This window comes from Homo sapiens, chromosome 9 (assembly GCF_000001405.40).
Source record: "Homo sapiens chromosome 9, GRCh38.p14 Primary Assembly".
In the NCBI taxonomy this organism is placed as follows: domain Eukaryota; kingdom Metazoa; phylum Chordata; class Mammalia; order Primates; family Hominidae; genus Homo; species Homo sapiens.
Window position 1 is genome coordinate 79,379,260 of NC_000009.12, and position 121,896 is coordinate 79,501,155.

Genomic DNA, 121,896 nt, shown 5'->3' on the forward strand with positions numbered 1-121,896 from the left:
TAATTAGGAAAGTGAATCCAGTGTAGAAAATTATGTGTAGTAAATCCTTTGTAATCCAGGGAACCCCTGATGGCATTCGAGAAAATAGGCATCAAAATGTCTATGAGGAAAAGAGCTCTTGACACATGAATTCAACAAAACCAGGTCTCTATAATAATGTTCTCTCCCCTGGCACTCTAAAGACTTGTTTGTGTATTCATTAATGCCTTGTCACCTTTTGGCAAATCACTGAGTAGTTAAGTCTTCCTTTCTATATAGGCTTTCAGTGATTTAATTTATAAACAAAATTTATTTTTCAAGTTACATGCATTTTACCCGGAAGGAAAAATGACAATAACACTATTTGTTAAAACCTACTGTGTAAACTGGCACTTTGAACATGTGATTCCATGACCTTATTGCAAAAATCATCCATGACACATGTATCAGTTTTCCTATTGCAGCTGTAACAAATTGCAAACATAGCGGCTTAAAAGAAAAGAATTTCTTTTTCTCTTACAGTTTTGGAGGCCAGAAGTCCAAAATGAAACTCTGGAACTAAAAATCAGGGAGGCAGCAGGGCTGGTTCCTTCTGGAGGCTCCAGGGGAGAATCTGTTCTTTGTCTCTTCCATTTTCTGGAGGTTACTGGCATTCCTTGGCTTGTGGCCACATCACTCTAATCACATTGCATTCTCCTCTTCTGTAGTCAAGTATCTCACTCTGTCTCTGCCTCTGCCTCTTTCTCTTATAAGGATACCTGTGATTACAATTAGGGCCCACAAAGATCCTTAGCTTAATTACATCTGCAAAGTTCCTTCCATACAAGTTACATATTCATAGGTTCTGGGATTAGAATGTGGACATATTTGGGGGACATCATTCAGCTACCACAGGTGGTGTTCCCATTTTATGGATGAGGAAACTAAAAGATGGTAAGCCACTTTTCCACTTCCACAGAGCTGATAAAGCCATAAGTCAAAGCCCTTGTTTACTCCCCTACACCAGGCAGAAGGTTTTATGTTTGGGAATCATTTTAGAATTTTGAAATATATATTAAAGCAAAAAAAATTTTAACGTGACTTAAGATCTTAAAAGATGGTTTTATGTGCCTCAAAAAGACATATGAAATAAAATTTGTGCTATGTAAAAATATCCCTGAAGTACAAGAGCTAGAAAGGGATGAAATCTCACCCCTTTCCACAAAGACTAAAACATCCTCCAAGTTTATTCATTGAAATAGTCAAGCATGTGAATGTAAAGTTATTAATTGCAGAGAATTTATGGTGATTTCCTTTTGAAGCCAACAGAGATGTTCTCTTGGATTTGAGTTCCAGAAGGTGCCTCAACAGCCTGGAAGTAGTGGGGGAGGGATATAGTTAGGGAGAGGAGAAAGCTAAGATGACTAAACGTTGGACCTGTCAACTTTATTTCATCCGGAGCTCTACTTCTCTTTCTCTCATATTTAGAAATCCTGACTGGGAATCCATGTGGGAGTAATTTTTATACTGTTAAAACGAATTTGAAAAATCACTAGACTTAACCTTTAAGGACTCCAATTCCTTCTGTATCTATAACACATTGAATACATTTCTGTATGAGAGAACACGAGGGAATAAAAACGAGAGATAAGAGAGCCTGAATCTCTACATAGTTAGTTCCTTCATCTTTGTTGCCATTGCCAAAATGGTTGCCCATCCTTCCAGACAATTTGGCCAGATTACAGTCTTTATGGGTTGTGAAACTGGTCAGGGTGAATGGATCAGCTGTGCTCCACACAGCATGTTTGGCCACTCTTTCTAGCCGCTAGGGTCTCTTTAGTGAACCACTTCTTCAAGTGTGCTAGTCTATCATCATAGCAATAAACACTTAAAGCCCTCTCCATGTCAGCCATTGACTCCATTCTCAGAGAGCCACATATGTAGGCACTTCAGTTGTGTCTACAAACACACAGTGGTTGGGGGACAAACAAAGTGAAAAACCCTGTTTATTTTGCAAACAACTGCTCAGAAACTATATATTCCTCTAAATTTAGTAAACTTTTTCAAAATAACTTGACTGAATCCAGTCTTTTTTACACCTTCCAACCAGTCTTTGTTTGTTGATACATTCTTTTATATTTGTGAGAAGTACATAAAGACTTCTTCAAGGTCATGGGGCTCCTTGTAAAGCCATCTCATGACCTCAGCTCACACAAGGAGATATTGTAGAAGTTACCTCGATGGTGTAAGTTTCTCTCCTGGTAACAGTGTGTAGTGAAAAGTCCGGAAATTACACTAATGATTGTGGACCACCAGAATACTTTACTGTTCAATACCTTCAACCAGGACCCTGGAATTTCTTGAGAAATTTAAAGCAACTTCAAAATATTCAATTCAATCAAGTTCTGCAGTAGGTCAGCTGATTTGTTTAGATTCATTCATTCATTCTTTCAGTCATTCACCATTTCCCCCTCTATACATAGCACTCTGTCTTTCATATTAGTAAAAAAAAAAAAAAAAAAAAAAATAGAGGATTCTTGTTTTGATGGGACATTTCATCTTGGTAAAATGAACTAAGTTGCAGTACCTCCTTTAAGAATTATTTGTGGAAACTTTCCATGTCATACATAAGTTTTTTTCCTCAGTCCCCATTACAAGTTAGAAAAGACTGTATCTGTCAAAAAGAAAAGATACAGCTTTATTGGATATAGTCCAAGAAGATACAATTAATTATAGGTGCAACTTCCAAAATGGTATGTGTTTTTATTACTTGTAAGACATTTAAAAAACATTTTTTAAAACATTTATAGGATCTGTGGTTAAAATACAAATATTCCTTGTAAATTTAATTATCAGAATAAAGGCTCCAGTGAGTAGAGGTTTTGAGTCCTAACACAGAGTACAGAACACCTCTGGGAGGGGTGGGCTGGGGAACAGCCATGCTGACAAAGCAACATAGAGATCTACAGAGGAGATAAGCCACTGTCATTGGGAAAGGCTTTGAGGTGATTGACAGGTGTTTTATAAATTGCCTCTGGCAGCAAACAATCAGCATTGGGGAAGACTAAAAAGAAAAGTGAAGACACCAAGTGGAGACAGGTAATTGCCCCATCAAAGAGCTCACCATCCTAAGATCTACTCCTTAAAACAGATGGCTTTGGAAGGAAAAACTCCTCCCTGCTTGCCAGTAAAGCTGGTCCATGATTCTTTCTTGTGTCTTTACCCCACTTTAATCCATCACCTCCCATTCTGTTTCCCACAAAGACCAAATTCCTAAAGCATGCTCAATAGAAGGGGAGTTGTCCACACGTGCAGCCAATAATACCCACATCATTTATAAGGCAACAGACTCAGGCTCTGGGATTGGAGGTGTGGCTGCTGCAATGCTTCCCTCTCTTCACTAACATGCCACCAGTGTGCTGAGCCAGGGTTCAGGACACCCTGACAATGAGTCACATTTCACACCCTTTGGCTACAGCAGAGTGTTTCTGAGGCAAACGCCCCCCTCTGCCTTGCAGACTTAAACAAACAATCCTCTTGAGAATCACAAGTGACTTTGTTCCTCTTCTGAGTAGGTGCCCTCTCTGTCATTGTTTCAGTATAGACTCTGAAAGGTGAGCTTCAAAACAAAAACCCAGAAACTCAGGAAGGTCAGGCTTGCTAGTCAATGAAGATCAGGAGTGCAAGAGGAAAAGATAACCTGAGGTTGAATTGCAGGAATGTTGGTGCCATTCTCCCATTTCCTTTCCTTTGCCTCATTTGACTGTGATAGAAAAGAATGCCCAGTCCCCAGGCACCCTAATCTATGCACTCATGAGAATCCACATTGGTTGTCATCTTCCTTGATAAATATAAACCCCACAATATGACCCAGGCAACCAAATCCAGCCCTTCCACCTATAGCCCTTTATTCCCAGGAGGTTCAACCTTCTACTCCTTCTGCCTAGGACTTAGTTCAATTTTTGATTCTGGAAATCCCTAATCCATTTTCTGATTTGGGCTTCCTCAAAAATATGTTGGGGTGGACACATGCTTTTGTGCACCTCTGTAATCCCAGCTACTCATGAGGCTGAGGCAGGAGGATGGCTTGAGTCCAAGAATTTGAGACAAGCCTGGGCAACATAACAAGACTTGGTCTCTTAAAAATAACAATAACAGTATGTTGGGAATTTGAAATTCAAGATACCTCTGGCAAAATAATAATTATTATTTATAATAATATTAATTATTAATATTTTATTAATAATAATAAAAGGAAAACAAAAGAAAACTCCCACAGTCATAATCCCATGATAATGCAGCAAGAACCTGTTTCTGTGAAAAGGGGACTCAGGTCATACATGCAATGGACATAATATGCTAAGATGGAGAAAAGCACACTTTGAAATAGATTATTTTAGTGTCTTCTTGATATGAAAATATTTTGGGCACTATTTAGTACAATTTTCTGGAGGAAAAAAATTGGCTCACCTATGATGAACTGTGCCTACTTCATCATGATTAGAAAAAAAAAATCTGTTATCTTATTTTTTATCAACAACCAATACCAACTATTACCTCCACCTCAATCTCATGAATGTAATCAAATCATGATTTGGTGACTACTGTACCTTTCCCTAATTTTAACCTTTAAGAAGCTAAGCCGTCTTACCAGTTGGAGCCAGAACTTCAATCCTTTTCTGGACTGCCCAGTTAGAGTCATTAAACCCCCATGTCCTCTGCAAACTAAGAAGTACAACTCTTTGCCTTTGTCTTCTCCAGGATTCACAGTGACGAATCCACTAGCCCCTACCATCATTTTCCCTTGCTCTCAATGCTTTAAAAGACATTTTGCTACATCCCTCATACCCATCCTCTACCTTCCTCTATGTGCGAGAAACAACCAGGAGTCCGTACTCCTTCACGGAGAATTAGTGACTCTAGGAACACGGAGTGAGTCTGCCTTGATCTCAGCCAATTTTGTATCTCATTCACAGTGCTTTTAATTAAAATAGGCATGGGCAGTAGAAGTCATTCAGGCCAATGAGACATGAGAGAAGTATGCAAGGGGGCTTCTGGGTAGTTTTTCCTTACATGAAAAAAGAGAAGTACCAGAAGAGATGACCTCTAGACATTGATAGGACTGGATCTGATGCCTGAAACTGCTGCAGCAATCTTAGAGCAGTGAAATGAACTAGACGCGAGCTGTCCAATATTATAGCCACAGGTGGCTACTGAGCACTTGGAATGTGGCTAGTCTAAAATGAGAAATGCTAATCAAATATCTCACTAATAATTATATTCACATTCCCAGTCATGAGACTGCTGAATCGAACTGTAGTTCTGTTTGTAGTTCTTTGAGAAATCTGCAAAACTGCTTTCCACAGTAGCTGAGCTGATTTACACTCCCACCAACAGTGGATAAATGTTCTCTTTTCTGTGCAGTCTTGCCAACATCTGTTGTTTTTTGTCTTTTTAATGATAGCCATTCTGACTGGTGTGAAATGGTATCTCATTGTGGTTTTGATTTGCATTACTCTGATGATTAATGATGTGGAACATTTTTCATGTTTCTTGGCTGCTTGTAGGTCTTCTTTTGAAAAGTTTCTGTTCATGTTCTTTGCCCATGTTTTAATGGGGCTATTCTTTTTTTGTATGTTGATTTGTTTAAGCTCCTTATAGATTCTGGATATTAGTGCTTTGTCAGATGCATAGTTTGTGAATATTCTCTCACACTCTGTAGGTTCTCTTTACTCTGCTGATTATTTCTTTTACTGTGCAAAAGCTCTTTAGTTTAATTAGGTCTCACTTATCAATTTTTGTTTTTGTTGCAATTGCTTTGGAAGACTTAGTCATAAATTCCTTCATAAGGCTGATGTCTATAATTGTGTTTCCTAGGTTTTCTTCTAGAATTCTTATAGTTTGAGGTCTTACAATTATATCTTGAGTTAATTTTTGTATAGGATGAAAGGTAGGGGTCCACTTTTATTCTTCTGCGTATGGCTAGCCAGCTATCCCAACACCATTTATTGACTAGGGAGTCATTTCCCCATTGCTTACTTTTGTCGACTTTGTTGAAGACCAGATGATTGTAGGTGTGTGGATTTATTTCTGGGTGCTCTCTTCTGTTCCATTGGTCTATATGTCTGTTTTTGTACCAGTATCATGCTGTTTGGGTTACTATAGCCTTGCAGTGTAGTTTGAAGTTAGATAATGTGATGCCTCTGGCCTTGTTCTTTGATCTTAGGATTGCTTTGGCTATTCAGGACCTTTTTTGGTTCCATATGAATTTTAGAATAGTTTTTTCTAATTCTGTGAAAAATTATTTTGGTAATTTGATAGGAATAGTGTTGAATCCGTAGATTGCTTTGGGCATTTTGTCCATTTTAACAATATTGATTTTTCCTATCCATGAGCATGGAATGTTTTTCCATTTGTTTGAACCATCTACAATTTTTTTCAGCAGTATTTTGTAGTTCTCCTTGTAGAGATCTTTTACTTCCTTAGTTAGACATATTCCTACGTGTGTGTGTGTGTGTGTGTGTGTGTGTGTGTGTGTGTGTGTCTATTGTAAATGGGACTGCGTTCTTGATTGATCTCTCTGCTTGAACTTTATCAGTGCGTAGAAATGCTACTAATTTTTGTACATTGATTTTGTATCCTGAAACATAACTAATGTTGTTTATCAAGTTTAGGAGGCTTTTGGCCGTCTTTAGGATTTTCTAGGTATAGAATCGTATTATAAGCAAACAAAGATAGCTTGACTTCTTTTCCTATTTGGATTCATTTTATTTCATTCACTTCCCTGATTGCTCTGGCTAGGACTTCCTCATATTATATTTTTATTGGATGACATTAAGGTAGACTGATGATAAAGCCCAAATGCTAAAAGTTGCAGAGCTGAAATGTGAAGAAAACTTAGTCCTAGATGATGTCCTTAACCAAACTTTTGACTTCATTTATAACTCTGGAGCTGTTCTATCCCAAGACTTCTTTTGTTGTGGGATAGGAATCTCCCTTATAGTTTAAGTCATTGCAAGTTGAATTTCCCATTACTTACAGCTAAAAAGTCTCAACACGATGACTTTCTGTCATTATCTAGAGAGGCCACTTTGACTATGCCAATCTCATAGTTAGAACCAGTAAGCTCACTGAGACAGAAGACTCTGGCCTTCTATGGACAAGTCCTTGGACATACAGAAAAAAGCATGGATTTTAAGACCTAATGTCTTCTGTTTCCTTCTTTTCAAAATTGAAATGAAAACATCACTTAACCTATAAGATTACTATAAGTATTGTCACTTAGATGCTATATTAGTTTGCTAGGGCTGCCATAACAAATTAACATAAACAGGATGGCTTAAACAACAGAAATTAGTTGTCTAACAGTTTTGGAGAGTAGAATTTGGAGATCAAGGTGTCAGCAGGACTGGTTCCTTGTGACGGCTGTGAGGAAGAATCTGTTCCATATCTCTCTCCTAGATTCTGATGGTCCGCTGGCTATATTTGGCATGCTTTGGCTTGAGGGTGTATTACCCCAATCTCTGCCTTTATGTGCACAGGGCATTCTCCCTGTGCGCTGTTGGTGCCCACATTTCCCTTTTTATAAGAACACAGTCATTTTGGATTAGAGCCCACCTTAATAACTTCATCTTAGCTTGAACATCTGCAAGACCCTGTAGAATTTTAACATCTTTTGGGGAGACATAATTCAACCCATAACAGTGGCTACATAAACTTCTGTTGAATTGAAATTAATTGTGTTTTTAAAATTGCAAGCCTCCACACAAATCTAGGTACTATGCAATCATAGAAAAAGTAGTACATTTCCCTCCTGTCCAAAAGAGGGCATAGAAAGTTCAAGCAGCAAACATTTTCATTCACCAGGTACTTTGAGTGGGTTCAGAAAAAAAGTTGTTGTAACTAGATATTTAATAAAAAATGATTTGGCCCCTGGTGATTTAAAGCTGTAGCCAATACTGTATATTCTTTTATAAGTCAATCTGCATTTTTTCTGATTTGTGTTTTGACCTAGACGAGTCATGTAGGTTGACCCTCTTCCTGTGGTGGAATTTCCCACAACCTGCTGTTTAAGCAGCTGTTCACTCCTCTAAATCACTCCCATTCTGTAACCCGCCAGCAACTGGGTTTTCAAGTTAGCTAAATGGCAAGCCACATGGCACTGCATCACAAGCCAATGGAAGTCTGCTTTTTCCAAATGACTGAAGTTTTAAAAATTGATTTATATCCCCAATATTCTTTGGCCCCAAAACTTTTACAACCCCTACTATTCACTGTAGATTTCTCTATTTCATGGATTTTTCTATATTAACCATGCATTCTTTTTATTTCCTTTTTTTTTTTTCAGAAATACAAGAGCATGAGGTTCTTAGGTTCAGTAAATCCCCTAATAACTGACAACAGATGAGAACAAAGACTTCATTTGTAAAAGAGAAGATTTTCTGCTTTTGTTCTGCGAATTAATTTTTCCCACTATGGCTGCAGTGTTTCTCTTTGGCATTCCTACGAGTCTAGCCCTAATTGGACAGAGTAGCATAGGGCTGCAAGTTATAAAACCAGAGTCATGAAGGCCTCTCATGTTTGCACTCTAGGTTCAAACATCCACGGAGAATTTGCAATTCAAAGATGTTTCAAATTTTCAGGATCCCTAATTGTTCACTCTTCAAAAGGAAGAGAAGAGTCTGATGATGCTGGGTAATATTTATTGAGAGTGGACCATGCTTCAGGAACTGTGCTAGGTCCTCACATACATTAGCTCCAATCCTCAGACCAATCCTGTAATAAATGTATTATTATTCCCACGTGGCAGAAGACAAAACAGAGACTCAGATCTAAGTTTAGTAGATTGCCCAAGAACACAGCTGGCAAGAAATAGAACCAAGATTCTATTCTAGATATCAAAGGTCACCCCCTTTCTCTTTTATCATAAAATTTATACTAAATATTTTTCACTTCATCAACAAACAAAAGGTAGCCCCAACACCCTTGAGAAAAGCTTATTGCAGTCACTGTGAATTATTCTCATTGTTTGAAAAGTTATTACATAAATATCCTTACTGTTTCTGTTCAAAGCAGTAATCCATAGGTATCATAGGCTTTTATGAGAAATTCTACATCTTACAGGACAGCGAGAGGACACTGCCTTACATGCCACTTTTGAAAACAAAAATTAGTAATTAAATCCGTAGTTAATTGAATTCAGCAGCAAACACTAATAAGAATTTATGGCATACAACAGAGTCAACACCTATCACCCCTGGGTCAAAGCCTGACTGCTGCCTGTTTTTGTACAATCTATGAGCTGAGAATAGCTTTTACATTTTTGAATGGTTAAAAAATATATCAAAACAAGAATATTATTTTGTGAGCGTTATATGAAATTCAAATTTCAGGGGCAATAAAAAAGGTATTTTTGGGAACACAGCCATGTTCATTCATCTATGTACTGTCTATGGCTTTGAGCTACAACAGCAGAGTTCAGTCATTGTGGCAAAGATTGTATGGCCTGCAAAGCCAAAAATATTTACACAAAAAGTTTGCTAAACCCTGTTATACTAGTCTTTATGGAGGGATCTATAAAGGTGACCAGAATAGGACATAGATTCTGCTCTCAAAGAAAAGTATGTTGATGCAAAAGCAGTTGTGGTTTTGTCATTACTTTCAATGGCAAAAACCACAATTACTTTTGCGCCAACCTAAACAATTTAGGAGGGGGTTAGGATTTGTATAAGAATCTTAAGGACAAGGAAAACAAGGCCAATGTCATAAGGGATGTTTGAGCTGAGTGAATATTCAAAGGAGGGGAAATTATCAAGAGGTATGGAAATAGAGACCTGCTCTATCTTAAATCCTTACCCTGGTTTATATGGTAACTGAAAAACAGTTACTGCACATGGAGCTCCTTTCATCTTACTTTAATCTGCCTCCATATACACATATACACAAGAGATCATAAAAGTGCTTTTCAAGAATGACTTTATTTTCAAAATTATATTTTCTTAAGCCCCTAAAATATTCCATTTGAGCTAAAGTCATTTATATGAAACTCTGACACATTGTCCATGAATTTTAGAGCTCAAAAGAATTTAGATATTATTTAACCCAACACTTTCATTTTACAGATGAGAAAACTAAGCCCAGAAAGGTAAAGAGAATTTCTTAAGTTCAAACAACTAGTAAATGACTGAGCTGGCAGTAAAGGAGAGGAAGGGGATCTGTAATTCATAGTGTACTTGCTTCTACATACATCTTCTAATTTAATTCTCACAGCAGCCCTACAAGGTAGATCTTATGTCCATTTTACGAGACAAAAAACTGAAGCTCAGAGAAAGTAAAACAAAAATGTACCTAAGGTCTCACAGTATTTATAGAAGCCAGAAACAAAAACTCCAAATCCTGTGATTTTTATACTTTATGATCTCCTGAGGAGTTGTAATCGAGTTTTTTACCCTAGCACACATGATTCCCCTAGTTCTAAAAAGAAGGCATGTAGCTTAAATGAATGGTTTTCTCAAATCACCATGCATGTGCCTTCCCCTTGGCACAGTTCTGGCGAACTTGGATAAAAGAGCATTGGTCACTTACAGACTTGCCTTACGTTATTCTTTCCTCAAATTAAATCGTACTGTGTCTTCATTTTAAAAACATTGGTTCCCTTTTGGGGGGCATGAAGTAAAAATCCGGTAGTAATGCTTCTGTTGTGCATTAGGCAGGCATTAGCTCAGATTAATGAATCATTTATTTGCATCACTAAATATAAACATATAGGTTAACCTGGTGCTTAGCTAGGACTCAAGAGTTTTAACCATTTTTTAGTTATAAAATGTGGCTATGTAGTAATATGCTCAATAAAACAAACAAACAACAACAACAACAAAAACACTAAACTCTTACCCCTAAAAGACCCTGTGCTCTTCAAATGATATACTAAAGATTAGCTAGATGTTCACCCCATCATGTCCTCTTCTTCCTGAGCTTATGATTATACTATTAGCTTGGTGCAAAAGTGATTGTGGTTTTGCCAATTGCTTTACCAAACAACCGCAATTACTTTTGCACCAACCAAATACATTCCTCAGCGTCAGAGAAAGTAAGTACATCCACATTACATTCATCAACCTCCATTACAGTTAGGTGCAGTCATACGACTGAGTCTGTCCACTAAAATGTGGGCAGAAGGGAACCATGCACCCTCCACCTAAGGCCTGCCATAAACCCTTCAGCACAGTCATCATATTCCCTCTCTTTCCTCATCTCTTAGTCACACGCAGAGCAGCTGTTGGAGATTCTCAAGACCATCTGAGACATGACTGAACCACTAAAGGGAAAGAAACTAGATTCCTCTGACTCCAGTTAACCTACATTGGCCCAGTAAGAAAGGGAGAAGTAAGCTTATTGTGCTGTCATTGAGATTTGGGGGTGTTTTCACAGCATTTAGTCAGCCCAGAAGATTTTAAAGCGATTGCATTGGAAGGTCAGGGGCCATGGCTCAAATATTTCTAGCTGTTTGATTTTCTCATTCCCTTTGTATCCTATCTCACTTTATTTTCAACATTCATGTTCCCAGTAGAGGTGGCTCTTCATTTTTCCGAGTGAATTTCATTACTGACAGCAACCAAATGACATACGTTACCAAATTTTGTAAATAAAGATTAATCACACCGTGCAATAAGTTTACCAATCAAAAGTAATATGTGACTGTAAAGCAGTGACTCTAGTGCAAATCTGGCCCACAGCCTGGTTTTTGTAGATAAAGTAGTATTGGAATATAGCCATGCTCATTGTTTACATGCTCTCTACAGTTGCTTTCACTCAGGACAACAGCAGAGTTGAGTAGGTGCAACTTAGCCTGCAAATTTTTAAATAATTACTATCTGGGCACTTTACAGAAAAATTTTGTCAACTCTGCCTCTAAATGAACAAAACTCATTTCCTTCATTAATCGTCCTACTGACTTTGAATGCAATTCCAAGATAGAAATCCCAAAAAGTTTTAGGCGTGCCAGCATTGTGGGACCAGTTACAGAAACCCCTAAGAAAATGACTTTGAGGTCACACGTCCAGAGGCCGAGCCGTCGCGTACCTAGGATGCCGCGTGGAAGCCGAAGCCGCACCTCCCGCATGGCCCCTCCAGCCAGCCGGGCCCCTCAGATGAGAGCTGCACCCAGGCCAGCACCAGTTGCTCAGCCACCAGCAGCGGCACCCCCATCTGCAGTTGGCTCTTCTGCTGCTGCGCCCCGGCAGCCAGGTCTGATGGCCCAGATGGCAACCACTGCAGCTGGCGTGGCTGTGGGCTCTGCTGTGGGGCACACACAGGGTCACGCCGTTACCGGAGGCTTCAGTGGAGGAAGTAATGCTGAGCCTGCGAGGCCTGACATCGCTTACCAGGAGCCTCAGGGAACCCAGCCGGCACAGCAGCAGCAGCCTTGCTTCTATGGGATCAAACAGTTTCTGGAGTGTGCCCAGAACCAGGGCGACATCAAGCTCTGTGAGGATTTCAGTAAGGTGCTGAAACAGTGCCGACTTGCAAAAGGATTGGCCTAATCAAGAAGTTCAACCTGGAGAGATGGAAAGTCAGCTCTCATAACTAAGTTAATTTAGTATAAAAATAGAATTGATAGTGAGGGTATAAAGTGTAACCATCAGTTAAACCTCTCCTGTCATTCCTAGCTTCCTTGCTTCAGAATTGAAATGGGAGGGGGATGGGTGTTCCTACTCTGTACAATCTGGGACTGGGCAAATGTTTGTGTGGCCTCCTTAAACTAGCTGTTATGATTTTATTCTTTGTGAGTTGATTAGAATAAAGTCATTTTCTTCCAAAAAAACAATGACTTTGAATAAACAATTCTCATGTGAAAGAATATGTTCCATGGCATTGGTTAGAAATCAATCATATCCTAACTTTTAAACAAATTTAAAAGACAAGTTATATACTAGAAGGAACTATTTGTTGATAAAGCAGTAGTATCCAGAATAAATATAGAATTCCCACAAATAATTACTACTACTAATAAAACACCCTAAGAATACGGACAAAGGATATACACAGCAACTCACCAAAGACAAAAATCTAAATGTCCAATAAACTAATGAAAATGGTCTCTACCTCACTAATAATCAAGGAAATGCAACTTAAAGCAACAATGAAATATCATTTCGCTTCTGAAAGACTGGAACAACTTTTAAATGTGGAAACATCAAGTGGTGGCAAGAACGTGGGAAAGCAGGATATAATCTGGGTATAATTTGTATTATCACTGTGGAAAACAATTTGGTAGTTCCTAGTCAGCCTGACTCCATGCATGCATCGCCTGCAACCCAGCAATTCCACTTCCAGAAACACAATCTGCAGGAATTCCCACACATGAGCGTAAGAAGACTGTCCAAAGATGTGCATTGCAGCCCTGTTTATAACAGAAAAGAGTGGAAACAGCTTTCATCTGTAAGGAACAGGATAATAGAACTGGAGATTAATTCATTTTTATGAAAGTATACAAGAGTTAAAATGAATTGACTGCTTCTACCCGGATAAATCTCAGAAACACAATGGTGAATTAAAAAACAATTGAAAATGAAATACACAGTAGCATACCATTTGTGTAAATTTTTTTAAATACACAGAATCATATTTTTATAGATATTTCTATAGTAAAATTATAAATACAACTTAAAAGTAAAAACAAAGTAAAAGTTTTTTAAAAATACAGGCTGGGCATGGTGGCTCACCCTGTAATCCTTGCACTTTAGGAGGCCGAGGTGGGCGTATCATGAGGTCAGGAGTTCGAGACCAGCCTGGTCAATATGGTGAAATGCTGTCTCTACTAAAAAACACAAAAATTAGCCAGACGTGGTGGCTTGTGCCTGTAGTCCCAGCTACTCAGGAGGCTGAGGCAGGAGGATCACTTGAACCCGAGAGGCAGAGGTTGCAGTGAGCCGAGATCATGCCACTGCACTCCAGCCGGGGCGACAGAGCTAGATTCCATCTCAAAAAGAAAAAAAAAAAATACAAAATACAGACCACCTTCAGTTGATAGTTAGCTCTGAGAAGGGAGGGAAAGGGAAAGGATGGGTGTTGCACCTCAGCTGTCATCTTACAGTCCTTTCTTTAAAACAGAGAAAGAGTATAACTAAGTATGGCAAAATAATAACATTCATTTATTAGGTGGTTGACAAGTAGATCTCTGTTTATTAGGTTTTTTGTATATATATGTGTACATACATACAGACACTCAAAAGGAAAAAAGTAACTAGTCACTCCTCTTTAAAGCTACACTGGATTCTCTGCCCTCTGCACACAGTAGGACCCTAGACACAATGTACATGACATTCAGGAGACCCTGCATCACCTGTCCATTCAGGGATGGGCCCACCTAGAGAAGCCAATTCTTATAACATATTCTTGCCTTGGGATTTTTGGAGAAGGGAAATATCTGTGGCCCTCAAATAGATATTTACCTCCTTGCTCCTCAGGAGATTAGTGGCTCTACGAAAGTGCAACTTCCACGTATTTTGTGAGATTAACCCATGATTAGACATCTCCTCATCTTTGCTCATAACATCAGTTTCCCTCCGTTGCATCTGAGCATGGTTGTAACCTACACAGACCATACCTCAATGGCTGGAGTACATTCCTGCCTCAGTCTACACCCTTGTCAGTTTTCTGCTGCATAGTCACATCCTTATGGTGCAATTCCTGAAAGTGAGCTAAACAGTCCCCCTCACGTTGACCCCATCATCACACTCCTCCCTTCTTAACACCTGTCCTAGTCGTGATTCATTAATTACGATTGTGTTAACATACAATCAATGTCTCTCTAGACTGTAGGCTCACAGGGTACGACTTTGGGTTTTTACACAGCAATATTTCCAGAGCCAAGCTCTGTGCATAGAAAAGAACAGGTACTCACTAATTATTTGTGGAACGAATGGCTTCTGAAGTACAGAAAGAGTCCTTTCTGGAATCAAAGACTGGGGATGAACAAAGTCTATGTATGTCGGCTCAGCATAAATACTATAACAGAAAATGGATTAGAAGAACTCTGTAAATCTGATTTCTAAACCTGGTTTTGCTACTTACTCACTCCAGGGTCCTGAGAATTCTTAGATTCTTTAAAAGCGCTAAAGGAAGTTTGCAGCCTCAGAGGAGAAGCAATCCAGTTCGTCCTTAGGAGGCCCAGCTCTCTTCACTGGCTAAATGGTCCTGGGCAATTTATGACTTCTGAGTTTGCCTCCTTATCAAAAAACAGAAAATAATCATTGTACCCACAGTACGAGTTATTATAGGTATTGTTATACGAGTATAAAAACACTGCATAGTTATCCTGGACTGTACAAAGCAATCAAGAAATGTAAGAAAGAAGGAGGAGAAGAAGAGAAGAAGAAGCTATAGAAAACCATGTAAACCAGAAATTATAATACAATGTATTGTTATTCTCTGCAAAACATCATGCCATGCTCTGTGGGAAATGCAAAGAGATATAAGATGTGGTCCTTGCCCTCAAGCGGCTTGCAGTTTGAAAGAGGTAAAGCATGTACATGTGAGAACTTAATGAATGCTCCGGTAATCACACTCCTTGGTATTTGCCCAAAGGAGGTGAAAACGTATGTCCACACAAAAACCCACACGTAGAAATTTATAGTAGCTTTATTCATAGTTGCAAAAACTTGGAAGCAACCAAGATGTCCTTCAGTAGGCTAAGGGAGAAATAAACTGTGGTATATCCAGACAATGGAATATTATTGAATACTCAAGAGAAATTAGCTCTCAAACCATGCAAAGACACAGAAAATTCTTAAATGCGTGTTAGTAAGTGAAAGAAGGCAGCCTGAAAAAAAAAGGCTACATACTGTATGATTTCAACTATTATGACATTCTGGAAAAGGGAAAACTGTGGAGACAGTAAAAATATCAGTGGGATGCTGATAGCGAGGAAGGTTGTATGTGTGTTGAGGCAAGGATACACTCTGTACTTGTTGCTCAATTTTGCTGTGAACCTAAAACTGCCTTTAAGAATAGTCTCTTTAAAAACATTTTAAAACAAGCAACATAAATAATGTGAGGCAGTTCTAAGTTTCATGGGCTTGGGGTAGACCAAAGTGTCAAAGGAGGGTGGGGACCAGAACCACCAAGAGAAGGTCATTGTGAACTCAGCCCAGAAGACAGAACTGACGATTCGGTGAACAGGAACAATCTTTGACTCCTGTAAGGAATCCCGCCCATCCCAACACTGCTTAGGAGGAAGAGGCGGTTCCCTTTTTTGAGAACATATTTTCAAAGCTATTCTCCAAACTGTGTGCACTAAAAAGAGCAGTAAACACTCATCTCAGTAAAACTCCTTAAATACAAAAATATTTAGTATGCCCAGTTTGACTCCTCTCAGTTATTTTTTTTGTTAAATACTCAATGCAGAGTACAATTTACTTCTCCATTAAAAAAAAAAAATCTTTTTTCCATTCTGTTTTGGTTTTTGGGTTTTTGTTGTCATTTCTTCCTAAAGCACTGTTTCCTCACATTTGCATCTCCCAGCCTTTTTAATGTGATATTCCATTTAAACTGCCTTTTAATTGTATGTGCTGCCTTGGCAGAACATGACTGATGTACTCGCGTTAATTAGGGCTCCAGTCAGCAGCCCGTGCCAGCTGGAAACTGAGAAACAAGCGTAAATTATTCTGTCATCAATCAGCTCGAAAATGTTTGAATCACTAATTAGTTTGCAATTTGGGTGACAGTTTATCTGACGCAGGCGGTGTCAGAAACTTCAGATCTTAGATGAATAATTTGCCAGGAACAAGCACAGATTCCCTGCTTTTAAATACATGAAGGTTTATCTGCATGTTGAAAGGTGGCTCAGCAGTCTTCATTAACTTCCAACTGGGACTATGTAAATCAGGAATCAGTGTGAGCCTCTTCAGGTCATGGTGGCTTAGCAGATGATATTTAGAAAAAGAAAGCCTTTTTTCTTTTCTCTTTTTTTATTAATAATTCATAAACTGATAGACAAGGTTGTTTAGGCTTTAACTGCTTTAAGAAATCACAATGGTTTTCAAAAAAAAAGCAATCACCCCCTTTTACATGAAAATTAGTTGTGCTGCATCTTGCTGTTTAACTGATTTATTCTCCTTCACCATCACGTGACTGGAATGTTAAATGGGTAGTGATTATTAGCCCTTGTCCTTTCAAGAAGGATCGTTATTGGGGTTTTGTTAAATGGCAGACTTATGTTTCTGCTTCAAGGGAAAGGTATGTAGACTCGGGTGAGGGCAGGAAGGAAGAACAAGCAGTAAAATAGAAAAGAGAAATTTTTGTCTAAAAGCAACGTAAAAATCTATTATTTATTCAGTTAGGGGTGGTGGAACGGCCCCTTGTTATTTGAATCAAGGAGCTGGCCTAAGTAGTAACTCCCAGCATTAACCATGGACGAGAGGAGATGTTATCTGTGGGATACTTTTGGATTATGGTGCGATTTGGGTCTGCAGCTCCATTATCCCTACGTTTATAGGCCACATACCACCGTATGCACAGAGGACCAAGGATAAAGGGAGTTGTCACCCTTCAAAATCTGTTTGCAAGAGGTCAAGTTAGTCTCCCTTGTTAATTGTAACAGACCTAGTGAGCTAGGAGCTGCAAAACCAATGCTGCCCGCTTCTAGAATGGAGAAGGAGAAGAAAGAAAGACAACTAAGTTTAGAATACTCCATTCCAGCCAGGTGCGGTGGCTTATGCCTGTAATCCCAACACTTTGGGAGGCTGAGGTGGGTGGATCACAAGGTCAGGAGTTCAAGACCAGCCTGGCCAAGATGGTGAAATCCCGTCTCTACTAAAAATACAAAAATCAGCCGGCCGTGGTGACGGGTGCCTGTAATCCCAGCTACTCGGGAGGTTGAGGCAGAGAATTGCTTGAACCCAGGAGGCAGAGTTTGCAGTGAGCCAATATCTCGCAAAAGTGAGACTCTATCTTGGGAGGAAAAAAAAAAAAAGAATACGCCACTCCCTCTTCATTGCCAGCTACCAGAGTGAGTAAAGTTGTCTAGAAGAAGACAGAGGAGCTTAAGGAGTCCCACTAGTGAGAAGTTGGACTTGGAGAATATGGAGCAGTGGGCAGTGTGGACTCTACGACCTGGTTCCATGTAAGGCCTCAATATCCAGGAAAGGAAAGACAAGGTAAGGGAAACAAAACCAAAAATGTAAGGTGTATCACTTTTTTCTCTCAAATCAAGTCCCTAATTTCTTTCTTCCAAGGAGTTTCTTGAGCTCCCATAGTCCCAACGCTCTCCTGTCCATTATTCTTCCTCATAGAATTTTAGTTCACCATTTTACCTCTTGCTATGTGTTTGAATGTTTGGCCCCTCCAAAACTCATGTTGAAATTCAATTGCCATTTTAACAGTATTAAAAGGTGGGACCCTTGAGAGGTGATCAGGGCATGATGGCCCCATCCTCACTGGTGGGATTGGTGCCATTACAAAAGGGCAAGTTCGTGCCTGTCTCACCCACTTCTATTCTTCCATAGTGTGAGAAAGAGCGTTCCTCCTCTCTTGAGGATGCAGCATTTAAGGCCCCATCTTGGAAGCAGAGACCAGACCCTCATCAGACACCAAACCTGCCAGCCCCTTGACCTTAGACTTCCTGGCCCCTAGAATCATGAGAAATAAATTTCCATTGTTTATAAATTACTTAGTCTGTGGTATTCTGTTAACAGCCGCACAGCATGGACTAAGACAACCCCCTACCTCGGCCACTTTGCTAATTCAGGCCGTGCAGTCCCTCCCCTGCATTAACAAATTTCCTAACCAGGTGCCCTCCCTTTATCTTTTCTTCCCCTCCCTACTCTCCCCACAGCTCCATATCAGTTCATTTGAACCCATCCTTCAACACAGGTGGATGAATGGAGAGGAGGAAGGAAGCTGTGTTTGGTAAGGGCAATGAAAATAACAAAAGATGAAAAGTTAAGAATTCCCACAGTATGTTGAGAGGACAGTGAAAAAGTAATCAGACTAATGAGTTCTATAAAACATGGGGTGTTTTGGCTTAAGGATGCAGCATTTATCCTTGGGGTAATGAGGAATCACTGAAAATTTTCAAGTAAGGAAGTAATATAATGAAGTTAGTAAGTGAAGTGCACAATGTCTACAGTCTAAGCAATACTGTTTTGACTGTGTGCCTTAAAATTGGCTTAGTTAGAACAGAAAGGTCCTAAATGTCTTCCCCTCTGATCTGTGAAAGTTTCTTACTCAATGAAAGGAAAATTTAAGGCAGTTTTTGTAAAAAAATAAATATAAGACACTGATGAGACAAGTTATAGCCTGGTAGAAAATTTTAATAGCTACAAACCATATACCCAACAAAGTACTAGTAACAGAAATATGTAAAGAACTCTCAAAACTCAACAGTAAAAAAAAATCCAATTAGAAAATAAGCAAAAGACACAAATTTTGCTGAAGAAGATGTACAGATGACAAATATACACATAAAAAGATGTTCAGCATCATTAGCCATTAGGGAAATGCTAATTAAAGCCACGGTGAGATATCACTTCATACCCATTCGAATGCTTAATAGACAAAATAGTAGTATCACAAAATGCTGACAACAATACAAAAACTGGATTACTTATATATTGCCAATAGAAATATAAAATACTACAGCCACTCCAGAATTGAGCAAGTCAATTTCTCAAAAAAAACTAAAAATGCAACTACTGTATGAATGAGCAATTGGACTCTTGGGCCTCCCACCCAGAAAAATAAAAACTATGTTTACACAAAAACCTGTGCATAAATGTCCATAACTGCTTTATACATAATAGCTAAAAACCAGAAAGAACTCTCCTGTCCTTCAAAGGGTGAGTGGTCAAACAAACTGTTATATATCCATAGCGTGGAATATTACTGAGCAATAAAAAGAAACAAACTGTTCATACATGCAATAATTTGGATGAATCTTAAGGAAATTATACTGAGTCAAAAAAGTCAATTCTAAAAAGTTACATGCTTGCATTTTATGTAACATTCTTGAATGGGCAAAATATGTAGATGGAAAATATTGCGTGGTTTTTGGATGTTAGCGGTATAGGAAGAAAAGAAGGTACATGGCCTTAAACGGGCAAAATGAGGGATTTCTGTGATGGTGGAGCCGTTTCTGTATCTTGACTGTGGTGGAGGATACATGAATCTGCAATGTGACAAAATTACATAAAACTATGCAATTGCCCACACACACACATTCATGAACTAGTATAAGTAAAATTCGGGAAATCTGAGTAAGATTGCTAGACTGCATCAATGTCAATATCCTGGTTGTGATGTGCACTATAGTTTTACATGATGTTAGCATTGGAGAAAACTGAGTAAAGTGTATACGAGATCTCTCTGTATTATTTCTGCATGTGATTCTGCAATTACCTCAAAATAAAAAGTTTAATTAATAAAAATATGCAGTCCAGAACAAAAGCTGTCAGTGCCTCTACTTGAAAGACCTGCAGAAACAGGAGAAACTCGTGGAGAATCTTTCCCCAACATTTCCAGAGTGAGAAAGGCAATAGGCATTCTACTACACAAAGTTATGAAGAGATCCAGATTGATGGTGGCTCTCCAGGTTCAGCACATGGCTTCCAATGTCACTGTGGTATTGGAGGAGTGAGGTCACCATCTCAGAGAGCTGAAAAGGGAAAGGGTATGAAGGAGCATACAAGGGAGATTTTACAAGCCAAGTTTAAAAGTGGTGCACACCACTTGCTAAAATGAACAAACAAACGAGTTCATTACAGTCTGGCAGGAGACTCTAGAATCATTTCAAACCTTCCTTTCCTCAGTGCTTCTGTGAAGAATCAAAATAGCCTCTTTTCATGAAAATATTGAAAATCATATTTCTAGAATCTCTGGAAAATGAAAGGAAAGATGATAGTGCTATTTAGTACTGTCAACAAAAGCAATGTATCTCTAAATTGAGACTTTTTTAGATCATTTGTTTCACTGTCAAGCTATTCATTAAAAATTCTCAATTGGCCATAAAAATGATAAGTATGTGAGGTGATACATGTGTTAATTAGCTTCGTTTAGCCATTCCACAATGTATACATATTTCAAAACATCATTTTACATGATAAACATGTACAATTTTTATTTGTCAATTTAAAAACTTAAAAAAATCATTGAAAAACAATCTAAGATTACTGTATAAACCTAGTAGCACCTAAATTGCCTTATAAACATTATCATATTGACATAAATTAAGCATTTGAGAAAGTATGACATGAGACAAGTTAAGTTTTCCATAGGGAGGCAAGAGGGAAGACAGGCTCAAACCTTGTTTTTAGTAGATCACTCCTGGGTAGGACATGACAGAAAAATGGCTTGGGCAGCTCAGATATATCATATGAGTGTTGGACTCCATGCAGAATCTATAAGGAAATTAGAACTCACCTACTTCTCAACCAATTATCTGACTTATCCAAACATTCATTTTACTAATGTACACAAATATGCAAGTACTGCACTAGGTACTAGCAATTCAGTAGTGGGCCAGAGAGACACAGCCTATGCTCCATGGAGTACATAACCTCTTGGAGAATCCAGATATATGCAGCAAGACATTTCAAATAGAACGTGTCACGTGCCCTGAAAGTGGAAGTAGAGTTTACTATGAGAGCATATAGCAGGAGTCCAGCCTTAATCAGTGAAGACTTCCTTGTGGGAGATTAAGCTAACACATTGTGAGTAATTAGGAGTTAACTAGGAGAAGACAATGGAAAAGAAGTAGAGCCGTGTGCATTGGATCAATGATGTTTTCTTGTGATGAGGGCAATTGTAACAAAGATTGCAGAAGTTTGGGTGAGCATCACAAGCTCCAACCAATATATATATACATATATATACATATGTGTGTATATATATATATATATATAGAAGCTTAGTAAGAAGAATGAGACTCTAGATGCCTTACAAGTGCATATGCTGACTCTGTAATGATGCTCAGGAATGAAGTCTGTTTGCAGCAGAAAATAAGTCAATAGAAGAAAACGTGCTCTTTCTCTGGCCTTTAACCTCCTTCCTTCTATCCACTCCTGCAATGCAGAAGACTAAATTCCTGGCTGTGTATCTATTTCTCTTGGTGTATATATTTCCCAACATCAGTTCTGATTTTTTAATTCATCCAGTATCCTGTTCCAGCTTTCTCCTGGGAAGCAAATAAAAGCCTGATTTGCCATTTTTATCTACTAGGCTATGGATTCAGCTATTTAATCTTGTTTCTTTACCATCCCTAGAGTATTGTCCTCAACTGTATGATTCAAGATAGCTCAGCACCTTGTCCAGAGTCTAGCTGGAGAATAATGGAGAGAGGAAAGGGAATATGCCCTTTTCTTCATACACATTTGCACACTTCCCACTCACAGGCCTTCCATTGGCCAGAGCTTAGTCATATCCCCGCACCAAGACCTAAGAAAGACTGAGAAATCTATCCTTTGGTTGCGGTGGCCAAGTGCCTAGCTAAAAATTGAGAATTCCATCCTATAACCTACACTGATAGAAACACTTAAATTCTTCCTGCAGCTTCCATATTGTTTGGCCAACAAACAACAAGATGAGGGGGGAAATGGATATTGGGACAAATAGCAATCTCTGCCACATCATTCTTTGAAAATGATTGATCCCTTGTTTAAGAATTTAAGGCAACTTCAATGCAAGCTAGTTCAGTAGTAAAGCCACATTGATGCTGAAATACAAAGAAAGAAAAATCATATGTTACAAAAGCTGTGATCATTTATTTGATGGGAACACATCAGGTCACATTGTTTAGCTCTATAAATCTGTAGACTGAAGGAAAAAAGAATTCTTTCCACAGCCATCTTGCACTATGCACCAAGAATTCCCATAGCTTTGGGAAGGCTGTCTGAAGTTAGAGAAAAAAAGAGGTTTTTTTTGGCCTGGTTTGATTTCATTACATCTATTAAAAGATGGAGATAATCGGCCTGCTTCTTTATCCTATCACATAACATCAGAACGTAATAATTCCGTCTTACAACCTACACAGATAAAACCACTTAAATTCTTCCTGCAGCTTCTGAACCACTCCAGCCTCCAAGCAGTTTCCTGGAGGGAAACATAAAGTTGGTACCTCGCTGCTTCAGTATTGATCCAGTTTGTTCCCAGCTCTGCTCTGACCTCAGTATCCCAGTTTCTAAGAGGTTGGGTTCTTGTCTGGTCCTTGTTCCTCACTGCTTGTCTTGACCCCCATTTCCCCTGTGGATCAGTTCCCTTCTCGTATTTCCTAAGAGAAGGTATAGGCATTTCTTCCTTGGCCCCCTTCCCATTTATAGTCAGTCTCCTAATAGCTGGATTCCTTCATTTCTTAGGTGGAACTACTACTATATTCACCACACAGTTTGAGGACTAGACTCTTTGGGAGAAAGAGAAAGGCCACTGCTGGGCCAATCAATCTTAAACTCTCCAAGCTCTTGTTCTCTCACCCCCTCCCCCTAGTTCTTTCTTTCTCAGGCTTTCTTTCTCTCTCTCTCACACACACATACCCCACATATTGGTCTACTATTGATCTTTTATAATAGTATTAGCAATTATGTCCTACATGTCCTTTTCCCTCATTGCATTCTTTTCCAGTTTGAGATATGCCTTCAGATTTCTCTGAGTCCTTGGAATCACCAATGTGGGGCCTAATTTTTATTTGTAGACTGTTAGCTCTTTGGTTCTACCTAGATTCCTGAAATTGCCTTCTACAAATGGGGATAGTCCATAACTGCCTTAGTTAGTGTGTGGCTTTTTGAAATGATGTTATGGTCAGCTTTTGCCAGGTTGTGCTGCAAACAAATCCAAAATTTCAACCACTTACTGCAGCAAACATTAATTTCTCATTCACATTATACATTGGCTACAGCTCTACTCCATGCTTGCTCTATTTGGAAACAAAGTCTGAAGAAAAAGCCCCCATCTGGGACCTATCAGTCTCAAGGCAGAGAAAAAAAAAGAGGTGGCAAAGGCAATGATAGCTCTCAGAGCCTCTGCTCAAAATGTCACATGTCACTTGCACTTACATGCCATTGGCCAAAACAAGTCAAAATGCCAGGTCACACGCCAGTGGAGCAGAAGTTATAATCCTTCTACAGAAACAAACCTGGTAGATAAGAGCTTCTATCTTTCAACAGAAATATAATCTACTAAAACCTTTTCCAAAATGTCCCCAGGTGCTTTCTGGGTTTCCTGACAAATAACTGTTTTGGACGAAGGATGTCTTCCCTGAAGTAGGAAGGATTGAAACTCTACACACCTCTCAAGACCTCCATGGATTGGGTAACCAGCTTTTTCCACCCATTACTACAAATACCTGCACTTAAGCTTAGTCTGTGCGGCATCCAAAGAGTCTTTTTGATTCCCCTGAAAAAAGCCGCTCTCAAGCTTGACCCATTAAAAAAGAGGACAATGGAGTGGAGGAGGCTCAGAAAGTGTCCCAGCCCTGGAGCACAAGCACAGAGCCTCCACCAGGTGCCAGTGCAAACATGCCTCTGTGCAGGATCCAAGAAATGGGTGACTGTGTACCTGCATGCTGACCTATGATCTGTAAGCCTCTTCTTTAACCCCAACTGAGTTGGCATTTTGGAATTCATTCTCACTACAGTCTTCCATATTTGAGCTTAGATTTACAAGTCCCCAGTCAAGAGATTGTTGTATTCTATCTTCCTTCTCAGTGTCATAATCAAAATGTAGACCATTATACCCATCAGGTATCAATGGTGAGCAAGCCACAGCCTTTCACTCCAAATACTCTGGGGTCCCATAACGATGGTTACCTACATCCAGAATGATTGAGCAAGCATTTTCATTCTACATGGTTGTTACTGAAAAAAAAACAAGGACAAAAACAAAAACAAAAAACAGCAACAACAAAAAAACATAGTTATTGCAACAGAAAATGCCAACAATTATTAACACTAGTCTATCACCTTTCATTTTTAAAAAAAATGAGAAATGAGAAGAAGCTAAATAAACTTAAATGTCAAGGAAGCCCTTAGGAATTATCTTTAAATTCTTCATTTCCTTTAGCATACTCAAAAAATGGTGTTTAATTATTTCTCTTACTTACTATATTATTATTGTAAAAAGGCCCCAGGCTTGAATGGTTTCAAGTCCTGCCAGGAGCTCAGAAGTGTGATTAAGTTGTGTATGACAGTGGCCTGTGATCATTGCACCACTGTAGTAACTCACAACAGAGTTTAAATATATTGTAGCTCTGTTATCACCATTTCCCCCAACTATATCAACTATATCCATGGCAAACATTGATAATCATTTCCAGCACTCTTTCCTTCTGTCCCTAAAATCAGCCATCCAATGCCACTCCACATAGTGCTCCTGGCAGCAACTAGCCTTTGTTATGGGATGATGCTGAATATGGAACCTGGTTGCCATCTTGGTCCGGTGGAAATGGGAAATCCTTTGCCACCACAACAGCTGTCTGTGAACAAACCTTCCTCCTGAGGTGCTTCCTGAGACTATTTTAGTTTCCTTTTGCTATGAATTCGACCTTGTCCATCCATATAGCATGGCCACATGATCTTAATTTAGAAAGTTTGATTTTAATTTGGAAGTTTTCTTCCTTTTGGTGCCTCACCCTGTTTGACAGCCCTCTGTACCCAGAGTTTGTATTCACCCCATTTCACATTGAATATTTAACTCTATGTAGAAACTTGAAGCAACTCTAGTAATATCTACAGTAGGCTCCCAGCTCACATGAATACCTTTTCACGCATCAAAGTTTTGAACAGAGATGTAAGATAATGTTTATTAAATAAATGTCTGTTGACCTAAATAAGCAATTGTAATTTTACAGGGCATTCATTTCCTAGGGCTGCCATAACAAAGCACCACAAACAGCATGGCTTAAAACAAAAGAAATTCATTGCCTCACAGTTCTAGAGGGGAGAAGTCCAGAATCATGGGGGTGTCAGGGCTATTCTCCCTCTGAAACCTGCAGGAGGGAAGCCTTCTTGGCCTCTTCCTAGCCTATGGTAGTCTGCCAGTGGTCCTTGGCATTCCTTGGCTTGCAGCTCCAGAACTTCGATTTCTGTCTCTTTCACACAGGGCCTTCTCTCCTCATGTATCTCTGTCTTTTTGTCTCTTCTCTTCTTCTAATAAAGATATCAACCATATTGAATTATGACTCATATTAATGACCTCATCTGAACTTGATTATATCTGTAGAGATAACAAGATTACATTTGCAGGACTTCGACTTATCATTTTGTGAGGGGCACACAATTTAACCTACAATACCAGGGAACATTATTTGAGATGTAGTACTAATTACCTAAACTGGCAGATTTGAGCCAGTACCTAATTGAGGGAGATGATGCATTATCTTTGTGTGAGATGTCCATATCTCTGGTAGTTCATCTGCTTGCAAACGTATGTCATTTCTCTTTCTGAATGAGGCACTGTACACCAGGTGACAAGAGATTTATTGGCTACTCTGCATGTAGGCAATCTTGCCCGGAAGAAGCAGTTATTAATCCAGCAGGTGCTCAAAACAGGTTCCAATTCCTCTTCTTTGAGCAATATCTTAATTCATGATAGTATCATTTACAAGACATAAAGAATCTGGGTGGATAAAAAATTATTTATTTGCATAGTCAGTATATATTATGTATAATGTTGTTGGTTTGCTTTTTCATAAAAATAACACATTTCCATTATAAAAAAAGGTAAAACTAGAACTGAAAAGTATTAAAGAAGACTAAAGCATAATAGTTCACCATCCCCACCCACCCTGTTAATATTTTTATGTAACTCCTTCTAGTATTTATGCATAGATTTTTAAAAATAATTATGAATATACTACAAATATAAATCTGCATGCTGTTTAAGTGAGTGACTACAAATCCGTAGTTGAATTATAATAAGGGAGACAAGGGCCACGTGGTTCCTGGTAAGAGGGAAAAAAGAAAAAGAAAATACCCTATTCATTAACCCTAAACCTCAAAAATATAAGATATTAGTGAGCAGCTTTCACTTATAATAGATGAGTAAGCATTACATTTTTAGTTTATAACATCAATAGTTAACTAAGACTTTAGGTACACCCCCCAAAGTGGTCATTGAAACAATGCCACCTTTTGTTTCCCTCAGACACATGGAAAATGACAGCAATCTTATAGGATGGGAATACATTTGGTTGTGGTTGTCTAAATAATGGGCGTGTAGAATCCCAAAATTAAAGAAGTTACTATATGCTTCCTCCACAAGACCCTTTCTTGAGGAAAATAATGTATGATGCATTTCTTAGAGCTAGCGAAATGTATGATAGAAATATGAGGTGACGTCTTTAGTTTCTGACTTATTTTTCCTCTTCTCTCATTATTCTCAGCAACCTCAATATATCTGTGTTGCCAATTCAGCTGACATTCTCAATTCCCAGTTCGTCATCCTCCTCAACTCCACTTACTATGCCACTGAAGCTACTCACTGGTAAAGCCACACCTGGAATCCATGATCCACTCAAAATTCTCTAGACCTCTCTAACCACTACTTTCTCAACTTCTGTCTTGTTCATTCTCACATATTTAAAGAACATCCAATTCCTTGAAAATTACCTGACTGCTTTGCTTACAAAACCCACCTTGACCTTATGTGTCTTAGTTTGCTTGGGTTTCTATACAAAATACCACAGACTGGATGGTTTAAACAGCAGAAATTAATTTCTCACAGTTAGGGTAACTGAGAAGTCCAAGATCAAGGTGCCAGCTGATTCCATTTCCAGCAAGCACTCCCTTGCTGGCTTGCAGATTGCTGCCTTCTCCCTGTGTCGTCATGTGGTGCAGCAAGAACTCCAGTGTCTCTTCCTTTTTTTTTTTTTTTTTTTTTTTTTTTTTTTTTTTTAGAGAGACAGAGTTTTGGTCTTGTTGCCCAAGCTGGAGTACCATGGGGTGATCTTGGCTCACTGCAACCTCCGCCTCCCAGGTTCAAGTAATTCTCCTGCCCCAGCCTCTCAAGTAGCTGGGATTATAGGAGCATGCCACCACACCCAGCTAACTTTTTGTATCTTTAGTAGAGACAGAGTTTCACCATGCTGGCCAGGCTGGTCTCGAACTCCTGACCTCGTGATCTGCCCGCCTCGACCTCCCAAAGTGCTGGGATTACAGGCATGAGCCACTGCGCCCGGCCGTGTCTCTTCTTCTTCTGGACACCAGTCCTGTTGGGTTAGGGCAGCACCCTATGACCTTGTTTAACCTTAATTACCTTCTTATAGATCCTATCTCTGAATAGTCACATTGAGGGTTAGGGCTTCAACATATAAATTTGGGGGGATGCCATTCAGACCATACATCTTGTTTCTGTACAAATCCTCAATCTTTAGTCTCAGCCCAACTAATTTCTCCACTCCTATTGAGCAGAAACTCTGCCCCCTGTCTCCAACCAAGCCTTCATTGTTGAACGTCTCATTTCAGTATATTACAACTCCCATAACAATTTTTCCAATTTTTTTCACGTTCTTAAAACCCTCAGTTTCTCACCAAGATTCACTCCCCATACCCAGGAAACAACCTCATCTGCAACTTTAAAAGACCGATCAAGACCTTTTGGTCAGGCAGATCTGGGACCTCCACTTATACTATCAATGAAACCTTAGGGAAGTCACTTTATTTCCTGCCATCCTCGGGTCTGTTGTGGGGATGAAACAAAGTGAGGTTTGTGAAAGCCCATCACCCAGTGCCTGCCGTGGGCAAAGCTCAATCCATGTAAGCAGAACATAGAAGTTGAATATCAGACAGCCGCCTACCCTGCCTATGCTGAAGTCTGGCCCAAGTAGACTTTCTAACATTCAGACTCACAAAGATAGAAGGGATGGAAGGAAATGGTGAAACTCAGCAAATCTGGGCCTACTCAGGGAGCCTCATTTTCTTTCTTGATTTTGCTTTTCCTGGCCTCTTTCCAAGATATCTAACCCTAGGATTTATAAAAACTGTTGAGGAGCCAGCAGAGAAGCACAGAGGGCAAAACCAGGAGGAGAGAGGATCTGAGTTGATCAAGACCAGCCAAATTTTCTGCTGAGACTGGGATGCAGAACTGCATGTCAGCCAAGCCCAACTGAATAAATGCTGCCTGTGATTCATATGGCTGACAGGGCCAAACTGAGGTGCAGAGGGGCTACAGAGTTGGCTTTGGTGATGTCTCCCTGCCTGTCTTTGGTGTTGCCAATGGGCCCTTCATGCTCCTATGGCCCCCTCTAGTGATTCAGTTCCACCTAAGTCCACCCTTCCTGATGGATACGTGGATCTCTCCTTTCTATCAAAGTTGAGTTGTCCTGTGTTCCATTATTTAGGGGCCAAGAGACAGTCATTCTCTCTAAGAAAGGACCTTGGCCAAAAATTGCCATGTTGATGAGCCCTCACTGTCTATCCTACTTCAGCTACAGTATTTTCTTGTTAACTCAGTGCTGTGTCTCCAATGAGGAGCATTTTGGCCATTTTGACAGAGCTTAGGGAGGTAACTTTAGACATTCATTACTTGTGGCCCCACTGATAGAGGTACAGATCGTCTTGATAGTTCGTGTGAAAGTCCAGTCTGCTGTCAACAGCCCACAAATAGCAAAAACCACAGTTAGTTACTGAGTCAGAGCAAAATGGGATGCTTGAATACTTTGAGGGTTAATGAAGGTTCTGACTCAGATGAACTGAGTTCAATGAGGTGCAGGTGCCATAGACAAAATCGGAGCTCACTCATCTTTCCAAATCAGTCAGGTCACCTTGTAGAGACATAGCAAAATAGCAAAAGGTCTGCAATGTGCTAGGCACTATGTAATTTTAGAAACAAGAAAACTTTCACCAAATAAAAGCCCTTACCCAAAATAAAGGAGAAGTAGGGTGATAGTAATATATGCTGACAACCCACATGTGGCAGACCCTGTGTTAGAGACTTCAGATATGCTGCTACCACTCATAATGAGAATAATATTCATGGGGGTCTATTATGTACCCAGTGTTCTTCTAAGTACTTTATATAAAATAACTCATTTAATAATCCCAATAACTCTGTGAAATAGATACTATCATTAGCTCCATTTTACAGAAACCAATGCAAAGGCATACAGCTGACAAGTTTTGAACAAAGAGCGTGTGTGGCCTCCCTCAGTCCCCATAGCAATCTGTGAGATGCACATAATTATTTCCCCATCTTGCATAAGAGAATACTAAGTCTCATAAAAATTATGTCATCTGTGGTAAGTAAACGCTATGTCAGTTTGACCCCAGGTCTTTCTGGATCTGAAATCTGTTATCATCTCCTTATCCTATCTGATATTCTGAAGTCATGGACTCCTCCTTTGTGCAGAAGAAGTGGCAGCTGACAATGGGATGGATTCCTGTCAACAGACACAAATGGAATAGATGAGTTCAGGAGTCTTGGCAGATCTCCCCTGTGCATTATGGTCTCAGTGAGGAGGGCTATAAAACAGAGATAAAATGAAAGGGCTTATGAGTTCTAAAAGGCTATAAAATCTCCTTGGATTTGGTTTCCAACAAATCAAATGTGGAAGAAAAGCCATCCTCCTGTCTCTCTCTGGGCTCTGCAGAGGTGGTCTAATTGTGAGTTCTTTTCTTAATGTTTCAGCATTTGCAACACAAAACTCAACTCCTGTTTGCAGAAGCCTGAAATTTCACACAGGGCAGTTTTGAAGCCTGTTTGTGCTTCTGTTAGGAGCTTTTGATTATTATCGGTTCCTAGATTGTTTAAGAGGAGTCCTCTCTCCCATATGTGGGAAGAATACTTGCGTCTTCACTCCATCCTACCTGATAGAGAAATTATTTCTGACATCAAAAGAAATCCTTCAATACATGTGTTAGCGTCCTGCAGTGGTGTGATAAGTAATGAAAGAGGAAGATGAGAATGCGGTAGATGATTGGGGAAAAAGTGACCATTTGGGCAACAGAGACTCTTTAGATGTGTTGCATAGAAATATAAAGGCAGCATAACTTGTAGCCATTTGACAATTTGGATAAAAATTTGGTTCTTCAAAGAAGAGCTTTATAAATATTTGGATTCACTTACTTTTTAAAGGATTTGATATTTATGTAGCATTAAAGATATTCCAAACACATAGTAGGAACTAAGTAAATTACTGTTGAAGGGATAGATTAATACACTTATGAAAAGGAGATAATGCCATCTCTAAAATTTTAAAAAGACAATAAAATGTTTTAGCATTCATGATTTTACTTTATATGTTGGGGAAAGCTTCTTTTAAAATATTCATTTCCTTTCACTGCTGCTTTTGTAGCCTTTCTACCCTTATGAATAATTCTAATACAACTGTGTAAAAACTACATGTTGTTAAATATACTTTATTAAGACCATGACTGCTGAGTTCTTGGAGATTTTCTTTTCCCTCAAATGAAAATGTTAGTTGGCTTCGGCTGTTCTGATTACTAGAAAATGACATTCAAAGCAGTCAAGAAAGGGGATAATGATTCATTGTTCAGTCTGTTCTCTGCATCCTGGACTTCACCAAAAAAAAAAGTATGTATATTAAAACTAGATATACATATGCATGGTTATGTGTGTATATATATATATGGTTTTATATATATATATACCCATATATATATTTTAAAAGCTATGTTACCACACGTATATATGTGTGTGTGTGTGTTTACATGTGTGTCTATATGTGTGTGTGTGTCTGTGTATGTGTGTCTGTGTATGTGTGTATACACCACTATGTATGTGTGTGTACACCACTATGTATGCGTGTGTATGTTCGGGCTGTTTATTCAAAAGAAGCTGTTGGTCTTGACTCCCAGATTCAGGCTACATTAACCTCCCTCTAGGAGGTGCCAAGAACAGAGAAGAACCAGCTAAAGGGTGTACTGGGGAGGAAGGGAAAGTGGCTGGTGGTTGTTGGCATTTTTAGTGAGAGAAAGATTTCACAGTAAGAGTCTTTTGTACAAAATCAGTCAGAAGAAGGGGTAAATTTAGGGCAGAAAAAAACAGCTTTGGAATGAGGGTGGAGTGGGGAGAGGGAGTAAAATGGGAGATAAATTTCCACCATCCCAGGTAACACAGAGGTCTTCAGTCAATCTGATGAGGTGGGGTGCAATGAACAGCACAGCAGAGAGGTTGAGAGTCCAATTCACCATGAATTATATGAGGGAATCCCTGAAAACGAATAAAAGAAGACTGTGGATTATGCTTATTGGGAGTCATTAAGACAACCCAAGTGGTGGGGCTGAGCAGGCTCAATTAATGTCCAGAGTTGGGGTGACCAGAGGTGGGGAGTGCCAGGGGCCTAATAAGGCATCCAAAAATCCCAGGCACAAGGGACCCCACAGACAGCCTAGCCTTTCTGTGAATACCTGATAACTCTGCAGGGAAAACTAGAGTCTCTATTTTTTAGGATGGAGAAGCTAAGACTGTCTCCAAACTTCTTGGGTTCACCGAGAGAAGGATGTCAAAGCCAGTTGGTTCCCAGAAAGGTGAGAATCCAGGGCAGATTGGACTGGGGGATGGATAATGTAAATAATTTAAGACTCAGGATTCATTCATTTAGTGCAATTTTTTAGACACCTACTGATGCCAGAAATGATGGTGACGTGCTGAGGTTTCAGCTGTGAACCAATTAGAAATGGTCATTCTGATGTGGAGTTCATAAGTAAAAAGGAATTACAATACATAGTAGAAAGTACTGCAATGGTAACAGTCCAAAGCTTTATGAAAATATGAGAAGGGCCCCTAGCCTAATCTGAGGGAATCAGAGACTGTTTCCAAGAAGTGACTCCTAAGCTGAGACCTGGGGATAGTGAGGAATTCAGTCAATTAAAGGGTTAGTGGAGTATTGAAGAGAAAAGAAAATTCAAGTTTTAGGGTGTGGAGGCTACACTGCGAGGTGCAATAGAAAACTGAAAGTCACCCCGTTTTGCTGGAGTGGGAGGTAGGAAGTATTCAGAGATGTGGTAGAAGAGATATCCAAAGGCCAAATCATGAAGCACTTGCTAAGGATGTTAAAGAGGATGCTTAATCCATGCATTTTAGCCCACCTCAATGTTTCCAAACTTAGGGCATAGAGGGTAGAAATCTCATCCTATTTCATATTAAGAAATCTCATCCTATTTCATATTAAGACAGCATGAGTTTTACAGTAGAAAAGAGCTGGCTTATATCCTGGCCCTGCCACTTACTGGGTAAAGGTGAATGCTTTCTCATTCTCCGAGCCTCAACTTTTCCTCTGTGAGATGAGAATTCTTTTCCTACATCGCATGGCTATTTTCAGAATGAGAGTGTTTCCTAGGTGGAAAGGGAAGCCGTCAATTTGTGGGGAGAGTATTCAGTAAACAGAAATAATGATTCATCTGATTTCTTCTTACAACACATGAAAATTCTAGATGTTTTCAGGAAGAAAAGATAATGGATGCAGCATTGATATAGAAGACAGATTTAAAGCCCCCTTTCTAATGTGCCACTAACAAGGTGAGCCAAGTCTCAGATAGCATGGTTTCCTATCTGTAAAACAGGGACAATAACACTTGATTCCTCACTTCCAGGCATGTTGTAAAGTTTAATTAGATGTTATCCATAAAGTACTATGAACTTCTCAGAGGACGACAGCATATAAATACAAGTTACACAGCTCATATTATTCATCTTCTTTCTATGGTTTAGCTACAAGCCAGTCCCCTGTACTCAGAAACTTGGCATTTTCTCCCTCTATATTCCTGATCTTTCTTCAGGGAGAGTCAGGCTCTTGCTCATTTTCTCCATGTCATGATGGCTGGCACTTTGCATTTCATTCGGCCTCCCTCTGGTCGCTCATTTTTGAGAGCATCTGATAAATTTCTTTCACTCAACTTAATGCCTTTTGGTCAGAGGTTGTTTCAGACCATGAAGAGAGCTTCATCTTTCAAAGTACTCTCTTGAACATTCAACTGTAAATTTTAACTGGCACCAGTGGATTCTAATCAAGGAAAGGCAGATTATTGATTATTTGATTCTATCATATTTGCATGATTCTCAAAATCCTTTAGGCCTCCTTGGTTTAAAAGCAATTGGTAAATTGTGAAGAGTGAGATGAGGCTGTTCTAAACTGAAGACAAATTTGTAACTTTTTGGAGTCACTTCTGGCCTAGTGCCTTGAGTGTCCATAAAACCATCATTTCTACACAGTTTTGTTTTTCGTATATGATACATCAAGACAGATGTTACCACCTGATTTATTTCTATGAATGGGATTTCTTTGTTCAAAACTAAAGTGATATAGTTCTACAGGACAGTTAAAACCAGTGAACAGGTTCTAGCTCCCTTTCCTCCTCAAATGAAATTCATTGTTTTGATGCTTACTGCAAAACAGGAATGAATGTTATTAATACTTAATGGGGAATTTTGAATTTTAATGAAAACATTGGAGTTTTTCAAGGTTGGACTCAAGTATTAATCTGTCTAGTATTTTCAGTGTTTACAACAGATACTGCCATATGTCACAAACCACAGCTATATTGGATAGGCAAAACACTTTTTTACTAGGAATGGAAGGAATCAAACAATTTCAATGTATTCTAGAAAGTTCAAGAAACCACTAAGCCACTATATGGATGTGATTTCTACCAAAATTTAGTTGAGGTGCAATTAACAGGATCTACTTCCGGAAAGCAGGATAGGGGAATGGCTTCAGGGAGGGGCTCACAAGAGTCTGCACTGTCATCCATAATGTGTACAATTTTTTTAAGAAAAGAAGATCCAAAGCAAATGAGGCAAAATGCTAAGATTTATAAGTGGCTCATTTGTGGACATTCATTATATTATTTTTATTCTTTTCTACATGTTTGAAATAAAAGTATAGTTTTGCAATAATAGTATTACTTATAATACTTGTAATTTTGAGAAAGAATAAAATCATACATCTAAATCTGTTTCTGCCTTAAGGGAGCTTCAGGACTCTAGTCAGGGACTTTGCAAGGGCCTTTGCAGGTCGCATGTTCTGGACAAAAGCTAACATCGAACATGGAAACAAAAACCTTAATTTAGTCTTGAGAGTGCCATTTATAAGCTAACTCATTCTTTAGAACTGAAAGCAGAAATTTACAGATGTTCTTGTGACCCTACATCCCAGGGGCCCACAGATCTAGCACATTGAGGTATTTCTCTGGAAAGGCATTGATTGTTTATATAAGATCTATACACACATAATTTTTAAAAATAAACAATATCGAAAAAAAGAAAGCAAGAACTCACTGACAATGCCACCCTCAGAGACACAGACATTATTCACACACATTTTCACTTACAAATTGAAATAGAAAGAAAAATTATTTCTCTAACCGACAAGAAAAAATTTACAAAAAGTTAACATTAAACATAGTTTCATTTTTAAGAAATATATAATTTAATATTACTTTAACAGAAAGAAATATAGTACAACAGAAGAAACTGATGACGTTCAGATAAGTGGATATTTTCCACAACAGATATTAATTCTATGCTATTGCTCAACCTTAAAAAGCAGATTGTAAACTTTCAGCTTCCAATCCAGCATGTAAGGAGGTTAGAAATTGCCACTTCATCGTAACAAGTAAAAAGTGGAACAAACTGAAAAATCAAACGCTCTTCTTAGATCCATTAGAAAAGGAAAAACCCGGTTAAAAAGTGGGCAAAAGACCTGAACAGACACCTCATCAAAGAAGATACACAGTTGACAAATATGAATATGAAAAGATGTTCAACACCATATGTCATTAGGGAATTATAGATTAAACAACCATGAAATACGACTGCCCACCTATTAGAATTGCTAAAATCCAAAACACTGACAACACCAAATGCTGGTGGGAATGTGGAACAACAGGAACTTTTCATTCATTGCTGGTGGAAATGCAAAACGGTACAACCACTTTGAAAGACAGCTTGACATTTTCTTACAAAACTAAACATATTCTTACCATGTGATCCAGTAATGATGCTCCTTGGTATTTACCCAAAAGAGTTGAAAACTTATGCCCACACAAACATCTGCACACAAATGTTTATAGCAACTGTATTGACAAATGCCAAAACTTAGAAGAAACCGAGATGTCCTCAGTCAGTGAATGGAGAAATAAATTGTGGTGCATCCAGACAATGAAATATTATTCAGCATTAAAATGAATAACCTTGGCATAAAGACATGGAGAAACCTTAAATGCGTATTACTAAGTGAAAGAAACCAAAGTGTAAAAGCTACATAGTATATGACCCCAACTATATGACATTCTGGAAAAGGCAAAACTATGAAGACACTATGGTTGCCAGCAGTTGAGGGAGAGAAAGGGACAAATAGGTAGAGCACAGGGGAATTTTAGGACAACGAAACAACTCTGCATGATATTACAATGGCGTATACATTATTCATTTGTCCAAATTCATAAAATATATACCACCAGAAATGATCCCTAATATAAACTATGAACTTTGGGTGATGATATTTCAATGTGGGTTCATTGAATGTATCACTGTAGTGCAGGATGTTGATACTGGAGGAGGTTGTACATGTGAAGGGGGGCAAGAGGTATGTAGGAACTCTCTGTATTTTCCATTCGATTTTGCTTTGAACCTAAAACTGATCTAGAAATTAAAGTCTATTTTTTAAAGTAGATAATGTAAAACCACTAAGAATTGAAATCATTATGCTTTTATTTTAACCAAGTTCATACCATGAAAGATAGGCTAACTCTTCCACTTATTCCACACCATCCTTCTCTACCATCTGATTTTCAATGGCTCCAACGTAATGGCTCCCTTGTAATATTACCACTTTGTCTACATTCTCAAATTCCTTGTTTTGAGTCTTCATTCCACGAGATAGATCAGGGGTCTCCAACCCTCAGGCCACGGACTGAATTAGTCCATGGCCTGTGTGGCCCATTAGGAAGTGTACCACACAGCAGGAGGTGAGTAGTACACAAAGGAGCATTACTGCCTGAGCTCCACCTCCTGTCAGATCAGTGGTGGCAATAGATTCTCACAGAAGCACGAAACCTATTGTGAACTGCACCTGCAAGGGATCTAGGTTGTGCACTCCTTATGAGAATCTAATGCCTGATGATCTGAGGTGGAATAGTTTCATCCCAAAAACCATCCCTCGATCCCCTGGTGGAAAAATTGTCTTGCATGAAACTAATTCTTGGTATCAAAAAGGCTGGGGACTGTTGGGATAGATAACATCATTGTAAAAAATTTTTTTAAGAGAAACTCATGGATATTATGTTCCCAAGTTCTTTTATGCTTGAAAATTTCTTCCTGTGGCTTTCTTGCTAGACCAGCAGCTTAGCTGAGTACAACATTCTCAGGTCTCCCACACCTTCACTCAGAGATCAGCATTTTTGGTACTGAATACCGCTGTGTAGAAAATTGAAGACAAACTGATTTTCCCCGTTTGTATTTGATTTTTGCTATAAATGCCTAAATTTTTAACCTTAAATTTCGGTAGCTTTACGAGAATATGCTTCAACATTGATCATTCAGTATAAAACATTTCATGATATACAGGAAGTCACTCAATGTGCACATCCAAATGTTTCTTCATTTTCTTAAACTATCTCTCTGAAAAATTTTAGTTATCTCTTTGATTCTGTATGTAAAAGATAACAATTAAGATTATGTTGGATGATCTTTGTCCTCAATAGGAATATTGACTCTTGAATAGTGTATTTGTAGCCTTTCACCTTTGAATTCTCCAGGATTGTCTCAATTCCTCTCTCCTTGACATCTTTTTGTTTTCAGTTGTGTCTGTTCTGTTTCTTACTTCTTGCAATTTATTCCTTTTCCATTTCCATAAGTAGCCATGTTGGTTTTATCTCAACTTGTTTTCTTAGCTCTGCAACCCCCTTTTCATCCTATTAGGCTGTTTATATTGCTTTTGTTTTATTAAATTCATATTCTAATTAAATACATTTCCAGTATTAAATATCAATGGAGAATGTTCTTCTATTCCCTAGATAATATTTTTCCCAATTTATATTTTTAATTGGATTGTGTATGCTATGTTCCTTCCTTTCAACTTTTATAGCTTCAGTATACCACATATTTAACATTAGCAGCTCTGTTTCATGGCTCTGATATAGAGAGGGTGAATCATCCTTAACATCTTTCAACTCTGTCAGGCACCTGATATAGTCTCTGAATTTGATGTTGTTTTCTCTTTGGCTTTCTATATCATGTATGGTGAACATGGGAGGTGGAAGAGCTGGCTGGAGATCCCATTAGGATACCTACATTAGGGCTGTCTTCACTCATCTAAGGGCATATTCCACTTCCATAATCTCCTTGCCCTAATTCTCCAGTTTTGTGAATTTCATGATGCCCTAGTACCCCTGTTGCTTATGCCAAGACCTGGTGGTTGTATTTGGACACATCTGCTATAGGGAAAATTTTCCTCTTCTCTATTCCAATCATTCCTCGGTTTGTTTCTCTTCTTATTTGAGGGCTTTGGTAAAGTTTCTCCGAATATTATCAACTCTTTCTTTCCCTCACTTTTGCTTGTGAGAGTAGGGCTAGGACCTACCCTGTGTTGCAATAGAATGATTGGTTTCTTTCCTTGGCCACCACTTTTAAGTTTTATAACAGGAAATTTGTCCTCTTGTTTTGTTGCTGCTTATGCCTTTTTTACTGTTTTAATATTCATTTGTTTGGATTTTGTATATTTGTTTCTTCTTTTTAATTTATTTCATTCAGTACTAGGAAGGAGTCATTCTGTAAATCTACTTCCTCAGCAATTTTTACCCAGACTTGTCTCAAAATTACATTGAACACTGATTATTATGTTGGAATAATGTAAAAGGTAAAGCTATTTCTTCCATCATTGTTGCATCCTCAAATGTGATAAATATTTTTACGGTGGTTAACTCTGTGTCAACTTGAATGACTATGAGGCATCCAGATATTTAATCAAATATCTGGATTTGTCAATGAGAGTTTTTCTGGATGAGATCAACATTTGAATTGGTATACAAAGTAAAGCATATTGCCCTCCCTAATCTGGATGGGCCTCATCCAATCAGTTGAAAGCCCAAATAAAGCAAGAAGGCTGAGTCAAAAGAGATTTATTCTGGCTAGCTGTCTTTGAGCTGAGTAGTCAGTTTTTCCTGCTTTTAGACTCAAACTGAAACATCAGCTCTTCCTTAGGCACAAACTGCCAACTTCTGGGCTGAGACTACACCACTAGCTCTCCTGGGTCTCTGGTTTGCTGACTGCAGTTTTTGGGACTTGTCAGCCTCCATAATCATGTGAGCCAACTCCTTGTAATAAATATTTATCTCTTTTTATCTCTCTGGAGAACCCTAATACAATTTATTTTTAAATTATTTTTAAGTGGCACATAATAATCATACATGTGTGATATCTTGATGCATGTGTGCAAGAGGTAATGACAAAGTCATGATAAGTAGCATATCCATCACCTCAAACATTTATTATCTCTTTGTGTTGAGAACATTCAAAATTCTCTCTTCTAGCTATCAAAAATATACAATAAATTGTTAGCTGTAGTCACCCTACAGTAGTATAGAACATTAGAACTTAGTCCTCCTATCTAATTGTATTTGGTATCTGCTAACCAAACTCTACTTATTCTCTCCTCCCTCCTACACCTCCCAGCCTCTGTGACCACTCTTCTACACTCTACTTCCATGAGATCAACTTGTTTAGCTACTACATGTCAGTAAAAACATGTGATATTTATCTTTCAAAGCCTGGCTTATTTCACTTAGCATTGTGTCATCCAGGATAATCCATGTTGTTACAAATGACAGGATTTTATTCTTTTTTATGGCTGAATACTATTACATTGTGTATATATACCACATTTTTTTTCATTCATTCATCTGTCAATGAACACTTAGATTGATTCCATAGCTTGGCTATTGTCAACAGTGCTACAATAACATAGGACTCCAGATGTCTCTTCAACATACTGATTTCCTTTCCTTTGTGTATATATATCCTGTAGGAGGATTGCTGGATCATATGGTAGTTCTATTTTTATTTGTTTGAGAAACAACCATATTGTTTTCTGTATTGGCTATACTAATTACATTCCCACTCATGGTGTAAGAGTTCCCCTTTCTGTACATCTTCACCAACATTTGCTTTCTGTTTTTGTTTTTTGTTTTTGTTTTTGTTTTTCATCATTTGTTCAATGCCGTTCTAACTGGGCTGAGATGTCATCTCATTGTGGTTTTGGTTTGCATTTCCCTGATGATTAGTGACATTGAGCATTTTTCATGTACATTTTTCCCATTTGTATGTCTTCTTTTGAGAAATGTCTATCCAGGTTATTTGCCCATTTTTAATTGGAATAATATCTTGTCATATAAGTAGTTTGCAAATATTTCTTCCCATTCTGCAGGTTGTCTCTTCCTTCTGTTGATTGTTTTCTTTGATGTGCTGAAGCTTTTCATGTTTGATATAATCTCATTTGTCTATTTTTTGTTTTGTTGCCTGTGCTTTTGAGGTCTTATGCATAAAATCTTTGCCCATATCAATGTTGGGAGGGTTTCCCCAATGTTTTCTTCTAGTAGTTTGATTGTTTTGGATCTTATATTTAAGTCTTGAATACATTTTGAGTTGATTTTTGTATATGGTAAGAAATAGGAACCTACTTTTATTCTTCTGCATATGGATATCCAGTTTTCCCAGCACCATTTATTGCAAAGACAGTCCTTTCCCCAATGAATGTTCTTGGCATCTTTGTCAAAAATCAATTGGCTATGAATAAGTGAATTTATTTCTGGCTTCTTCATTTTGTTTCATTGGTCTATGTGATTGTTTTTATGGCAGTCCCATGCTGTTTTGGTTACTGTTACCTTATAGTATAGTTTGAAGTCAGGTAGTATGATGCCTCCAACTTAGTTCTTTTTGTTAAAGATTGCCTTAGCTACTCAGGGAATTTGTGGTTCTATACAAATTCAGTATTGCATTTTTTGTTTCATGTGAAGAATGCCATTTTGATATAGATTGCACTGAATCTGTTGATCACTTTTACTAGTATGGTCATTTCAACAGTATTAATTCTTCCAACCCATTAACACAGGATGTCTTTTGATGTTTTTGTGTGTGTCTCCTTTAATTTCTTATATCAATCTTGTATAGTTTTACTTCAGAAAACTATTAAATTCATAGTTGGTTAAATTCATTTCTCAGTATTGTTTTAGCTGTTGTATATGGGATTGCTTGCTGGAATTCTTTCTCAGATAGTTCATTGTTGCTGTGTAAGAACACTACTGACTTTTGTAGATTGATTTTGTAGGCTGCAACTTTACTGAATTTCTTTATCAATTCTGAGAGTTTTTGGATGGCATTTTTAAGGTTTTCTGTATATAAGATCATGTAATATGCACACTAGGAAAATTTGACTTTTTCCTTTCCAATTTTGATGCTCTTCATTTCCTTCTCTTATCTAGCTTCTCTGGGTAGGGCTTCCAAGAGGAAGTTGAATAAGAGTGATAACAGTGGGCATCCTTATCTTGTTTCAGTTCTTCAGTATGATGTTAGCTATGAGTTTGTCATATATGTCCTTGATTGTGTTGAGGTATGTTCCTTCAATACTCTATTTGTTGAGAGTTTTGATCATGAAGAGATGTTGAATTTTATCAAATGTTTACCCTACATCTACTGAGATAATCACATGGTTTATGTCCTTCATTGTGTTGATGTGACGTTTCACATTTATTGATTTGTATATGTTGAACCATTTTGGCATTCCTGAGATAAATCCTACTTAAATATGGTGTATAATATTTTTTGATGTGCTGTTGAATTTGAATTTGATGTGTTCATATTTTATTGAAAATATTTGCCTCTATGTTCATCAAGGATAATGGTGTGTAGTTTTCTGCTTTTGTACTGTCCTTGTCCGGTTTTGGTATCAGGGTAATATTGGCCTCACAAAATAAGACTAGAAGAATTTCTTCCTCTTGAATTTTTTGGAATAATTTAAGAATAATTGGTATTTGTTCCTCCTTAAACATTTTATAGAATTCAGTAGTGAAGTGATCTGGTCCTGGGATTTTTGTTGTTGCTTTTGGGAGATTTTTAATTACTGATTTAATCTGGTGACTCATTATTAGTGTGTTCAGATTTTCTGTTTCTTCTGGGTTCAATCTTGGTAGGTTTTTTGTGTCTAAAAATTTATCCATTTTTTTCTGGTTTCCCAATTTGTTGGTGTATAATTGTTCACAATAGTCTTTAATGATCCTTTGTATTTCTTTGGTAACCTTTTTCATTTCTGATTTTATTTATAGGGTTATTTTTGTTATTTCTTGTTTTGTTAATCTTTTGTGTTGTTTTTTAGTCTCAATTTCATTTATTTCTGCTCTAATCTTTATATCCTTCTACTAATTTTGGATTTGCTTTGTTCTTGCTTTTCTAGTTTCTTGAGGTATATCTGTAGGTTGTCTATTTGAAATATTTATAATTTTTATGTAGCCATTTGTTGTTATGAAATTCTCTCTTAGCACTCCTTTTCTTGTATCCCATAGCTTTTGGCATGTTTCCATTTTCATTTCTTTTAAGACTTGTTTTTAAAAAAATTACTTCCTTTTTTTTCTTTTTTTTTTTATTATGCTTTAAGTTCTGGGATACATGTGCAGAACATGCAGTTTTGTTACATAGGTGTACACTTGCCATGGTGGTTTGCTGCACCCATCAACCTGTCATCTACATTAGGCATTTCTCCTAATGCTATCCCTCCCCTAGCCCCCCACCCACCCACAGGCCCTGGTATGAGATGTTCCCCTCCCTGTGTCCTTGTGTTCTCATTGTTCAACTCGCACTATGAGTGAGAACATGTAGTGTTTAGATTTCTGTTCCAGTGTTAGTTTGCTGAGAATGATGGTTTCCAGTTTCATCCATGTCCCTGGAAAGGACATGAACTCATCCTTTTTTATGGTTGCATAGTATTCCATGATGTATATGTGCCATGTTTTCTTGATCCAGTCTATCACTGATGGGCATCTGGGTTGGTTCCAAGTCTTTGCTCTTGTGAACAGTGTGGAAATAAACATAAGTGTGCATGTGTCTTTATAGTAGAATGATTTATAATCCTTTAGGTATATACCCAGTAATGGGATTTCTGGGTCAAATGGTATTTCTGGTTCTAGATCCTTGAGGAATCACCACACTGTCTTCCACAATGGTTGAACTAATTTACACTCCAACCAACAGTGTAAAAGTATTCCTATTTCTCCACATCCTCTCCAGCACCTGTTGTTTTCTGACTTTTTAATGATTGCCATTCTAACTGACATGAGATGGTATCTCATTGTGGTTTTGATTTGCATTTCTCGAATGACCAGTGATGATGAGCTTTTTTTCATATGTTTGTTGGCTGCATAAATGTCTTTTTTGAGGGGTATCTGCTTATATCCTTTGCCCAGTTTTTGATGGGGTTGTTTTTATCTTATAAATTGGTTTAAGTTCTTTGTAGATTCTGGATATTAGCCCTTTGCCAGATAGATAGATTGCAAAAAATTTTTTCCCATTCCGTAGGTTGCCTGTTCACTCTGATGATAGTTTCTTTTGCTGTGCAGAAGCTCTTTAGTTAGATTAGATCCCATTTGTCAATTTTGGCTTTTGTTGCCATTGCTTTTGGTGTTTTAGTCATGAAGTCTTTGCCCATGCCTATGTCCTGAATGGTATTGCCTAGGTTTTCTTCTAGGGTTTTTATGGTTTTAGGTCTTACATTTAAGTCTTTAATCCATCTTGAGTTAATTTTTGTATAAGGTGTAAGGAAGGGGTCCAGTTTCAGTTTTCTGCATATGGCCAGCCAGTTTTCCCAACGCCATTTATTAAATAGGGAATCCTTTCCCCACTGCTTGTTTTTGCCAGGTTTGCCAACGATCAGATGGTTGTAGATGTGTGGCATTATTACAGCCAATATCATACTGAATGGGCAAAAGCTGGAAGCATTCCCTTTGAAAACCGGCACAAGACAAGGATGCCCTCTCTCACCACTCCAATTCAACATAGTATTGGAAGTTCTGGCCAGGGAAATCAGGTAAGAGAAAGAAATAAAGGGTATTCAGATAGGAAGAGAGGAAGTCTAATTGTCTCTATTTGCAGATGACATGATTGTATATTTAGAAAACCCCCATCATCTCAGCCCAAAATCTCGTGAAGCTTATAAGCAACTTCAGCAAAGTCTCAGGATACAAAATCAATGGCAAAAATCACAAGCATTCCTATGCACCTATAATAGACAAACAGAGAGCCAAATCATGAGTGAACTCGCATTCACAATTGCTACAAAGAGAATAAAATACTTAACGAATACAACTTACAAGGGATGTGAAGGACCTTTTCAAGGAGAACTACAAACCACTGCTCAAGGAAATAAGAAAGGACACAAGCAAATGGAAAAACATTCCATGCTCATGGATAGGAAGAATCAATATTGTTAAAATGGCCATACGGCCCAAACTAATTTTTAGATTCAATGCTATCACCGTCAAGCTACCATTGACTTTCTTCAGAGAATTAGAAAATACTACCATATGGAACCAAAAAAGAGCCCTTATAGCCAGGACAATTCTAAGCAAAAAGAACAAAGCTGGAGGCATCACAGTACCTGACTTCAAACTATACTATAAAGATACAGTAACCAAAACCACGTGGTACTGGTACTAAAACAGATATATAGACCAATGGAACAGAACAGAGGACACAGGAAGGGGAACATCACACACCGGGGCCTGTTGTGAGGTGGGGCGAGGGGGGAGGGATAGCATTAGGAGATATACCTAATGTAAATGATGATTTAATGGGTGCAGCACACCAACATGGCACATGTATACATGTGTAACAAACCTGCACATTGTGCAATGTACCCTAAAACTTAAAGTATAATTAAAATTTTTTTTTCTTAATTTCTTTATTGACCTAATGATCATTCAGGAGAATTTTATTTAATTTCCATTTATTTGTACTGCTTCCAAAATTCCTTGTTTTTGATTTCTAGTTTTATATCATTATGACCAGAAAAGATGCTTGATACAATTTCAATGGTATTTAATTTGTTGAGACTTGTTTTGTGTCCTAATACATCCTAACATATAGCCAATCCTGGGGAATTTTCCATGTTCTGATGAAAAGATTGTGCATTCTGCAGCTGGATGAAATGTTCTACAAATGTCTGTTAAGTCCATTTGGTCTGTAGTGCAGTTTAAATCTAACATTCCTTTGTTGATTTTCTCTCCAGACGCTCTGCCTAATGATAAGAATGGGATATTGAAGGCACCAACTATTGTATTGGAGTCTAGCTCTCTCTTTATATCTAATAATATTTGCTTTATATACTGAGAGCTCCAGTGTTGAGTGCACATATATTTATAATTGTTATATCCTCTTTCTGAATTGATCCCTTTAACATTCTACAATAGCCTTTGTCTTTTTTTTTTTTTTTTTTTTTTTTTTTGAGATGGAGTCTCGCTCTGTTGCCCAGGCTGGAGTGCAGTGGTGCAATCATGGCTCACTGCAAGCTCTGCCTCCTGGGTTCACGCCATTCTCCTGCCTCAGCCTCCCAAGTAGCTGGGATTACAGGCGCCCGCCACCACACCTGGCTAATTTTTTGTATTTTTAGTAGAGATGGGGTTTCACCATGTAAGCCAGGATAGTCTCGATCTCCTGACCTCATGATCCACCTGCCTCGACCTCCCAACATGCTGGGATTACAGGCGTGAGCCACCACACCCAGCCACCTTTGTCTTTTTTAATAGTTTTTGTCTTAAAGTCTTTTTTATCTGACCTAAGTATAGCTACTCCTGCTTACTTTAGGTTTTAATTTGCATAAAATATTTTTTTCTATCCCTTTACTATTAATCTATGTGTGTCTTTACAGGTGAAGTAAGTTTCTTGTAGGCAGGATATAGTTGGGGCTTGTATTTTTTTTTTATCAATTCAGCCAGTCTATGTCTTTAAATTGGGAAATTTAATTCATTTATATTCAAGGTTATTATTAATAGGGGAGTACTTACTTTTGGCATTTTGATCATTGTTTTCTGGTTGTTTTGTATATTCTTTGATCCTTTCTTCCTAACTTGTTTGCTTTGTGGTTTGGTGGTTTTCTGAAATAAAAAGATTTGATTTTTTTCTCCTCATTTGTTATCTGCTCTGCCAGTGAGTGTTACACTTTTGCATGTTTTCATGATGATAATTATTGTCCTCTTGCTTCCAGATATAGGACTTCTTTAAGCATTTCTTGTAAGACCTAACTAATGGTGGTTAATTTCCTCAGTTTCTTTCTTGTCTGGGAAAGAATTTATTTCACCTTCATTTCTAAAGGATAGCTTTGCTGGGTATACTGTTCTAGACTGGCAACTTTTTTTTTTCAGTACTTTGAATATATTATCTCATTCTTTCCTGGCCCGTAAGGTTTCTGCTAAGGAATATGCTGTCAGTCTAATGGAGATTCCCTTATAATGTGACTTGACACTATACTCTTGCTGCTTTTAGAATTCTATCTTTCATTTCTCACAGTTTGACTACAATGTGCCTTGTAGAGCACCTTTTTGGGTTGAATCTATTTGGGGACATTTGAGCTTCTTGGATCTGGATGTTCTTATCTCCAAGACTTGGAAAGTGTTTAGCTATCATTTTATTAAATAGGTTTTCTATCCTTTATTCCATCTCTTCTCCTTCTGGAGTTTCTACAATGCAAAAAAATTGTTTGCTTAATAATGTCCCATAAGTTCTGTAGGCTCTCTTCCTTCCTTTTTATTTTTCATCTATTTTTTAGTTTTATCTATCTGGGTTATTTCAAAAGACCTGTCTTCAAGGTTAGAAATTCTTTCTTCTGTTTGACCTAATCTGTTAGTTAAGCTCTCAGTTGCATTTTTTACTTCATTCATTGAATTCTTTATGTCCAAGATTTCTGTAAAGTTCTTTTTTGTGATATCTATCTCTATTGAATTAATCATTCAGATCATGAATTGTTTTTCTGATTTTGTTGAATTGTCTATTTATATTCTCTTATATCTCACTGAGTTTCCTTGAAATCATTATTTTGAATTACTCTCCCGGCATTTAATAAATTCCTTTACTTTGGGGTCTGTTACTGGAGAATTATTGTGTTTTTTTTTAAGGCATCATATTTCCTTGCTTTTTAATGTTTCTTGTGTTCCTACATTGATACCTGCACATCTGGTGAAATGTTTGCCTCTTCCAATTTTATGCAATAGTTTTGTAGGAAGTGACTTTGTGGGAAATGTAGATGAGTCCTAGGGTGTCAGTTGGGTAGCTGAGTGAATTCATTAGTATAGCCTCTTTGCCGTTTATTCAGCTATAATCTACTTTAACTCTGTCTGCAAATTCCTAAGTAGCCTAGGCTACAGGAGTTTTCAGTGGTGGCAGTGCAGCCTTGCCAGGGGTGGGCTCACCAGGCTGGTTCTCACAGCATGCAAGTAAGGGGTCAGCCAGCTTGGAAATTGGTCCACCAAGGGCAGGGCCTCCAGACTGTCTCTCAGGCCAAGGGTATGGGTGCATGGTGAGTGAGTAGACTGGGGATTGACTTAACTAGGGGCAAGCCATCCAGGTTGTTTCTATGACTGGGGACACCTGGCTAAATCACCAGAGGTAGATTTACTGGGTTGTTTCTAGCCAGAGGCATGGATTCATGGCAGTTCAGCCAGGCTGAAATTACCTTCTATGCTGTGCAGGACTGGAGTCATATCATTTCCAGGCCCAGGCTCCAAGAAGTGGGGGTCATGGCATTGCAGTCACCCATGTGACTTCCTTGGAATGAGCCCAGAATGACCAGGAATGACTGCATTGGAATGACCACGTAGAGCCTCAAGTTTGGAGAGGTCCCATGGTTACTGGTCCCTAGAGCCAAATGCACTTTAGCAGCGGCTCCACTTTCAAGATGGTGTACTGCTGCAGCCGCGTGTGTCCTGGTTGGGGGTGGAGGGGTTGCAAGGTTGCAAGGGTAACGGGTAATGCACAATGTGTGCTCCTACCCTGGAGTAATGTAACCATATGAATTCCAGGCAGCTCCCCACTCCCCAAACTGGACTCTGGACTTGTGAGGACTGTGCGATTTCCCTGTAGTAAGAATTGCAAGTTTCTGCAGTGGCAATGAGGGCTTGTGGGTGGCATCTTCTGCTTACCTTTTTCTTGCAAGGGGCAAGGAAGTCCCTCTTGGCTTAGAGCTGATTTCAGTGGGAGAGACAGGGTGGCAGAGGCAGGATGCCTCATTTCCCTCTATGCTGTGATCCTGGGCTTCTGTGCTCCACAGGGATTTTGCCACTCCCTTGCTGCACTCCAGCGCTTTCTTTCAAACATTACAGTTGAATTTTGATTGTTTGTTGTTTTGTGTTTTTTGTGTGGAAGACGTGAGCACCAGTAACCTCTAGTTAGCCACTTAGCTGACATCTATCATTCCTTTTAATAAAAAATGTGGCATGGCACAGATACTAGCTACTAAAAACTTAACAATTTTATTAAAAATTTGCTTAATTGCCTCCAAATGAGCCTTAATTATAATGTCATAGACATAGGATATATAGCTCTGAAATTCGGAGAAGCATTCTGGGCCAGAGATTATAAACCATCAGTCTATAATTCCAGAATCTTCTGCTTCCCCCTTTGGAAAACAATGTTTACTATCTCTGTTCCACAAGTTCTCAAATGTTCATGTCATCTACAAGTTTGTCTGGCCCATGTAATATAGAATTCAATGGGGCCTGGAAGTCTGAAACTCAGTTAGCATATCCAGGTCCTTCCTTGGTCTACTCTTCTATTTAGTATTTTAATTTCCTCTTAGAAATGCTTTATCTATCCTACCCAGTTTGAAAATTATTCTCCCTGAGGAGAAGATAGAAGCAAAATTATGTTACGGAAAACACATGGGCTTTAAAGATACAGAGTCAAAATTTCAGGCCCTGGAACTACCATTAACACATGGTGTGATCTTTGGCAAGTTATTCAGCCTCTTTGACATACAGTTTCCTTACCATAAAGTGGAATTTAACAATATTCTACCGTGCACTGTTTAATCAGAACAATATTGTAATTACGAAAAAGATACAAACAGACAAAAGATACAATTTCATTCAGTGTTGTTGAAGAATAAATAAAACTACTCCTCAAAAAAGGCTTCACAGATCAGAAGAAAAAGCATCAGTTCCCTTTGGAGAGTCAAGCTTCCCTGATCTTCAAAACTCCATAAAGATGCTCTACCACCAAGATATCTACTGATCATTGTGAAGATACTTTTCCAAATTCTTAAAGAAGTTCCTTTGCCATTACCACTGTTTTTTCTCTTTTATTCTTATGTCTTCTCTAATCCTTTTTATTCATTAGGTACAAGTTCCTGGTGACACCCCAAACACATTCCTGCAGAATGAGTTGATGGGAGTTCTGTTTGCAGGGTCACTTTCCCAAGTAGACACCCTCTGTGAGGTTAAGGTTTTTAGGTCGGCTGAAATGTACTGCTATGCTTTGTACTCTTGGAGATGCTGTGAGGATTAAAACAGGACTCCGAAAATAAAACTTTCTCACAAAATACAGTTCCCAGCTTATTTTTCAATATCTTTCCTATTTTCTTGTAAGTTAAGCATATTTTGGCTGCAAATGACAGCAAAATTCAACTCGATTCAAACAGTCTTTAATAATAAAGAATATTTATCACCTCGTATAAAAAAATGCCACAGGTAATTCCAGCCTGAGGAGAGGAGTAGCCTAATGACTCACTGGATGCATTTTCTGTTTTCTCCTTCCCCTCTGTCTTTTAGGGTCTTCCATTTAATTTCACAACTCTCCCACTAAGGTAGAAAAAATAGCTAGAATAGTTCAAGACATCACATTGTCTCTACATCAACTCATCTAAGAGAAGGAGTGTCTGATAGCTCCCACATAGATCCTGGGATTTGTACTTTTTCATTGGCCCTAACTGGGTCAGATATCCATCCTTGAAGTAAACATGGTGATTAGAAGAAAAGAATAAATTGATTGAGTTAAGTGATTCAAGGGCCATCTCGGGAATCGAAAATGGTATCATTCCCACATGAAACTTATATATGAGAGTGAATTCAAAAAAAGAAAACCAGGATACTATTGGCAAGAAAGCTACACAGATAACTTATAAATGTTTACTACGTGAGTTCATTTTCTTTCTCCAAATAAAATGAAGTACTTCTTGACTATCTCTGGCTTCAGCCTTCGTGATGCCTTTCCTATAGGTTCATGCTGCTCTCTTGTATTTCTTTTTTGGTTATCTGCTCTTGTCCACAGTTTGTTTCAAAGCTGAATCTACCAGAGGATTCCCAGGCCATTATATTGGTTTCTGTAATTTCTTCCCCCTTTTCTTTCTCATGGAGTTACTTAGAATTATGTGGGTAGAATTACGTTTTTAAGCTCAAATTCCATAGGCACTTTTATGTGTTTTCCCTATATTCCTCTGAATGTCTTACTAAAGGAATCTGACAGTAGTGGCAACTATATTGCTATTGGATGAAACAGAACAAGCATCTCAGCTAGCCCCTTTCCTTCCTTTCTATTATACATGGGTAGGGATGGAACAGAGATTTAAGTGTATTATGGGAGTAAGGTTGAAGGAAACCATTGCATTTTTCTTTTCTACTAAATGAAGAAAATTTATTGAGCAATATTTAAAGGGGTCTAATAAAAAAAATCTGATTCCTGACTGCTATCCTAGAAATCTTTCTCCTGATTGCAACCTAGGCCCACCTCTCTCCTGACCCGAGTTTCCTGTGAGAGTAAGAAATGTTTGTGGTGATGAGAAAAACTCTCAGGTTGATTGGCTGATTGTATGCCATATTGTTTTATCTATACTCCATTAGCCCAGGTAATTAAGAGTTGACTTCATTTTCCTCTCTTTCTGACATTCTTCACCCCCTACTCACACAATCATTTTATCACTCTCTCACACTCTATCTGTATTTCATCTAAAAGTATGAAATATTTAAAATATTCCTGTTAGCAATGAACCATTTGATAGCTCCTATTATAGTGAGTTGGGGATGCAAATAAAGATGGTCAATTTCAATGAAATTTTGTTTCAAGTGGAATTTTGTGTGTCTTAATGAATTCAGTGATTTGCATGCATGTTCATTAGAAGCTCTTTTATATTTTTAATTGCTCCAACTTAAAATCTTTAAAAGCCAGATAGTGAGATACTCACAATGAAGAAGATAGAGGCAAGGTTCAAACATACATCTCTTTTGTGTATGCAATCAAGAAAGATATCAGGGATATGTCTCATACCATTAACATTCACCCCCAACCCCACTCCACACACAAAATATACTGACACAATTATCTCAGTTACATAACTGGCACAATTCCCATGACACATTTAATTATACATTATGATGTGTTTCTCAAAAACTTTGAAACTCTATCAGAACGATTATGAAATAGATGTGCCCACTTTCCTTCCAATTTGTGGTGATAAATTTTTAAGAAAACTTAACCATTATTTCATTTGCCTTCTAATGAGAGATTCAGCTTTCACAACTGCATTCTTATCATTGAATAGTGCTTTTTACTAAGAAGTTGGTATTTGTTTTAGCTCAGTAGAAACCTTATGTTAACAAAATAAAATGCTTTCCTGGTTCTTTCATGATAACCTAATCCACTTGGCCATATTCATTGTGCAGGTGCCAAATTTATGTGATTGCAATGGGAGGTTTGGTCCTAAGCCAAGAGTTAACTAAGCCTTCTGAGAAATGATAAATATTAGCTCTTAATATGCAAATATATATCAAATTATTTGTTCATTGATACTTTGTCTTTAAAAATAAATGACTGAGGGACAATACTATCCATTGCTATGTTAAACCTTATAAAGTTCTCTTCATTTGTTGCTTCCAGCTAAAATGTTCTTCTAAGAAAGAGCAGATCTTACTGGATTGCCTTTCCAGCAAAAATAAATACTTTTGTTGCTTTTTACCACAAGCACTTTCAAAAGCCTGCTTAAAATAGAAAATAGTTGTATTCCAAGGGAGCGCCTGGAGCCTACCACCTAATGATAGAGCCAAGATAGAGAAACTGGCTAATAGGATCATCTGTAAGGGATCAGCTGTGAGGGATCAGCTGTGAGGGAGCTGGAACTCAGAGACAATTCCCAAAACTAAAGTCCAGCAGAGTTCAGAGGTTTCCAGAAATGCCATAAATGGAGGAAAACAGAATAACATAATCAAGTAACAACGCCATGGGCTAGGCCACTGGAGACAGATGGGCATGGAAAAGCGTTCACAGAAGGCAATAGAAAGGAAAGGTCAAATGGAGCCACACTGGAAAGGTGAGCTTTGCCACCCCCTTACGTCTGCATATTGTATTTCACTGGCTACTTTGTGAATTTCAATCTCACAAGACTAATTTGAAGAGCTTACTGTATTTTCTACAGCTTGGTGCTAAAAGCAGCATCATATGTGCATACAAGATATTTAAAGATGAGGAGCAATTTGGCATCAGTTCAATTATTCTGTCACCCCCCAAAAAAGTTAAAAAATGTATTATCTGTATAAAGTCCAGCCAACTAATGGGTTCTTGTGGCATAATGTTATGTTAAAGAAGCATCAATAGAGTCTCCAAACTAGTTTAAAAACACTGTAAATTTTTACTGAAGCCTTTAATAAAAACACCAAAGAAGGAATATATCCAGAAAATCTTTGGAAATATTATCTTTCCAGTCTTGTCAACCTCTTCCAGATGTGGCAACTGCCCCCAAAGTCCCTATAGTTTCAACTCCCCAAAAGTCTCTTCCAGCCTGGTATACCATCTCTTGTATCCTCCCTCACCTGTCTCTGGTGCAGCTTCTTTAATATGTGGCTCATTTTAACCTTTCTGACTTGTTTCACTTTTCCTGTTCCTCCTTTACCAAGATTCTGTGCAGCAAAACAATGCCTAGGAACTCATACAGCAAGCAACAAAACAAAACAAACAAACAAAAACAAAAACAAAAATCCTCTCCGTTTTCCAAGATTGTTGATGGTCAGAGATGTTTAAAATACTTTGTAATTTATTTTATCTTCTCCCACAAATAGCATATAAGGTCTGTCCTTTTAAAGTAGCAGTTTGTCAAGGAGTAAAGTTAAAAAGGAAAAGGACTTTGTCTTCAATTTACAGAAGGCAGGCAAAGCTTTCATTTGAAAGACACCAAAGCCCAAAATTCTTGCCATGTGCATACACTAAGAAGACTTTGAATCCAACTGTACAAAATCAAGTTGAAAAAAATAGTTAGGTCAAGCTCAAGGATAAACTAGGATTAGAATTCCCAGCACTTAGACTAGATCTGGGTATTTGTATTTCTTTCAGTAATTTACTTTCTGATATTAACAATTTTATTATACCTTTTATGATAATTTTTTTTGAATTAACAATCATCAGATGCGCAAAATTACTCATTTATCTGTATTACCTTTGCCTAAAATCTGGCTGTTGAAACCATAAACTCCTATCCAGGTCCAAATAGTGGCAGAACATTGTAACTGCAGGTGAAGAAGGAGGAACCACTGTCACTTGAGTGACAGGAAGTGGTAATCCCAAATCAGATAGATCATGTGCAAGAGTATGATAAGAATATTTGAGAATTAATGAGCTTTAATATTTATTTTGCATTTCTACCAGCAATCTTTTTCTTCCTTATTGCACTCTATTTAATCATTGTTTAATCAGGAAACCCAAGAGAAGATGTGAAAAATATAGGCAAGAAGTAGCTAAGGTCCACGGTCAAGAGAAATTTGATTGTGCAGGCAACTGAAGGGGCAAATTAAGGGCAAATTACCAGCAAAAAAGTCAAATTACCAGCATCAAAGTCAGGTGCAAAGGAGGTAGAACAATTACAGTAACTATGTCAATCTTTTTGTTATATTAGTATTATCTGCCCAATGCCTAGAATACAGTGGGTCCCTAATAGTTATTAGTTCCTTTTTTCTTCCTCTTTCTCATTCTCTGAATTTATTTTTATACTTAAGGGATTAGTTACCACCAAAAATGTGTATGTATCAATTTGATTCTTACTGAAAGTAGACACCATGCAAATTACAAATTTCAAAAATAAATTATAGCTCTGCCAATGCTGTGCAGTGGCCTTAGATTATAGCTACTCTATAGCCTAAGCTTCCTGTACTCTATACCATGAAATCTTTATCTTTCAATATGGATAATAGCTCCCCCAAATAATACATAGCACAGTGCTTGCAGCATGATTTTGGACTAGAGCAGATAATCTTCTCTATTCCAGATGGCAACTGGGAAACATGAGGCTACTAACCCCGTACCAAGTGATAAAGACGAGACTGAGATGTGGGAAATAGAATGGACAAACTAGTGTGAATAAGGTAGGCTAGAGCTGACATCATCCCGGAGGCCTGCCCACTGGGACTACAGCTGCTACCACCGGCAAATGTTTTGGATATGTCATCTACCTTAGATATAGTCATCTGCTTTTGTTTAATTCTCGATTGCAAATTACCCCAAAACTTAGAAGTTTAAAACAATAAACATTTATTATGTCATAGTTTCTATGGATCAGGAATTTGAGGGAGGCTTAACTAGGTGTTTCTGGCTTAGGGACCTTCTTGGGGTTGCAGTCAAGATGTCAGATGAAGTTCCAGTCACCTGAAGGATTAACTGGAACTGGAGAATGGGCTTCCAAGATGATTACTCCCACAGCTTTGGCAGGAGGCCTCAGTTCCTCTCTGGCTATTGGCAGGAAGCCTTAGTTTCTTGGGTCTCCTTAGGGCTGCATGAGTGTGCTCACAAAATAGCAGCTGGCTGTCCCCAGAAAGAGTGATACAGAGAAAGAGAGCAAGGCAAAGAATGCAATGGCTTTCATTACCTAGTCTTAGAGCTACACATGTTACTTCCTCCATATACTATTTGCTGGAAGCAAATCACTAAGTCTAGTGCAAACTCGGAGAGAGAAACATCAGGATCTACATTAAATGGAGAGAATAGTCAAAAAATTTATGTATGTATTTTTAAATACCAAACCTACAAAGACTCAAGGATCTTTCTACCCTCCCTTAAGCAATGTCTGATACTGTGCCTTACATATCTGATCTAGAATTTCATCAAATATAGAATTAAAAGCAGAATACATGAGCATACAGTAACTAGGCAGAGGAGAATTGTCTAAAAATTGAGAACACTGGCAAGAGAGATTGAAAAAAGCTGGAACAAGAGAGACACAATTTGCATTTGGAATCTACTTTAAGTATATGAACGAAGACATTCAAATTCAAACACTTCTCAGGATAAAAAAGTGAAAGGCATCGCTTCTCCTCTGGTCATTCTGAGGCTTCATATAAGAATAGAGTGTTTATCAGTTCCAGGAGCCTTTTGGTGGCGTCTTCAGGGCTTTCTAGGTATGGAATCATACCGTCTATAAAGGGAGAGAGTTTGACTTATTCTTTTCCTATTTGAATGCCTTTTATTTCTGTCTCTTGCCTGATTGCCCTGGCAAAAACTTTAAGTACTATGTTGAATAGAAGTGGTGAGAGTGTGTATCATTGTCTTGTTCCAGTTCTCAGGGGAATGCTTTCCGTTTTTGCCCATTCAGTATAATGTTGGCTGTGGGTTTTGCATAGATGGCTATTATTATTTTGAGGTATGTTCCTTTGATGCCTAGTTTGTTGAGAGTTTTTAACATGAAGGGATATTGGATTTTGTTGAAGGCTTTTTTCACATCTATTGACATGATCATATGTTTTTTGCTTTTAATGTGTTTAGGCAGTGAATCATATTTATTGATTTGCATATTTTGAACCAACTTTATGTCCCAGGAATGAGGCCTATTTGATCATGAGGAATTAACTTTTTGACATACTGCTGGATTTGGTTTATTAGTATTTTGTTGAAATTTTTGTGACTTCAGTAAATTATCAGGATACAAAATTGTTGTACAAAAATTAGTAGAATTTCTATACATCAATAATATTCAAGCTGAGAGCCAAATTAATAATGCAATCCCATTTACTATAGCCACAAATAAAATTAAATACCTAGAAGTGCATCTAACCAAGGAGGTGAAAGATTTCTACAAGGATAACTACAAAACACTGCTCAAAGAAATCAGAGATGACACAAATAAATGAAAAACCATTCCATGCCTATGGATTGGAAAAATCAATATCATTAAAATGACCATACCGCCCAAATCAATCTACAGATTCAATACTATTCCTATCAAACTACCAAAATCATGTTTCACAGAATTGGAATAAACTATTCTAAAATTTATATGGAACCAAAAAATGGCCCAAATAGCCAAAGCAATCCTAAGCAAAAAGAACAAAGCCAGAGGCATCACATTACCTGACTTTAAACTGTACCATAAGGAAGGCTACAGTAACCAAAACAGCATGATACTGGCACAAAAACAGACACATAGACCAATGAAACAAAATAGAAAACCCAGAAATGAATTCGCACACTTACATCCATCTGATCTTCAACAAAGTTGACAAAAATAAGCAATGTGGAAAGGACTCCCTAGTCAATAAATGGTGCTGGATAGCTGGATAGCTATATGCAGAAGAATTAAATTGGACCCCTACCTTTCACTATGTACAAAAATTAACTCAAGACAGATTAAATATTTAAATGTAAGATTTCAAACTATAAGAATCCTAGAAGAAAACATAAAAAATGACATTCTGGACATGGGCCTTGGCAAAGAATTTATGATTAAGTCTTCAAAAGCAATTGCAACAAAAACAAAACTTGAAAGAGGGACCTAATTAAACTAAAGAGCTTCTGCACAGAAAAAAATATATATATATCAACAGAGTAAACAGACGACCTACAGATTGGGAGAAAATATTCACAAACTATGCATCCAACAAAGGTCTAACATCCAGATTCTATAAGGAACTTAATTCAACAAGCAGAAAAACAAATAACCTCATTAAAAAGTTGACAAAAGACATAAACAGACACTTCTCAAAAGAAGACATACTGGCAGCCAACAAACATATGAGAAAATGCTCCACATCACTAATCATCAGACAAATGCAAATCAAAACCTCAATGAGATACCATCTCACACCAGTCACAATGACTAGTATTAAAAAATTTAAAAAACAACAGATGCTAGTGAGGCTGCAGAGAAAAGGGAACACGTACACACAGTTGGTGAAAATGTAAATTAGTTCAGCCACTATAGAAAGCAGTTTGGAGATTCCTTAAAGAACTAAAAACAGAATTACCACTGGGCCCAGTAGTCCCATTCCTGGGTATATACCCAAAAGAAGATAAATCATTCTACCAGAAAAACACATGCACTTGCATATTTATTGCAGCACTATTCACAATAGCAAAGACATGGAATCAACAAAGGTGCACATCAGTGGTGGGCTGGATAAAGAAAATGTGGCACATATATACCATGGAATACTACACAGCCATAAGAAAGAATGCAATGTGCTTTGCAGTGACATAGATGCAGCTGAGAGCCATTATCCTAAGCAAATTAATCCAGCAACAGAAAAACCAAATACCACATGTTCTCACTTATAAGTGAGAGCTAAACATTGGGTAGTCATGGACATAAAGAAAGGAACAATAGACACTTGGGACTAATGAAGGAGGGGTTAAGAGTTGAAAATCCACCTGTTGGGTACTATGCTCACTCTATGAGAGATGAGATCATTTGTATGCCAAACCTCACCATCACACAATATACCTATGTAACAAACCTTCATGTGTACCACCTGAATCCAAAATGAGAGCTCACATTATAAAACTAAAAAGAATAAGAATAATCAAAATACTTTTTTAAATAGTGGAGTGTTGGGAACTAAGATATTGAAGATTTTGTTAGAAAATATAGATTAGAGTCATGCATGGATGGACACTCATAACTGCCCCCAAGTGACTTGCCTAAAAAAATTACTGTAAGTGAGAGGGACTTGGGAAGCTGAGCCCTAGATATGAGTGGGTGTTGGAATTACCACGTTTGAGTTCTAAGGCTTATAAATTGAGATCAAGGTTCTCTACATGGAAGTTTCAGTGCTATTATGTCCTTCAAGAACTTTAGGAAAACTTGTTGTTAGGATCAAAATCTGTTCATAGAGTTCTATGAGAGAGAGGAGGTGGATTTACCCATGGGTACACTAATTTTCCAAAGAAGAAAATCAGCAAAACTGCTGTTTTTTATCCAATCTATGATATTATGTATTGATTACCATTATTTTATGTAGTACCAATGGTAGCAATTACATTTTAATGTAATTCTTTCTTTTCACTTAAAAAATACTTATTGAAAGAGCTGTTTTCAGATTTAGACAGATTTTGTCACTATATCATTCCTCATACCATCAAGAGGATTGGTGACTCAGGAAAAATGCTGTACTATTGTCTCCAATATTTTCTTCTAAGTCACTTATATCTATCCCCTTTGCAAATTATTGTTATTATTATTATTTTTTTTTAGATGAAGTCTTGCTCTTGTCCCCCAGGCTGGAGTGCAACGGTGCCATCTCGGCTCACTGCAACCTCCACCTCCCAGGTTCAAGCAATTCTCCTGCCTCAGCCTCCCAAGTAGCTGGGATTACAGGTGCCTGCCACCACCCCCGGCTAATTTTTGTATTTTTACTAGAGACGAGGTTTCACCATGTTGGCCAGGCTGTTCTCCAAATCCTGATCTCAGGTGATCCACCTGCCTTGGCCTCCCAAAGTGCTGGGATTACAGGCATGAGCCACCATGGCTGGCCCCCTTTTGCAAATTTTGATGGCAACACTTTTTTTACTCAATTGAATCACGTGATGCTAGATGCTAACTGACTTCTGTCCAAAGTCAGTAAGAAGTTTCTGGTAATTTAATGTGTGGTATCCTGCACAATTCATGAGCCAGTTCACATATGTTACTCATTGCTTTGAAATTCCTTTGATCTGTTCCAAGGGATTTGGTGATTTCTCCTGTCTTCAGTTGCATTGCTTAGTGCATAATAGGCGATCCTTTTCCTGTATCTTAGTGACAACATATAACACAGTTTCAGCTACTTGTAGGCATCTTCCTTGTGTAGGTCGGGTAATGCATATAGGTATTTCTTTTGCTAGAAAATATAAAATTGAAGTCCCTTGTCCAATGACAAATATGCCTTTCTGTTTAGTTTTTACATACAACTTTTCTTTTCAATGAACAATCATAATGTAATTGTGAGGACATCTTAAGTGCACAAATTCAGCATTCATAATGTCAGCAATGCACTAAATGTAACTGATGTAACAAAATAGGAACAGCTGTAACTATTACTGCATGTACTAATATACTAACATTACAGCATGTCCTAATAACTCTTTTAGTGACTGCCATCTGCTAACATTAATTACAGGACACGTTTTCATTTCAGAGGTAAAATTTAAAATAAGTACATCTTCTAAATAATGAAATAAAATTTTTCATAAAAGAATCTATTTTTCATGCTAGACAATACTACTGTGCGTTAGCTACTTCAAGAGCTTTATCTCTGAGGATGAGAGGGGAAAAGTCATTCAACTTGCCCAAACTAATATATTATGTTATATTATTGTGGCTATTAAAATGCAAGAAAAAATAAGTAAAACTAGTCAATAAAACAGCATGGAAGGCCCCCAAACAAACCCTGGCACATGTAAGAATCATGCTATGGGAAAGACGGAATCATGAGGCAAGGGTAGTGAAAAAATTAAGCTGAAAAAACTAGTTCACTGTTTGGGAAAAAATTAAATAAACTTTTGTTTCTTACCATACACCAAAGTAAATTCTGGATACGTTAAAGATTTATATGAAAAGAGATGGCCGAATAGGAACAGCTCCGGTCTACAGCTCCCAGCGTGAGGGACGCAGAAGATGGGTGATTTCTGCATTTCCATCTGAGGTACCCGGTTCATCTCACTAGGGAGTGCCAGACAGTGGGCGCAGGTCAGTGGGTGCGCGCACCTTGCGCGAGCCGAAGCAGGGTGAGGCATTGCCTCACTCGGGAAGCGCAAGGGGTCAGGGAGTTCCCTTTCCTAGTCAAAGAAAGGGGTGACGGACGGCAGCTGGAAAATCGGGTCACTCCCACCCGAATACTGTGCTTTTCCGACGGCCTTAAAAAACGGCGCACCACGAGATTATATCCGGCACCTGGCTCGGAGGGTCCTACGCCCACGGAGTCTCGCTGATTGCTAGCACAGCAGTCTGAGATCAAACTGCAAGGCGGCAGCGAGGCTGGGGGATGGGCGACCGCCATTGCCCAGGCTTGCTTAGGTAAACAAAGCAGCCTGGAAGCTCGAACTGGGTGGAGCCCACCACAGCTCAAGGAAGCCTGCCTGCCTTTGTAGGCTCCACTTCTGGGGGGCAGGGCACAGACAAAACGAAAAGACAGCAGTAACCTCTGCAGACTTAAATGTCCCTGTCTGACAGCTTTGAAGAGAGCAGTGGTTCTCCCAGCACGCAGCTGGAGATCTGAGAAGGGGCAGACTGCCTCCTCAAGTGGGTGCCTGACCCCTGACCCCCGAGGAGCCTAACTGGGAGGCATCCCCCAGCAGGGGCACACTGACACCTCGCACGGCAGGGTACTCCTACAGACCTGCAGCTGAGGGTCCTGTCTTTTAGAAGGAAAACTAACAAACAGAAAGGACATCCACACCAAAAACCCATCTGTACATCACCATCATCAAAGACCAAAAGTAGATAAAACCACAAAGATGGGGAAAAAGCAGAACAGAAAAACTGGAAACTCTAAAAAGCAGAGCGCCTCTCCTCCTCCAAAGGAACGCAGTTCTTCACCAGCAACCGAACAAAGCTGGACGGAGAATGACTTTGACGAGCTGAGAGAAGGCTTCAGACGATCAAATTACTCTGAGCTACGGGAGGACATTCAAATCAAAGGCAAAGAAGTTGAAAACTTTGAAAAAAAATTTAGAAGAATGTATAACTAGAATAACCAATACAGAGAAGTGCTTAAAGGAGCTGATGGAGCTGAAAACCAAGGCTCGAGAACTACGTGAAGAATGCAGAAGCCTCAGGAGCCGATGCGATCAACTGGAAGAAAGCGTATCAGCAATGGAAGATGAAATGAATGAAATGAAGCGAGAAGGGAAGTTTAGAGAAAAAGAATAAAAAGAAATGAGCAAAGCCTCCAAGAAATATTGCACTATGTGAAAAGACCAAATCTACGTCTGATTGGTGTACCTGAAAGTGATGTGGAGAATGGAACCAAGTTGGAAAACACTCTGCAGGATATTATACAGGAGAACTTCCCCAATCTAGCAAGGCAGGCCAATGTTCAGATTCAGGAAATACAGAGAACGTCACAAACATACTCCTCAAGAAGAGCAACTCCAAGACACATAATTGTCAGATTCACCAAAGTTGAAATGAAGGAAAAAATGTTCAGGGCAGCCAGAGAGAAAGGTCGGGTTACCCTCAAAGGGAAGCCCATCAGACTAACAGCAGATCTCTCGGCAGAAACTCTACAAGCCAGAAGAGAGTGGGGGCCAATATTCAACATTCTTAAAGAAAAGAATTTTCAACCCAGAATTTCATATTCAGCCAAACTAAGCTTCATAAGTGAAGGAGAAATAAAATCCTTTACAGACAAGCAAATGCTGAGAGATTTTGTCACCACCAGGCCTGCCTTAAAAGAGCTCCTGAAGGAAGCGCTAAACATGGAAAGGAACAACTGGTACCAGCCGCTGCAAAATCATGCCAAAATGTAAAGACCATCGAGACTAGGAAGAAACTGCATCAACTAACGAGCAAAATAACCAGCTAACATCATCATGACAGGATCAAATTCACACATAACAATATTAACTTTAAATGTAAATGGACTAAATGCTCCAATTAAAAGACACAGACTGGCAAATGGGATAAAGAGTCAAGACCCATCAGTGTGCTGTATTCAGGAAACCCATCTCACGTGCAGAGACACACATAGGCTCAAATAAATGGATGGAGGAAGATCTACCAAGTAAATGGAAAACAAAAAAAGGCAGGGGTTGCAATCCTAGTCTCTGATAAAACAGACTTTAAACCAACAAAGATCAAAAGAGACAAAGAAGGCCGTTACATAATGGTAAAGGGATCAATTCAACAAGAAGAGCTAACTATCCTAAATATATATGCACCCAACACAGGAGCACCCAGATTCATAAAGCAAGTCCTGAGTGACCTACAAAGAGACTTAGACTCCCACACATTAATAATGGGATACTTTAACACCCCACTGTCAACATTAGACAGATCAATGAGACAGAAAGTCAACAAGGATACCCAGGAAGTGAACTCAGCTCTACACCAAGCAGACCTAATAGACATCTACAGAACTCTCCACCCCAAATCAACAGAATATACATTTTTTTCAGCACCACACCACACCTATTCCAAAATTGACCACATAGTTGGAAGTAAAGCTCTCCTCAGCAAACGTAAAAGAACAGAAATTATAACAAACTATCTCTCAGACCACAGTGCAATCAAACTAGAACTCAGGATTAAGAATCTCACTCAAAACCGCTCAACTACATGGAAACTGAACAACCTGCTCCTGAATGACTACTGGCTACGTAACAAAATGAAGGCAGAAATAAAGATGTTCTTTGAAACCAACGAGAACAAAGACACAACATACCAGAATCACTGGGACGCATTCAAAGCAGTGTGTAGAGGGAAATTTATAGCACTAAATGCCCACAAGAGAAAGCAGGAAAGATCCAAAATTGACACCCTAACATCACAATTACAAGAACTAGAAAAGCAAGAGCAAACACATTCAAAAGCTAGCAGAAGGCAAGAAATAACTAAAATCGGAGCAGAACTGAAGGAAATAGAGACACAAAAAACCCTTCAAAAAATTAATGAATCCAGGAGCTGGTTTTTTGAAAGGATCAACAAAATAGACCACTAGCAAGAATAATAAAGAAAAAAAGAGAGAAGAATCAAATAGACGCAATAAAAAATGATAAAGGGGATATCACCACCGATCCCACAGAAATACAAACTACCATCAGAGAATACTACAAACACCTCTACCCAAATAAACTAGAAAATCTAGAAGAAATGGATAAATTCCTCGACACATACACTCTCCCAAGACTAAACCAGGAAGAAGTTGAATCTCTGAATAGACCAATAACAGGATCTGAAATTGTGGCAATAATCAATAGCTTACCAACCAAAAAGAGTCCAAGACCAGACGGATTCACAGCCGAATTCTAACAGAGGTACAAGGAGGAACTGGTACCATTCCTTCTGAAACTATTCCAATCAATAGAAAAAGAGGGAATACTCCCTAACTCATTTTATGAGGCCAGCATCATTCTGATACCAAAGCCTGGCAGAGACACAACAACAAAAAAAAGAATTTTAGACCAATATCCTTGATGAACATTGATGCAAAAATCCTCAATAAAATACTGGCAAAACGAATCCAGCAGCACATCAAAAAGCTTATCCACCATGATCAAGTGGGCTTCATCCCTGGGATGCAAGGCTGGTTCAATATACGCAAATCAATAAATGTAATCCAGCATATAAACAGAGCCAAAGACAAAAACCACATGATTATCTCAATAGATGCAGAAAAGGCCTTTGACAAAATTCAACAACCCTTCATGCTAAAAACTCTCAATAAATTAGGTATTGATGGGACGTATTTCAAAATAATAAGAGCTATCTATGACAAACCCACAGCCAATATCATACTGAATGGGCAAAAACTGGAAGCATTCCCTGTGAAAACTGGCACAAGACAGTGATGCCCTCTCTCACCACTCCTATTCAACATAGTGTTGGAAGTTCTGGCCAGGGCAATTAGGCAGGAGAGGAAATAAAGGGTATTCAATTAGGAAGAGAGGAAGTCAAATTGTCCCTATTTGTAGACGACATGATTGTATATCTAGAAAACCCCACTGTCTCAGCCCAAAATCTCCTTAAGCTGATAAGCAACTTCAGCAAAGTCTCAGGATACAAAATCAATGTACAAAAATCACAAGCATTCTTATACACCAACAACAGACAAACAGAGAGCCAAATCATGAGTGAACTCCCATTCACAATTGCTTCAAAGAGAATAAAATACCTAGGAATCCAACTTACAAGGGATGCGAAGGACCTCTTCAAGGAGAACTAGAAACCACTGCTCAAGGAAATAAAAGAGGATACAAACAAATGGGAGAACATTCCATGCTCATGGGTAGGAAGAATCAATATCGTGAAAATGGCCATACTGCCCAAGGTAATTTACAGATTCAATGCCATCCCCATCAAGCTACCAATGCCTTTCTTCACACAATTGGAAAAAACTACTTTAAAGTTCATATGGAACCAAAAAAGAGCCCGCATTGCCAAGTCAATCCTAAGCCAAAAGAACAAAGCTGGAGGCATCACACTACCTGACTTCAAACTATACTACAAGGCTACAGTAACCAAAACAGCATGGTACTGGTACCAAAACAGAGATATAGATCAATGGAACAGAACAGAGCTCTCAGAAATAATGCTGCATATCTACAACTATCTGATCTTTGACAAACCTGAGAAAAACAAGCAATGGGGAAAGGATTCCCTATTTAATAAATGGTGCTGGGAAAACTGGCTAGCCATATGTAGAAAGCTGAAACTGGATCCCTTCCTTACACCTTATACAAAAATCAATTCAAGATGGATTAAAGACTTAAATGTTAGACCTAAAACCATAAAAACCCTAGAAGAAAACCTAGGCATTACCATTCAGGACATAGGCATGGGCAAGGACTTCATGTCTAAAACACCAAAAGCAATGGCAACGAAAGACAAAATTGACAAATGGGATCTTATTAATCTAAAGAGCTTCTGTACAGCAAAAGAAACTACCATCAGAGTGAACGGGCAACCTGCAAAATTTTTGCAACCTACTCATCTGACAAAGGGCTAATATCCAGAATCTACAATGAACTCAAACAAATTTACAAGAAAAAAACAAACAACCCCATCAAAAAGTGGGCGAAGGACATGAACAGACACTTCTCAAAAGAAGACATTTATGCAGCCAAAAAACCTATGAAAAAATGCTCATCATCACTGGCCATCAGAGAAATGCAAATCAAAACCACAATGAGATACCATCTCACACCAGTTAGAATGGCAATCATTAAAAAGTCAGGAAACAACAGGTGCTGGAGAGGATGTGGAGAAATAGGAACACTTTTACACTGTTCGTGGGAGTGTAAACTAGTTCAACCATTGTGGAAGTCAGTGTGGCGATTCCTCAGGGATCTAGAACTAGAAATACCATTTGACCCAGCCATCCCATTACTGGGTATATACCCAAAGGACTATAAATCATGCTGCTGTAAAGACACATGCACACGTATGTTTATTGCAGCACTATTCACAATAGCAAAGACTCGGAACCAACCCAAATGTCCAACAATGATAGACTGGATTAAGAAAATGTGGCACATATACACCATGGAATACTATGCAGCCATAAAAAATGATGAGTTCATGTCCTTTGTAGGGACATGGATGAAATTGGAAATCATCATTCTCAGTAAACTATCGCAAGAACAAAAAACCAAACACCGCATATTCTCACTCATAGGTGGGAATTGAACAATGAGATCACATGGACACAGGAAGGGGAACATCACACTCTGGGGACTGTTGTGGGGTGGGGGGAGGGGGGAGGGATAGCATTGGGAGATATACCTAATGCTAGACGATGAGTTAGTGGGTGCAACGCACCAGCATGGCACATGTATACATATGTAACTAACCTGCACAATGTGCATATGTACCCTAAAACTTAAAGTATAATAATAAAAGAAAAAAAAACTTAAAAAAATATTTATATGAAAAGAAGGAAAATCATAAAATAATTAGATCATCTCTGGTTGCCAAATGGCTGTCTAAGTGTACTAGCAAAAGAAGAAATAAATATGGTAACACAAAATTAAACACTTCTATACATAGCAAAAGGCCAGTGACAAATAAAAATATGTTTGCCACATAAATATAAAATGATAGGTTAATATTTTTAATATATAAAGAGCTCTTACGTTTAATAATAAACATATAACCCATAGAAAAATGGATCAGAGAAATAAACAGTAAATTCACAAAAATGCATGGTAATAATAAGTAATAATGAGAAAAGTTAAATCTCAACAATTTTTTAAATGCAAGGTAAAATTAAAACAAAAGTTAAGTATTTTTCATCCATCAAGGTATTTAAAAACCAAATCCAATAGCCACCATAAATGAGAATGTAAAATGAATAGTCTCATTCTCTGCTATAGGGTTGTAAATCAGTCCATCTTTCCTAAAGCAAAATTTAGATACTATTCAAATGTATGTTTTCTTTAACAAAATTACCATTACCCTATACTTTCAAGAATTTATCCTGAATAACAATTTAGCTATGTGCAAAGAGATTTATATGCAAACATATTTATCACAATATTATTTTTGATACTTAAAAAATCAGAATCAATCTATCTGTGCAAAACTAAATAAATAGTTAAATCTGTTATTATAAACCTTTTGATGGAATAATGTATAAGCATCACAGCTTGTCTTTTGTAGACTTTATAATGACAGAAAGATGATATAATGTCTAGTGATAAAATCATGACACAAAACCTTATTCAAAAGGAAATATTTTTAAATGTTGGCAGTACTTACACTGTATAGCAGTTAATTTTGATTTATTTCTGATACTTTTCTATGCCTAACCAAGATTTCTACAATAGCATTATGTTTGTAACCAGGAAGTGAGGGAAAAAGAGAGAACTTTGGTCAACATAATAAAAAGGCAAGAGCAATGCAGTTTTTTAAATCAGATAGTACAGATGCTAAAAGACGTCTCACACACATTGTTACATACAATTGTGATTTATAATTGTTTTCTGTGCTTGAAAAGATAAGAATGTTGTAACTATGCTTTGGATCATGAAGAGTAAAAACCCAATATTTTATTGGTAAGAGAAAATTCAATTTAAATATATATTTGTATAATTTCACATTATAACTGCTATGTACTTTTGCATTATTTCATAATGCAACATTTTGAAATGAAAATTAGCAGTCTATTTTATGCTAATCAAGGACTCTTGTTATCTAAAGGTTAAGGAAGCACCCAAATAAAAATAAATAAAGGCATTTTTCATCAGAAAAGACTGGATATTTTCTTCTGATTCAGAATATAGCCAAATTGACACATAACTATAGATAATTTTTACAATAAACCAAATTCTTTCAGCATCATAATTGAGAATACACCACTGTGTACAGAACTGAAATGATCATACCAAAGTTCTTAGAAAGTTGTCTCTAAGACAGATTAGAGAATAAATTCGTCATCTTTATGGCTATGGCTTTTTCACCCCGTTCCTCCAAGGTACTCCAACTCTGATTACCTTCTCCAGGATGAAGGCAAGAGTCAGCCTACATACTCATTAAAGTGGAAGATATTTCAAACAGCCTGCCACTTTCATCAGCTTGCTATGAGAAACAAAATTTATTTCACTTTTTACTAGATCCCTAACACACAGAGGGAATTCAAAATGTCTCCCTGGAGACTGGAGGTTGAACACTTAGGTGGTGTTTTACTGTACTATCTGACTGTGAAAAACAGTATTTTTTTCTATGGGCATGGAAAGCCGAATGCACAATTCACCTTTGATTGATGGGTTTATCAACAGTCACGTAGCAGTTACATAAGTAGTGTAGCTTCCCCAATTGTTTTATTAAATGGCAAATACTGTGGAAGGAAAAATGTCATTTCTAGCAAATATGAAACTTTTAAACTATTTCAAAGTAAAGGAAAATTGAGTGGCAGTTTACCCAGCTCTCATGCTGCAAGATTTAACACACTAAACTTTTTTCCAAAGCTACACAATTTTAAAGTGATGTCTGTCTGATTTAATGTGTTTAAGCAAAAGGATTTCCCAAAACATATCTCATTTGAAACCGCTATCCCAGTGGCAGTAAAAATGGCATCAATTACAGAAATGTTACCAACAACAAAAACATTCAATTCACCAACAAAGGTCAGCAGTAAATCTCTCTAAAATATGTACAGCTCATAAAACTAATGGGTTTGCAACTGTGATTGAAACAGATGTTCATAAAATCAGCATTTAAACATGAAGATACTGTAAAATAAATGAAGATGAGATTAATTTAACAAGTTAATTCCAAAGCTGAATGGGGAAGAAAATTAACAGAAAGGCATACAACTCGAAGTGAGACGCATCGCATTGTAATCAAAGAAAAGAGTACTGCAGTGGGCTAACAAACTGGAGTGCATAGGAAGAACTTTGTGTAAGGAGTGATTTGAATCTAGCATTCTACCTTATACTGTTTTATTGGGAAATTACTTTGCATTCTCAGGTTATAGCAATATAACTTTAAAAGATAAGGGCATTTGGTCAGTTTCCTTTCTTCATCACTTGGAAATAGGGGAGTCATGTGAACTAATTCTAGTTTTACCAAAACCCCCACGAAAACGAAAAAAATTCTAGGATCATTAACAACTATTATTTTCAAATGCCAAGTTTGGGGGTGCAAAGGCAACAGTGGAGTTCCCAGAACACCTACGGAATGTTTAAAAATTTATTTCCCAAACAGGTGTGAGCAATTATGCAAGCATCATAAACATGTGCCTATAGCCTGGCTGAGAATAGCCTCCCTGTTTGCATTTTGTTTCTACAAATCAAAGGATGCTGCGAGGGTCATTTCTGGGGCAGAGAAGTTGCACGCTACTTTACATATCCACACACAAAGCACCACCCTGAACCCGGAGGCATTTCCCATTATCCTCTTGGGTGTGAAGTAAATCTTGAAGGACTTCTTAAGTGTGCTCTCACCACTCTAAGCAGCAGGCAGAATTTGGGTGGCCTTGCCGTGCTCCAGCCTCCTGCTGTTGGCTGCAATCTTTCTTGTAGACGCTGATGAAGGGCATGAGGGCAACTCTGACTTTAAATCTTCATAAAATAAAGACAACTGTGACTGAAGTTTAGTTTGGCCTGCTTACATAAGTGAAACAGGGCCACAGTGTTTTGCACACATTTTCTGCCCTCAGAAAAAGAGGACAAAGAGGTTAGCACTGCACTGGGGCGAAAGGACTCGGCTCCTCGGCTAGGTTATGGGGAGTTTTGGTTGTAATGAAAATAGATTTCATACTAAAATAATCTTTTTAGTGCTGGCTATAGGATCGGCTCATCTGAAGAGTAGAAAGTTAACTCTTGATGAAACAGTAGGGGTCTTTCTTTGTGACTTTTGACATAATTCACCAAACAGCTCAACTTGACCAAATCAATTGGTGTATATATAAACCCTTAAACAATTAGATGCCTTTCTTTAAACAAAAGCCAGCTGTATAAGCATCCACTAATTAGCCATGTTGCACTTCTTGAGTTCTTTTGTTTTATTGACTCATCTCTTCATGCATATTATGGCCATATAGTTGAGTTCATTAAGACTGAGCATAGCACATGCCTGTAATCTCAGCACTTTGGGAGGCCGAGGCGGGTGGATCACTTGAGGTCAGGAGTTCGAGACTAGCCTCGCCAACATGGTGAAACCCCCATCTCTACTAAAAATACAAAAATTAGTCGGATGTGGTTGTGGGTGCCTGTAATCCCAGCTACTCGGGAGGCTGTAGCAGGAGAATTTCCTGAACCCGGGAGACGGAGGTTACAGTGAGCCGAGATCACACCATTGCACTTCAGCCTGGGTGACAGAGCAAGACCCCATCTCAAAAAAAAAAAAAAGAAAGAAAAAGAAAAGCAGAATAGTATTCTTATCTTGCTGGAGGAAAATAAGTATATTTGAAAAAATCTGAAAATAGTTTTCTTTTAAACAAAATATGTATTTGTTCGTATTAGAAAACATTTTTGCTGATTTTGAAATTAGTATGGGTTTATTATAATTTGGAACATTTAAAATTGCAGAAAGAAAAAATGTTAATTAACCTAGAATATAACCACCCAGAGAAAATTACTACTAACATTTATAAATAAACTTTTTATTTTAACATAGTCTTAGATTTACAGAAAAATAGCCTACACTCAATTTCCCTTATTATCTTACATTAGTATAATACACATATTTATTACAATTAATGAACTCACATTGATACATTATTATTAATTAAAAGTCCATACGTTATTCATACTTCTTTTGTTTTTACCAAATGCTCTTTGTCTGTTCTAGGAGCCCATCTAAGATATCACATTACATTTAGTTGTCTTGTCTCCTTGGGCTCTTCTTTAGCTGTGACAGTTTCTTACTTCCCTTGTTTTTTTTCTTTTTGGTTTTTAGATTTTTTGAGATGGAGTCTCATTCTATCGCCCAGGCTGGAGTGCAGTGGCACGATCTCAGCTCACTGCAATCTCCACCTCCAGGGTTCAAGAGATTCTCCTGCCTGAGCCTCCCGAGTAGCTGGGATTACAGCCGCAATTCACCATGCCCAGCTATTTTCTGTATTTTCAGTAATGATGGGGTTTCACCATATTGGCGAGGCTGGTCTTGAACTCCTGACCTCAGGTGATCCGCTGGCCTCGGCCTCCCAAAGTGCTGGGATTACAAGCGTGAGCCACTGTGCCCGGCCACTTTCCTTGGTTTTGATGACCTTGAGAGGTTTGAGGAGTCTGCTCACGTATTTTGTGCAGTGTCCCTCAGATGAGATTTATCTGATTTTTTTTCACCGTTACGCTAGAATTACTTATTTAGGGGAGGAGAAACACAGAGGTGAAATGCCATTTTCATCATATTGCATCAAGGATATATATGTCTTCAACATGACTCACCCTATATCAGCACAATAAGGTTAAGGTCTTCATTTATTAGTGAAGACTGACAAACACTACCCTTTTTCCCCACTTCCATACTGTTCTTTTTGGAAGGAAGTCACCATGCACAGACCACATATGAAGAATGGGAAGTTATGCTATACTTTCTTGAGGGCAGAGTCTCTACATAAAATAGTTGAAATTATTCTGCATGGAAAATTTGTCTATTCAACTACTTTTTAAATTTATTCAATAATTTATTTATATCCATCTCAATATAAATGGACTCATGGATATTTATTTTATACTTTAGGTAATAATATTATACTAGTTTATTTTCTTGAACAAATTGTTCCAGCTTTGGACATTGGGAGTGCTTTCAATTGGCTCCTATGATCCTTTAAACATCCCCATCACTGTGAATAGGTTTTTTATTTGTAGGTTTTGTTATGGTTGTTTTGTTATTATTTTTGCTAACTTATTTTCTTGGTTCCAGGCTCATCTTGAATATTTCCAGCCCAGTTATGGAGTAAGCCATTTCTCCCAGTTATCCTGGTTCCTTTGATTGGAGAATATTAGAAACCTATACCATGGTGCTAATGCATTTGTTGCTAAAGGATTGTCTTTCTTTGAGACCCTGTTCAGCTGACAGAGCAAGGAAATATATGTGTGTGTGTGCCAGATGATGTATATACACATATCTCTAGATATCTCTTTATGTAATAACTATGTCTATATTCAGCTAAACATGAGTTTATGTCTCTAACTCTAATCCATTACCATATAAATCATTCTAGCCTCATCCCCTTAATTCTCTGTAACCTCCCACTCCAGCAATGAGAAAACAGGCTGACACTCTCCATTTACTTAGTAGTTCCTCTGCAGTGTACACATATAGTGGTATCACAATTGTTAACTCATACCTTCTTGAGAAAAAATCTTTATCAAATAGAGTGCAATACTTATGTACAGCTTCTTTTGAATTTAGTCTTATAAATGCACAAAGCATTTCCCCCTACACACACACACACACACACACACACACACACCCCAAATTCGGTAAGGTTGTGTCATAGGTTTGTGATGCAGTTAGATTGTTTTGTCACATTCTGCATTTCATCCTGGAATATCCCAATTTTCTAAAAGAGTTTTTTAAACTTGCATTCATTAAGGTTTATTCTTTATGTTTTATGGATTTTGATGAATGCGTAGTGTCATGTATTCACCATCATAGTATCATAAAAATAATTGTGTACCACCCTAAAAAATTCCCTGTACTTCACCCATTGAACTCTCCCTCTTTCCTATCAAGCCACTGGTCACCTATAATTTACTACTTTTATAGTTTTGCCTTTTCTAGACTATTACATAATTGGATGAGGACAGTATATAGCTTTTTCATGCTGTTCCTTCAATGAACAGTATGTATGTAAAATTCTTCTATGTCTTTTCAGGGCTTGATAGTTAATTTCTTCTTATTGAAAATTATTTCATTGCCACGGTGCACCACAATTTGTTTAATTCACGTATTCATTCATCTTGATTTCTTCCAGTTTTTGGCAAACATGAATAAAGCTACTATAAACGTTCACATACAGATTTTTGTGTGGATCTAAGTTTTTTCATCAGTTGGGTAAATATTTAGGAACACCTTATCCCATTGTAAAACTATGTTTAGCTTTGTAAGAAATTGTCGATCTGTCTTCCAAAATGACCATACTATTTTATATTCCCACTAGCAATGAATGAGAGTTTATGTTGTTCCATATTTTTGCCAGCAGTTGATACTGTCAGGATTTTTTTTATTTTAGTCATTCTGATATTTATATAATAGTGATTGTTTTAATTTGAAATTTTCTTATGATAAATGATGTTGAGCATCTTTAAATATTATTTGCCATTTATATATCTTCTCTGATGAGGCACCTCCCCCCACCCAAATTTTTCTCTTCTATAGTCCTACTTTGGCTAACTTGGATTTTTTTGTTTTATATAAATTGTAGAATCAGTTTGTCAATAGCTACAAAAAAGAGTAATGGGATTTTTATTGGGGTTGAGTGAACTATGTAATAAGTTGGAAAAAAATTGACATCTTAACAATATTTAGTCTTCCAGTCTATGAAGACAGAACATTTCTCCATTTGCTTAGATCTTTTTCATTTCTTTCATCATAAGTTTATAGTTTTCTGCATATAGACTCTGTATTTTATTTGTACCTAAATATTTTATATTTTTGGTAATTGTAAATGACATTTGTTTTCAGTTTCAAATTCCAATTGATTATTACCAATATAAAGAAAAACAACTGACTTTCATATTAACCTTGTATCCTGAGACCTTGCTATATTTGTTTATTAGTTCCAGGAAAGTTTTTTGTTTTGTTTTTGTCAATTCTTTGGGATTTTCTATATAAATAATCAAGTCACCTACAAACAAAAAGACATTTTATTTCTTCCTTCCCAATCTGTATGTTTATTTCCCTTTCTTGTCTTATTGCACTAGCTAGTACTTTCAGTACAATGTTGAACAGGAGTAGTAGAAAGGGACTTCCTTGCCTTGTTCCTGATCTTAGAGGGAAAGTATTCTGTTTTTTATCATTAAGTACCATGTTAGCTATAGAGTGTTTAATAGATGTTCATTATCAAGTTGAGGAAGTTCCTTTCTATTCCTAGTTTGCTGAGAGTTTTTATCATAAATGTATGTGAATATTGTCAAATGCTTTTTATGCTTCAACTGATGTGATCGTAAGATTTTTCTTTAATCTGTTGATGTGGTAGATTACACCGATCAGTTTTTCAAATGTTAAATCAGCTTTGCATACCTGCAATAAGTTCAACTTGTCAGGGTATATAATTCTTTTTATATATTCTTGGATTAGATTGGCTAATATTTTGCTAAGAATTTTTGTGTCTTAGTTCAAGAGAGTCTATCGTTTGTTGTATTTTATTCATCTGGTTTTTGTATCAGGGTACTGGTGCCTAATAAATTAAGTTTGTAAGTGTTCCCTCCTCTTCAACTTTCTGGTAGAATTTTTATAAAACTGGTATTATTTTTTCCCTAAATACTTGGTAGAATTTACCAGAAAACCATTTGTGCCTAATTTTGAGATTTTTTTTTAAATATGGTGCAATATAAGTGTGCAAGTTCAGTGTTTTAAATATAGCTCATTAGTTTTCACAGCATGACTTCCTTCATGAAATGATCTTGGCATCCTTGCTGAAATTTAGTTAACCATAGAAACATTGCTTTATTTCTGGATTCTTTATTTTATTTTATTGATGTATATGTTTATTCTTATGTCAGTATACACAGTCTTAATTACTATTGCCTTCTAGACCTTTGCTCTGTTTTTTTAGATTCTGTATTCTACAACCTTGTTGAATTTGTTTATTAGTTATAATTGTCTTTTAGTGGATTCCTTAGGATATACAAGATCATATCATTTGCAAATATAGTTTTACTTATTGCTTTGTAATCTGAATGCTTTTTATTAACTACTTTTTCCAATACAGACCTTAACACATTAGTCATAATTATTTTAAATTACACGTGTGATAACTTTAACTCCTGTGACATATCTAAGTGTGGTTCTGATGCTTGCTTTGCCTCTTCAGGATGTGTTTTTGCTTGCTTTTTGGCATGCCTTGTGATATTTTGTTGAAAGCCAGATATGTAGTATCATGTAATAGGAATGGAGGTAAATAAGCCATTAGTGTGATGATTCATTTTAATCTGACTAGGAATTAGGCTGTCTTTGATATTAATTATAACTGTAGATGTCATAGTCTTTAAATTCCTCTTGTGTGCTTGTTTTTATCTCCCACCTTGACTTTGGGCTTCCCTAAATACTCCTCCTCAGAGAGAGTCTGTGTCTTGTAGCTCTTTCCACCGTAATCCACGGTTGTTATACTGAAGGCCTGGTGGTATTGTGGTCAAGTGAGAAGAAAGGTTGTGTTCTATAGTTTTATATTTAAATCTAGGTCTTTTACTGTGCCTCTTTCTCTGTTCTATGACCTGAAGTGTTTTCTACGGTGGTATCGTTTTATGTTGTTGTTTTGTTTTGTTTTGTTTTGCCTGATTTTGAAGAGACAGGATGTCTAGAAAGGACTAGAGAGGGAAGAAATTCCTTCTCCCAGCTAGAATAAAGCTCTGGTAAAGATTTTTTCCCTGGATAGTAAACTTTTGTTATGAAGAATCCTCTGGGTGTATTTCACAATGATTAGTCTTTCCTTCTCTTACCAGAGACACAAGGCGAATCATTCTTGGATCTTCACCATGAGAACCTGCTGGATTTCCTGAAAGAAAAACTTGCCAAAATGCGGGGTCCTCCGAGATGGTGGCCCCCAGGAGTTTCTCATTCTCACATTAGTCCACACTCCACCTGCAGTAATTTGTTGAAATTATCAGTTAGATGTTTTACCAGTTTACGGCTACAGATGATTCTGTTCCAGGTAAGCAAGTGTCAGCTGTGACTCTCAAACATTTGTCTTTCTCTGCAGATTTCAGAGTAGTAGTTTGCCCGGCAACTTCAGTTCTCAATTGGGTCAGTTTGTTCAACTATTTCTTCTTGTAAGAATGGGAGGGATGACTTCCAAGCTCTTTACATATCAGAGCTAAAACCAGAAGGTGCACTATTAATATTCTGATAAATATGATTTATGTTTTTATGTGCATATTTTACAAATTTTACCCATTGTTTTTACAACTAAGATCAAAATATGTAATCCTTTATTGATCTGCTTTTTTCCCATTTAACAAAATATTGTGAACATTTTTCCATATATACCTACTTATCTGTGCTACAAATTTTAATGATTGCTTGCATTCCACATGTGGCTTGTTAAGAAAAAATATACAGAACGTAAATATGGCAAAAAGCTGAGCCCTTTCTATGTTAAATCTGGCAAAAGCCCCCCATAAGATTGTCTATAAAGATAAAATGTATTCAACTTACCTTTTACTATTTAATAAAGATTCCAGAATTAGTAAAGCTAAATGTTAACCTGTGGAATTTTTTCTGAGATGTAAATATTTTCTTTCCAAGGGGAACATAACTCCAAAGTTTAGGGTTTATTGCCCTTTAGGATATAAGCTGGTTTTATAACTGAACCAACATTATTATACTAATATTCATTTATTAAATTGTTAATGAATACTCCTCAAATGCTCTTTGAGCCAGTCTTATCATCTTACAGATTTCCTCATTAATTAATAAGTAGAATAAAATCTTTAATATGCGGTCATGTATTTGCATGAGATTCTTAATTTTACATTTCTGAAAATTACTTTTTTACCATGGCTTACCAAGATTTATGCAACTGTTCCTTAATTTGGAGGGCATTAGGTTTTCCTTATGTTTGGTATTAGAAATAGTATTGTGATGAACAAAATTTAAAAAAAATATACAATTTTTTAACTTTAACTTTTATTTTAAGTTTAGGGGTACACGTGCAGGTTAGCTATATAGGTAAACTTGTGTCATGGGAGTTTGTTGTACAGGTTATTTCATCACCCAGGTATTAAGCCTAGTACCTATTAGTTATTTTTCCTGATCCTCTCCCTCCACCCACCTTCCATCCTCCAATAGGCCCCAGTGTGTGTTGTTCCCTTCTATGTGTCCATGTGTTCTCATCATTTAGCTCCCACTTATAAGTAAGAACATGTGGTATTTGTTTTTCTGTTCCTGCCTTGGTTTGCTAAGGATAATGACCTCCAGCTCCATCCATGCTCCTGCAAAGAACATGATCTCATTCTTTTTGTGGCTTCATAGTATTCCATGGAGGTGTATGTACCACACAAAATATGTATAATTTTCCTCATCTCTGATAGGAATCTTCCTTCTTTAAGATAGATTCCTAGAAGTATTATTTCTGAATCAAAAAAGTCTTAATTTTTTAAATCATGTTGCTTAATTTTTAAAATCAGCTGCTTAATTTTTTAAATCACTCACTAATGTGAGTGCAGATAGAGTGTGGACTAATGGTAGAATCCTCTTGCCCTTCAAGAGGATGTACTAATTAATCCTCTCAATCACAGGGGATTATAATAATGCCCTAACACTTAACTCCACCCTCCCAACAATAAACATTTTATGTATTTTAAACATTTGAACATTTTGTAGACATAATGTCTAGCTGTTTGTTTTACATTTTTTTTTTTTACTAAATTGATTACCACTGAGGTACATATTCTTCGTATATTCTGGAGTTTTTGCCCACCTATTTGTATCTCTTATTTGAGAATTGCAGATTTATTGTTCATTACCCATTTTCCTGTTAGATACTTGTCTTTGATTCATTGATTCATAAAACTCTTTATATATCCTCCGACATCTGGTCGCAAAAGTTCGTCATAGTGTGCCTATTGTTTCTTAATTTCATTTATGGTATGTTTTGGGCATACAGAAGTTTTTATATTTTATGTAGTCAAAATTATTTTCTACTTTCTTTTCTTTTGTATTTCAAATATTTACTAATATAAGATTGTCAATACTGCATTTTCTAATTGTCTAGTAATTCCATTTTCTGCATTAACTCTCTAATATGTCTGCAACTTATTTTGGCATAACATGCAATGTAGATGTATATATATAAAATAGATATATTTTTTCAAATTGTATGTATCTATACATCTACAATGTACAGATACAAATTTTTTCAAACTGTTAACCAATTTCCTAAGAATTGATATTAAATATCCTTTATTTCTTTTCTGATATGAAATAGTGACTTTTAAAGACACAATATTCTTATGTATAAATGTTGTGTCTAATATATATTCTGCTCTCCAAAGCATGTCCATTCTTGCACCAATACCCACTGTTTTAACTACGTAGTACTTTTTAACAATTGCAGTGCAATTCTTTTCTTGTATATCTAATTTTTTTATCTTCTTGCCTACACATTTCTCTACATAAACTTTAAAATTTGACAATTTTTTATTTTAATTGAAATTACGGTCTTAAAATTAACTGGGAACAGTTGGTGACTTGGGAAATATTGAACATTTCTCTTCAGGAACATAAAATGTTCCTTTTATTAGACTCATCTTTAATATTCATCAGACACATTTTTTGGTTGTCTTCATTAATGGTTCCACATAGTTTTTCTTGGATTTGTTACTAAGTGGTTTATATTTTTGTTGTTTTGAAAGCCTAGAATATAACAATTTTTACATATTCCATAGTCATTTCCAAACTAAATGTGTTTTCTTTGGTTACAAGTCCAAGATTATATATGTGTGTATTAAGTCAGTCTTTTGAGTTCTCAAATTCTCTCTATCTTATTTCTTTTATCTACATGACACGGCTCAAAGATAATTTCACAACAATTTTAGGCCTGATATTTATAGTCATATGTGTCTCCTCGTTGCTCCAAGGCAGGTATTATATCAGGATAGGTCTTAATCGAAGCTCAGAACCCTCGTTGTACTTTATAATCATCTGAGTAGCTTTTTTAAAGTATGAATTCCTGATTGCACATCCCAGAATGATACAAAAAGAACCTCTGCAAGTGAGGGCCTGGACTTTAGTATTTTTAAAAAGGTTTCACAAATGATTCTAAGGAACCAGAGTTTAAAATCACTATCCTAAATAATTATCATAATAATATAAAATTTACTAAATAAATCTACAGCCAATCACATATCACATTAACAAGCATATAAAATGCTTTCTGGATGCTCAAAATATTTGCCTACTAAGCCACCATCAAGGTAGCCTGTGTGTCTGAAAGGAAAACAGTGAGCTTCGGAAATCTGAGTTCTAATTATGAATCTCTAACAAGCTCTACCTTCAACTTGAATCGCTTTTTTGTTATATTCCTCTCCTCGTTTTCATTTGTAGTGTCGGTGGGATGAACTAAAGGATCACTAGGAGAAACTCTAAGCGCAACCACTTAAAAACATTTCTACGTCACTGATATATGAAAGCAACTCAAAAAACAAACAAAACAAATACAAATAGGGATCACATGAAGGTATGCAAGTAGTAAAAGTCTTGCTTAGCCTGACAGTGAAGTTTAATATGGAGTTTCAAACTCAGATGCCTTCAGGAGCCAAAAAGTTAACATCAATTTACAAAGCAGCCAGGTCTCAGAGATACATATGGTCCCCAACTTATGATGATTCGACTCAGGAGTTTGCAACTTAACACAGTACAAAAGTGATACACATTCAGTAAATTGTACTTTGTGAACACCCATACAACCATTCTGTTTTTCACTTTCAGTACAGTATTTAATAAATTACATGAGATATTCAACATTTTATTATAAGGTAGGCTTTGTGTTAGGTGATTTTGCCCAATTGTAGGTAAACGTAAGTGTCCTGAGCATGGTGTTTTGTTTGTTTGTTTGTTTTGAGATGGAGTTTTGCCCTTGCTGCCCAGGCCGGAGTAGTGCAATGGCACAATCTCAGCTCACTGCAACCTCCACCTCCCGGGTTCAAGGGATTCTCCTGCCTCAGCCTCCTGAGTAGCTGGGATTACAGGTGCCTGCCACCACACCAGCTAATTTTTTGTATTTTTAGTAGAGACAGGGTTTCACCACATTGGCCAGGCTGGTTGCCAACTCCTGACGTCAGGTGATCCACCTGCCTCAGCTTCCCAAAGTGCTGGGATTACAGGTGTAAGCCACCGTGCCCAGCCCTGAGCATGATTAAGGTAGGCTAGGCTCAGCTGTGATGTTCGGTATGTTAGGCATATTAAATGCATTTTTTACTTAATGATATCTCCAACTTACAATGGGTTTATTGAAACATAACCCCGTTGTACATAGAAGAAGATCTGCATGGGGTTTATTGTCAACTTAAGATTTATGCAATGTCTAAAGGTATTCCAATTCAATTATGTAGACCAGTAGTCTCCAGAGCAGGGTGCGTTTAACCCAGCAGCTACACCAAATCACCCATTGGGCTGCACTAAAATAATAAGTTTTATTAATATTTAGTATGTGGATAGACAGTAATGAATATAAAAATTTATAAATTAGGGTGCCTGTATTTAAGAAGGATACTCAAAACTTTTTCACTCATTTGATACATGATTTTAATAGAATATTTGAATGCCAATGATATGAATCAGTTGCTTATCCTTAAAGAAGTTACTTTAACTTCCCTGAACTCCAAATTCAATTGTAAAATGGGACTAATAACAAAACTTTCCTTGTATGACTATGGTGAGATTTAAATGAGAAAATGCATACAGCTCTCAATCCATGTTAGATATTATTATAACCAATTAGTATCCAAATTAGCTCTCCTATGCCCTGCTGCAACCATTTCTCTTCTGGCCTTCCTAATTCAAACCCTTCTGCTATATTAAGTCTGTTAACACAATTATATATCTAGATCACTGCCTAAACGTGTCACCATCCTGCTTAAAACACACCCTTGTTCATGCACACATGTGCACACCTACACATACAGATCAGTAGTTGGTTTGCCACTGCCTATATAGAGAGCAAACTCAATAGCAAACCCAGCAGTCAAGACCATTCACAAACTGGCCCTTCTCAACTTTTCAGACTATTGTGTCAGCACTCACCGATACAAACTCATGGTTACAACGGCCCACTGGCACCAGACTCTGCTTTCTTCAATGTTCCAAGCATTTTGTTTGTCTCTTTGGTGAACTCCTTTCCTTTGCATTCCCCTCCCCACCTGACCAACAAAGTCCCACTATTTATGCTTGTTGGTTATTTAATATTCCCACAGTATATCCAGTAGTAATAGGAGTAGAAAAATTAGAATGTTTTTAAGATGGCTTGGAAGACATCAAAACTTGCCAATTATGACAAGCCAAATGAGGAGTTGCCATGAGACTTAAGCTGAGGATTCACCAAGCTTAAAACTATCCAGGTTGATATGATTACTGTCCAGTGGAAGCTACACCTGGAAGCAAGAGAAAGACAGGGCATGGGAAAAAGAACAAAGCAGGGAAGAGGAAATACTATTTCTATCAAAAAGAAACAATGGAGACTACTTACTGCGTAGGCTAGATGTTTGATGATCTGTAAGTCATTCAGTGATTCTTAGTCTTACCTCCTCTGTCACATTGAGGAAGCTAAAATTGAAAATATATGAGATTCAGATTTTAATATTCTGTTATACTCTCTACAAAGAGATAAAAAGTATACGTTTATGTTGTTGTTCACGTTTAACCTACTCTGTGCATGTGTATTTAATCCTGAAATCAAAAGGAGGATGTTTACATCCTTTATACTTTGGACATAGAAACTCTCTAAACTGACCTAAATAAAACAAGTGCCATGTAAATATCTGAGTAACAGAAAGCAATTATCCTCTCACGGCGAAGAGAGAACCACAATAAATAGATATTCCAGATGGGAAGTTATCCTGACTCAATCTTCACCTCTTCTTTATTACCCAGGAGGACTAAGGTTGCCATTCCAATTAGATTCCTTTATTGTAAAGATATACAAGTGTTTTTTTGGTTTACATAGTTTGTGTGTTACTCCTTAAGAATCATTTGAATATTATATTTCTATAAACTAAATTATTTGAAATAAACCAGAAGCTCTCACTCTGCAAAGAAAACTTGTGATGGATTTCTTTGTGAAATAAGGAAACTTTTGGTATGATAGATACTCAGGGGTGTCTGAATATCGGGCTTTTTAAAAGTTTAAAACATCTAGAAATGCATGTATAAATATAAATGATAACATAAATTGTACATATAAATATAAATGTATATAAGGCAGAACAGTTGAAATGAAAGTGGTCATCTAAATCTGCATGTACTGTCCAATATGGTAGCCACTAGCCACACGTGGCTATTGAGACTTGAAATATGGCTGGCCCAAACTGAGATGGATTATTAAGTGAAACACGTACACGGTATCTTGAAAACTTAATACTAAGAAAGGTAAAATACCTTATTAATAGTTTTATATTAATTATATCTTGAAATAAGATTTTTATATATTGGATTAATAAAATATATTATTAAAATTAATTTCACTGTTTTATTATTTAATGTGGCTACTAGAAAAATTAAAATGACATATATGGCTTACATTGCATTTTTATGGACAATGATAACCTAAAGGCCTTCAATATGGAGTTCTACCTAGAGAAATGCATGCACGAAACCTCTACACCTGTATTCATCACAGATACAGAAAGACAGGAATTATGGATTGTGAGCAACTTATTTTCCTATTTAAGTAGAACTTGTTTTTTCTATTCCAAACTGAACATCTAATTTGGAATGGATTCCCCTGATGACATTTACCACAAAATTTTATATGTAGATAAGATAAAAATATTGTCAGTAATGTTGCAAGCCTTTCTTCATTAAAAGATTTTCTAGCTGCACGCAACATGAGCTTTATATAGCCTGCTTAGAAAAGAAAGTACTTGAGTAGCAGAATGTACAACACAAACAAACAAAATGCAAATATTGGAAGCACAGAAGTGACTTCAGTTATCAGGCAATGCTTTGCTGCATCTGAAGTCAAAGATACGCATGCTACTTTAATTAGTGATTGAACTAAAAGTAGGAGTTTTAATCTGGTTTAAAGAGTGATCTTCTTTCATTAAAAAATAAAAAGACAAAAAACAACTTTTCCTTGAAAAGGTCTGAGCCTATTGCTTAAAAAATGATCTGGCTTGACTTAGACATATAAATTTTTCAAGGACATTAATATTCTTTGGTATAACACTTTTGAAGTGGGACAGCTATACTAATACATGGGGCTAAAATTTTTAAATCCCCATGAGACTTTTCTCAAAAAGGTTTAGAGCTGTAACTAATTAGAACTAAAACATGCCTATGGAGATTCAGGTTCTCAAAAAAACTGTCCTGATAGTGAAAGCATTTTGGAAGACAAAACTTTGTTTTTCTCTTTGCCTGTTGTTTCCTGTAATGACTGGTAATAAAACAGAAGGAAACACATTTTAGCCCTAAGACACATCTGGAAATAATATTTCAAATAATCGTCCTATGGGTCTACCAGAATGGATTTTAAGCACCCTGGTGACCTACTTCCCTTACTTCTGGAAACTCTCTAGATGAAATCAGAAGATTATTGACAGTACTGTGATGTTCTTGGGGCCCGAGGAAAATAAATATGCATTCCTCTCTTTTAAAACTCACCCATGTTCATAGCAATACTATTCACAATAGTCAAGAGGCAGAAGCAGCCCACGTGTCCACCAATGGATAAATGGATAAATTAAATGTGGTGTGTACCTGCAAAAACATTATTCAGCCTTAAAAAAATGGAAATTGTGACGCATGCTACAACTTACATCAACCTTGAAGACATTATGCTAAGTAAAATAAGCCAATTACAAAAAGACAAATACTATATGATTCCACTTGTATGAAGTATCAAGACTAGTCAAACTAATAGAAAAAGGAAGCAGAAAGGTGGTTGCCAGGGAATGAGGAGACAGGGGAATGGGGAGTTACTGTTTAATGGATGTAAAGTTTCAGTTTTGCAAGATGGAAAAGTTCTGAAGATTGGTTGCATAACAATGTGAATATACTTAACACTACTGAACCATATGATTTGAAATGGTTAAAATGGCCAATTTCATGTTATGTGTTTTTGACTACAATTTTACAATTTTTTAAATAAAAAAAACTTCAGCAGTAGTATCTTCTTTCTTTAATTCGACTATTTGACTGATTGGGTCAAGAATACTTACGCTGTTCAGAAGACAGCAAAAATCCACTTGTGCAAAAAAGTTCATAGGGTATTCAGTGTTGCAACTCAAGGGCCTTAGAGACATCTAGCCACTGTCGTACATGCAGGAGTGAGGCGCAGGGAGGCAAAGTGGCTTTAACCTAAGACCATGTAGTTAATTTGCAGTTCAACCAGTGCAAAAAGGTAAATTCCTTCACATCACAATACACTGACTTCTTACATATCTCAGTGAACCAGTAAATTCTCTTGAAAAACGTATTGGTATGAAACTTTTTTAAAAAATGAAAAAACAACTTATGTGTTAATCATTGCTGAGGTCTTATTTTCATCAATTGATTGCTTGTTCCAAAGTTCTTTAGCAAATGTGAACAGAATGAAATGTAGAAATGAGGTATCATTAGTATACGACTTCTCTGAATGTCTAGATTTCAGCAATTCATTTTTTCTGGTTTTGGTCTTTAACACTAATATGCATGGCTACTGAATCATTTGTTCAGAAAGCTGCAAAATTGTGAGAAGGGCTATGGTGGGATTCATGTGAATTGCATGTCTAAAAGGACAGTTTTCTTAAGATGTGTGATTAACCATAATTACTTATGCAGAATACCTTTCTAAAGAGATTGAGGCAAAATACAAAGAAATCAATAATGGGAGAAAGCATTCACTATTAGAGCTTCCTCTTTAGTTTTCAGAATATTTAGATGATGCCTTCTCATTCTAAAACTTCTAATCCATCTCTACTGCATTCTGCACCCAGCCTTCCAGAAAGCCAGGCTTGCCTAGCCACTGACAAACATAACTCTTTCATACTTCCTTCTCTTTCATTGAGAAGAACAACAAAAATTCCCAATGTTCACAAGCAATGTTGACCACAATGCTCACATTCTCTTTCTATTCCAGATGAGTTGTGACTTATAAGAATATGCTCAAAGTGGCTTTTGCTTTTAATTCGGTCAGTCTCTTGAGTGCAACATCTCAGTAATATTATTATTGTTATTGCTCAAAGGTATAGTTACAACTGTTTATAACTGCTGCTCCCCACCTATCAATCAAAAGCTACCTGAGTGTGCTACAGTGAACTCAGAGGAGGGCACCATGGAATATTTCAAATCATTGAGGGGACACTGCAGTACTTGGTTGCAGGAAACGTGGATGCCACACAAACTACTAGCTCCAGGGAGTTGGTAGTTTCAACATTAACTAACACTACATTTACTAGATGACACCATATTTTTGTGTAGCTGGGTATTCAGAGGTTGTTGTAATATAAATCAAGTACTATGCAAAATTTAATGTAGACCAAGAAATGAGGGTAGCATTGCCTAGTTTGAGTCCAAGGTTTGAGAAGTTATGCAGTATGCAACAGATATGCATATCCTATTAGTAAATAGCTGTGGTTATTTAATAATAAAATAACAATAGTATTTTTTTCTATATGTATGTATTATTTTTTCACATGGCTACTAAAGTTGTTAGAATGTAAATATACATTGACTTGTTTGGACGTAAGCATTTAATAGACAATTGTTAGGTATATATTTTGCCCCGGGGTCACCATGAACTGAAAAAGTTTGGGAACTTCTGCTCTAAAAGGTCCTAGCATTGATATTGTGGTAATTTGAAATGTTTGAGTCTCTGCAAATAACTTCTATGGAATACCTGCTTGTTTTATACCAGATTATTGATGCCCCAACATATCTTATTATTTAAAAAGTTGGACAACAGCAGGGAATGAAAATCTACTTAGAAATACCAGTGCTAAATGATTAAATGGCCTCCAACCTAAACTTGAATAGATTCCTTGTTTACATGATGGTTGTAAAGCTTGTTAAAGAATTGATCCCTTTTTTGAAGCCATATACTGAAGAGCTCTTATTCTATTTTAAAGCAAAGTACAAGAACCCTCTAGCCTTAGCATTCCTGACCTTGCCAAAATGCATCAGCAAGTGAACATCAATGGTGCCCCCCACAATCATCTCTCAGTGAGGTGTGTTTCCAAGCAAGCACCTTCAGGTAAAAATTTTCATTACTTTACACGTTTTCTTGGAAACCAGGTTTCCAGGATCCCAAGTATGATTGCAAGGTCATGATGAAACCCATGGGAAGAGGTCATGTACCGGTTTTATGCATCACTATCAAAGCCAAAGGAAGTGATTTTGGACTTTCTGGTGTAATATTATTAATCAGTTTCTTGATTATGTAACACATTCAAATGCTTGAAATGCCCCTAATTTGATTTAAAATTTCCCCTATTACAATCACAGTTCTGTATCAGTTGGTTGCAATACATGTTCTATAGGTAGTGATCAATTTTGATCATGTTTATCTTTTGACTTTCTAATCTAACTTTACTCACCTTGTCTTTTGCTAAAAGTGACCTCAAATATATTGAGAAAAAGTAGAGTAATAAATTCTGGTAAAAAAATTATGGTGAAGCTTATTTGGACTTTCTTGAAGTAATTTAGCAATTTTGCCAACAACATTAATTTCACGTCATTCAACATGTTCCTACATGTTCAGTAATAGTATCTAGTAGCTGAACTATGGGACAACTTTTGGAGACCTGTCTTAATTATCTCCATCAACAATTAGCTAATGATCAACAGACAAATAAGAATGTATCCTAGATGTTCCTTTGCCTGTAGCTAGTCTTCATTCATTATAGCCTAAGAGGTTTTCCTTGTTAAAAGCCATGTGGCTGGAACAGATGGTCTGCATGTGTTATCTCCATCTTTATCAGCATTGAGGACATTTCTGTTGGGGTGACTTGACAGTAGCAGAGTCTTCAGGAGTCTTTACTCTACAGCCATCTGGCATTGAGTTTTCAGCTAGAACCCCTGAGGTTTCATGACTATGTCAACATGAAGGAAGTAATAAGTCTCTGGCCACTGCAGTTGCTGAAGTGAGTGACCAGAAACTTCTATGCCTACTAATGTAATGCAGAGATAATATTTTTTTTTTTTTGAGACAGAGTCTTGCTTTGTTACCCAGGATGGAATGCAGTGGCATGATCTTGACTCACTGCAATTTCCACCTCCGGATTCAACCAATTCTCCTGTCTCAGCCTCCTGGGTAGCTGGGATTACAGGTGCATGCCACCATGCCCAGCTAATTTTTGTATTTTTAGTAGAGACGAGGTTTCACCATATTGGTCAGGCTGGTCTCAAACTCCTGACCTCGGGTGATCCACCTGCCTCAGCCTTCCAAAGTGGGATTACAGGCGTGAGCCAGAGATAATCTTGAAATTGGTGCTGTCTCCTTAATAGTCAAAATATTATAAGATTAAACTGAGAGCTTGTTTTATGTCAATAGTTAACATCTAAACCCAAAAGACCTAAGTGCAAATGTAGCCCTTGAACTTCATAGCAGTGAAAGCTTGAGTAAACTACAAATACCCTCGACCTCAGTTTCATTGCATGTAAAATAGGAATAATATAAACACTTAAATCACAGAATGATTGAGAGACTAAATTCAAAAGTGATATTCAAATGAGTTATAATTACCTGAGGGGAAAAGTAAGTAATCTGTTTGATTTTAGCATTTTATTGTGTTTAAGTTTCTGTTAGTATTTGAATGATTGTGAGTTACTAGTATAATGGTAACAGCTCAAGAACATTTTTGCAGTAGTAAAATCTTCTGTGGAAGGCAGACTTGTTTGCTACTTCCTTAACGCAACAGGCAAGTATGCATTTCCTTAAAAGTACCTTGGTAATATGGAACAAAAAGTTACTTTTTAGAGTACCTCAAATACTTCATACTTCTCATGAAGCTTTCAGTCATGACAGTGCTATCATAACTTAACCTTCTTTTCTTCTAACCCAAAAAATTTGACTTCTGGAAAAATCTCTTCTCAATTTAAATTCCAATTTTTACTTCTATCTTTTTCTCTCAAAAGCTGGGAGATTTTATTTTTTTTTAGCTTTGTGTTTCCTTAGTTGCTCTTAATTTGGTTTCATGCGTAAAACATTCTGAAAATCACTTTCTTGATGAACATTAGTAAACATAAACAAAGAGGGAAACATCCTGAATACTCAAAATTTCCTATTTCCACTGCCTTCATCTTAGACACACCACCCAGGGACAGATAGTTGCCTTATACAATTTCGGTAGAAAATGTCCAATCCTTATTATTTTAATTGACTCAAGATTGACTCAGTCTGAGGCCTGCTTTGGATGCCACAGCAAACCATTCCGTTCCTGTCAGGATCTGGAAGAAAGGGGGTTTTTCCTGCCTGTCGGTTAATCCAAATCACTTGAATTACATTCTTCTCTTATTGCTGACTCTGCCTGGCAGATGCAAAGACATTGATAAGGACTGATTTCCTGCAATTGAATGAAATGAAGATGCTTCTGTACTCTTAACATCAGCTTGGGCCCACTTTAGCTTTTGATTTAGTTTTGAGGAATGGTCCCTCTTTTACCATCACTGTGTCGGAGTTTATTTTATTTTAAAATTTCTATCATGAAGAATTTCGTAATAGCACTTTTATTGGCCAAATACTAAATAATTATTTAAGACAAGCCTTACATACGGAAAACAAGGATGTGTAGGGTTTGGGGCTTTTCTTCCCCCCCGGATGCCCAAGCAGTTTGAGATACTGCTCATGTGACCAACTTGTACCAGTTTGCTTGGGACTATCTCTGTTTTAGCACCGAAAGACCAGCAACCCAAGAAACCCCTCAGTCGTGGGCAAACTGGGAGAGTTGGTCATCCTAACACCACTGAACAGTGCAATTGATTTGGGTGATATTCTCCTTTGAGATCGTAACTTTCCCTGAAACTGTTTCTACACAAAGCTCCTTTCATAGACATGAGCTCTGTATTCTGTAAGTTCAGCTTGTCTAATAGTGACTTGAGGGCCGGGCGTAGTGGCTCACGCCTGTAATCCCAGCACTTTGGGAGGCCGAGACGGGCGGCTCATGAGGTCAGGAGATAGAGACCATCCTGGTTAACACGGTGAAACCCCGTCTCTACTAAAAATACAAACAATTAGCTGGGCGTGGTGGCAGGAGCCTGTAGTCCCAGCTACGCGGGAGGCTGAGGCAGGAGAATGGTGTGAACCCGGGAGGCGGAGCTTGCAGTGACCCAAGATCGCGCCACTGCACTCCAGCCTGGGCGACAGAGCGAGACTCCGTCTCAAAAAGAAGAAAAAGAAAGAAAAAAAAGAATAGTGACTTGAGGTCAGAGAACTCATTTTATAGATGAAGTGCCCCCTTCATTTACAAAATGCTCTCTTTTTTCTAATTCTAAGCATCCTATTTTCATCTCTTTCCTTGTTGTATTCATTTATAAGCTTTGCTTGAAATCTTTCTAACTTAAGAAGTTTTAACTTAAGAAGTCAGTTCAAAGAGGAATAATAAATAATGCTATTTAAAATAATAACTACGGATTTCTCTCATAGTGGAGTTATGGATGATTTTATTTTCTTCTTGCCTAAATCACACTGTGTGTGTATTTTTAACCAAAATATCTCCTAAAATCCAGTTATAATTAGATTTTAAATAATTTAAATTAAATTGAATGTATAATGGTCACCAAAATCCATCTATAGAACCTCATCATTTCTGGTTAGCACTGCCCATGGGAACACACACAGGAAATTACCTAGATCTTCTGTCCAGAAAGACATCATGCCAGAAAAAAAAAAAGACACTGGTCAGGGTCCAAGAAATAAAGTAGAAAAGTTGGAGAATTGTGAAGCAAGTCAACCAAGTGACAAGCTGCCAGGATCAGTTGAAGAATGAATGAGATTCAGGAATAAGATGACCAGAGGCAAAGTAGATTTTTGATGAATAAAAGAGAATATCAGGAAAATAAGTATCAGAATGTTTTATTGGACCAGGGAAATTTTCATTCATTTATTTGTTCATTTATTCACTGAAAAATATTTAGTGCATGCTGTCTATGTGCCAGCATTTATATTATTAACCAAAGGTATAAGAAAATCATTGCCCTTTGGGAACCTATATTCTAGTGTGGTAGTGACAATATCTACCAATATTAATATAATAAGTATATAGTATTTTTTAGAGTGGAAAGTGTTCTGAGTAAAAACAGAGTAGGCTTAGAGGCATCGAGAATATAGATAGGGTGAGTAGAAGAAGGATTGTAATATTAAAATGCAGAGCAGTGAAAGATTCAAGTAGTAAAAGTTCTTAGAAGGGACCAACATTACCTGTAGAAAACAGTGAATGAAAACAATGACTTTGTAAAAATGTGCCGGGATTCAGAACGCTGTTTGACATCTGAACTGCGAGACTTGGTAGTATGAAAAAGGGACAATGTGTTAATGTCAACTGGATCCCGCCCAGTTTGGGCCTCTTTACCTTCAAATTTGTCTGTTCCTATTTGCCTTTACTACAGATGAGATGAGTGAGGCAGAGGTGCTAATAGTTTCTAAAGTATTATGGTTGGGAACTACAGAAAAGTTATTTTGTGTGGGCCACCATTATCCAGCAAATATTTCCTATTGTGATCGGGGGTGAGATACAACCCATTAATGCTTCCTAGTGGTGCAAATAGATAAGACAGAGTTTTCTATTGGTATCCTTTTCTCCGATACCAAATGCTGCTGAAAAATATTTTTAGTATTTTAACTAATGATTGACTTTATTGTGTATGTGACTACATTTATGTGTTATAGAAGTGAATGATAGACTTTAAAAGATTTTGAACTACGTGGATAAATGAAGCCATTAAGCCAGTCATAACAGGAAAGCCCTTTGGGGAGGAAATGTTATATTGCCAGTAACCCAACATCCTGTAATGTACAATATTTAAAGTTTCCTTTTTTAAAATTCACTCTTTGACTGAGTAAAACTCAGTTCTGCAAGAAGTGCAGAAAAGATAAGTGTCAATGGATGAATGAATCAATGAAAACAGAGGTGAATGTAATAATAACTACAAATCCTCATGCACTATGAAAACTTAGTCATATATCTACTGTTGCTTTTTATTGAGAAAACTAAGTCTCCCAGAGGAGAAACATTATATAAATTGTGCTGTTTAAAAATTGCTGTGTTCATTATGAGGAGCTTAATTATGGTCATCACTTACCAAAAAGAAAATCAAAGTCTTGTCGAAGAATTCATAATAATGAATGTTTCTCATTAAAAATTAATGAACAAATGGCTTATTCTGAAGGTATGGAGGCTGTGGGAATATCATAATTTTCCTTTCTTGTTTAAAAGAATTAATATTCATGCAAATTAGATCCAAATTACTACAGTTTAGGTGGTTACTTAGTGCTATAGAATATAGATTTGTTTTTACCATGGAAGCCAATTATATTTGTCAACACAGGCTAGATTATGTTATGATAAACAAACCTTGAAATCTCAGTGGTTTAATAAAACAAAGCTTTCTTGCTCATGCAAAAAGCAGTGTAAGACAGAATGCCCCTTCAAAGCAGCTCTCCTCTATATGGGGACTCCACAAGCTGTGCTGCTTTCATTTTATACCTTGGCCATTTCAACTTTCAGGATCACTATGGAACAAAGAGAGGTAGAAGGTTGTGCATCAGCTCTTGAATGCTTCAGCCTGAAGTAACACACATCACTTCTGTTCGCAGCCCAGTGCCACCTGGTTTCAACGAACATAGCTGGGATATGTGAGCGAGCAGATGGATATTCAGTGAATAATAATGTGCCTACAACAGCAGGATCAAATCCAAAAGAAAAGTATTGGTGAAAGACATATAACCTACTAGGTAGGTACTGCTAGGATTGTTTGCATAACATTGGAAGAAAGAAAAGAGAATACTTCAACACACAACCAAAATCAGCTCTGTGCCTTGAAACAATAAAGTAATTCACGAATCCATCAATTAGTAATATAATTGCCACTGGATCCATGTGACTGTAAAGGTACTGCAATAATTGTTCACAGCCAGAGAGGGATCAAACCATCAGTGCAAAAGACATTTCTCTGAGGAAATCCATCTCTCTAAGGAAGAGGGAAGGAGTTGGTTCCTTGAGTGTGGGGCTATAAATATCAGAGGCAAAGACCCATTCTTCAGATGGATGTACTATTCTGTTAAAGTCTGAGGAATGCTCTCTCTTCCCCAGATTAATAAGGAAGAGAGTGCCTTGACTAGAAAGAAAAAGCTCTCCATTCTGAAGTCTTGTTTCAGAATGCACACAATTTAACTTCACTTTCTTCATCCCTAGGCTAAAATAGCAAATAAATGAAGGACTGGGTTAATTAAATGCATATTTTAACAGCATTTATCTGGCATTGATTGGCTGAGGCCACTTACAGTAAAGCGTGGAATAGTTAATACAAGTGTTGGCCGTCTCCTAAAGGAGGTGACCTCAAGGTTACATAATTGTAGCAGTAATTTATTTAGCTTAAAATGAATGTGTTCTCAATTAGGTTGGTAGGCATTATAATAACACAAGAGGGATTTATATTTGCTTATGTCTAGGCTATGAGGGTTTCGTTATTGGATTTGTTTGCCTATATTTAGTCCTCCAATTCATGATTCCTCCCAGTTAAGAGCAGGAAGTTTGTTCATGCTGATTAATAGGGGCCCAGTCCTAATGTTGCAGATAGTTACCTAATCCCGCCAGAGGCAGCAAGGGAGCAGACACATAGCACAGATGCCAGAAGACAGGATTATCTGGTGGGTTCTGCTCATGGGAACTGTTCCTCCCCCAATACAGATCCATCAGTGCCTTAAATTTGCCCCATAAATTGGTACTTTATATGAAAATATTCTACCAATGGGGCACTTCTGAGTTTATCACAGGATTTATCATGCTGGAATTAATATTTTTTATCTATATCGCAATTCTTTTAATCTAGTGGTCAAAAAAATGGTAATTCATGATGTTCTTTGGTTGAATTTGAACTCCTGACTTCTTTTAGATAGGAGAACTAAGATGCCTTTACCATTCCTTGGTCAGACGTAGTAAAGACATTTTTAAAAATAAACATGTGAATGGGTGATTCTTTACCCACCCTATCTACCTGGACCTCTGTGAATATTTGCTTATTTGCACACATGCTAAGTGTGCAATTAGTCATTCTGTATGAACAAATGTAATTATTATTATTATTTTCATTTATTTACAAGCTTGTCAGAGATGGAGAGCATTAGTCAATCACAAGGGCCAACAGAGCCTGCACTGGAAGTCCAGGGCTCAGCCAGTAGATGTCTCTGTTAGACTCACTACAGTGAAATGTTCATGCCCCCTTGGGAGGATGCCAGCCCTTTTGGGCTCAGTGTAGCCTGTTTGCTACATCTATATTTTTGTCCAAAATTTTAAAACTATAAAAAGAAAATCTGGCACTAGTTGTACCATACTTGTGTTCCAGTTTATACTGTCAACTTCAGAGCCTGGCTTCTATTTAGATCACCCAGTGAGATTCAAGGGCTCACTCATTCTCCTGATGGAGACAGGGTTACTCTCCCCTTTACCTCCCCCTGCATAAAATATAACCCTATGTGCAACCTCCCTTCTCCAGGGAAACTGAAGCTAACACTCACCTCACTGTCTGCTGAGAGGCCATCTGCTTTGCTATGCAGGCTTTCACCACAACAAATTTATGGTCTTTGGGAATAATAGGGAGCTTTTTTGTGTGTGTGATCTCTTATGCAACAGATTCAAGTAAGTGATCAAATCTGTGAAATGTGCTGGAGATGAAAACTGTCACCAGAGCAAGAAGGAAGGTGTATAGATGTGTTCTCGAAAGCAAAGAGTACTCGCTACCAACTCATTTTTGTTTGATGTACTTCAGTGGCTTTGCAACCCACAGAAGCAGTTTCTTCAGGTATCTGTCAGAAGAGGATATGAGGCCTTTATATTTAAAGGCTACATAACCAAGTCACAATTACAAATCTTCTAATCTTAGGAAACACTGTCCAGTGGAAGGAAAATTGGCCCAGACATTAGGAGACCTGTGTTCTACTGCCAATTCCTTCTTTCATTCTCTGTGTGATTTTGAGTTACTTAACTTCTATGATCCTGTTTAGTTCTCTGTGATAGGAGATAATGAGACTTACTTCTCAGATTGTCCTGAGGCTTAAATATCATAATGTATATATAATCCTCCTGAATCATAATAAGTTACTATTTATTCCTTTTCTCCTCCTTCTTCTTTTCTCATTGATCAAATCAACAGGAAGGCTAAGATGCATTTTTTAAAAAAATTGATAAGGGACTTAAGTAGCTAAAATAAAGCTTTGTGATTATTAAAGCATATCAGAGATTTTTATTTACTGGGCTCTATAACACCCTCTTCATTCCTTTGACCACAGGACACGTGTTCAGAGTCAGAAGAAACAATGCAGGTCCTATTCTGTCAGATTGTTCCCATATTCTTTGGTTTGAAAGCTATTGATTAAGCTATGTTTTCTTAGCTATCACGTTGTGAGAGACGAAGAAGGACATTTGCACCAATAAATATAAACTATAAGAAGCAAACTATGGATAACTTCTCTAAGAGCCATCTTTCACCATTGGTTTGTGTGTGGGTTTATAGAGAATCTGCTTTCCTCTTGGTCCTCTGCTGATGGGAAGAAGTCTCTCAGGTTCCTACTGTCAGGGCATCACTCAATAGCCTGGGGAGAACATCTCTAGAAGAACATCTCAATGCTAACTGATAAATTGCATGCTAGATAGGAGTTGAACAATGAGAATACATGGACACGGGGAGGGAATCATCACACACCGGGGCCTTTCCGGGGGGTGGGGGGATAAGGGGAGGGAGAGCATTAGGACAAATACCTAATGCATGCAGGGCTTAAAGCCTAGATGACGGGTTGATAGGTGCAGCAAACCACCATGGCACATGTATACCTATGTAAAAAACCTGCACATTCTGCACATGTATCCCAGAACTTAAAGTAAAATTAAAAAATAATAATACAATAAAATAACTTTAAAGAGAATCCAAATGAGGGAATTCTGCATGCTGAAAATAATGACAGGAGTGAGTGGGTTGGAGGATATTCAAAAAAGAAACTAATATTGATAAAAGGAAAAAAAGCTGGACAATAAATGGAGGAAGAGAGGATGACATTTTAGGTACTGAGAATAAGAAGAGCAAAGGAAGACAGACTTTCTGGAGGAAGTGGAAAAGTTCTCCTCTGCTTCACTGAAAGAGAGTATACTGAAGTTTTGAGTGTATTCACACCAAACAGATGTGAAGAGAAAATGCAAATCCTTTACTTCCTAAAGCTGCTATGGCCATCATGAGTAGCAAGGGGAGACTACTCCTGTTTAAAACCCAGTGCAATCCAATATTTCTCTAGGTTTGACTCAAGCACCTTGAGGTTGCTGGTCAGTCTTACAGAATGTGCTTCCTTTTCTTCATTCTCTCTTTTACTGGCCTCTGATGCAGGGTACCTTTCCTCTACCAGAGGACTTTTGATTTTAATCCAGCCTCCCCTTTCTCTTAAAGGACAAACCAAACTTGTCAGTCTGTCCAATAAAGCTCTGAAGATAGAGAGGCAGCAAACAGATATGACCCTAGCCGTCTACTGCCTCAGTTTCCTGTTGCCCTTTCTCAAATCACTAGGCTGGGAAAAGGTCTTGCCTGAGGTGCTCACATTTTTTTTCCTTTACAAAAGGACATCCATACTCCCTGTTTTCACAAAAATATATGTGTCCATAAAATGTGGTGGGAGAAAACTGACTTACCCATCAAAGGATATAAATTGAGAGACTGTTCAAAAATATTATATATAGTTCAAAGCCATGCAAATAAAACAGAGTTCTTATATGTGTGACTTCGAAACACTTTAAAAAATTCCTTTTTCAGTACTGCAAGGGCCAAGGTCATGTTTGCATTTTGTTCATATTTCAAACAATCAGCCTATAGTCAGGATACTTCAATTTTCATTGTTTTAAGGTTTTGGCTCCAGAACAATAGACGGGAATGTGTCCGGAGTTGATTCCTTCCCATGGGTTTGTGGTCTTGCTGACTTCAAGAATGGAGCCACGGACCTTCAGGGTGAGTGTTACAGCTCTTAAAGATGGCAAGGACCCAAAGAGTGAGCAGCAGCAAGATTTATTGTGAAGAGCGAAAGAACACAGCGTCCACAACGTGGAAGGGGACCTGAGCGGTTCCTGCTGCTGGCTGAGGTGGCCAGCTTTTATTCTGTTATTTGTCCCCGCCCATGTCCGGCTGATTGGTCCATTTTACAGAGTGCTGATTGGTCCATTTTACAGGGTGCTGATTCGTCCATTTTACAAACCTCTAGCTAGCTGCAGAGCACTGATTGGCGCATTTTTACAGAGCACTGATTGGTGCATTTTACAAACCTCTTGTAAGACAGAAAAGTTCTCCAGGTCCCCACTCGACCCAGGAAGTCCAGCTGGCTTCACCTCTCAGGAACAGGCTCATATTCTAACGAAACATATATGTCTCTTCAGCAGTGATGAAATTGCCATATAAAATGCACACCTGACAATTAGAATAGCACCAAACATTTGAATCCATTTGATGCTAAGGCTTTTTCTCAATATCCAATTTGTAATGCTTATGAGTCAGGTCAAATGGAAACATTGCACAAAGATCATGACTATAACCACAGCCACTTGGAAATTAATAACTTTTTTTAAAAAAAGAAATTTCTGGAAAGGAAAACCTTTAGAAAAGATGTGGCTCTGAAGCATTTATCCTCTAAGTCTGTAATTGCCCTGATCAATGGAGTTTAGCTCCATGAAAGTGAAGGCTTTCCCCAGAAGATGATGGAGACCGGCCTTGTCCTGCAGCTGTTTCATAAAGGCCTAGAATAAATTTCAATTTCAATAACTTCATTGGCATGACAGGGGAGACTTGTTTTGTGAAGGTCAATATAACTGAAGCCCTGTCTAAGAATTGGTCTCTCCCTGTCCATATTTGGACTATGTAACAGACAGCTAAGGCCGCAGCTGGCACTTTTTTCCCTACCTTCTTACCCTCTACCCTTTCTAATTTTTCTACAAGGAGTGTGTTTGGGAAAGGTAAGCGATTTCAGAAAATATGCTACTTTTAAATGTCTCCAGTTGTTGGACTTTTGCCAAATGTTGTGGTCATTGAGCTTGAAACTGATAAATCTGCAGAGAGCTTGTGAATTGACCTTTTGGAAAAACAAGCTAGGATATCTGTAAACTGTTTCTTTTCTGGCACGGCAAGTGGGAATATTTCTACATTTGTGACCACTGCCCATTTGAAGACCTTAAATGAATGGTCAAGTCAGGATTGGAACCTGCTATGGTGAAAAAAAAAAGGTCAAGAAATATATATACACCGGCCAGGTGCAGTGGCTCACACCTTAATCCTAACCCTTTGGGAGGTTGAGGCAGGCAGATTGCTTGAGCCCAGAGGTCAAGACCAGCCTGGATAACATGGCGAAACCCTGTCTCTACAAAAAAATAGAAAAAAGCCAACATAATAGGACACACTTGTGGTCCCAGCTATTCGGCAAGCAGAAGTGGAAGGATCACTTGAGCCCGGGAGGTGGAGGTTACAGTGAGCCAAGATCACACCACTGCACTCCAGCTTGGGTGACAAAGCCATACCCTGTCTCAAAAAAAAAAATATATATATATATATGTGTGTGTATATATATGTATGTGTGTGTGTGTATATATATATACTGCTCATCTACAGTGTGTTCATGAAAGTCTGGAAACATAGGCGAATTACATATAATGCCATCAAAGACATCTCCAATCTGTAAGACGAATAAATAATATGAAATAATATTAATATATCCTTGCTAATGTCAGCAATTCTTATAATATTAATAATATTAACATAGATAATATCATTTTCACCTATGTTTACGGACTTTCTGGGCACCCCGCACAATATGACCCCAAATGTAATTTTTAACATGTGTATATATGTTATATATTTAAAACACCAGAAAAATATACAGCAAAATTTCAACAGTGGTTTTCTCTGTGAGGTGAACTTATGTAGCATTTTAATTTTCTTCTTTACTTATCTGATTTTTCCAGTGTTTCTAATATCAGCATGTGTTACTTTTGTATTGAGAAAAAATTAAAAATAAAAAACAACAGAATGCAACAGAATAAATTGTGTGTCCACACCATTACTGTACAATGCACTGGTAGGTAAACTATACAATAGACCTGTTTAGATACTTGGAATAATGGTTGTGAGACCCACACTTTGAAGATACATGGCATGTTTTAAGAATTTAGAGAGGAAAGAAGCGACAGGAAAAGACGAGTAGCAAGAAATATCAGAAGGTCCAAATGTCTGTCTCCTAAGGCATTTATAAGAACCTCTGTGCAATCATTTTCTCTTCATGGGAAAGGAAAGAATGTGATAGAGTGGTTTCTTCATCTTTGATTTCTTCTGTTTTCTTTGACTATATCACCAAAAGCCTTCTGGAAACACACTTAAAGATCCATATATATTTAAATTAAATAGAATATGCTCTTGAGACATTACCAGAAAGAGTCACATATAGATAAATCATAGGCTTGTGCTAGGCATTTTTAAATATAAAAGTGGTTTTAATGTGTGTGATAAAATAACAGAAACAAACTATTGGTTAGGTTTATGAGGATTAACAGAAGACAATATGCTTGTGCTAGTCTGCAACCAGTTCCAGGAGAGTTATTGTGTAATGCGAATGTGTCTATGTAGAATTATTACTATAATCTACAGCAGTGGTTGGACCCAAGTTCCCCCACAATAACACAGATTGAATTATGAAATCTAATAACTTTGGAGAGAGCTTTGTCCTGAAACTGAATGTGTCCGGTGGTTTTTATGTCTCTCAGACCTCTTATAGATTGTTTTCTCTGCCACAATTTCTATAGCCTTATAAAACTTCTCATATGTTTAACCTGTATGCACGAAACCCATGAGATGAAAGTCCAATACTGCCGAGGTAGCAATTGCTTTCCCTGTAAGGAAGACCACATGTTCCCATAAACTTTAAAGGCAGAGCATAATTTTACTTTTCTCTCATGGAATATTTCTAATACTTAAGTGTATACAACATGACCCAAGCATATTTGAGGTATATTCAAAAGCTGTCCAAGGACAAAAGTGAAAATATTCAGGAATGCAAACAGTTCTGTGTATTCATGAAGGGCTGGCCATTCCATCACAGAACACTGACTTTATGTCTCATTGGCATATGTTTCTCTTGCTTTTGAGAAAATGACTTGTAGGTTATTGTAAGGAAAGAGTTTCTATTCTGTAGATGTTGCCACTAGCAGATGAAGACCTAAGCCCTCCCCAACCATCTTCCCCAAAATAACTACTGTACCACAGCAGCACCACACCGTCCTGTAGTCCTGTACTGTACAAGACACCACACTGTCTTCACCAAACCACGTCTGAATAGAAGAACTCCACAGAGCAGTTTGATTGAGATGACCATGTTGCTTGCCATTTCGGTACATTTTTAATAAAAATTCTTTCACCTTGATCAATCCATGCTCTTCAATTTAGAACTGAGACACATTATGATACAGTATTAACACTTGAAATCATCTTATAACTGCTTGCTTTCATATTTGGCATCACTATTGTACCACCTTAGAAACTGCTTCTATTGACCTTTAGATTAAAAATATGTTGAATTATCATGATTGACACTTTTAAAATGACTCATTCTTGCCAAACACAGCATAACAACTTTTTAACATTCCCTTTTCTTTACAACTGCCACAACTTTCATTATGTGAAATATGGCTGTATTATACACCACCTCTCATTGCCTAACATGATTTTTTTTCAGAGTTCAGGAAGATTTACATTTGGAGCTAAATGTTTCAGTGATTGCTCTGTTGGGTTTCATTATACCAGTGTAGTTAATCAAAGCAAGTCTGGCCTTGCTACCATGATTCACTGTATGGTTTTTTGAACTTAATCATTTACACAGAATGAATATACACATTATCACCAGGGCTGGATTTCTTTAACAGCCTGCATGACACGGTACTGTAATGCCTTTGTCAACTGCTAGTTTTCCCAGGGACTCTGCAGTTTGCTGGGGGTTTTGATAAGACATTTCACTGATGGGCTTTCGGTTAGAAAAAGGCAAGTGGGAAACCCCTAGGTGGAGCTGCAGAGAGCAGACGAAAGGCCCACTGACTTGTGTATCACCAAGTGGGGCTAACGGGGAATCCTTTCATTTGTACAGAGTGTTTCTTTTCATAGTGTGTGTGGTCTTCACAATCATAATTAACAAGTAACTTTTCTTCACTCTCATTCCTAATCCCATCATAAATTATTGGCTGTTGGCATCTGGGCAGGGTTTGGCAGACCTTGAATTTTAAGTCAGCCTGAGAGAATTACAGGGATTGTTGTCTCTAAACTGAAGAAGCTAATTGTATAAGCATTAACACATGTGAACCAGGCCTACCAAGCCTAATTTCTGAGCAGCCAGAAACGATGCTCCTATGGACACCAGATTCCTTAGCAAAAAGCAGACTTGCATTTGACCAGAACCAGTGGAGAGCCTGTTCCAGGCCCATGGAATCCAATGTCAATTTTTCAGGAATTCTATGAGCTGGTTCTTAAACGCCACCATTATTTAAAATCAAAATATATAACCTTTTAATTAAATAAATTATATTTTTAAAAAGATGGTAAATACTCAAAACTCATCACTTCCTAAATATTCTACCCCGTCATGCAATTTTTTACACCCTTGGTTATTCGTGTCTATCATATCTGGATGGGGGAAATGCTATGGAATTTCACAACTCTGCATTCAGTGTTGTCATGTTGGTAGACTGAAATCAGCCACAATGGGAGTATTTGTATCATGGAAATAACAAATGCTACAAACCAAGGCTTCATTTGTTGCTTTGCCTCTGCCTTGTGTGTAAGGGAAGTACTATTTAATTTTACCTACCAGAACACTAAGTCTCAGAAAAGTTCAGTAAATGATTTTGGCCCTAGGATTCCACTGCAGGGTTTTCTGACTTTGCAAATCCATTATCTTAAGTCTTCTGTTCTATACCTCCCTTTAGCGGGGTTTTCCTGCCACTGTACTATATACACTCATAAAAACTCTCAGTGGCATTAACTGCTGTTTGGTTGGTGTATTCATTGTATGTCTTGGGTAAGGTATAACAAGTATGTTTAAATTGCATATGCGTTTTTTTTCCAAAGAACCAGTTATACATTTACCAACATTTCATTATCCAGGGTTCAAGCCTTGATTGAAACAAATCTACCCCCAGAACATACTGAAAAGTACTTTCTGGAAATAAATATATTTCTGTTCATTAAAAAATCCAATTACTAGAATTTACAAGTTATTAAACGTCTCATTGCTTTTCTTCAACCACTCTTTCAGACTCGGCATCACTACCCCTAACTTTGCTTTCCGGCATTTCTCAAAATGTTCCCATTTGGTTTCAACATTTAAGCAACATGAAGGCTATGGAATCAGAAATGTGAAAAGGAGGCAGTTATACAGACATGCAAAAATGCACCAGCCCGAGTGCACAGGCTTAAGGGTATGTGCACTTACCCTTTTTTGATTTGAAAGAATCAGGTATTGGACTACCTGAGCCTGTCTTCTTTGCATGCCATTCTGATTTGCTTTCCATGGAGAAAACGACCCGTCTATGGGAAACTGGGGTAATTTTTCAATCAAATACTGCATTGCTGATATAGGATGAAGGAAATGGGTGGCATGGTTGCTGAGAGACAGACTGCAAGTCTCATAAAATTATATTGGGCCTACCCACTTCTGTTTCAGATTTCCGTAGCATTCTTTGTGAGGATAGTCACAAAAGAAGTACTAAGTTGCTGTGTGTGTGTGTGTGTGTGTGTGTGTGTGTGTGTGTGTGTGTGTGTTTATCTTACCAGCTTTGTCTGATATTTAAATTTTGTTCGGGTGAAAGAATAAAAAGTACACATGCTCTATGAGTGGAACCTCTCTAATGGAATATTTTATCCCCAGCCCCATATGCAAAGCTCTTTAAATGGTGATTCAGAAATCTGACCTGACACATTTCAGTCTTTCTGTTCATCATTGGTACCATACGCAGCAAGAATTACCTTCAGCTTTACTGCTGACCCTGGAAGTCACTGTACTCTCACGACTTTATCTACAAGGGCATGAAGATTGTTTCTTCAAAACTCTTAGTCACGGCAAATACTTTCCACGTGTGTACTGCCATCAACATTGTTGCCTGTTTGGTAGCTTTTGATGGAATGAAACTGACAAGTTTCTGCCTCACACCTGACTTGAGAAAGGCCCTTAGATACTTACAATGGAAATTGTTTGGAGTGTTGCAGTTAGATACAAATCATGCTCTAACTTTCCAAGAAGCTTTGTTACAACATGCAAAACAAACAAAAGAAAGGTAGCAAAACTCTTCAAGCAGTTAAAATTGTTACGCAAAAGCAAAAGCAAGTACAGAGGGTAATAGAATTCATTGAACTGTAAAACCTAAAAACAAAAGAACTGAATTCAGCTAATCACAAATTTTGTCAATTGTTGATTTTTTGTTTTTATTCTCTCTTACTAAAAATGCACTACAGCAGGCGTTTTTCCTTATACATGTATACATTTCCTCCTCAGTTGGACTAAGAATAAAGTATTGTGCAAACAGTAGGTGCATGAAAATTCTAGTCCACTAACTGACTTTAAAAGCTGTGGGATTCTACAAATTGACCCATTAAGCAGCTGTTCCCACCTTTGTCCTATGAACACTAAAATGCACGGTTAGACCTCAAATTGGTTTGGTAGTGACAATCTTGTCTGGTGTTAGATCCAGGATTCCAAAATTCTAGCCACATAACAGGAAGCTAGGAACATAGGGGCAGAGATGCCTGAAGATTTGACCTTCCATGCTATTTTATAAAGGAACGTTTATAGCTTGTTTCCTTGAGGTTGCTGGGGGGAAAAAAAGCAGTGATTGTGTGCTGTAAACCTTTAGGAGAAAACAAACTTAACAGTATGCTTTGGTGTAATTCAATTTAGTTGAATGAGCAATTTCCATTTTGGAGTTTAGCTTTCAGCTGACATGTTCTGTGACTTTGGCCAAGTCACTTTAATTCATCCACTGTCGTATCTATGAAAAGGGGGAAATAATGCTTCACTGGAAATTTTCCCTAGAGTTCCAGAAGATGAGAATTCTGGCCTTGCTATCTATAAGCGCTCAGAAGACTTAAGCTGGGAGGTTCTTGTGCATTCCTGGCATAATGGCAGCAGGGAAAAAAGTCATTCTGAAGAGAGGCACAGCTGCAGAGAGAAGCTTTCTCAGCACAAAGCAAGAGTCTGGCCTCTTGAGTCTCTGAAACACTCAAATTCACTGAACGCAGACGACGAGGAGGAGGACTATATATACTTACATATTGATCTGCATGCTGGGGTTTCAAATGTGATTCATTATGTACCATTTCCTTTACCCTAATCCATCTGCTAAGGTTTTCTTCTCCTGTGCAGAAGGAATTTGAAAAAGAAATGTGACTTTAACTGAGAAGAGAGTAACAGCATGACATAGTTAGCACCACCTGCACTAAGAAAGATTCAAGATGGTATTTGTCAAATATTGGAAGATGTGTGTCTGCTAGCTGAGGGATAACGGGATGTTTTCAGAGACTGTTTTAAAGTTCTATGGCCAAGAAAAAAGAAGCTGCATTTGCTTCTCATAATAGTGGTTATCATTTCTCTTGTGAAATGTTTATCTACTGATGATCTCACTATGGCTTCCTTTGGATTGTCTTCTTGTTTTATTTTCTCTCACTAGAAAAAGCAAACATCTTGGTTCCTGTCTCTTTCTATTATAAGTACTAAGCATGTGGAAAGTTAAAACAAAGGCTGCACATTTCCAAGGAACTGGATAAGTACAGTCAAGTGGATCCTAATCGAATACCACAGTGTGGGCATTTGGTACCACATGCTTGTTGATTTGGAAAGAAGTGGGAAGAAGAGATGGATAAAGATGAGAAGGAGGCAGAGTAAAGAGAAAAGAAAATTAAGTAAACACTGAAGAGCATAGCCCCTTAGATGGGAGAGAATAAAACACTACTCAGCTCTGTTTATAGCCTGTCGACTATGCTTTATGTATACATAATTCCTAAATTTCGTATGTTAAAATCAGCTAATCTTCAATCAGGAATAAGGAAAATCAATGTATCCTACCTATATGGGTATTTAAGTTTTTAGTCTACTGATTTGTTTATTATCCACACATATTGAAATGTATTGACATCACAAAATTGTATTAGATACAGAGTCTGCTCTATAGCTAAGGTTGGAGTGCAGTGGCTCAATCATAGTTCACTGCAGCCTCAAACTCCCAAGCTAAAGCGATCTTCCTGCCTCATCTCCAGAGTAACCAGGACAACAGGTGCATGCCATCACACCCTGATAATTTATTTTATTTTATTTTATTTTATTTATTTATTTATTTGGTAGAGACAAACTCTTGCTACGTTGCCTATGGTGGTCTCAAACTCCTGGTCTCAAGTGATCCTCCTGCCTTGGCCTCCCAAAGCACTGTGATTGCAAGCATGAGCCACTGTGCCCAGCCCCAAGGTATTTATTACAGTTTTATTTTTTTCTTTTATTCCTGAGACAAAAGTAAAATAAAATAATAAAATTATGTTACTAAAAATTTGGAAAATAGAGAAAATGAGAACAAAATGTGTTCATAACATAACCCATGATGACCATACAACTGTTGATGTTGGCCTTTCACCTTTTTGTTCCTTCTCTTTTTACCTCGCATTTTTACATAACTGCAATTATTCAAATATATATATATATATACAAATTTTCTGTTTTACCCATTCTCCATAAGATTATATTTGGATCATTCTTATGTCATTATATGTTTCAAGAATAAAATTTAATGACTGCATATTATTTCTGAGTGGATTATAATTTAAGTAACCGGGCACTAAATCCAAAAAATATTAATATACATTACTTCCAAAACCGGAGTCCAAAAGATTGGAATACACCTACCTGGAAAAAGTTAATGATGTTACTTTATAACAACTCCTCTATACTATTATGTACTGTGAAGCTCCAGGAGAGAAGCTTTCTTAGTGTGTTCTTTTCTCAAACTTAATTAAACATGGAACCATTTTCACCATGACATTATACAACATAGTGCTCACCACAGCACACTTTGGAAAACAATGATATGACCATTTCCTATTGTTTAATAGCTAGGTTATAAGAAATTTTTCACTATAATAAATAATAAAGAATTTAACATCATATACAAAAAGACTTTTCTATTTAGAATTATATTCTGGGAATCATTTCTCAGAAGTTAAAAAAAAGTGAAAATGTTTGTATATTATTAAAGTCTTTGATACATATCACCAAATTTGCTTCCTTCCTTCAACATCCTTCTGGCAAATATCATTTCCAAATATTAAGTAAGGTCTTTGATGCATATCACCAAATTTGCTTCCTTCCTTCAACATCCTTCTGGCAAATATCATTTCCAAAAGTGAATACGGTATTATGGACAATCACTACTGCTCTTGGATTTGAGTATGAATGAGAAACAAACCAAGGTACGATCAGCAATGTATTTCCACACTATACTAGGCACACACACTGCTGGTCTCCAGATGTATACGCCCTGTAAGATTTATGGACTTTATGAGTTTAAAAGTAAACTACATACATCTGACTATTGTATACTCAGATTATAGGCTAAGATTAGTTTTTACAAATCATAAAGAGGCTGAAGATTGTGGTAGTGTGTTTTTGAGATACCTAGAAAGGAGCTGACACATGGTGTATGCTCAGTAAATGTTTACTGCATAAAGGAATGATTACATTCATGAATGCATACCCACGAAATGTTTCCTTTTGATCAGTTATCTTAAGATAGCGCCCCTTTCACCCATTACCTCCTCACCATGGAGCACTTAGCCAATGCTTAAAACCACAGATGATCCAGGCTCACCATGGAACTTCAATATGGCTGACTATGGTCAGCCATATTCATTGTTGAGACATTTGAAAACGCTTATTCAAGGCATGATGGGAGCAGTGGGCCTTGGGAACTACCCGCCCCTTGCTACCTATATGACCTCTCTGGCAAATCTTAGACCTCTCTGGGATTCCATTACTTCATAAAGAAAATAATGATGATAAGCCCCTTCTTGGGTGCCTAGAAGCTCAAAGAGATATAAAAGCACTTCGAAAAGTTAATATCTCACTGAAAATATAACATATTATTATTTTTACCAACTCCACAGTACTCATCCTAAACAGTGGGGCAGAGAATGGAATGGAGCATTAGGGGTTTGTGGATTAAAGAGAAAAGGCCTGAAGATAACACCGATGTTTTTCCTGGAAGAACAAGTCTTCCCCTTACCGAGGTTTCCAGATTCTTTAGAAGTTGCCAGAAGCAGCAGACTTCAGAGTAATTTGCTGATTTAAAATATACATATTATTGACAACGGGGACTACATAGTATTTCTTTTATCCTAGACTTTTTTTTTATTAGGTTTTAATCAACATGACCTTGTGAAATACTTTGAACCCTGATTAAAAAGCAACATAAATAAAGGTGAGGGAGAAATGAAAGCAGTGCAGCAGACCTAAATAATAAATTAATGAAAGCACAGTGATAATTTTATGTAATTATAGTAGACACTTAACATTCATAAGGGGTACAGACCTTTGGAATCCCCAAATTTGTGACTTCAGAAATAATAGTATAAGCATTCCTATTGAGAGGCATACATTTCTTGGGCACAACGTTGTAACAATTTAACTACAGTATTATTTTAAACTTTGAAGTTTAGATCTTGCTCAAGTAATGATTTTGGCAGTGACCAGCAAATTTTTCTGAACAGTTTCATGGATCTAATTTCCTTGTTTCCACATCAAGTTTATGATGGTCTTATCTATATTATTTACTTAAGTCACTGCCAAATAGATATTATGCTCATTTATTTTCCCAAAACTCATAGTTACTGTCCAAGAGCCCATTATTCTTTTGACTTATTTTTTTTTATTTTTATTTTTTTGAGATGGAGTCTCGCACTGTCTCCTGGCCTGGAATGCAATGGCCCGATCTTGGCTCACTGCAACTTCTGCCTCCTGGGTTCAAGTGATTCTCCTGCCTCAGCCTCCTGAGTAGCTGGAATTACAGGCGCACACCACCATGCCCAGATAATTATTTGTATTTTTAGTAGAGACAGGGTTTCACTATGTTGGCCAGGCTGGTCTTGAACTCCTGACATCATGATCCACCTGCCTCGGCCTCCCAAAGTGCTGGGATTACACGCATGAGCCACCACACCCAGCTCATTCTTTATTTTTTACAGCTCTATTAAGGTATAATTGACATAAAAAACTGCATGTTTTTAATGTATGTAATTTGATGAGTTTGAATATATGCAAATACATATGATCATATCAACACAACCAAGGTAATAAACATATCCATCACCACCAAAAGTTTCCTTCTGTGTGGGGATGGGAGGAGAGGTGAAAACACGTAATACAAGATCGATCCTCAAAAAAGTCTTAAGTGCACAACACCATATTGTCAATTATAGGCACTATTTTGTACAGCGGATCTCCAGAACTTCATCTTGTGTAACTGTAAGATAAAGTTACATTGAACAACCACTCCTCATTTCCTTTGCTCTTGTCAGCTGGCAACTACCATTCTATTTTCTGCTTCTGTACATTTGAATATTTTGGATACCTCATACAAATTGCAAAGAGCCCATTATTTCTATATTTTTCCTTTTCTTTCTCTTTCTTTCTTTCTTTCTTCCTTCCTTCCATCTTCCTTCCTTCCTTTGTCTCCTTCCTTTCCTCCTCCCTCTTCCTTCCTTCCCTCCCTCCCTCTTTCTTTCCTTCCCTCTTTCCTTCCTTTCTTCTTTCTTTCCTTCTCTCTTTTCTTTTCTTTTCATCTTTTGTCCTTTCTTTCCTTCCTTTCTTCCTTCTTCCCACCTTCCTTTCCAATACAGCCCTGAGAACTATAAGATTGCTGGCATGTACTCCAGAAATATTTCCTGAATGTTTTCTTACATTTCTTCACATTCATATCAGAACCAAGAGTTGGCCTTTTAGGGAGGACAATTAATTTTCCTCAAAGAAATAAAGTGGGTTTGTTTGGGGTTTTTTACTCATTTCATGAAAGTTACTGTATGCTATTCTCACCCCTGATGTTACCTTCTATGTGGAAAACTCCAACAGAATAACACACTTTTGGCCTCTCCCTTTTACTGTATGACAGTGGTTCTCAATCAGGGGAGATTTTGCCTTAGCAATGTCTGGAAACAGTTGTCAGCACTGGGGGACAGCATCTAATGAGTAGAGGCCAGGGATGCTCCTATACATCTTGCAATACACAGGGCAGCCCCCACAACAAAGAATAATCTGACCTCAAATGTCAATACTGCTGAGTATTAAAAATCCTGACCTAGAGAACTAGAATAAAATTAAGCTTAGTAGTATTAAGGACTTTTATACCAGTCTCTTGTTCTTTCTTTTTCTCTTTGACATTTGCCTGCCTGCATCACATAGCATCTGTTTGCCGTATTCCATGGGGTAAGTTTACAGGGAGGACCTGCAGTTTGAGGGTGTAAGTTCAATTCAGAGGAGTGATAGCAAGCTCATACATCTGGGCTCCCTATGCCCTATTAGTTTAAAAAGTTTAAAAAGGACATTTTTAATCTCTCTTTGCTTAAGTCCTGCATCTCTCTCTCTCAGTTCATTCTGGATGTAGGCAGGAAAGGTGACTATTTGGGGGGCTTCCTCAAGCTCCCAAATTATATCTAATAATGATAACATGAGATACAAATGCCTAATGGTCAGCTGGCTGTACTGACTACCTAAGCCTCTTCCTTCTTCACACCAGCTCTGTTAATGAACAGCTAAAATGGTCACAGCAGTGAATGCTGAAGGTCTGATAGTTAGGAAGATTGAGGTCCTACAGAGGCAGGGAAACTGAAGAGCTAATTAATTTAAAAATGTAAGAATGACAATGAATAAAAACAAAATATATACACATGGTACCCTTTTGGGACATGCCTACTAGTGTACCTGTCCCCAACTTAAAGTGAACATAGTCTTTCTCTCCAGAATACATCTTTTCACAATGAAACCTACATTTTCCTTAGGGAACCATGTTCTTATACTCTTGGTCTATGTGAGCCAACTCCATACCTGGCTTCATGGGTAAGCATGAGATAGAGAAACAGCTCATGACAGTCTTGACTCTTCCGGGCCTCCATGAATAGATCAGCAGTGGACCGAAGCCCAGATCAGAACCAAACCAATACTAGAATTTTGCGAGAAAAAAACTGGAGAGGGACACTTTTTATTTCTGCTGGACTTGGGCTATGAGTATGATAGCCCGAGCTGCCATAAACAGGATGCATGAAATAGAAATCAACATTCAGAATGTTTTACAAACCAAGAGATGAAGAGAAAGAGTTCAGATTCTAATGGTATCATGGCTGAGATTCAATCATGGCAAAATCTCGGATTTCTCAGTCACATGAACCAATGAATTTCACTACCATCACCCTTTAAAAAAAATTACATCAGATAGAGTCTTGAGTAATAGGGACACCAACTGTAGACTCACCATCTCAATCTGCCCCTAAATAAAATAATTCCTCCAATTCTAGATATTTATACAGTGCTCATTGTCTTCCCAAATTATATACTCTTCATTTCCCCTCTTGATTTCACTTGTTCAGATGCTTTGGTTGCATTTGAAAACATTTTCTATTTGTCAGTGAATATTCTGGCAGCCATGGGTAAGACGATGCCACAAACAGGGTCATGGGTGAAACAGCATACAAAGATGTGATCTTGGCATCGTACCTGATCAGACTCTTGGAAACACCCACCAAATGCTATTCTACAATAATGACTAAAATAACAACAAAACCAATTTTAAAAGCCCATACCGCTAATTAGCATTTTACTGCTTTCTCCTCTTATGCTCTGTGCACTCTATATTGTCGCAAGTACTTCTCCCACCAACCCTCTAATGCAGTCTAAATTCTCTACTTTATAGAGGAGGAATCTGAAACAGAGAGAGGTTTGACAACTTACCAGAGGTTATGAAGTTAGAAGATGGTGTCAGTCCTGAAAATTAGATCAGACTCCAGACCCTGTGGCCTTAATCATTGTTCTCTTTTACTTCTCAAGAGTACTCACTAGTGAGTTCCTTTGCAAGGTTTCACAGCAGTCTGATGGAAATCAATGGCAGGGATCCTTACTCATCTTTCCCAGGACATTCAGTCATAAAGTGATTCCTTTATGGCATCTACAGGGAACAATGTTTAAAATGTTTACCTGTGAATACAGGTAAAAATATGTATCAGGAGATGTGACGCCCATGTAAAAGATGCCAACCCAGATGGTTCTTGTAATTATTGGTCTAACCTTCATCGATCGCTTACCTCTCTGAGGTTCAGTTTCCCCATGGCAAATAGAAGAGGCTGTAGTAGAGTGTAATGACAATGGTAGCCATTGACTGAGGGCCTACTATGGGCTAGGCATTCTACTGGCCCTTCACATCCATCGGCTCTAAGCAATTGCTAATGCCTTTTTATATCTTAACCTTCTGCCATTATAGGGCCTCTGTGAAATAAAATGTTTCTGAAAGGGACATCGGATAATACAAAAATACAACAGGTTGAAAAGAGTTTGATTAAAAACTCTGAATAATACACCCTCCCGAAAGTTAATTTTTATTTTGTTCTTCACAGGGCAGCATTGTTTGGACTTGGCAAGCGTGCACACTGCAGCCATTATCCTGGTTCTGGGGCAGCAACCACCAGCTTTGGTGTGACTAAGAAACAGAATGCTTAGAGCTGAGCTCTTGGTGGCCTGCTTATCCACTTGGCTGGGTCCTGCTGTCCTGCTGACACCCAATGGACACGTGAGCAGCCAGAACATTTTGTGAATATGCAGGAGTTTCCTCCAAGGACCACAAAAGGCCTCTATGACTCAGAGAAAATTAGGTTCCTCAACTGTAAACTGCCCTTTGGGGGAAAGGAAGAGAAATTCCAGAGGAGGGGAGGAAAAAAAGATAAAATTCATTTCAACTACTCCTCCCAATTACGATTAAAACAACGAAGACATTACATGCCAATTGCACGTTTTAGGTACTGGCCTGCCTTGGAGTCATCTTCAAACCGGTTTCCTCTGTATGTATTTATTTTTCTTTAAGTATCCTGAGAAGTGCACATTATTATCTTCTGTGGACATCTTTAGTAAACAGGGAGCTTAGGCATGTTTGCATTGTTCTGGCTTGTTGCAGTTGTTGACCTGATTGGATCATGGACTGCTTTGATCACTTAAAAATGAAAGCAGTTTTTACTGCAAATTGTGCTGGGATGATTTGAAAACCAAACAAACCAAAAGGACATGTTCTATTTATTCTTTATTACTCACACATTTAAAGAACACACAGACCTTCCTCCCCTCAATCCCCAAAATATGAATGTGTTTAGAAGATACATTTAAAACCACCTTTTCTTTTAGCCTTGCAGGCAAAAGCCTCTGGAGGGTGCTTCGTAAAAAGGGTCTACAGCTTGGCAATTTCGATTTGGAAAAGTACACTTTAAATTATTTCTCCCCACTCTCACCGAAGTCCTGTTTTACAGGCTTGGGAGTTTCCTTTTGAACACTAACATTTATTGGCCATATAACCCTGGACACAATAGCTAAACCTTAAGTTTCATTTTCTTCATCTATAAAATGGGGATAACTGTTCAAAACCTTATTGAAAGGATGAAATATTTTAAAGCACATTAGGCATTCAAAACAAATGTATACTGCTTTTTCTTATGGTGTTATTTTTTCCATTTACAAATGAGAAAGTTGAATCTCAAATTAAATGACTTGTCCAACTACTCACAGCACACAGGTAGTAGAATCTAGAAACAAATTCTATTCTTGTGCCTTAAAATTCACTTCTTCCTCTTTTCTTCATATAATAGAAACATCTACGTAAAGACTTTGTACTACTGCATGCACACTGCTTCAAGATTAGTCCCTTGTCACCCCCTATTAGATAGTCAATACAAAGTCCCTTGTATTAAGACATTTGAAAACTGCCATTTTCTCTATATTATTTTTATTAAAATGTTCCCTAATTAAAATATACTATTTTTAAAATGAATTGAGAGGCAATAGTTTTAAAACTACTAGTGGCATAATGATGTATCTGTTCCTGTAGTTGCCTTTTCTTGTCTTTTGATCAACAGCGGTGATATCCTTATCTTCTCAGGGCTGCAGTCCTCAGGTTATTAAAAGGGAACAAACACCCTAACAGGCTTGTACCTTTGATTTTCTGCCATACTCTCCAAGTTAATGAGTAAGAGGGTCAAGGGAATTTATTCCTGTGCTTTAGGAAATCTACAAACAATATTAAAAAAGAAGTTGGTGGCAGATTAAGAAACTTTTAATAACCTTGTGCAAACCTTCCAGACACTCATTACTCAGCTTCAGTTAGCACATATAGGTGATTGAAATATGCAATTTCAAAATATGCTGTGGGAGTTAGAAGAGAGCCAGCAGCTGACAGAGAAGTAGTTTGGGCAAGAAAAAAGGAGGCTTCGGGACCAAGGAGTTCAGTGAGAAAGTCAGCTCTTTTATTTTGCTATATTTGAACGAAAATAACCCATAAGAAGGAATGTTGAAAGCTTTGCAGGGTCTTGCATGCATTCCATTTTGAAACCCGCTAATGAAAGACCACTGATTGATTTATCTGAGGCATATATATTTTCATTAAAAGCCAACACTGTATTCTCTCTTCTCTCTCTTGCTCTTGTTTTCTTAAGACACTTTTTTCCCAAGCAAATAAGAAGCTTCCTAACTGCTTTACCCGTTCCAGTCTAAGAAATGGAGATTCCAAGATATTTTCCTATTTATCTTTGAACAGGTGTTTATCTTCCTAATGCTATGTTTCTCAGACCCAACTGTAAATTTGCACATAGATTGAGATTATCAACTAGATTTCAACTCTAACCTTAGCTCTTTCTACTTCTGAAAACTTGTGCCAGCCATATTATGGTTTAAGGCAGGTTGTGTTGAGTATTATATCCACATTTGACAGAACAATGCCTAAGGCTAAGAAAAACTAAGTGACTTATCCAAAGTCACATAGCTACTGGTAGAGTTTAGAACATTTGACTGAGATCAAGCTATAATAGATCCCAAGTCCTTGGGCTTCATCCTACCATTCATTTCCTCCCTGTAAAAAAATGATAATAATCATCTCTGCTCTTCCTTCTCACAGAATTTTTTGTAAGAATCAAATAAACTAGTATTTGTGAAAATGTTTTATACACCCAATTTAGAAAGGAACAAGTATGGATGTTTCAGGGAGAATACAGAAAGGATAATTAGAGTGAAGGAAGCCACAGGGTCAAGAGCATCCAGGAAAGAGAGATTGTGTTATAGTTTGGATGTAGTTTGACCCTGCCAAAACTCATACTGAAATTTGATCTTTAAGGTGGCAGCATTCGGGGATGGGGCCTAGTGGGAAGTGTTTGAGCCAGGAGGTAGATCCCTAATGAATTGACTAATGCCCTCCACTGGGGTGAATGAATTCTTGTTCTCACTGGAATGGATTGGTTGTTAAAAAGAATCTGGCTTCCTCAGTTTCTCTCTCTTGCTTCCTCCCTCACCATATGATCTCTTTGCACTTGTCTACTCCCCCTTGGCTTTCTGCCATGAGTGGAAGCAGCATGAGGTCTTCACCAGAAGGTAAGCAGATGCTATTGCCATGCCCTTTGATCTTCCCAGTCTGCAGAACTGTGAGCTAAATAAACCTCTTTTTCTTATACGTTACCTAGTCTCATGTATTCTGTTTTAGCAACACAAAACTAAGACAGAATGTCATACCTAAAATACAGTTGACATTATACCGACTTGAATGGGAATTCATGTGGTAGAGCTGGGGTTGGTAAACTTTTTCTGTAAAGGGCCAGAGGGTAAATATTTCAGGCTTTACAGCCCATATGTTCTGTCTCAAACACTCAACTCTGCATGAAAGCAGCCATAGACAGTATGTAAATAAATGAGCAAGGCTAGATTCCAATAAAACTTTATTTATGGACACTGACATTTAGATTTCATATCTTTTTTCATGTATCATAAAACATTATACTTCTTTTGATTTTTATTTCATTTAAAAATGTAAAAACTATCTTTAACTCACAGGGCCTCCATAAACAGGCAGTGAGTCAGATTGGGCCCACATGGACATAGTTCAAGATTCCTGCTATAGGGCAATGAAAAATGATACGTTGTTGACTCATTTGGGTAACATTTGATAGGCAATACAATGTCACTAAAGTTCATTAGCAAGAAGATTATAAGTTTGGAGTGCTTAGGGCTGCAAGGAACCAAGAAAGCTGATTAACATCAGCTATGATGATAAGAGCATGTATATTATGGTTAACAAGAAATCTGAATGTAGAAATTTGACAGTCCATTCAGAAGTTTAACAATGTCCTCAGTGATCCAGACTCTTTTCATCCTTTTGTGCCTCCATTCTCAGCATTTGGCTTTCCATATTTATGCTTAATGCTGCACTGTCCAATGATTGCTGCCACAGCTTCAAGCACAATGTCCTCACAATAGCATCCCCAGCATAAAAGAAGGGTAAGATTGTTCACCCAAAAGCTCTTCCCCTATATCAGTCTTTTTTTTCAGGAAGCAAATGCTTTCCCAGAAGCCCCACCACAGACTACTCCTTTGCTAAAGTTGGGCCAGGTGACCATATCTTTGCATTGCAAAGGAAAATAAATTTCTCATGGTTGGCTTACGCCAATCATCATTTATCACATTGGGCCAAACAAAATTAGGATTCCATTAGCAAGGAAGAAGTCAAGCAATGGCTGTTGGGTAGGCCACTGACAGGACCTGCTTCAATGGAAGAAGAAATTTTTATGGGAAATTGAGCTAGAAATCAAGCTGAGGTAGGATGAAATTTTTGGATTCCCACAAGCTCTATCTTACCACATAATATGGAATTATTAATTAATGCTTCTTTCTTATAAAAGGACAAAAAAAATGCTGATGGCCAGGCCTATATCTTATTTATTAGGGTGCTCTCTATCAGGCATATGTTTGCAATTCTTTTGGCATTGAGAATACTTGACAAATTGAAATGTTAAGGCTTGCAGGCAGAGCTAAATAAATAAATCTTCCAGAAAAAAAAAAAAAAAAAAGAGTGTCTGAATTAAAGAGAAAGAAGAAGAAATGGAATAAGAAAGATGAATGTTCATGAATTGAAGCATGTCTGACTTTATTTTCCCTGTGGGAAAAACTGCAGTCTTCCTGGGAGCAATGCCTGATCCTTGCTCATGCCTCCTACTATTGTTATATTCTCGGTGGAATGGAAAAGACTGGATTCAGCCTTTCTGTGTCACAGTGAATCAGCCAAAAAAAGAAGAAGAAAAGTTATCAGTATTCTACTACAAAATGGCTAAGAAAAAAAAATCTGAATGTATTCAAAAAAATTTCACTAAAAATGAAAAGACAGACTCATAGCATGGGTATTTCATCAGTAACAATTGGGAGCTAGATTGTCAACTACATAAAATTAGATGTTTCATCTTCTGTTCTTTTGTTTTAGGAGAAAAATGTAAGAATGTGTTATAGTCTCTTCTAATTTGTAAACTGGTAGCCAGGCACTCTGAGAAGATGGCAACACCCTAGTGATTAAGGTAAGCAAATCTTTGTTACTAGAAAAATCAAGAGAAATATGACTGCCTTTGTGTCTAATTTTTGAGATAATATATTGTGAGTTCGATGTTGTCATGAAATAAAATGTACAGCAAAAGTCAATCTGTTACATCATTAATAATATGCTTATGATTTGTCACACTGCATGGTAAAAAGACAAAGACAGTAAATAGTTTATTTGCATGGATATAATTATTATTCATTTTATGTAGGAAAGCCGAGATTTTATAGTGTGTATTTTTCTTTTTTTTTTTGTTGTTTTTCTTTTTTGTTTTTTTTTCTTTTATTATTATAATTTAAGTTTTAGGGTACATGTGCACATTGTGCAGGTTAGTTACATATGTATACATGTGCCATGCTGGTGCGCTGCACCCACTAACTCGTCGTCTAGCATTAGGTATATCTCCCAATGCCATCCCTCCCCCCTCCCCCCACCCCACAACAGTCCCCAGAGTGTGATGTTTCCCTTCCTGTGTCCATGTGATCTTATTGTTCAATTCCCACATATGAGTGAGAATATGCGGTGTTTGGTTTTTTGTTCTTGTGATAGTTTACTGAGAATGATGATTTCCAATTTCATCCATGTCCCTACAAAGGACATGAACTCATCATTTTTTATGGCTGCATAGTATTCAATGGTGTATATGTGCCGTATTTTCTTAATCCAGTCTATCATTGTTGGACATTTGGGTTGGTTCCAAGTCTTTGCTATTGTGAATAGTGCCACAATAAACATATGTGTGCATGTGTCTTTATAGCAGCATGATTTATAGTCCTTTGGGTATATACCCAGTAATGGGATGGCTGGGTCAAATGGTATTTCTAGCTCTAGATCCCTGAGGAATTGCCACACTGTCTTCCACAATGGTTGAACTAGTTTACAGTCCCACCAACAGTGTAAAAGTGTTCCTATTTCTCCACATCCTCTCCAGCATCTGTTGTTTCCTGACTTTTTAATGACTGCCATTCTAACTGGTGTGAGATGGTATCTCATTGTGGTTTTGATTTGTATTTCTCTGATGGCCAGTGATGATGAGCATTTTTTTAATGTGTTTTTTGGCTGCATAAATGTCTTCTTTTGAGAAGTGTCTGTTCATGTCCTTTGCCCACTTTTTGAAGGGGTTGTTTGTTTTTTTCTTGTAAATTTGTTTGAGTTCATTGTAGATTCTGGATATTAGCCCTTTGTCAGATGAGTAGGTTGCGAAAATTTTCTCCCATTCTGTAGGTTGCCTGTTCACTCTGATGGTAGTTTCTTTTGCTGTACAGAAGCTCTTTAGTTTAATTAGATCCCATTTGTCAATTTTGTCTTTTGTTGCCATTGCTTTTGGTGTTTTAGACATGAAGTCCTTGCCCATGCCTATGTCCCGAATGGTATTGCCTAGGTTTTCTTCTAGGGTTTTTATGGTTTTAGGTCTAATGTTTAAGTCTTTAATCCACCTTGAATTGATTTTTGTATAAGGTGTAAGGAAGGGATCCAGTTTCAGCTTTCTACATATGGCTAGCCAGTTTTCCCAGCACCATTTATTAAATAGGGAATCCTTTCCCCATTGCTTGTTTTTCTCAGGTTTGTCAAAGATCAGATAGTTGTAGATATGTGGCGTTATTTCTGAGGGCTCTGTTCTGTTCCATTGATCTATATCTCTGTTTTGGTACCAGTACCATGCTGTTTTGGTTACTGTAGCCTTGTAGTATAGTTTGAAGTCAGGTAGTGTGATGCCTCCAGCTTTGTTCCTTTGGCTTAGGATTGCCTTGGCGATGTGGGCTCTTTTTTGGTTCCATATGAACTTTAAAGTAGTTTTTTCCAATTCTGTGAAGAAAGGCATTGGTAGCTTGATGGGGATGGCATTGAATCTGTAAATTACCTTGGGCAGTATGGCCATTTTCACGATATTGATTCTTCCTACCCATGAGCATGGAATGTTCTTCCATTTGTTTGTATCCTCTTTTATTTCATTGAGCAGTGGTTTGTAGTTCTCCTTGAAGAGGTCCTTCACATCCCTTGTAAGTTGGATTCCTAGGTATTTTATTCTCTTTGAAGCAATTGTGAATGGGAGTTCACTCATGATTTGGCTCTCTGTTTGTCTGCTGTTGGTGTATAAGAATGCTTGTGATTTTTGCACATTGATTTTGTATCCTGAGACTTTGCTGAAGTTGCTTATCAGCTTAAGGAGATTTTGGGCTGAGACAATGGGGTTTTCTAGATATACAATCATGTCGTCTGCAAACAGGGACAATTTGACTTCCTCTTTTCCAAACTGAATACCCTTTATTTCCTTCTCCTGCCTAATTGCCCTGGCCAGAACTTCCAACACTATGTTGACTAGGAGTGGTGAGAGAGGGCATCCCTGTCTTGTGCCAGTTTTCACAGGGAATGCTTCCAGTTTTTGCCCATTCAGTATGATATTGGCTGTGAGTTTGTCATAGATAGCTCTTATTATTTTGAAATACGTCCCATCAATACCTAATTTATTGAGAGTTTTTAGCATGAAGGGTTGTTGAATTTTGTCAAAGGCCTTTTCTGCATCTATTGACATAATCATGTGGTCTTTGTCTTTGGCTCTGTTTATATGCTGGATTACATTTATTGATTTGCGTATGTTGAACCAGCCTTGCATCCCAGGGATGAAGCCCACTTGATCATGGTGGATAAGCTTTTTGATGTGCTGCTGGATTCGTTTTGCCAGTATTTTATTGAGGATTTTTGCATCAATGTTCATCAAGGATATTGGTCTAAAATTCTTTTTTTTTTTGTTGTGTCTCTGCCAGGCTTTGGTATCAGAATGATGCTGGCCTCATAAAATGAGTTAGGGAGGATTCCCTCTTTTTCTATTGATTGGAATAGTTTCAGAAGGAATGGTACCAGTTCCTCCTTGTACCTCTGGTAGAATTTGACTGTGAATCCATCTGGTCCTGGACTCTTTTTGGTTGGTAAGCTATTGATTATTGCCACAATTTCAGATCCTGTTATTGGTCTATTCAGAGATTCAACTTCTTCCTTGTTTAGTCTTGGGAGAGTGTATGTGTCGAGGAATTTATCCATTTCTTCTAGATTTTCTAGTTTATTTGCATAGAGGTGTTTGTAGTATTCTCTGATGGTAGTTTGTATTTCTGTGGGATCGGTGGTGATATCCCCTTTATCATTTTTTATTGCATCTATTTGATTCTTCTCTCTTTTTTTCTTTATTAGTCTTGCTAGCGGTCTATCTATTTTGTTGATCCTTTCAAAAAACCAGCTCCTGGATTCATTAATTTTTTGAAGGGTTTTTTGTGTCTCTATTTCCTTCAGTTCTGCTCTGATTTTAGTTATTTCTTGCCTTCTGCTAGCTTTTGAATGTGTTTGCTCTTGCTTTTCTAGTTCTTGTAATTGTGATGTTAGGGTGTCAATTTTGGATCTTTCCTGCTTTCTCTTGTGGGAATTTAGTGCTATAAATTTCCCTCTACACACTGCTTTGAATGCGTCCCAGAGATTCTGGTATGTTGTGTCTTTGTTCTCATTGGTTTCAAAGAACATCTTTATTTCTGCCTTCATTTCGTTATGTAGCCAGTAGTCATTCAGGAGCAGGTTGTTCAGTTTCCATGTAGTTGAGCGGTTTTGAGTGAGATTCTTAATCCTGAGTTCTAGTTTGATTGCACTGTGGTCTGAGAGATAGTTTGTTATAATTTCTGTTCTTTTACATTTGCTGAGGAGAGCTTTACTTCCAACTATGTGGTCAATTTTGGAATAGGTGTGGTGTGGTGCTGAAAAAAATGTATATTCTGTTGATTTGGGGTGGAGAGTTCTGTAGATGTCTATTAGGTCTGCTTGGTGCAGAGCTGAGTTCACTTCCTGGGTATCCTTGTTGACTTTCTGTCTCGTTGATCTGTCTAATGTTGACAGTGGGGTGTTAAAGTCTCCCATTATTAATGTGTGGGAGTCTAAGTCTCTTTGTAGGTCACTCAGGACTTGCTTTATGAATCTGGGTGCTCCTGTATTGGGTGCATATATATTTAGGATAGTTAGCTCTTCTTGTTGAATTGATCCCTTTACCATTATGTAATGGCCTTCTTTGTCTCTTTTGATCTTTGTTGGTTTAAAGTCTGTTTTATCAGAGACTAGGATTGCAACCCCTGCCTTTTTTTGTTTTCCATTTGCTTGGTAGATCTTCCTCCATCCTTTTATTTTGAGCCTATGTGTGTCTCTGCACGTGAGATGGGTTTCCTGAATACAGCACACTGATGGGTCTTGACTCTTTATCCCATTTGCCAGTCTGTGTCTTTTAATTGGAGCATTTAGTCCATTTACATTTAAAGTTAATATTGTTATGTGTGAATTTGATCCTGTCATGATGATGTTAGCTGGTTATTTTGCTCGTTAGTTGATGCAGTTTCTTCCTAGTCTTGATGGTCTTTACATTTTGGCATGATTTTGCAGCGGCTGGTACTGGTTGTTCCTTTCCATGTTTAGTGCTTCCTTCAGGAGCTCTTTTAGGGCAGGCCTGGTGGTGACAAAATCTCTCAGCATTTGCTTGTCTGTAAAGGATTTTATTTCTCCTTCACTTATGAAGCTTAGTTTGGCTGGATATGAAATTCTGGGTTGAAAATTCTTTTCTTTAAGAATGTTGAACATTGGCCCCCACTCTCTTCTGGCTTGTAGGGTTTCTGCCAAGAGATCCACTGTTAGTCTGATGGGCTTCCCTTTGAGGGTAACCCGACCTTTCTCTCTGGCTGCCCTTAACATTTTTTCCTTCATTTCAACTTTGGTGAATCTGACAATTATGTGTCTTGGAGTTGTTCTTCTCGAGGAGTATCTTTGTGGCATTCTCTGTATTTCCTGAATCTGAATGTTTGCCTGCCTTGCTAGATTGGGGAAGTTCTCCTGGATAATATCCTGCAGAGTGTTTTCCAACTTGGTTCCATTCTCCCCGTTACTTTCAGGTACACCAATCAGACGTGGATTTGGTCTTTTCACATAGTCCCATATTTCTTGGAGGCTTTGCTCATTTCTTTTTATTCTTTTTTCTCTAAACTTCCCTTCTCGCTTCATTTCATTCATTTCATCTTCCATTGCTGATACCCTTTCTTCCAGCTGATAGCATCGGCTCCTGAGGCTTCTGCATTCTTCACATAGTTCTCGAGCCTTGGTTTTCAGCTCCATCAGCTCCTTTAAGCACTTCTCTGTATTGGTTATTCTAGTTATACATTCTTCTAAATTTTTTTCAAAGTTTTCAACTTCTTTGCCTTTGGTTTGAATGTCCTCCCATAGCTCAGAGTAATTTGATCGTCTGAAGCCTTCTTCTCTCAGCTCGTCAAAGTCGTTCTCCATCCAGCTTTGTTCCGTTGCTGGTGAGGAACTGCGTTCCTTTGGAGGAGGAGAGGCGCTCTGCTTTTTAGAGTTTCCAGTTTTTCTGTTCTGTTTTTTCCCCATCTTTGTGGTTTTTATCTACTTTTGGTCTTTGATGATGGTGATGTACAGATGGGTTTTTGGTGTGGATGTCCTTTCTGTTTGTTAGTTTTCCTTCTAACAGACAGGACCCTCAGCTGCAGGTCTGTTGGAGTACCCTGCCGTGTGAGGTGTCAGTGTGCCCCTGCTGGGGGGTGCCTCCCAGTTAGGCTGCTCGGGGGTCAGCGGTCAGGGACCCACTTGAGGAGGCAGTCTGCCCGTTCTCAGATCTCCCGCTGCGTACCGGGAGAACCACTGCTCTCTTCAAAGCTGTCAGACAGGGACATTTAAGTCTGCAGAGGTTACTGCTGTCTTTTTGTTTGTCTGTGCCCTGCCCCCAGAGGTGGAGCCTACAGAGGCAGGCAGGCCTCCTTGAGCTGTGGTGGGCTCCACCCAGTTCGAGCTTCCAGGCTGCTTTGTTTACCTAATCAAGGCTGGGCAATGGCGGGCGCCCCTCCCCCAGCCTTGCTGCCGCCTTGCAGTTTGATCTCAGACTGCTGTGCTAGCAATCAGGAGACTCCGTGGGCGTAGGACCCTCCGAGCCAGGTGCGGGATATAATCTCGTGGTGCGCCGTTTTTTAAGCCCGTCAGAAAAGCACAGTATTCGGGTGGGAGTGACCAGATTTTCCAGGTGCCGTCCGTCACCCCTTTCTTTGACTAGGAAAGGGAACTCCCTGACCCCTTGGGCTTCCCGAGTGAGGCAATGCCTCACCCTGCTTCGGCTCGCGCACGGTGTGCGCACCCACTGACCTGCGCCCACTGTCTGGCACTCTTTAATGAGATGAACCGGGTACCTCGGATGGAAATGCAGAAATCACCCATCTTCTGCGTCCCTCACGCTGGGAGCTGTAGACCGGAGCTGTTCCTGTTCGGCCATCTTGGCTCCTCCTAATGTGTACTTTTCTTTATGAGTTTACCATTATCTGTAACCATGTCAATATATATTACCTCCCCTAACATTTTTTATAGCTTTTCTCCATTACATATAAAGACAATGTACATTCACAGTGCAATTCATACCAAGAGTCACATGCTCCTTTACAGACATATTTCTGAGGTCTGCTTCCTTCATAGCCAGAGTTTCCTAAGCACTTTACCCTCTTAGCCTCAGGTCTAATGCCCCTGTTTCAGTAACCCCTCACATTCCTGATTACTTCTTCTACTCTTCCCGCTCCTACCATCTCCCATTACTCTAGACAGGGATGACAAAGGAGTTTCATCTAGAATGCCAACTCCAGGTGAATTGTACTGGTTGCTTGGGGAGCTGTATTTAGAAAAACTGTGAGAATGTTACTATGGGCCTGGGATGTAAAGAGAGCTGGGTATCTGTCTTTCCTCATTTTAGTGGTTCTTAGAAGTTATTGTTTGATCCTCCCTATACTTGAGGAGAACCAGCCCTCAGTATCATAGCCACTGAAGAATTTAAGACTGGAAGAAGTAAGGGGCATGATACCACAGTGGCCT

At 37.7% G+C, this 121,896-nt stretch overlaps 1 long non-coding RNA gene and 1 pseudogene across 1 annotated transcript, besides 5 other annotated features; one reads left to right on the forward strand and one right to left on the reverse strand.

Annotated features, from left to right (window-relative positions):
- On the forward strand, positions 12,008 to 12,776 carry CHCHD2P9 (coiled-coil-helix-coiled-coil-helix domain containing 2 pseudogene 9; annotated as a pseudogene).
- Positions 16,072 to 17,373: an enhancer, noted in NCBI's record as "VISTA enhancer hs1041". NCBI's record gives its function as "enhancer in: neural tube[7/7] | hindbrain (rhombencephalon)[7/7] | midbrain (mesencephalon)[6/7] | forebrain[7/7]" and the evidence as "EXISTENCE:transgenic organism evidence [ECO:0001131][PMID:17130149]".
- Positions 59,458 to 60,032: an enhancer, noted in NCBI's record as "H3K27ac-H3K4me1 hESC enhancer chr9:82053632-82054206 (GRCh37/hg19 assembly coordinates)". NCBI's record gives its function as "activates a minimal SCP1, AML or CMV promoter by ChIP-STARR-seq in primed H9 embryonic stem cells {active_cell/tissue: H9 hESC(primed)}" and the evidence as "EXISTENCE:reporter gene assay evidence [ECO:0000049][PMID:30033119]".
- Positions 60,033 to 60,607: an enhancer, noted in NCBI's record as "H3K27ac-H3K4me1 hESC enhancer chr9:82054207-82054781 (GRCh37/hg19 assembly coordinates)". NCBI's record gives its function as "activates a minimal SCP1, AML or CMV promoter by ChIP-STARR-seq in primed H9 embryonic stem cells {active_cell/tissue: H9 hESC(primed)}" and the evidence as "EXISTENCE:reporter gene assay evidence [ECO:0000049][PMID:30033119]".
- On the reverse strand, positions 75,205 to 100,903 carry LOC124902328 (uncharacterized). The gene is made up of 3 exons (XR_007061902.1): positions 100,821 to 100,903; positions 80,667 to 80,743; positions 75,205 to 75,296 (listed from the first exon to the last, which is right to left on the reverse strand). It is a non-coding gene; the product is annotated as an uncharacterized LOC124902328 (long non-coding RNA).
- Positions 99,403 to 99,452: a silencer, noted in NCBI's record as "silent region_19968". NCBI's record gives its function as "represses an Ori minimal core promoter by ATAC-STARR-seq in GM12878 lymphoblastoid cells {active_cell/tissue: GM12878}" and the evidence as "EXISTENCE:reporter gene assay evidence [ECO:0000049][PMID:35858748]".
- Positions 121,032 to 121,609: an enhancer, noted in NCBI's record as "NANOG-H3K27ac-H3K4me1 hESC enhancer chr9:82115206-82115783 (GRCh37/hg19 assembly coordinates)". NCBI's record gives its function as "activates a minimal SCP1, AML or CMV promoter by ChIP-STARR-seq in primed H9 embryonic stem cells {active_cell/tissue: H9 hESC(primed)}" and the evidence as "EXISTENCE:reporter gene assay evidence [ECO:0000049][PMID:30033119]".